This window comes from Salmo salar, chromosome 02 (genome assembly GCF_965601325.2).
Source record: "Salmo salar chromosome 02, fSalSal1, whole genome shotgun sequence".
Lineage (NCBI taxonomy): Eukaryota > Metazoa > Chordata > Actinopteri > Salmoniformes > Salmonidae > Salmo > Salmo salar.
In genome coordinates this window covers 38046733-38178960 of record NC_138292.1, presented here as the reverse complement: position 1 = coordinate 38178960, position 132228 = coordinate 38046733, and the positions used below count along the sequence as shown (strand labels likewise).

Below are 132228 nucleotides of genomic sequence, written 5' to 3'. Positions count from 1 at the left end.
TGGATATTCTGGCAATGAAACAATCAGGGTCGGCATGTTTTTGAGCTGGGGGTTAGTTTTCAATTGATTTATATCTCTAGAACCACTCCTCCTACCTCTACCGCAAAAGGTTGGATAGAAAGGCAGTGTTTGTGACAGAGATGGACTAGTTGCTACGCAGAGAGAGAGATGATGCACTTAAAAAATGCATCACCATTAAATCAAGGCTCAACCTTGAATGAGTCAAACTCTGTGCCAACACAGTGACGTGAATTCTGCCGTCAGTGCCACATAGCATGCCAAACAGTGTGGGGATGGAACTAACCAGGCAATGACATTAACAGATAGTGCTTTACTTTCCTGACAAAGGCTTATGCTATTTGTTGTACAGTGAAATTCAGAGAAACTATGACAAGACTTGATTTCAATGTCATTCGACCTATTAAAAGCAACTATTCTTGAGTAGTTTAGAGTGCTTGTCACATCTGTTCCGAGAGTAACTGACAACCCTTAACTGTTGATAAGTTGGGGATCCAAAGTACAATAAATATCTCAATCTAACGCTCAAAATCAACACTTGGTGAAACACACAACCTACACATCACTGGTTGTCAGTGGCTGGGACTTGAAAGCCTGCTGAAAATGGGACCGTATTGCAGTGTAGTAAAGTGCATGGACAATTCCCATGAAGGGGAAGGGATTATGGATTTTGGCCTCTAAGCTGCCTGGATGCCCAGTGAGGATGTATCTGTACTACAGACTAATCTTCAAACACAAGCAGAAGAAGTGATGAATCATTACTGGGCACTGAGGTGTTCGGCTTGGAATCTGGATCATGTTCTAGTGACAAACGGAGGAAAGGTAGAGAGAAACAGACACTACTTTGTAACAAAGATGGGCAGAGAAGTTTCGGTTGAAAAAAGGGTTTAACTGGTCATTGCTCTAGAGAGAAAGAAATATTGGGAAAGCACTGGGTTTTGGCATAAAGCTTTTATCAGGTCTTCTCTCTCCATCTGTAAGAGTCGAGATACAAGGCTGGTAAAATGCACATAATGCTTATAAGAATGGTCAGGAGAGTGTTGTGGTCAAGTATGCTGTGTAAAATATGGACCTAGGTTTTTATACATCTCATTTGTATCGTTTTAATCTGGCATAAAGCCTAGGTCCATAATGAGAAGGATTGAGAGTGAAATTTGTGACTCCCAACCTATGGATTAATAAAAATAATCAATCTACATGAACAATCTAGAATTGTTTCCCATCAAATCCAGACATAGCTTTAATGTACAGCAGATCCAGAGATAAGAGCAGTGCATTATGGTTCTCAGTAAATGCCATGGTTCCTTATCATCAAGCTTAACTGCAGAGAGAAAAGTCAATTGGGCAATTGTTCGTGACCTATCAAGGCAGGAATAGTCCATTTGGGGGTCAGGGGATCTGGAGGAGTGGAAACCTCTATAGTGACAAACATCATTTTTCATTTTCATGTTGACCCAGTGTACTGGGAAATAATACGACGTTTGTTGGTTGCAGACACAAACCAATTTGCTCAATTAGTCGTTAATTGTGACATTTGCTAATGTAGCAGAGACTGTGAGAGGGTAGAGGGAAGTATTTTAACAAAGAACAAGACTGTGACAAGGAAGACAAGATATTAATGGAGATTATCCTCAAGTGAGGGGACACAAGCTGCAGTAGGAGAATGGCACTTGTCAGACATAAAGAAACAATCAGTTAGGTAGCCTCCGGTCTGATTGAGATCTTCATAAATTGATAACCTTTCTCTGTGAGTCTATCCTGATTGAATTGTATCGGCCAAAAAAAAACTATTTTAAGATGTTCCATTTTCATGTGTAGTTTAAGTAGAACCAAATTGGTTTGATAAGATCCAGGACGTTGAGATAAGACCAGTTGGAGGAACAGATAGGGTGGAGGACATCAGTAAGTAGGGAAATTATGGAGATCGAGATTAAAATGAGACACTACTACATTAGCCCATGCCTGGTGTAGAGCCCTCCAGTTAAGTCAGAGGTCAAGCTATGAACTTCTCAGAGAAAAGGGAAGTTTAAATGAAGTGGAAAGGAGACATATTATGATTTGTGTGAAGAGTATGACAGAGTAGTGCTTTAGGTAGATTTGGTTCTGTGTTCGTAAATTATACTTTGCACAGATTCACATGACAAAATGTTTTTGCATATTTAATGAGAATGACCTCTACATAAATACAAATAAGTGATTAAACACATATAATTGTTATAAATCCATGGATAATTGATTGATTGATTTTATTTGCCAGTTTAAAAAAAGAATACACACAAAGATAGATTACATAGATATAGATACACACAAAGACACATTACATAGATATACACTACCGTTCAAAAGTTTTAGAACACCTACTCATGCAAGGGTTTTTCTTTATTTTTACTATTTTCTACGTTGTAGAATAATAGCGAAGACATAAAAACTATGAAATAACACATATGGAATCATGTAGTAACCAAGAGTGTTAAACAAATCAAAACATTATTTTATATTTGAGATTCTTCAAATAGCTACCCTTTGCCTTGATGACAGCTTTGCACATTCTCTCACCCAGCTTCATGAGGTAGACACCTGGAATGCATTGCAATTAACAGGTGTGCCTTCTTAAAAGTTAATTTGTGGAATTTCTTTCTTTCTTAATGCGTTTGAGCCAATCAGTTGTGTTGTGACAAGGTAGGGGTGGTATACAGAAGATAGCCCTATTTGGTAAAATACCAAGTCCATATTATGGAAAGAACAGCTCAAATAAGCAAAGAGAAACGACAGTCCATCATTACTTTAAGACATGAAGGTCAGTCAATACGGAACATTTCAATAACTTTGAAAGTTTCTTCAAGTGCATCGCAAAAAACATCAAGCATTATGATAAAACTGGCTCTCATGTGGGCTGCCTCAGGAATGGAAGACCCAGACTTACCTCTGCTGCAGAGGATAAGTTCATTAGAGTTACCAGCCTCAAAATTGCAGCCCAAATAAATGCTTCACAGAGTTCAAGTAACAGACACATCTCAATGTCAACTGTTCAGAGGAGACTGTGTGAATCAGGCCTTCATGGTCGAATTTCTGCAAAGAAACCACTACTAAAGGACACCAACAATAAGAAGAGACTTGCTTGGGCCAAGAAACACGAGCAATGGACATTAGACCGGTGGAAATGTGTCCTTTCCCACCGTAAAGCATGGAGGAGGAGGTGTGGGGTGCTTTGCTGGTGACACTGTCTGTGATTTATTTAGAATTCAAGGCAAACTTAACCAGCATGGCTACCACAGCATTGTCCAGTGATACACCATCCCATCTGGTTCGGGCTTAGTGGGACTATCATTTGTTTTTCAACAGGACAATAACCCAACACACCTCCAGGCTGTGTAAGGGCTATTTTACCCAGAAGGAGAGTGATGGAGTGCTGCATCAGATGACCTGGCCTCCACAATCCCCTGACGTCAACCAAATTGAGATGGTTTGGGATGAGTCGGACCACAGAGTGAAGGAAAAGCAGCCAACAAGTGCTCAGCATATGTGGGAACTCCTTCAAGACTGTTGGAAAAGCATTCCAGGTGAAGCTGGTTGAGAGAATACCAAAATCAAATCAAATCAAATTTATTTATAAAGTCCTTCTTACATCAGCTGATACCTCAAAGTGCTGTAGAGAAACCCAGCCTAAAACCCCAAACAGCAAGCAATGCAGGTGAGTGTGCAAGAGTGTGCAAAGCTGTCATCAAGGCAAGTGTGGCTATTTGAAGAATCTCAAATATAAAAATATATTTATAATATGTACCAATATATAACACTTTTTTCATTACTATAAGATTCCATATGTGTTATTTCATAGTTTGGATGTCTTCACTATTACTCTACAACGTAGAAAATAGTACAAATAAAGAAAAACCCTTGAATGAGTAGGTGTTCTAAAACTTTTCACCGGTAGTGTAGATTATGGTGGAAATGACAAAAGTATGTTATAATGCTGTTATTGCATCAAATGGTTGTTTTATGCAACAGAATAAGGGGTTGTTAGAACGCTCATCTGTGTGTGTTTTACTGAGGATGGGCCTCTAGAATATCACGATGTCTTTGGGTGATACCGCATTCCAGAGCATGAGTTAATGTTTCTGTACTGGGGTACCAGGGGGAGATGGCTCCAGTATGGAGTTGGGGGGGCAGACACTGGTCTCTACACAATAAGAATTGTTTTTACAGCAGATACTGTCTACTGTGAATTATAAGTATCTTTCATACAAATCTTAACCTTGTGACCCATTCCATACATCTGTTGTTTGTCATGTATACTGAAGGAGGATGGACTTTGCTATAAAATGCTGTAGCTCAAACCAGCTGGTTGAGTTCTCAGTGATCACCTCCAGGGGTGATTACCGACCAGCTTCATTACTGCACTAATTCAATAATAAAGTTTGATTGTTTTGAAGAAATCTAAAAGTCTCTCCTGTTGATTACAATAATTCCACCACAAGATACACACAAAGATAGATTGCATAGATATAGATACACACAAAGATCCATTACATAGATATAGATACACACAAAGATACATTACATAGATAGACATGAAAAAAGGTTATTTGGTTCAGTCAGCAGCCTTTTGGTAGGCCTATGATGTTGAAACTCACAATGAGGATTCAACAACTTTTTATTCATTGTATCTTTATCATTGAATTGATGAGGCATCATCTCCATAATAGTGCAATGTAAGGATCTATACTTGATTGGACTTCTGTCATGATGAGACATCTATAGGTCAGTGCTTCAATGGAAAGAGAGGGACAATTCTTTCTCCTTTCCTTGATGTTTTGCTGCCATCCTGTGGTCGTAACTGTTACCGCAGCATATCTGCTATTCATTTCCTTGATAGTCCATAGTAGGTTAATGTATGCTGATGGAAACCATGTTATTGCAGTACAGATGTTGCCTCTTACAAACGTGTCTTTATTATGAAAACATTATGCGCTAGTAATTCAAAGACACATTCTGTTATAACTGTATGCTCTCTCTCTCTCCCTTCTCTCTCCTCCCTCTCTCAATTCAATGGGGCTTTTTATTGGTTATGAATACATTGCCAGAGCAAGTGAAATAAACAATAAACACAAGTGAGAAGAAACTAATTTAACAACATCAACAAAAAACTATTAGAAATGAACAGTAAAAATTGCACTCAAAATAATTTCTAAAAGATAAATACATTTCAAGTGTTATATTATCAGCTATGTACAGAGTTTTTAACAATGTGCAAATAGTTGTAGTACAAATAGTAGGGGGAGATAAATAAGCATTTACAATGTTGTTTGTGCTTCACTGGTTGCTCTTTTCTTATGACAACTGGACACAAATCTTGCTGCTGTGACTGCACATTGTGATATTTCACCTAATATACAGTGCCTTGCGAAAGTATTCGGCCCCCTTGAACTTTTCGACCTTTTGCCAGATTTCAGGCTTCAAACATAAAGATATAAAACTGTAATTTTTTGGGAAGATTGGGAACAAGTGGGACACAATCATAAAGTGGAACGAAATTTATTGGATATTTCAAACTTTTTTAACAAATAAAAAACTGAAAAATTCAGCGTGCAAAATTATTCAGCCCCTTTACTTTCAGTGCAGCAAACTCTCTCCAGAAGTTCAGTGAGGATCTCTGAATGATCCAATGTTGACCTAAATGACTAATGATGATAAATAGAATCCACCTGTGTGTAATCAAGTCTCCGTATAAATGCACCTGCTCTGTGACAGTCTCAGAGGTCCGTTTAAAGCGCAGAGAGCATCATGAAGAACAAGGAACACACCAGGCAGGTCCGAGATACTGTTGTGGAGAAGTTTAAAGCCGGATTTGGATATAAAAGGATTTCCCAAGCTTTAAACATCCCAAGGAGCACTGTGCAAGCGATAATATTGAAATGGAAGGAGTATCAGACCACTGCAAATCTACGAAGACCCGGCCGTCCCTCTAAACTTTCAGCTCATACAAGGAGAAGACTGATCAGAGATGCAGCCAAGAGGCCCATGATCACTCTGGATGAACTGCAGAGATCTACAGCTGAGGTGGGAGACTCTGTCCATAGGACAACAATCAGTCGTATACTGCACAAATCTGGCCTTTATGGAAGAGTGGCAAGAAGAAAGCCATTTCTTAAAGATATCCATAAAAAGTGTTGTTTAAAGTTTGCCACTAGCCACCTGGGAGACACACCAAACATGTGGAAGAAGGTGCTCTGGTCAGATGAAACCAAAATCAAACTTTTTGGCAACAATGCAAAACGTTATGTTTGGCGTAAAAGCAACACAGCTCATCACCCTGAACACACCATCCCCACTGTCAAACATGGTGGTGGCAGCATCATGGTTTGGGCCTGCTTTTCTTCAGCAGGGGCAGGGAAGATGGTTTAAATTGATGGGAAGATGGATGGAGCCAAATACAGGACCATTCTGGAAGAAAACCTGATGGAGTCTGCAAAAGACCTGAGACTGGGACGGAGATTTGTCTTCCAACAAGACAATGATCCAAAACATAAAGCAAAATCTACAATGGAATGGTTCATAAATAAACATATCCAGGTGTTAGAATGGCCAAGTCAAAGTCCAGACCTGAATCCAATCGAGAATCTGTGGAAAGAACTGAAAACTGCTGTTCACAAACGCTCTCCATCCAACCTCACTGAGCTCGAGCTGTTTTGCAAGGAGGAATGGGCAAAAATGTCAGTCTCTCGATGTGCAAAACTGATAGAGACATACCCCAAGCGACTTACACCTGTAATCGCAGCAAAAGGTGGCGCTACAAAGTATTAACTTAAGGGGGCTGAATAATTTTGCACAGACAATTTTTCAGTTTTTTATTTGTTAAAAAAGTTTGAAATGTCCAATAAATTTCGTTCCACTTCATAATTGTGTCCCACTTGTTGTTGATTCTTCACAAAAAAATACAGTTTTATATCTTTATGTTTGAAGCCTGAAATGTGGCAAAAGGTCGAAAAGTTCAAGGGGGCCGAATACTTTCGCAAGGCACTGTATATGGGAGTTGATCAAAGTTTGATTTGATTTCAAATTCTTTGTGGGAAATATGTGTCTTTAATATGGTCATACCTTTGGCAGGAGGTTAGGAAGTGCAGCTCAGTTTCCACCTAATTTTGTGGACAGTGGGCACATATCATGTCTTCTCTTGAGAGTGAGGTCTGCCTATGGTGTCCTCTCTCAATAGCAAGGCTATGCTCACTGAGTCTGTACATAGTCAAGGATTTTCTTCATTTTGGGTCAGTCACAGTGGTCAGGTATTCTGCCACTGTATACTCTCTGTTTAAGGCCAGATAGCGTTCCATTTTGCTCTGTTTTTTGGTTGATTCTTTCCAGTGTGTCAAATAGTTCTCTTTTTCCTTTATCACAATTTGTTTGGGTCTAATTGTGTTGCTTTCCTGGGGCTCTGTGGTCTGTTTGTGTTTGTGAACAGAGCCCTTGTTGGCTGAGGTTACTCTTCTCTAGGTTCATCTATCTGTAGGTGAGTGCTTTGTGGTGGAATGTGTGGGCATCGCTTCCTTTCAGGTGGTTGTAGAATTTAACAGTTCTTTTCTGGATTTTGATAAGTTGCGGGTATAGTCCTAAGTCTGCATGCATTGGTTGGGGTTTTGAGTTGTACAGTTGTGGCCAAAAGTTTTGAGAATGACACAAATATTAATTTTCACAAAGTCTGCTGCCTCAGTTTGTATGATGGCAATTTGCATATACTCCAGAATGTTATGAAGAGTGATCAGATGAATTGCAATTAATTGCAAAGTCCCCCTTGGCCATACAAATGAACTGAATCCCCAAAAAACATTTCCACTGCATTTCAGCCCTACCACAAAAGGACCGGCTGACATCATGTCAGTGATTCTCTCGTTAACACAGGTGTGAGTGTTGACGAGGACAAGGCTGGAGATCACTCTGTCATGCTGATTGAGTTCGAATAACAGACTAGATGCTTCAAAAGGAGGGTGGTGCTTGGAATCAGTGTTCTTCCTCTGTAAATCATGGTTACCTGCAAGGAAACATGTGCCGTCATCATTGCTTTGCACAAAAAGGGCTTCACAGGCAAGGATATTGCTGCCAGTAAGATTGCACCTAAATCAACCATTTATCGGATCATCAAGAACTTCAAGGAGAGTGGTTCAATTGTTGTGAAGAAGGCTTCAGGGCGCCCAAGAAAGTCCAGCAAGCGCCAGGACCGTCTCCTAAAGTTGATTCAGCTGCGGGATCGGGGCACCACCAGTACAGAGCTTGCTCAGGAATAGCAGCGGGCAGGTGTGAGTGCATCTGCACGCACAGTGAGGCGAAGACTTTTGCAGGATGGCCTGGTGTCAAGAAGGGCAGGAAAGAAGCCACTTCTCTCCAGGAAAAACATCAGGGACAGACTGATATTCTGCAAAAGGTACAGGGATTGGACTGCTGAGGACTGGGGTAAAGTCATTTTCTCTGATGAATCCACTTTCCGATTGTTTGGGGCATCTGGAAAAAAGCTTGTCCGGAGAAGACAAGGTGAGCGCTACCATAAGTCCTGTGTCATGCCAACAGTAAAGCATCCTGAGACCATTCATGTGTGGGGTTGCTTCTCAGCCAAGGGAGTGGGCTCACTCACAATTTTGCCTAAGAACACAGCCATGAATAAAGAATGGTACCAACACATCCTCCGAGAGCAACTTCTCCCAACCATCCAGGAACAGTTTGGTGATGAACAATGCCTTTTCCAGCATGATGGAGCACCTTGCCATAAGGCAAAAGTGATAACTAAGTGGCTCGGGGAACAAAACATCGATAGTTTGGGTCCATGGCCAGGAAACTCCCCAGACCTTAATCCCATTGAGAACTTGTGGTCAATCCTCATGAGGCGGGTGGACAAATAAAAACCCACAAATTCTGACAAACTCCAAGCATTGATTATGCAAGAATGGGCTGCCATCAGTCACGATGTGGTCCAGAAGTTAATTGACAGCATGCCAGGGCGGATTGCAGAGGTCTTGAAAAAGAAGGGTCAACACTGCATGTAATTGCATCAACTTCATGTAATTGTCAATAAAAGCCTTTGACATTTATTAAATGCTTGTAATTATACTTCAGTATTCCATAGTAACATCTGACAAAATATCTAAAGACACTGAAGCAGCAAACTTTGTGAAAATGTATATTTGTGTCATTCTCAAAACTTTTGGCCACGACTGTACACAAAGTATATTTTTGCAGAATTCTGCCGGCAGTCTCAATTAGGTGTTTGTCCCGTTTTGTGAATTATTGGTTGGTGAGTGGACCCCAGACCTTACAACCATAGAGGCATTCTATTTAAGTGATAATACCCGAGAAGCCGGTGTTTGGAGGATATAATGGCACAAGTTTTGTTAGGCCCGAAACAAAGTCGGGATTGAAGTATTTTTAGCCTGATCCTAATTGGGAAGTTGAGTTTTATGTTCCTTTTGATGGCATAAAAGGCCCTTCTTGCCTTGTCTCTCAGATCGTTCATAGCCTTGTGTAAGTTACCTGTGGTGGTGATACATAGGCCAAGGTACAGTAGGTAAAATGATTTGTGTGCTCAAGAGCAACGGTGTCTAGATAGAATATGTATTTGTTGTCTTGGCAACTGGATCTTTTTTGGAACACCATTCTTTTCGTCTTACTGACATTCACTGTCAGGGCCCTGGTCTGACAGAATCTGTGCAGCAGATCTAGGTGCTGCTGTAAGTCCTCCTTGGTTGGGGACAGAAGCACCAGATCATCTGCAAACATTTGATTTCCGAGTCCAGTAGGGTGAAGCCGGGTGCTGCAGACTGTTCTAGTGCCCTCGCCAATTTGTTGATATACTGTATATAATATGTTGAAGAGGGTGGCGCTCAAGCTGCAATCCTGTCTCACCCACAGCCCAGAGGAAAGAAATCTGTGTGTTTATTGCCAATTTCAACTGCACGCTTGTTGTTTGTGCACATTGATTTTATAATGTCATATGTTTTTCCCCCAACACCGCTTTCCATCAATGTGTATAGCAGACCATCATGCCAAATTTTGTCAAAAGCTTTGTTGAAATCAACAAAGCATGAGAAGACTTTGCTTTTGTTTTGTTTGTTTGTCAATAAGTGTGTGCGTGATTGGTTGTACGATATTTTGGTAAGAAGCCAATTTGACATTTGCTCAGAACATTGTTTTCAATGAGGAAATGTTGGAGTCGGCTGTTGATGATACTGCAGAAGATTTTTCCTGACGCAGATTCCACAGTAATTATTGGGGTCAAATTTGTCTCCACTTCTGTGGATTGAGGTGACCAGATGTTGGTTCCAAATATTGGGGAAGATACCAGAGCTGAGGATCATTTTGAAGAGTTTAAGAATAGCCCATTTGAATTTATGGTCTGCATATTTTATTATTTCCTTTAGTATGCCATCAACACCACAGGCCTTTTTGGGATGGAGGGTTTGTATTTTGTCCTGCAGCTCATCCAATGTAATTGGAGAATCCCATGGGTTCTGGTGGTCTTTAATAGCTGATTCTAAGTTTTGTAAAGTATCATGTTTTTGTTCTTGGTTCTTTGTTATATGATGAAAAGGTTGGAGAAGTGGTTTTGGATAGATAGCTCTTCGTGTTGTTTGTTTAGTGTGTTCCAATTTCCCAGAAGTGATTTGATTCTATGCATTCTTCAATCACATTGAGCTGTTTTCTGACATGCTGTTCCTTATTTTTTCTTAGGGTACTTATGTACTGTTTCAGTGTTTCCCCATAGTAAAGGCATAGGTTAAAGTTTTCTGGGTCTCTGTGTTTTTGGTTGGATAGGTTTCTCAATTTCTTTTCAAGGTTTTTGCATTCTTCATATCTCTCTCTTGCTCGCTCTCTCTCTCCCTCTCTTTCAAAGCGCTGTCCCTTGACTATATTTTGTATTTATTTGTTAATCAATTCATCATAAGGCCATGATGTCATATCCTCCTGAGACCCAACAATTCATTTTTGTCCTCTCTAATGGACATTAATATTTGTTCCTTAGCTCTAAGGCCATACATGCCACTGTGTTAGGTCCTGGTTTACCATTGAGAGGACATTCTGGGCTTTTCAATGATATCACATGTCACCTTGATCATTTCTTATTTCGGGTTCATCAAAATGGCTACCATCACAATTAGCACATCTTATGGTAAGTGTTTGTAATTGTGTAATTACCTGGTGATGTAATGCATCATTTGTCCTGGGGCCGGATTCACAAAACCTTCTTAAGAAGAAATGTATTCTTAACTGCCATTTTTTCCTTAACTATTGACTTAAGAAGAAAGTTAAGCAAAGTTGCTATTCCTCAATAAAGTTCTTGGAAATGTTCTTAAGGTTTTTCCTAAGTTTCTTCCTAAAAAAAAGTTAAGAAGAAATGGGATTCTTGAAAATAATGCTTTAGGATTTATTCTTGGAAATGTACTTAACTTTAGGACAGCTAAACCCTTGTCTTGAGACGAATGGATACTTTTGTAACCATGAATGTTTTCTTGCACCACAGACACAGTTGTCTACCGGATATTTAAATACAGCAAGAAAACAAAATTAAACGTGCATTATCTAGCTACCTAGTAATTAACAATATATTACAATATTCTAGAAGTGTTAGATAGCTAGCGTTAACTCGTCAATTTGCAAAGAAGAACTAGGCTAACTTAGCTAATGTTAACGTTGTTAGCTATGTTGTTGGCTATAATGTTGAGACGCGTTGGCTAGCTAACGCGGAAACCAAACCGGCTGCGCGCGTGCGCCATCGTGCATAAATGTATTTTGTCCCCCCACACCAAACGCGAAGACGACATGCAGGTTAAAATATCAAAACAAACTCTGAAACAATTATATTAATTTGGGGACAGGTAGAAAAGCATTAAACATTTATGGCAATTTAGCTAATTAGCTTGCACTTGCTAGCTAATTTGTCCTATTTAGCTAGCTTGCTGTTGGTTGCTAATTTGTCCTGGGATATAAACATTGAGTTTATAGTGTGTGTGTGTGTGTGTGTAAAGGGTTCGCGAGCCAACTAAAACATTTTTATTCTCGAGACATAAAGCAAAAAAATAAATGTAATAAAATGTAAATATCAACACTTTATTATAGTGGGCCAAATCCTATCATCCTTGTCGCATTGGCTTATTTATTAGTTTCAAGCACGTCACTAATGTCAATGCCACATAAGAAGATCTTTACGAAGTTCTTAATAAAGATATTTACGAAGTTCTTAAGAAAGATATTTACGAAGTTCCTAAGAAAACTACGAATTCCTAAGAACATTTTGAGGAATTGCATTTACAAACTATCTTATGAACTTATTTTTTGTCTTAAGCAGCTTCTTAAGTTTTTTTTCGTAAGTAATGTTTTGTGAATCCAGCCCCTGATCTTGTTCACATTCTGATTGTGCCCACATTTTCAGAAATATGTTTACTCCAGTGGAGGTTGCTGAGGGGAGGACGGCTCATAATAATGGGTGGAACAGAGCAAATGGAATGATATCAAACACATGGAAACCATGTGTTTGATGTATTTGCTACCATTCCACCTACTCAGCTCAAGCCATTACCATGAGCTGTCCTCTCAAATTAAGGTGCCACCAACCTCCTGTGGTATACACGTGGTATTAAAATGTGTCTCATATCAGTCCACTGTGTCCGCATTATGACCAGATTTCCTGGTCCCTCCCTGTATAAAAATTATTTGGCAGCTATTCTTTCAAAATAATATGTATTTATTTATTTTAAAACAGATATTGATCTAATAAAAAAGCATAGCTGGAGCACACCCAGATAAAATAGTTTTGTGTGGAGGTGCTGACTAACGGCGAATAAACTGTAAGCTAAAAAAATAAATAGAGTCGCACATTCTATATATATATAAACTCCCAGTAATTTATTGAGTAAAATACCAACGTTTCGGTATCACTGTGCCTTCTTCAATAATATGTATTCATTTTAAGACGGATATTGATGTCATAAGTCAATCGGCGGGATCATGATGATTTAAATGGTTTCACTGTCCATATCCTCAGGCGTTGCTGACTGCTGCCAGATCTTACAACGACAGAATATGAATTTTAGGTATCAGCTAACCACATCATATGTTATAGTGATCTGTCAGTCGATGACGTATCACACAACCATTGGTTGATGCCCATGCAACGTCTGAGCAGGCGACCAATGCGTGCCTGACTACAACCGAGGTCCGCAAGGTCCGATCACAATCAGATCACAATGCATCTTGTAATCGTCTACACCTGTCTGAAAATGAGGGCACAGTCAGAATGTCGACAAGACAAAGGATGCAAGTTAGAACCAGGTATAAACAGAGCTTAACAGGTACATATCTCAGGAATAGTTAGGTGAGTTTTCAGAGCAGTGTAATATTATTCTTTTTCCACATTAAATAGAAGCTTGTTAGTAAATGTCCTCTGTAGTGGGCATCAAGATGCGCTATTTTTACCTACTGTCCCCATTTAATGTAATTTTTCATATTTACTATCAACCGAGTCCTTAAGGCCACTACAGCTCGCACAGGCCTACAATAAAACATTTATTAAAACAATTTCCCAAAGAATTATTTGTAACATGTTTTTTTTTTCCCGACAAACACGTATGTAACGCAGGGAGGATATTCTGCAGCTTTATTTGCTAATCGCAAATATTTGATCAACAAACGCGACTGCACCCTTTTTTATGAGAGCGAGTTTGGTGCGTTGTTACATGACGTCATCGACCATTCTGCGCAAGGATTGTATTCAACAGAATGAGCAGCTGGTTACGCTGTATAGCCTACAGTCAATAATAGTAGAATAAATGTATGGACGTTGGCTATAGCTGAATGGTAGGCTATCAACACAGCAAGGTATGTGATCTTGATTTTCAATGTAAATGAATTGCTTTGGTCAATAGGCGTTTATTGGCGGCTACAAGAACATGGAGAGGGCAGTCTGGTTCACATACGCTGATGATGTGAAGCGTTCTGTGTTTATTCCGGTACGGCGGCCGAATAAAGCCGGATATTACATTCATTCACTCACATGCAGGAATCATCTTATTATAAAAGTCTTATGTTATGGCATTATCCTTGGCTATCCGATGATAATGTCTTGAACAAGGTGCGTGCTTGCCTTCTCAGCGAGAGGCCTAAAACCAGGCATCTTATTATCAGAGGCTGCTGAATCGTGACAGAGTATTGCCAGGCAGGCCCTTTCGGGTGTGGACTGTTAGCCAACAGACTAGACTAGCATGATAGGTTGAGCCTTGTTTCATTTTGTAAAAGGTTATTGAATATCTACAAAATATAATATATATATATCCTACCTACTTCTGAATTAATAATTATTTTTTTGTTTTCAACTGTATCGAGCAAGATAATGAGTCCCCAAACATGATACATTTTATATACTTTTTTTTAAACTTTTTTTTTAAAGGGACACTACCGTTCAAATGTTTGGGGGTCCTTGTTTTTAAAGAAAAGCAATTTTTTTTGCTCCATTAAAATAACATCAAATTGATCAGAAATACAGTGTAGACATTGTTAATGTTGTAAATGACTATTGTAGCTGGAAACGGATTTTAATTTAAACATTTTTTTATAATGGAATATCTACATAGGCGTACAGAGGCCCATTATCAGCAACCATCACTCCTGTGTTCCAATGGCACGTTGTGTTAGCTAATCCAAGTTTATCATTTTAAAAGGCTAATCGATCATTAGAAAACCCTTTTGCAATTATGTTAGCACAGCTGAAAACTGTTGTTCTGATTTTAAATAAGCAATAAAACTGCCCTTCTTTAGACTAGTTGAGTATCTTTAGCATCAACATTTGTGGGTTCAATTACAGGCTCAAAATGGCCAGAAAAAAATAACTTTGTTTATTAGTCTATTCTCGTTCTGAGAAATGAAGGCTATTCCATGTGAGAAATTGCCAAGAAACTGAAGATCTCATACAACGTTGTGTTCTACTCCCTACACAGAACAGAGCAAACTGGCTCTAACCAGAATAGAAAGAGGAGTGGGAGGCCCCAGTGCACAACTGAGCAAGAGGACAAGTACATTAGAGTGTCTAACTGGAGAAACAGACGCCTCACAAGTCCTCAACTTGCAGCTTCATTCAATTGTACCCGCAAAACACTAGTCTCAATGTCAACAGTGAAGAGGCGACTCCAGGTGGCTGGCCTTCTAGGCAGTTTCTGGACATTTTGAGCCTGTAATCGAACCCAAAAATGCTGATGTCCCAGATACTCAACTAGTCTAAAAAATGTATTCATGCATGAAAATAACATAAGGATTGGGCTAATAAATTGACCATTCTCCCAATAATTTGCCCATGACTGTCTAGGATAACAGGCGGGGCAGCAGTTGCACTTTTCATAATGGTGTGGATGTCAACTTTGTTTTCACAGTAGCTACTTCTGGTTAATATTTGACCTCAACCAATGGGCAGGTAGAAATTCATACAGTTTTAGTCCATTGCCAACACAATTGGTCTAGACCTAGCTGGTGAAGGGAGTTGAAGTTGGCCTGCAAAGCCATGACATAACATGTAACCTATGTTACAGGTAACCTGACAAAATGGAGAGGGGAAATTAGTGAGTACAAAAACACTCCCCATATTCTTTGAATTAACATCACAAATGTACTTGTTTTTTGCCATATGGTTGATAAAGTAACAAGACTTTGACTGTTTCGAATGTCATTGCAGTGGTGGCTACTCTCGGGAGTATTTTGACCGCTTTATTGAAAGCCAAGACTCATCTGTTGTGAACAAGTTCCAGCAAAAGTACTGGAAAACCAAACAGAAGATCATCAAGGTCACTGGAAAGAAAGAGGACGAACATGTCGTGGCGTCAGACGCAGACCTGGATGGCAAACTGGAGGTTAGCTTCACAGATGAAATGCTTCAAATCTGTTTTGTTACTGTGTCATGAATACATTGTCATAGATACACAGACAACTGTTGCTCCAATTACCAAAGGCCTGAGTTGACAATATCAAGTATCAACCTTTATTTATCTCACATAACACAGGCTGTTAAAGATTTGCGTAAAATGCATATATTTGTTGACTGGCATACGTCATTTTTCCATGGCATTGTAGGTGTTTCACTCTGTCCAGAGGACGTGCATGGAGCTATTGAAGGTGATCGAGCAGTACCAGAGAAGAATCTGCTGTGAGTCTTTTCACCCTTGCATCTGGCACCCACTTCCATTTCGGACCCAGTTACATCAGGATACCCAAGGTTCTTCTGGACCCGGATTCTGAAGCCTTGTTCAACCCTCTGAGTTCTACCATGTGGCTCTATCCCTCCTCTTCAGTTCTATCCCAGGAGGAGAATGAGTTGGGGCGGTTCCTACGATCGCAGGGTTCCCAGGACCGGACCAGAGCTGGGAAGATCATGCAGGCTACCGGGAAGGCCCTCTGCTTCTCCTCCCAGCAGAGGTTTGTACCTGGACCACACTACCAGAGGACAGACAGACTGGATATTGCAGTGTAGATAGAGAGACAGACAGGATAGGGGACTCACATTACAAGGTAGAGAGACAGACATGCAGGATAGTAGTCTCTCTCCCTCTACCAGAGGAGACGAGATAGACTACTAGTGTAGCGAGACGGACATGTAGGATGGTAGTTATAGGCGGTGTGTCCATAAGGCTAGGGGAATTAAATTGCCAAAATTATATAGCCTAATTAGCCTACTCCTGTCTATACAAATCATTCAACATAGGCTACTACACCAGAAAGCATGATTTGGCCACAGAGGACCATTAGCTTCTTTAAAATGGGTGGCAGGTAGCCTAGCTGTTAAGAGTGTTGAGCCAGTAACTGAAAGGTTGCTGGTTTGAATCCTTGAGCCGACTAGGTGAAAAATGTGTTCAGTACCCTTGAGCAAGGCACTTTACCCTAATTGCACCTGTAAATTGCTTTGGATAAGAGCATCTACTAAATGTAAAAAATAAAATGTAAAAAAAGATTAGCTGTAGATTGTTTTAAATCGCATTGCCTTCAGTCGGAATTTCTGCAGCGTGCGCTGCAAATACGAAATAGATGATTGTTGAGTTGCGACTAAGTGAAAAGTAGAGCCAGGCATATTGCAATATTTCAAAATACAATCGCGGGAAAACATAGTTTTGAAAGCAAATGGCTATTGCTGTAAAGGGAAGACGATGAAAAGACTGTCTTTTAAATTCTCAACTTAATTCAGCAAACAAACTTATCAGCACCAGCCGAGATCATCGGCTATATATCCCCGGTGAGTTCACATGTTCACTGATCGGTGCCACTTGAAAGTTTTTTGTTTTTGGACAATAATTTCCTCTTCTGGGTTAGATGGACGTCATATTGTAAGTATTTGTGTCTCTCCTTCTCGTATATTAGGCCTAGGAGAAGGGGAGACCATTTTTATTGGTCTGTTTGTCATTCTCAGCAGAGTAGGTTACCTTGTCATTTTTTTCGTATTTATAAAAAAGATTCTGCTTGTCTCCAGTCATATAAAGTGTAGTAGAATTTCATGAAATGTGTTTATAAAAGGCCACATGTTTCCTGTGTAAAGAAGGGAGAAGAAACATATCTGATATAGCTCTACGTCACTACGCACTCAGCCATGCATTGAACAGTCTTTTTTGCAAACAGTGAGTTATATTATTAGCCTAAATCATGACTGTCCAATCTACTCATCGCATTATGAATAGTAGGCTATCTTGCATAAGTCTGCAAATGTGATGATGCATGGAATGCTATATTTATAAAAGGTACAGTTTTATGGTGAAAATTAGCTTCCTCAAACTTGAAACTCACACGCTGCCTATGATGGTAGTCTCCCTCTTACAGAGAAGATAGACTACCAGTGTAGAGAGATATGAGATAGAAAATTGCATCAATTGGCTCCTAAGGGACAGGCTAGGAGTCTGCTGTGAAGAGAGGCAAGAAAGAAAACGGCATACAGTGACAGCTTTGTATTATGACAGACATAGGCCTCTACTGTATCAACACCGTACTCGGAGTGTTTGAATAGAAACTGATGACTCATAATTGAGAGAGTGCTATGGTAATCCATGTTGTTTCGGTAATGGTTCATAGGTTAATTTTTACTTACTGTTTGCTGCTCCATCTTTAAGCTTTAGTGACCAATTACCCAGTCAAAAAGATTCAGGAGCAGAAACAAGGTGAACAGACAATCATCTTCTTTCTAAATGTATCTTTTTGTCCAGCTGCTGCTCTTCACTCATCCACATTGTGTCAGCTGCACTTCATTTGGATGAGTGGATTTGTTCTCTGTTGATGACAGTCTTTTGTCCCCCTCAGGCTGTCTCTTCGTAGTCCTTTGTCTCGCCTCTACCAGGAGGTGGAGACTTTCCGATACCGGGCCATCTCTGACACCTGGCTGACGGTGAACCGCATGGAACAGTCCAGGACGGAATACCGTGGAGCACTGCTCTGGATGAAGGACGTATCCCAGGAGCTCGATCCAGACACACACAAACAGATGGAGAAATTCCGCAAGGTTTGGATACTCTCTTTTAGATATTGGTCTCGATCATATCAGGAAGAAGGACTGTTTAAACAGTATGAATGAAGTCTGTGGGCCAGATTGATTAGGCATTTGTACCTGTTTCTGTACAAAAAGAATTACATCTGAGTTTCATAGAATCAAACAGAAAATGGAATTGTTATATTTACCACTAGATGGTGCAATTTACTGTAAAATTGTTGTGTGTGATTGTGTACTTTAGTGTGGAGCTGATTCATGGGAACTAGGGGAAAGGCATGTTTTCTTCAGTTTTGTGTTGGTTGCACTCAGGGGTTATCTTGAGTGAGAAAGACTTCAGTTGCACTTGCAACATCTGTGTATTCTCATGCGTGATGATCGTTATTCCGTGCAATGTTACGTGCCTATGTTATGATCCCGTCTTCAGTTGGGCAATATTTAATATCTCTTCTCTCCATCTCAGGTTCAAGTGCAGGTGCGAACCACTAAAACAAGCTTTGACAAACTGAAGAATGATGTCTGCCAAAAAGTCGATTTATTAGGAGCCAGCCGCTGCAATCTGCTTTCTCATGTTTTAACCACATACCAGGTACACCAGAATATCAAGGAGTGGTGTATGCACAGAAAGTAAAATAATAATTATTGCATAATAGTAATTGCTGGCTACAGCCTGGCGCTAATATGTATTTGTGTGTTTCAGACCACCCTGTTGCACTTCTGGGAGAAGACGTCTCACACTATGGCTGCCATTCATGAGAGCTTTAAGGGCTGCCAGCATTATGAGTTCTCTACAATCAAGGTGAGGGAGGCCTCTATCATATATATTTTTTTATTTTATTTAATTAGGCAATTCAGTTAAGAACAAATTCTTATTTACAATGACTGCCTACCCTGGCCAAACCCTAACCCGGACGACGCTGGGCCAATTGTGCGCCGCCATATGGGACTCCCAATCACGGCCGGTTGGGATACAGACTGGAATCGAACCAGGGTCTGTAGTGACGCCTCTAGCACTGAGGTGCAGTGCCTTAGACCGCTGTGCCACTCGGGGAGCCCTATCCCTCTGTAAGCTGTATCATCTTTGTCAGGATTTTGGAATCGGTGAATAGTCTGTTTTTTTATATCTATGATATACTCAAAAGGTGTCTGTACAGTGTTGTACTTTACATTAAGAAAGAACTGTATGTTTCACCACAAGGCCTCACTTAGATGACAGCACAAGGTGTCGTTGTCAGCGTCATGTCTTGTGACGTTGCCAGTATGTAATTCTTCTACTTCCAGAGCCTCCAAGACCCCATGGATAAACTGTCATCTCAGGAATCGAAGAAAAAGAGGGAGAAGAAAGTCAAAACAAAGACCGATCTTGAGGAGACTGCAGATGGCCAGTAAGTGGAAATCTGTACAACATGACAGAATGAATTTAAAGTCTTACATTAGGCTACACAGGATCTTATACTGTACACTACATGTAACATGTTTTTTGTTGTCCTTAGACTTATCTCAATAGATCCCAATGAAGAGTCCAATGAAGAAGGTAAAGGACAATAGTGTATTATGAATATTTCAGCTAATTTAACAAGCCATTGTAACGCACACTTGTTCTATATTGATGGATTTAAGGCTAGATTAAATCAGATTCCCAACACTCGCATAGCTGTTGTGTTGACAGTGTCTGAGGTGGAACTGTGTTAGAGCTGTCAAATCCACAAGTGGCTACCGGCATCATACCTATCACGGACATTGCCATTGGCTGCATGGAGTCCGGGTTAACGCTTAATTTGATTGAATCTAGGCCTTAAATTAGGTTACCATGCACTTTTCATTATCATCCTATGCAGCTCAAACCAAGACACCTTCTGGACAATTCTTTGAAGACATCGACCTTAATAGACAAATGACAGGTAATGTACAGAAGCACCACCTCAACGTATGTGTCTGTGTCCTAAATGAATATCAGAGAAAAATATATGAACAGATCATGTGAAATTATTTCTTATTTTACCTCAAAACATATCAACTACCCATTATTAGGCCCCACTGCCCACCTCTAAATAACACAGTATTTGATTGGTTATCCCAGGGCCTGAGGATCTTCTCTCAGCCTTCTCTCATCAGGAGCAGGAGGAGGGTGGAGAGAGGGACAGCATGGCCTTGTTGAATGAGATTCTGGGCAGCACGTCTCTGGATGAGGGCGAGTTCTCACAGGAGTGGCAGGAGGTGTTTGGTAAGGGGGACCAGGGGAGCGGAGCCACTAGTAGAGGGGGCCTAGTGGAACCCCAGCAGGAGGAAGACTCCATCTTCCTCCCATCTCACCTCCTGGACCAGAACAGGAACAACCTCCAATCTTCTCTCTCAGGTCAGAGGTCAAACACTGTAGATCATACTACGCTGTTGTGCATATTTCTTCATTGGTCAGATTGCATTTCTCTTCATTGAAAAACAAACCATGTGAAGCATCACCGTGTGGTTTGTTCCAAAACACAGGGTTTTGTGGAGAGAAAGCATGTAAGTGATCATTCTTGATTAAATTGAGGAGAAATCCCTGACCAGAGTATGAAGCATGAAACAATTGAATCAATTTGTATTATTAGCGTAATTAAATTCAACCCTGTGGTTGGTTAGATTTTATGAATGAGCCCAGAAATGACATAATTAGGGCTGTGCAGTTGGCCTTGACAGTTTTTTTTCTTCTTCTCTCTGAATAAGTACTTCAACAAATAAACCTTTTTTTTTTCACCATGCGTAACTATTTCCACACAGAGAAAGTGGCCCTAAAATGATTTTGTTTTTAAATTCATTTTTTACTACAGCTGTGTTAGTAATAGGCACTGGCTACTGACACTGGCTATTTGACTCGCTTAACTATAGCTAATTGCTCATCTCTTTCCATTTCATTACTCTCTGGGTCTGGGCAGCGACTACTACAGTAGTCCCTCATCTGATTTTGTGTTTGTCTATATTCACATGGGGGCGTGTGAAATGAACAGTCATACTGAAATATAATCTTTTAACCTCATGTGGATCTAAATGTATTATTAAATACATTTCCATTTCACACCACACTTGTACAGGGTACATACATATTTGTACATGCGTGAAACAGGACAAATATAAATAAGTACCCCCTTATTTGACCTTTTGAAATGGTTATGGACTGACAATTGTATTTTGGAGAACATGCATAGATTTGGTGAAGACATGCAGTGTTCAATAATTGCAATATTCTTGTCTATTGCACAAAGTCAAAAGTTCTGTGTGAAAGTAATTGTCTCCTGGATCAAGCAACGATGTGTATCCCCTGAAGATGGATGTAAATCTGCATCTCCCTTCCAGATTGGGCCATGAGCATTCCACAGCCCATCTCCCAGGCAACAGAGCAATCATCTGGGGCCAATCAGAACCCCTCTAGGCCAGCAGCAGTGAGAGGTAGGATTGGGCCAAACAAGTAAAACCTATGTATAGAATTGAAAGGGTTTAGCGCATAAAAATTAAAAAAAAGGTGTGTTTCTAACACGAACCTGTTTGAATGCTTTCGGAGTACTTGTTGGGTATAAATAGCACAATGTCTGAGTCAGATGAAGCCCTGTATTAAACAAGACATTACTATTCAACATCCAAGTTTACTGTGTGAGATGGTTTACCTCTGGTTCTGATTGTACAGAGACGCCAGAGACCGCCAAAGACCTCTCAGCCTGGTTCAACCTGTTCGCAGACTTGGACCCTCTGTCGAACCCAGACGCAGTAGGTAGGAGTGGGCAGGAGCATGAGCTTCACAACGCATAGACCTGCGACCTGATTCACATCCAGGGCAAGCTCCTACACTATAAGTTAGCATAATGCACAACAAGGTTGTGGTTATTTTGCTGTTAACATCTGTTCTAGGGTCATCTCTTTCTCAACCCCTGTCCTACTCCTTACCATTGAGTTAAAACAACAATTTTACCCTGGACCAGCTGTTAAAGATGCATTTACTGTACAAGTCAATGGTATCAATCAATTGAGCTTGAAATCATGAATTCCAAAAGAAAACAAAATGTTATTTGTGTCTTTATGTTTTAACATGATTTATCAATGTTTATAAGTTAAGAGAGGGTAGCTGCTTTCAACAACCAAAGGATGTACGAAGGATTCATGATTAGCTTTTTCAGAATTATTGCCTTGTCATTTGGGTATACCTGTAAGCTTTCTGGTGGTGACAATGATGAGGCCTTTACACCCATCTCAACAATAGGAAAATCAGTATACAGTATGAAAGGGTAAAATATGTATCAGTTTTGTCTGATAGATCATACATTTATTGCATGTTTTGTGTATTCCTTTATTTAGTTGTGTGATTGTACTCATATGTTACTGTTGACAATAACATATCTAACGTTTGATTTGTTTGAGATACCCTGTCTTTAGGGCCTGAAATAAATTCACGGTGTGTTATAGAGCAGCGCACTAGACAGCCGACAATGCACCTTTTTTAAAAGGCATTTTCTCATACTTTTGTGGAAATCCTATTCACGGTAACCACTGTACATGTCAGCTCCAGCGTAAATGACCTTAAAGTCTGTTCTAGTGGGCTGTTCTATAGCACGCCTCCGATTGCATCCCAGCCTAGGTGTACATTTATTAACTGTGTACTTGAAAGTGCAGCTAATCTGTATTCTATTGCTTGGAGAGCAACCTATGGAAGAGGGAGAAATGTGCATAACACACATTCTAACCTGCATAAAATACATATGTTGTAATTGGTGACTGGTTTTAAGCGTGTAAACAAAATTATTAGAATTATATTTTAATTGTGGAGTGCCGAAAAGTGTGCATTTTGATTTTGTCAGTAAAAATTTGCTAAATGAGACTAACTTATTAGAATTAAACTATTGCCATTGTTTCAATTAAAGCCTTGTTTATTCCTGTTATCTTATGTATTGTATATTTATTTGAATGCTGCAAAGCTATGCTATTGTTCCTCTATTGTCAGGTTACAACTACCACAAGACTATTCTTCCTCTTTGGTTTATTAGCTTTGAATAGATAGTGGGATGTGTGCATTCTCTCAACTGACAGCATCTCGACTATCTCACTATGAATCCCTGAGGCATATGATGTCACTGTAGGCTTCCTCTGAACCATGAAACTGAACTAATAAGCCAGGTTTTAAGGGGTTCTAGGGCTCGGTTAAATCCGTATCGCTGAAGTTCAGCGCTATAGCACCCTTTGAAATAAAATGTCAGACTGAGACGACATATGCAGCGTTTACCGTGAATGCAGTCTCCGCGAACGAAGGAACGTTGCCGTTATATTACATTTATACTATAGCGCTGAACTTCGGCAATAAGTACTGAATCGAGCGCCTAGTCTCGTGTGGCCAGCCTTCCAAAATCCTGTCTTGTTGGAAGCCTGGGCTTAATAAGCTAAATGGGTTCTAATACATCTAAAATAATGGGAAGCTAGTGCTTTAAAAAATAGACAAACATCAAGTGTGATTTTTTTGTATTGCTTACTTTATTGTAAAAACACAAGGTCTACATATAAAACATGAAATACACAGGCATGAAATATTAGTGCCGAACATGGCAAGCCTTGCTGAACTTTGAAAATAATGTTAGTATGACTTCAAACTAGTCGTCGAGCAGCGGTCATCTTTACCGACAAAATATACATCTAGGTTTAAATGGATTGTGTTGCATTTGTTTGTTCGTTTTGCAAATGGTTTTGTCTGTTTTTACTTTTAAAATACTTTCATATAATTTTTGTTATATTATTGCCAAGGGGTTTTAACGTAATGTATACTGAAGATACATAATACACTTAGGGAATGGATTCAATCCGTATCGTAGAAGTATCGGGGGAGGTCCACGTTATAGCTCGATTTAAATGTAAAGGCAATAATTCCCGCGGTACTTCCGCGACAAGGATTGAATGCAGCCCTTGTACACAGTTTGATGAAATTTTTTACTCCATACTGAACGTCAAATCAAACACTAGGATACTCATAGTTTTGTATTTTTTTAACAGTATCTGATATGCTTTACGTTTTATATAGTACTGTGTGTGATTATTATCACGCCTGGAATTAAGTGCTTTGAAAATATCTCGTTAGCCTCCATGTTAATTCCGAATTTGACAGAATTATAAGTGCTGGTTGATTGCTTATCTATTTTGTATAATTTGCTCATTTCTTTTTTTTTTATGCTTAAAAAAAATGTTTTGGCCTAGATTCTATCAGATGCGCAGCAGCCAACACCCACAGCGGCATTATATCTGAAGTGGACATTGCCATTGGCTGCATGGAGAAGCATTACAAGAAATCCCATGTAGCCTTGTTTACAAGTTCGAACACTGGAATGTGAGACGTAATCTATACCTCGATTAGGCTGATAAGAAGTTCTCATTGTTTTGTTGAATGATTTTCAATTAGAGCGTCATTATTTCTATACAGCCTACACTTTTTCTCTTTTTGAACTTCTAACGCCAGAGGGATGGGTGTGGCAATGATCAGAGGAGCAGCTGCTCACTGATTTGACAACTTCAACGCAGTAACAACTGACACCGCCAAAACTCAAAGCACCGCTGGTTAACGCTTAATCCGATTGAATCTAGGCCTTATTTTGATCAATTTTATTGGTTAAATGTCATAGCTCATATTTAATCAATTTCATCACTAGGGAGGTTGAACAGGCTGTGAAAGATAATACTGCTGATATCTTGGAGCTACAATATAATAACCTCTGGAATGTCTCTTAAGCACTTGAAACTATCTTTACAGATTTCCTGTGCACCAAGTTATCATTTCTATCGATGGCAATCCTTTAATATGTCGTGTTGAAAGATTAGAATCAGCACTTGTAAAAAGACTATGGAATGTCTTAGGAGTAATATCATGAATGACCCATAAAAGGCAACGTCAAAGTTCATGCTTGAGTAGTAGTACATTCCAAATGACCTGAGTTCATTGGTTATTCAGGGGACCTGAAACAAGGCTATGTGGGGACACTGTGCTTTGTAGCTGGCTGTTTGGTCACTTTCAGATCGTCTTTCTTCAGCTTTTTGTCATGCGTTTACATAAACTGGATTGAAACCTGAAATAAGTGTAAACATTCAGGGAAAGGTGGAGCATTGTATTATAACTGTAGGACATCCCAATGGAGTTTTCAATATAAACAGGCGTGATATTTTATTTTATATTAAAAAGCTTATCCATGCTGTAATATTGGCTAGCAACACAGAACAGCTAAATAAGCTGGTTAGATAAACATTTTCAAAATTCAATAAAATACATGTTTTTCTCTTGCCCATTGCTTCTTTAAATTCCCTTATTTTTTTCTCAATTTCTTGAATTGATTTTGATAAAGCTGATTGCTACAGAACACAATACATGAAACAATTGAATCTACCCTTGGAATAGAAAACAAGTCTTTCTGAAGGATGTTGCCTGCCACACCTTTCATAAGAGAAGGCTAGGTTAGTAAGGATAGGCCCCCCTTGCTGGCTAATGTTGTGTTAAAGAGCTATACTCAGCTAGAGGCATTCTCAGCTAGCCTGGTCCCAGATCTGTTGTGCTGTTTTGCCACCTATGGTCATTGCGACCCTAGGAGTTAGCGAGACAACTCAAACTGACATGGGACCAGGCTAATGCTCAGCAGCTGGACTGTACCTGAGAACTAGCTGGTAAGAAGGATGTGTGTAGTGGAGCAGGGATCTGTAGACAGGCCGTCTGGGGCCATTGCTGTGCTTGTCGGTTCATCTGTGTTAGGGCCTGTGTCTGGGCTCAGACTGTCTGTGCTGTTCTCTGTGCTTGTGTCAATGCCTACGCCTGTGTCTGAGCTACTGACCATGTCTGTGCCTATAGATGAGCTCCAGTTAGTGGAGGCCAGAGTAGTGGAACTACTGGGTGTCATGGCGTCCTCGGGCCATGTGCTGCCTTTTCCATGGAGACCAGGGCTGGGCGAGGTTGTGGTGAAGTGGGAGGAGCAGAGGAGTTTGACGGGACAGAAGGCGGAGCCCCTGGGGATGAAGTTCACCTTGTTTTTGTCTGGGCATGAAAAAAGAGGGAAGCCTCTGGAGACACCAGACCTGGGGAGGAAAAGTGAGGGAGAATGTCTTCATCTTTTTATCATCACATACCAAAGTGTGTGTATGAAACGCCTACAGTGAGAGAGTCCTACAGATGTCGAATCTTAATCTGATCGTGCGGTTGCAGGAGAACTAAATGAAGATCCTACATCTGTACAGTAGCATAAGGACATACACTATCAGACCAATTTAAAGAAGAAACTAAAACATGTAACACTATGAAGTTGAGAAGCATTCGAATTAGAAATACCCCTCAACGTAGTGAAGAAGACTTACACCATCTCTTCAAACACTTTGACCCTCTCACACCCCTCCGGAGGCTCCCGTTTGAACATGTAGCTGTTGTTGGGTTTGGGAGAGGTGGCAAACTTGGGAAGGGGAGAGCTGCAGCCGCTGTCTGAAAACAGAATGAAACATATAAGCAGGTCAGTGTGGTGATCTTATGTTCCTATAAAAGAACGAATGTTAGAGATCTGTTGTCTGTAGAAGACAATGAGGTGATTCATATAATACGGCACAGTATTAATACAGCGTGAGCCATTTATCATTAAGGAAATCCTGATCACTAGACTCCTGAACAGAGGATGTGAGCGGAGCATGCCCAATTTGATTGGAGCGTGGGGCAAGATTCCCAAAGGCTGGAGCGTCGGCCATCTCGCCCGCTCCAATTTCGCCCCAGTAGAGATCACTTCAGGAGCTCAGGGCATGCCCGCCCCAGCATGCATTTGTAGTCTACTTGTGTGCTGCTAATAGCCACTTGCTTTAGCTACTGTCATGGAGTTCACTAAATATTTTCATAAAGAAACTGATAAAACACACAGGTGCTAAATCAAGGTGACTTACAAAGATGAGGACCAATAGCAAGACAGGGAGTGTGGTGACATAGTGTCCACAATGATTGTGGAATCTGAAAAGACACTTATCCCAAAAGTATGATGGTGTACTTACTACGTGCACATGCTAAAAGAAAGGAATGAGGTGGGTAGATAACTAAGTGCGTCATTATAGAAAGTATTTCTAAACTAAAAATCAGATCTCTTAAACGTTTCGTTCATTTTTGTTCTATTATCTATACAATAGGCCATCAGTGATTTTGGCCCAATAGGCCTGGCATATTCCAACGTTCAAGGAGCTTTCCGTTTTGATTGGGTTATTTTGCCTAAACTTTTAGGCCTACCTATAAAAATAAATAAAAAAACAACTCTGCATCTCTGCCCAGCCTGGTTAGAGTGGCCTAAAGGGTGTTTATCATCCCCAGTGGCTCTGCAAGCTCAGAGAGGATATTCTCTGCTGCTGACCGGCTCTCCAGGCACCATCGCATGAGCCTGAACCCACAGACTGGCCAGCTCTCCAGGCACCATCGCATGAGCCTGAACCCACAGACTGGCCAGCTCTCCAGGCACCATCGCATGAGCCTGAACCTACAGACTGGCCAGCTCTCCAGGCACCATCGCATGAGCCTGAACCTACAGACTGGCCAGCTCTCCAGGCACCATCGCATGAGCCTGAACCTACAGACTGGCCAGCTCTCCAGGCACCATCGCATGAGCCTGAACCCACAGACTGGCCAGCTCTCCAGGCACCATCGCATGAGCCTGAACCCACAGACTGGCCAGCTCTCCAGGCACCATCGCATGAGCCTGAACCCACAGACTGGCCAGCTCTCCAGGCACCATCGCATGAGCCTGAACCCACAGACTGGCCAGCTCTCCAGGCACCATCGCATGAGCCTGAACCCACAGACTGGCCAGCTCTCCAGGCACCATCGCATGAGCCTGAACCCACAGACTGGCCAGCTCTCCAGGCACCATCGCATGAGCCTGAACCCACAGACTGGCCAGCTCTCCAGGCACCATCGCATGAGCCTGAACCTACAGACTGGCCAGCTCTCCAGGCACCATCGCATGAGCCTGAACCCACAGACTGGCCAGCTCTCCAGGCACCATCGCATGAGCCTGAACCTACAGACTGGCCAGCTCTCCAGGCACCATCGCATGAGCCTGAACCCACAGACTGGCCAGCTCTCCAGGCACCATCGCATGAGCCTGAACCCACAGACTGGCCAGCTCTCCAGGCACCATCGCATGAGCCTGAACCTACAGACTGGCCAGCTCTCCAGGCACCATCGCATGAGCCTGAACCTACAGACTGGCCAGCTCTCCAGGCACCATTGCATGAGCCTGAACCCACAGACTGGCCAGCTCTCCAGGCACCATCGCATGAGCCTGAACCCACAGACTGGCCAAACTCCTGTTTCTAAAAATGTATTCAAAGGCACTAACAAGTCATTTTTCGTTTAATTTGGATTTAATTCAAAGCCTAAATGCGCAATTTATAGACTATAATGATTTAATACAACGAAATGTTGTTTAAATGCTGCTCGCTTTATGTCCCTACCAGCCTATTGTGTCGAATTTGCAAATGGTTCACAATGTACTTCTTTGTAGGCTATAGCCTTGAAATCATTGAAATAATATAGCCTAAATAATTTGTTCCTTCTTAGGCTCCCTGTCTGGCTCCTGGCCTATTTAGAGTGTTTATATGCTGTTTAACATTCAAATCCTTATGGTTTGGTTTCAATACTTAAAAACCAATTGGTAGGTCCAGTTATTCACAAAAATAGAGGGGTGTTGATTAAATTGTGATTTTTGATGAATGAGGTGAACTTGGAGCGGGATTTTGTTTTTCTGTGAGCATAGAGCGGTTTTTTTTGCGGAGCGGTAGGAAAGGACATGGAGCGGTGAGCGGGATTTCCAATCGCTCAACTATGTTCACATACTCTGCTCCTGAGACATGCAATGGCTGGAGACTGTTGAATGTGTGCATTGAACTACAGTAATAGATCATGCAAGCCAGAAAATAAATCTGAATGGAGTACCTTTGTCAAGCTCTTCTGTAGAGCAGGGGCTGCCTTCTGGGGAGTGGAGGGGGTCAGGGGTGAAGGGCCAGGGGCTGGAACCGCCACTAGAGGGGGCCTGGGTGTCCGTGTCGCGTGTGTCACCACCATTGCCGTAGCGATGAGGCTGAAACGGGGCACGGCGGCCGTCCAACACGTCCAAAGCCTGAGAGGTCAGAGGTGGAGATGGAGGGAAAGGATGAAGGGATGAGAGGGGTGCAAGAACCACAGCAGGGCACTATATAATTCACAGTTGTTATTGATCATCATACATAAGTCAATTCAATGCATTCAGTTCATTTCAGTATTATCACACTGCATGTAAACTCCAGTACGTGTGGACGTATTTGAATGACAAGCAGAAAAGTGAATACCAGCGCAGATGATAATGTATGATACTGAATTAAAATGTTCAGAGCCCTTCTCCTTGTGCTGTAGAGTACAGCTGATTCTGAGCAGAAGAAGACTTGCTGCGCTGCAGGTCATCAATATATGTGTGTGTGTGTGTGTGTGTGTGTGTGTGTGTGTGTGTGTGTGTGTGTGTGTGTGTGTGTGTGTGTGTGTGTGTGTGTGTGTGAGAGAGTGTGGGCACTCATGCACGCACTTCAGGTAGAGCCATTTCACTAACCTGTCAAGGTTTACTGCCCTACTTCACACACAATTTACAGCTCTACTCAACTTTCAGCAATTTAAATCAGTGTGAGTGAGAATATAGTGTGTGTGCCCACCTGTATTCCCTGCTTCCAGTCCTCTCGGATGAACACATTCTCCAGCTCGTGGTTGATGCCCTCCACGCTGCTAGGCACTCTCGATATGAGGGACTTTGGCACTGGGATGTTCGACAGGGCTTTGGAAACCACCTTATTCTGGAAAACATGGCAAACCAAGGGTTATATTTTCTTAGGTGGTGGAAATGTTTTGTAGCTTTTCTATGATCATTTTAAACAGACATCTTGTCAATTGTATGCTCTCCCCAGTATTTCAGTGTATGGTATCGCTATAGAATGTGATTTATGTGAGGTTAAATTTGAAGTGAAATGACATTAAAGTGAGGGCAACAATAATATAGGCTGTGACTGTGATCTACCACAGGTGAAAGTCATACCATGTCAAAGTTAGTTTATGTTCTTTTCCCCAGTGCTTTGTTTACAGTTGCTCAGTATCCGTTAATGAATGAACCACAAACACAGAGAGTACTGGGAACTGGGCATGCCCAGACACGTCTCCTCCTCTTCCTCATCTGTCTCTGGTCAGAATAGGGACTCGTGAACTAGAGCTCTTTAAATCAAATATGGCTCTTATATATAATAAGTGGTCTGACCACATTCATATGACAGGAAACATGCCTGAACAATTGCCTGAATTGTGCTTGAACAATTCTGCATTACAGCAAAGCCACGTTGTTGTTTTGGAAGGACATGTTGCCTGAAGCAGAAACAGCCTGGCACCCAGGCTACCAAAACCCTAGTCTATACATTTACAATCAAGTATTATCCATAATAAGTACTGCATTTATTTCAGGTTGTACATGGTACAGTGACACTCCCACTGTGAATATAGCATTGGGGCAGACACCATACTAGTTCCATGCTACCATGCCCTGTGATCTGGGTGGCAGACACAGGGAGGCAGCAGTAGGGTAGAACTCACCTGGGGATGGCATGTGGTGCTGGTGTGTAGTCCCAGCTGCTGATCTCTGTCTTTGCTCTGGCGGCTGACCTGTTTACTGCGCTGGAGCTGCAGCCTGAGTTTAGCAATCTGCTGGAGAAAGACAGGGGGTTTACCTCAGAGAAAATGAATGGTTCTCAATGGACATTAAAGGTAGCCTGGTGGTCCCATACTGCATGTGCTGTGTAGCCAACACTTCTATTGTTTCATGCCATATATGGCAGAGAGGAGTTGGCTAAAGCACACATAGACTGGACCACCAAGCTATATTTGAGGTGTAATTCAATAGAATATGCATTTAGAAAAGGCACAAAGCAATACATAAGGGATAATCAACGAGGAGCAATGCATTCAACGGAAAATAATGCACGATGTGGAAGGTGTGCCACGACGCTAAGCATCCTCGGATTTCCATTGTTTTGTGTTGTTTTCCTCAGAACAGCATTTCTCCAGCATTCAGAGTGATATGTCCACAGATTCAGAATGAATTTGAAAAGAATCTGTAAAGAGAGGGCTTTTATGGATATAGCTACGGTCAAACATAAGTGAAGTCAAAAGGTTATTATGTTTCTGTACTGGTTATATAATCATAACATAATCAGTTGTATAATGCAGACTAAGGCGAGGTCTTTTAATGCTGATCTTATAATCCTGGCTATACAGTACACAGAAAGGGTATGTCTACTCTATAGGATGCCCTTCCCTGCAAGTCATCGATAGAGGTTATTATAGAACAGTACCATGTCATCCACAGAGGTTATTATAGAACAGTACCATGTCATCCACAGAGGTTATTATAGAACAGTACCATGTCATCCACAGAGGTTATTATAGAACAGTACCATGTCATCCATATAGGTTATTATAGAACAGTACCATGTCATCCATAGAGGTTATTATAGAACAGTACCATGTCATCCATATAGGTTATTATAGAACAGTACCATGTCATCCATATAGGTTATTATAGAACAGTACCATGTCATCCATAGAGGTTATTATAGAACAGTACCATGTCATCCATAGAGGTTATTATAGAACAGTACCATGTCATCCACAGAGGTTATTATAGAACAGTACCATGTCATCCATATAGGTTATTATAGAACAGTACCATGTCATCCATATAGGTTATTATAGAACAGTACCATGTCATCCATAGAGGTTATTATAGAACAGTACCATGTCATCCATATAGGTTATTATAGAACAGTACCATGTCATCCATAGAGGTTATTATAGAACAGTACCATGTCATCCATATAGGTTATTATAGAACAGTACCATGTCATCCATATAGGTTATTATAGTACAGTACCATGTCATCCATAGAGGTTATTATAGAACAGTACCATGTCATCCATATAGGTTATTATAGAACAGTACCATGTCATCCATATAGGTTATTATAGAACAGTACCATGTCATCCATATAGGTTATTATAGAACAGTACCATGTCATCCATATAGGTTATTATAGAACAGTACCATGTCATCCATATAGGTTATTATAGTACAGTACCATGTCATCCATATAGGTTATTATAGAACAGTACCATGTCATCCATAGAGGTTATTATAGAACAGTACCATGTCATCCATAGAGGTTATTATAGAACAGTACCATGTCATCCATAGAGGTTATTATAGAACAGTACCATGTCATCCATAGAGGTTATTATAGAACAGTACCATGTCATCCATATAGGTTATTATAGAACAGTACCATGTCATCCATATAGGTTATTATAGAACAGTACCATGTCATCCATAGAGGTTATTATAGAACAGTACCATGTCATCCATAGAGGTTATTATAGTACAGTACCATGTCATCCATATAGGTTATTATAGAACAGGTCCATGTCATCCATAGAGGTTATTATAGTACAGTACCATGTCATCCATATAGGTTATTATAGAACAGTACCAAGTCATCCATATAGGTTATTATAGAACAGTACCATGTCATCCATATAGGTTATTATAGAACAGTACCATGTCATCCATAGAGGTTATTATAGTACAGTACCATGTCATCCATATAGGTTATTATAGAACAGTACCATGTCATCCATAGAGGTTATTATAGAACAGTACCATGTCATCCATAGAGGTTATTATAGAACAGTACCATGTCATCCATAGAGGTTATTATAGTACAGTACCATGTCATCCATATAGGTTATTATAGAACAGTACCATGTCATCCACAGAGGTTATTATAGTACAGTACCATGTCATCCATAGAGGTTATTATAGAACAGTACCATGTCATCCATAGAGGTTATTATAGTACAGTACCATGTCATCCATAGAGGTTATTATAGAACAGTACCAAGTCATCCATATAGGTTATTATAGAACAGTACCAAGTCATCCATAGAGGTTATTATAGAACAGTACCATGTCATCCACAGAGGTTATTATAGAACAGTACCATGTCATCCATATAGGTTATTATAGAACAGTACCATGTCATCCATATAGGTTCTTTTTGAACAGTACCATGTCATCCACAGAGGTTATTATAGAACAGTACCATGTCATCCATATAGGTTATTTTTGAACAGTACCATGTCATCCACAGAGGTTACAGTGTGGTTAGTCTGGATTGACTTGCTTTGAGAGTACCTAATAGGAGGCAATAGAGCCAAGGCAATCCATATGAGGTTTCTGAAGATGAGAACAAACAGGGCAGTGTAAAACTCTGTGTATTAAAGGGCTGGACCTCACAATATGATATTATCACAATACTTAGGTGAGCGATACGATATGTATTGTGATTCTATATGTATTGCGATTGGATACTGCAATTTTATTGCGATGATAAAAAATGAAAAATTGGTTCCAAACATATTGCTCACTATATGTCTGCTGCAGACGGATAAGAGAAAACCATGACAAAATGAGTTTTGGAGGTAAAAGTGCTCAAAACATGTTGGCTCACCATTAAAAACAATTAAAAAGATGAAGAACTAGCTATAGGATGGTAAATACCAGAGTTTTTAATCAATACTTCGAGTCAACGGTATCGATATAAAATCGACAAAAACAATGCTGCGATACTCTACTGCCTTGAAACTCAACTCTGGACCTGGAAACCTGTTCCACTGTGTTTTTCTGTTCCCCTCTAATCAGGGACTGATTTAGACCTGGGACATCAGATGGGTGCAATTCATTATCAGGTAGAACAGAAAAATCCAGACCTTGTAGAGTAAGATTTTAATATCCCTTCTTACTGTATTGCTTCCCCCTCCCCCCATCTCTACTGTATAGTACCACTCACCGTTGGGTGGGAAGATTTGTCCTTTGGCTATATATGACTGGGTCAGCTAAAATATGTATGAAAGACTACATGTCAAATCCAAATGTACCTATTGCTACTTTTATATGCTACAACGGGCGACTTAGATAATCTTAGATTATTAGTATCTTTAGAAACATATATATATATGTTGCTATATGTTACTACATGTACATACAGTACAGTAGCATATCATCATAATCATGTCAAGAACAAAAAGAAACATCTCAACACAGTGAGAGAACATTCCATCCCTTTAGTGTTTATTGCTCATCTAACAACAGGCCTATCTTATGTAAGTCAGCCCACTTCAAAAGCCTCAATAACATTGTTTTGCTGTATTGCTCTTGAGCAAAAGCCAGCAGACTGGAAAAAGCTTATATATGTGTTGTTTGTAGGATGACTAGGCCTTTATGGAGATAGATAAGGCTCATCCTTGTCACTGGAGTATCAACAGGGCCAAGCTGAGAGGGAAATGATATGGCTGTTACACCCTGCAGAGATGCCACGGACTAGACTACAGAGGGAAAGGAAGGTTAAATAAAGACTGTGGTCTGGAAGAGCTAGAGAACTAATAGTTCAATGTGGTCTCCAACTAGCCACTAATTCAGCCAGGCTACGCGCACAGAAACCGACCTTCAGGAGAATAATATTTAACTGAACCTCATATCCTGACAAATAAAACACATTTCAAGTAATGGCTGAACCTCAAAGCCCTGACAAAAAAAATGATGCACATACAGTGCAGCTCCAATAATGTCAACAATACAACTCTTGCTGGATGTTTTGTGACACACCAGCTATTCTGGTCTAACATTAAACTCCTCAGAGAGTTATGGTGTTGACATCGGTTACAGTATTGGATTACAAATAATAGGATAGCGCTCCTTACAGTTGTTTTGGCTAGGGACATAGGTCATGCAGAGAGTGTGTAGGCTAGGCTACATACGCTAGGAAGGTTGAGTCTGGCACCTACCTCTTTCAGATGGTCTGCACTGCCCCAGGAGGCTGACCGCTGGTGTGGGCTTCCCTGCTCCCCTCCAGCCTCCTCTATCCACAGACCAGGAGTCTGAAACACACACACACACACACACACACACACACACACACACACACACACACACACACACACACACACACACACACACACACACACACACCACACACACACACACACACACACACACACACACACACACACACACACACACACACACACACACACACACACACACACACACACACAGATATATAAATATGCATACTCTAAGCAGTGGATAAACAAATACACCCACATCAATCCCCATCATTTGTATGGAATTCAGGACTGAGACAAGACTCCGGAATTCATTGAGATGAACAGACGAGGGAGAGGTGGGTGAAATCAATCATCACCCCTGTGCCTTCGCCAGAGATGCACACATCTGGAAACAATCAAACGAGTCAAAAATTGTCTTTGCGGGATAAAGAAGGATGCAGGCACAAAACAGTAATAATATGTGTGATAGCTACTACTTAAAGTTGTATCCTTACAGTTTTAATGACAATCCACATTAGGACAGACTGCCAAAGGCTACTTTGTGGCTGGTGACTGACATACTAGATACTAACTACTAGCTGGTAAGTCTGTGGGAAATGGCTGCTCTTTCTCCACTACAGCAGGTAGAGAAAAGTACTCTAGTGTCTACAAGAATGCAACCTTTACATAAATAGCAGAACGGTTAACTTATGTAAAATACATGCAAAAAAAGAGACAGGATGTTTCAAAAGCATGTTTGCAACCATGATGCACTTCCCCTTGATTATGCATATCAACAGTGACATTGGTCCTCCAAGGAGTCGTGGTCAGTACAGTAGAGCGAAGCATCTTAAATGTCAATGTCCTCGTACTGCCGTACGTTTGACCCTTGTCGAAAAACAAAACATCCTCTATAACGCACAACGTTACACAAAAGACCCACTCTATGATATGCAACATGAAGAACACTAGTGATGCATTATGGCTACTGGCACATTGCTCTTCAGAAAGGACAAACGGTTTAAACGGGTGTTTGTGCGCCAATAAAGAGGCCACTATGCTGGATGGCAGATGTGCTAGCGTTTAAAGTAACATTTTGAACATGGCTATGGTATTACTGTGGTGTTCGATGCCAGAGCCAAACATTGAGGGCTGAATGAATAGTGAAAGGAAAGTTTCCAATACTAAGTGCAAACTTTGCAAAAAGTTATATTGAGATGTTAAGTAATATGGGTATTATTAACTTGTAGCCTAGTTCTCCAGTACTACTAAAGCCTACCCTTCAGCAAATAGTTAGAAGGGTACAAGAACATAGCAATGCTTACACCATAGGCTACTTATCGCCATCATCATTGTAAGAACAATTTAAAATGTTTATTTTTTATAACAAATGAAGTGTCTGTTCACAGAGCTCCCAGCTTTGTGTACCTCAAGCCTCTTTTATCGACTTAGTTTTTGCCCTTCCCGGCCTGTCTTGTGTGTTTTGTGGGGTTGTTTGCCAGGTGCCGTGCCAGATAATGCTCTGGTGAGATAAAGGTAGGGTACTTTACTTTCACATAGTCTACAGCTCATGTTAAATGACTCTCACCCCACTTAAAATCCTATTTGATTTCCCAGCAGGGATACTAAACGTCAATGGATTTACAATGGAATTGAAGTTGGTTTGTTTAGTTTACATGCTGAGGTAAGAGTATAGAATGCCACAGCTATCATTTGGTCTGATTTGAGTTGATGAGGGCATTACGTTCTGGTTCTGTGACCTTGTTGGTCTTCTCATCTACAGATTATCTTGCACGTCTAAAACATGAGGAACAATTTTTCGAGAATAGATAAATATCTTTGACTAAACGCTCATTATGGATTCAAGCTTCTTGAAGAACAAGGAAATCGCAGTAATGCATAACTGCTGATTTTAAACGACTCATAAGTAAAACATGCCGAGTTGATAGTCATCGATAATAGACTGTCCACATCCTGCCTGTGTAAAACAATTCTAAAGATTAAGACAGTCTTTAGTCTGGTGTGTGTGTGTGTGTGTGTGTGTGTGTGTGTGTGTGTGTGTGTGTGTGTGTGTGTGTGTGTGTGTGTGTGCGCACACCAGACTAAATCAATGCATTCTGTCTGTCTGTCTGTCTGTCTGTCTGTCTGTCTGTCTGTCTGTCTGTCTGTCTGTCTGTCTGTCTGTCTGTCTGTCGCGTCGCTGTCGTCGGGTGCGAGGTGCCTGTGTGTGTGTGTGTGTCTGTGTGTGTGTCTGTTTAATCTTCATACAGACATTCTCTGTGTTCTGTAACCACAGGGCCTGGGGCAGACAGATCTATCCCAGAACAGTGATTAGCATATGTATGGCCCTCTGCTCCTCACTCCCACACAAAGGCAGACGGGCCAGCCACGAGGGCCAGGTGGTAAGCAGTGGGATTCCTCTCCTCGCCCCAACCATCGCCTGAGGGACAGGTGCAAACAACTTCACCTCCACAGACAACTACATTCCAGCTCTGAAAAGAGCCCGTCTCTAGATTGTGTGCTACAACAAAGACTTTCTGTCCCAGGTTTTTTGCTGTTGCAGTGTTACAGGCGATTTGGGGTAATAGGAGAGATCTTGTTAACAGGAAGTAGCTAGTCTGTGACTGTACTTGGGGAGTTTGTGCTTTTCCTAATGGAAGTGGTTTAAGTGAAGCAGTCCACACCATCATTAGGGGAACGTTGATTCTATATGTAGCTACTTAAACCTGGAGGCCCACTCACCACTTCAGAAGACTAAACAAAGAGCCCCAAGGTGAATGAACGGTTAAAGGGAAGAAGCCATGTAAATGAGGCTGGGCGGCGCTCATTCAGCCACATGAAAGGATTCTATTAGGATGGACAGCGCGACCATGGTCAATGGCCCTGCCATCATCATACATATTCAATATGGGTTCATAACCACAAACATCTGCCCATTCTCAAACTGCATGGAACGGCCAATCACTTTGACCATAATAGTGAGTGCTGATGTGTGGGCTGCTACCCAGGAAAATTGTAGTCAAAATAAACCCAGTACGAGTTTTTCTGAAGAGAAACTTGATTTAGAAAACATATGCTTTTAAATAAATTATTATGTGCTTTTGTGGGTCCTTTGGCCTACAGTTACCTGTGTGGCTTTGTCTTTCATGCAGGAAGGGTAGGGTCCGTGGGAGTCACGAGGCCACTGGCCTGTGAGGTACGGCCCCATAATGGCGTCCAGGGAAGATGTCCGACGGATAGCACTGGAGCTACGCACCTGCAGTTTGGACCTCTCTCCTACAGGAGCGAGGGGAGAGCAAGGGTCAGTATAGGACACACCCACACTGTCATACTGAACAATTGGCCCGGAACATCTTGTTGTTTTCCATAAACGGCTCTATTGCTAACCTTATTGACTATCAGTGCTCTACAGTGATATATACTAGGTCTAACTAATCTGGATGTGTTGAAGCTAGGTCTGATGTCATGGGAGCTGCCTTCTCTCAGCCAAAGTAGTTAAACACACACCACCCACATAAGAACTCATTAACAACCACACCACAATTAACAGCAATATGGCCTGCATTCACTCAACATTCCTCCTGCAGTAACTCACAGTAAAGACCCAAACACAGAAATGCCCTGTTTTTCCAAAGCAGGGAGACATGAAGGAGGAAATGGTTGAAAGCATAGGCTAGTAAGCAGTATTATGCTTTGTGATTGTTGAAAGTCAATGAGAGCGCCTTGCTTTCCATATCAAAGAGCTTCTGAGGGGGTGAAGGAGGTGACCAGGGTACACATTCTTCATTCAATCTGTTCCTTGTCTAAGTGCATATGCAGTGTTCCTTTTCGATACCACTACACACCACCTGGGTCTAGGGCCTAGATGATCAGCCAAGTCTGAGCATATCAACCAAAATATGTTGGCTAAGTAAGTAAACCCAATGACTTAGGGTAAACTATCTGAGGAAAAGGGAGTGGATTTCCATCAATATTGTTGTAGCCAAAGTTCTCCAAACACAGCATGAAAATTTAGCCCGAGTGATTTTCCACGGTCTCTCCACTTTGCTAAATTTAGGCTCTCAAGAGCAAAATAAAGTCAGATCATTTCCTGGCTTTTAGTGTGCACAAGGTCCCTTTCACAATTTTCTAATCAACCTTTTGAAAAATAGTGAACTTTCTACCAAAGTTGACAGATTTTGGGCTGGGTTCTAGGTTTAACAACAAGCTTGTTTTCCAATTTACTCTTACTCTGCAGTTTGGGGACGTGCAACAATGAGGCAGGCCATTTCAGCACAGCTGGCACTTTGACAGGGAGGGGGAGTTTCTTTGTTGAGACCATTGGGAAGGCCTGGTGTGGGGATGATGTCATAGTGTGAACCTAAAGATCATGTGGTGGAATGTCACCCTTTTCCATGGCCTTCACCCTGGCCTGTTGTCCTTGCAACCCTTTCCCCACCACCTAGCTCAGATGAGATGAGTGATGCGAATGAACACGCTGACTGACTGAAAGGAAGATGTCCACTAGTTAACTTCTCCAATGTTCCAATCACAAAGCTGCATGGCTGACAAGGACACAATGTCTTGTCCACTTGAATGTTTAACCTTAATTTGTCAGATGCCTCGAAAGATAAAACCACAAATTCCCTTCAGTGTGTTTGCTGCAAATAGCCTACAATTCTGAGGAAACGGTCAAATAAAAATAGCTCCATATTTCCGTTTGCCAATGAAAGATGAACAATACATCTACATATTTCCATTTCCATCCCTGTGCACTTCCCAGTGGTATCCCAATTCTACATGTCGCAATGCAATGCGCCTCCTACCCCTAGCTAGCAGATGACATCACATGAAACAAACTAGCCTTCGACTGGGAGGTCACTGCCATCCAACAGCGGGTCTCCATCACGACGTATGTGACTGGACACTGCTCAGGGTCGAAGGTCATCTCATTCTGAGGACCAGGGAATGCAAGGCATGTCATGTCATTTTCCCGAACATTGAGTTACCAACCCCACAATAACCGCAATGCAGCTCAAAGACAAGGAGGCTGCCATCTTGGGGAAAGGTAAGGCGGACGCCATTATACTCCACTGATGTAGGAGGGCGTCAAGACAGCTGGAGTGTCATGGCTGTCACTGGTTAAACCATGGTGATTCATGACCTGCCCTCGTAAAGTGCAGAAGGTCATTATAGTAAAAATACCTTGTTGCATAGTGAGTACAACATAGTCCTGGATGCAGATTTGGAGTCACACAGCAGGTTCGACGCAGTCTCCAAGCTGTGACAGAAAAAGCTAACTGTATTCAGAGATTTCACCTTCACAAAGGCATGGAGACATTAACTGGATGCTTTGTGTGTCTTGCGTTTTACTGCTGTGAAATTTTTGTTGTTGGGGAAGATAAATATAATCAGTCTGAATACCAGCGGCAACATCAATATTTGACAGGAGAGCCTGTCTCAGAAACAGGATTTAGAGTGGTCTAGTCTCCCATCTCCCCCTTCAGTCCACCCTCCATCTCCTTATCACCTGAAAGGAACAACTGCTCAGGCTGAACCAATAGAGATGTGAAATGTCACACCACTCACTTCCATTCTCCATAACATAGGGTCTCCATAACACAGTTGAAAGTGAGTAGGTGAGTAGGTCACTGTAACCTGACTGTTTGTCCAACATCAATTCTCACTGTCTACGGCCCCCTTACAACCCTTAAACATGTCTTGCGGCCAGTGATCTCCTCCCTTTTCCTGTCAATAGTCCATAAGCAGCAGGAGTGTAAGAGAGGACACTATAAGCTTCCTTATTAGCGATGTGATGTACTGTGGTAGTAGGCCTTGGTATGGGCCTACTTCCCCTTTTGTCAAACTCTGGGGCCATATATTCAATCAAAACCTAATATGCTCCCTAAATCAGCACAAGACAAATCATGTGTTTGACTTACCTTAGAAACCTAGTGCCCTATTCCGTGTCAAGGTGACTGAATAGGGCCCAGTCAGTATCACTAATCCATCAATATTGTAAAAATTAATTAGGCTATAAAATGCATAGCAAACACTTTATTACAAGAATACAAAAGGCATACAATCTCTTGACCATCACCAAGAGCAAGCAAAATGGTGCATTTGTCCTGAATACATCGATATTGTAGCATGTGGTAGGTGGATAATATAACAATATTTTACCTCTACAAACGGGTGAGTTTGGACCCCGGTCAGGTGAGTGCGAGACCCTATTTTCAGGAGACAGCCCCTGTCTCGTGGCGCCAGTGTAATTTACTCCAAGATTCAGATTCGCACTTGGGGGAGATGACCCGCGGCTACTTGTCTGTCCATTGTTGCCTCCAACAGAGAGAGACAGAGAGCGTGTCGGGCTGCTCTGGCCCCCGCGTAGGAGCTGGTAGGGCACGGTAGCACGGATGGGGTGCAAACGGCAGCTGTTGGAAAAACTGGGGGACCCTGCATTGCTACGTCTGACTGTGGACTGTTGTTGAAGCGAGTTGGTGGGAACTGACATTCTGCTGCTTCGTATCACTTTCAGGAACAAATTTCCCCAAGATATCCGCTTCTGGAAAACACAGGATTAACTTCCTTTAATTTTAGCTCGTATGCTGCTCGAGCTCATTTTGCAGCAATCTCGCCGTTATCTTGCATCTTGAAAAGGCGAATTCTACTGCAATAACTTACCTCGAAGAACACTAAAACAAGTATTCTTTGGGCATGTTTGTCGAGAACTTTAAATATATGTTGTTTTAAAAACTTAATTTGTACAGTTAGCTAAACATATTCCCTAATATTTGGCGATACCGTACCGTCCCCATGTCCACTGTAAATGACAGTTGTATCCGCAAGACTACTGGCTGATAAACCTGGGCGGGCTGCACTCTTTCATTCTGATCCTGTGGTTGGACAGCTAAATTATACAGTAACATTACTCATTGGTCCAATGTTGTCTAGTGACTGTACTTTCAGCCAATAACTTCATCGATGTATTATAAGGATTGGACCAATTTCTTTCTAAAAAACCTTCGTTTAAAAAAATTTACTTTACAATTTTTGTGTAATTACCTGTACGTTTAAATATATAACGTGTTATGTAATGACGTTAATTCATATGGACGAAATGTTGTTGGACAAACCTGATTCTAGGACAGACATGATTTGATGAAATATGATCCTCACAGTTTTTAAACCAAATGTGCATAGTCCCAGGACTAAACTATATGTATATACGTATTTTTTATTTTTATTTAACCAGGCAAGGTAAAGTATACCCCCTATATAATTACTGGATAGTCATTGTGTATTTTATTTCCTTTAGACAAATTTAAATATGAGACAAAACGGTAACATCATACATGATCGAGAATACCAAAGATTTAGGCCTCAAGTTATAATTAAAAGAGCATACATTTTCACCAAAGTTTGAAGCAATTCGTTACTATGATTCCGTTTTCAAAAGGAAAATGCAAAAACTATTTTTGGAGACTTGAGTTCAAGTAACTTTTTATTCAGAACGGTACACGCCTACCAAATGTGTGAACCCCACTCCATTATGGTTCACAAAAGGGTATGCCATAAAATATCCGACGCTGGGAGACAGTGGTGAAAAACAGAATACAGTAGCTCGCATGCCCCCCTCCCTACTCCGTGACTAAGTTAATTAGCCAGCTCGGGTGCAGGCCCCTCATGTTTACAATGGTTCTCCGAGTCGAAGCAGTAGAGTCCATTGGGGGGCGGCAGAGAAAGAAAAACACATTTACAATGCATCTTACACATCGCCGTGGAGTACGTCTGGACACCCATCCCGGATTGATGTGTGGTATGCATATTTTGTGCGCGATTTTGTCCCGGGGAGAGAGAACCGAGGGCCTTCTCGCGCTCCAGCTCTCGCCCTCTTTGAGTCAATGGTGTTCAGTGGTGTTCCAGCAGCTGAAGTTCTTTATGAAGAGAACAATCTGGAGGGTCTTGTCGGAGTGCCGAGCAGCTGCTGTTTTTTTCTCTGCCTCTTTTCACAAGACACAGGCCTGGAGCGGGGAGGTGAATACACAGACAACTTCCCCCCTCCCTGCCCCTGCACTGTAAACCCTGACATACAATGTGAGATGAAGAGTGGCACAGGCCAGGGTAACCAGAAGAGAAAGCATTGTCAATTTGTTCTCTTTCTGTTGCCTGGGGTAACTAACTTCCTTATTTCATCACTTTGTCAATGTTTTTCTGAGATATCTAAGTCTGATTGTGACCCAGAAAGAAAGCTTGGAAAAATGTAAGTCTTAAAACATAGCTACAATATATTGGTACACAATCACATCCTTTACCTGCTGGCTTATTTGAGGCATAGGGGAAAATAAGGCTATATACTAATGATAGGAATTAAAGGATCATCCTGATTCAGGTTTGGTTAAAGGAGGCCGTTTATAACACAACCTTTATAATATATCCCTTTAAGGATCTCCTTAATATCATTAGTAAGCATCAAGCCACAATCCTTCAAGACATTCATTGATTCATCAGTAACACATCTAGCCTCTTTTACCATATGATTATGAAAAGATGTTAAGTTTTTATTCAACTCAAGCTATCACCCAGTGTTAACACTATTCAAGCAGCCTGTCCAGAACAGTACCCAGCAGCCTGGCTTAGTCTGGGGTGTGTCGACTGGTGGGTGGCGTAGTGAAGTCAGAGTGCACAGGCAGGTTTTAGGCTGGTGGTTAGGCTGTGGACCCTACCAGAGGCCCCTCTAGTGGCTGTCTGAAGGCACCAGGTTTCCTGTGGTGTCCAGCTGCATGCACTTACAGGTGCAGGCCGACACTGGACACTCTGTATGGTCCCTATGGGGAACAGAGAGGACAACCAAAGGTTAATCAATAAACAACCATTAAAATGCACAAACCACCGAAAATGTGACACTTCTCACAAAGCTACCACATCTAATCAAATGTTATTTGTCACATGCCCCAGTGTAGACCTTAACGTCAAATGCTTAGTTACAAGCCCTTAACCAATAATGCAGTTCAGGAAATATTTACTAAATAAACTAAAGTAAAAAAATAAATGTAAAAAAACGTAACAATAAAATAACAAGGCTATATACAGCGGGTAGCAGTACCGAGTCAATGTGCGGGGGTACAGGTTAGTCGCGGTAATTTGTACATGTAGACAGGGGTAAAGTGCCTATGCATAGATAATAAACAGCGAGTAGCAGCAGTGTAAAAACAAAGGGGGGGTTAATGTTAATAGTCCAGGTGGCCATTCGATTAATTGTTCAGCAGTCTGATGGCTTGGGGGTAGAAGCTGTTCAGGAGCCTTTTGGACCTAGACTTAGCGCTCCGGTACCGCTTGCCGTGCGGTAGCAGAGAGAACAGTCTATGACTTGGGTGACTGGAGTTTTTTTGGGGCCATCCTCTGACACCACCTAGTATATAGGTCCTGGATGGCAGGAAGCATCGCCCCAGTGATGTACTGGGCCGTACGCACTACCCTCTGTAGTGCCTTACAGTCAGATGCCGAGCAGTTGCCATACCAAGCAGTGATGCAACTGGTCAGGATGCTCTCGATGGTGCAGCTGTAGAACTTTTTGAGGATCTGGGGACCCATGCCAAATCTTTTCAGTCTCCTGAGGGGGAAAAGGTATTGTCGTGCCCTCGTCATGACTGTCTTGGTATGTTTGGACCATGATAGTTCGTTGGTGATTTGGACACCAAGGAACTTGAACCTTACGACCCGCTCCACTACAGCCCCGTCGATGTTAATGGGGGCCTGTTCAGCGTGCCTTTTCCTGTAGTCCACGATCAGCTCCTTTGTCTTGCTCACATTGAGGAGAGGTCGTTGTCCTGGCACCACACTGCCAGGACAACATACAAGACCTATGATGCATTCTGTTGACAAAACTAATCTGATACAGAAAAATGTTATCCGAACGTTCCGGTAATGTTCTTACCTAAACCAGCTGAGTATGTGACCTGCGTGGCCGCCATGGCGGCAGTTGTGGCACCAGGTGAACCAGTTGTTGAACTGGGCCAGTTTGTTCTCCCTGGTCAGATCCACCTTCTCGTCTGACTTCCCCGTACCTGGGAAAAACAACAGCCGTGTGACTACACACATCTATTCTAAACCATCAAATGTGAATGTTTGTTTTGCTTTTTATGCGCTTTGAGATTATGTTCTGTAATGAAAAGAGCTATACAGGTTAACTAAATTACTATTAATAATCTGGTTGATGTTTTGTAAGTCAACTAAAGTACAGATCAGTATCTACAATCATTATCACATTCATGATCTGCTTTATTTATTAGTGTGATTTGTATTAGTTAGTGATACAAAAACATTGTATCACTAGCTAATATACTGTATGTATGCATTTCTCTCGCTCAATTACCCTGAAGTGTGTGTATGCACTTGCATTCCTATTTTCATAATAGGGTGTGTAATGAGGAAGTTAGACTGGCTACAGAACTGTGACAGTAGGGTAAAGTTGAACTTTGACACTGATCCATGACCAGTTTTTCATTCTCTCCCCATAATGTTTATGGTTAGGATTAGGTGAAGATAAACAGATCCTAGATCTGTGGCTACAGGCAACTTCCACCCAGAGCCCATCTGTGGAGTATACCGTGTCCAGTACCTGGGCAGTTGGACACAGGCGTGCCCATGTTCATGAGGCAGAGGGCACACCGGGGGAGGGGCTTCCTGCAGCCGGGGCAGCTGGTGACCTTTGACTTGGTGGGCGAGCCGCTGACCCCGTACTGGCTGAAGCCGCGGCCCTGGTGGGGCATGGCCGAGCAGCTGTACGATATGGACTTCCCACAGAAGTTACAGCTCACAAACACCTGCAGCAGGCAACAACACAAAGGTCAAGTGTGATAAGGAGTGGCAGGTTAAATTAGAGCTAGCAGAAGCCAACATGAATGGGTTATAACATCGAGATCAATGTTAAGCTCATGAAGCTAGAGATGAATGTACTCGTCCAATACAGTGTATCATTATCTAGCTGACCAATAACAAATAAACAACTAGCATCACTTATTAATCAGGATAATCATATTCATTATTGTGTTTTAAGTTTATGTAAAACCTACAAGCAAGTTGGTCACTCAGCCACATCCTCCATGTGAAGATTTATGAACAGATAAACCAAAAGACAGAGACATTAATAACTATGAACAACTGTCCATCTCTTAGTGCAGTGTTCCCTTTCCCTTTCCTTGCCTGTGCCAGTGGTTTGGAGCTGGGGTCCAGCTTGCTCCTGTGGATGTCAAACTCAGCCCGTTTGTGCCAGAACCTCCATGCATCCAGCAGGTTGCGGTAGTTCTCGATCCAGCACTGGACACGCGGGTCCTTCACCACCTCCCCTGGGGAACCCTGGGAGGGAAGGACACTACGTCATGAAGCTCCCCTTACAGTGACAAAGGTATTCGATTTTGAAACAGAATGGAAGTGGGCTCCCGTTACTGTGTCAGTCTCACATCATCAGCCTAGCTTCTATGATATTTGTATTGTCATGTCACTTTTACAGTTGTTTTTCATTCTATCATTAAGCATTTGAACTCTAGCTAATCTTAAAGATTCAACAAATCTATACGCCTGAATGTAGGAAAAACCTTGGGTAAAAGATCCAACAATCGATCTTGAGCAAAACTTATCTAATTCTAGCCAACATGGGACAGGTGATCATAGTATGAACCACAAGGTCAGTCAGCCCGTTGCCTCGACTACAACCCTTTTACGGTGTGATGTCGAGCTGTGCAAGACTATTCAGCCACTGCTCTGACCATACCCTGAGCATGCAGAAGCTGGCGGTCTGGACGTCTCCGGTCCGGTCCACGTAGCTCTCCATCAGGTCCACTCCGTCTTTGGTCAGCCCCGTCAGCAGGATCCCCTCCAGGTTCCCCACCTCCTTCATCTCACTGGTCAGCTTCTCCATGTAGCGAGGCAGCTACATAACAAAACACAGAGAAAATGAAACATTCCTTTCAATAGATAGAAATGGGGTAATCAGTGAAAAAAAATAAGATTATTATCTATTGTATGTTGTCGTGCGGTTGCTGGAGGAGGTCTTACCTGTGCGTCGTTTAGGAACATGCATGCGAAGGCCACTCGGTCCGTTACAGCCACACTGCTCTCATACTAAGGAGGGAAACCCAAAAAGGTTTGTATGACTAAGTTGTACTTTTTTTTTAACGTTGGAATCTTCAAACTACTATGTCAAACACTGCCCTCTTCATGCAGCTGCTGATGTTTAGGATTCATTTGTAGTTTCCCTGAAAATTCACTGAGGCCCCCTCGTGGTCCCTAGCCCCATTTGACAATTCAGGTACTATAGCCCTTTGTACTTCAGCCTAACATGATAATGAATGTTATAAAGGGTTGGATAATGCATATAAAAATCTGGCAACCCAGTTTATATCAATGGTTCACCCCCTTCCCTGCGTACCAGTACTCCGTCGTAGGTGCCAGGCTCACTGGTGAGGAAGGCAAACATGACACACAGGTAGGGGTTCTTGAGTTGCAGCCTCAGAGAGCTGCACATCTCCCTCCACAGGGAACTCTTCTCGTCCGTGTAACCTGACAACGCCATGGCAACCACGTTTAGGTTCAGGTCCCCTGCGAGGAAGGAAGGGTGGGGAAGATTGGTTCATTTCGCTTGGATAGCTTGGTTTATGAGCTTCCACTGTACACTATAGCCAAATCTAATATTGGTGGGTATACTTTCTGACTGTATACTGCTTTTGTTTAGTGGTGAAATCCTAGCAGTATGTTATTGTACTTTTGCTGTGATGGAAGTGACACCACAGGAGGGCAATGCATTACTGTTAACACTCAATATCTAATTAGTCTCCCTGTCAGTCTGTGACCAGGCAGTAATTAGTAGCATACTTTATGCTGTGTACAGTACATACAGTGTATATTGCAAACAAGTTCTTGAGTCCTTACAAAGAATCTTCAAATATGCATTACATAGCCCTGTCCCAGATGACTCCACGCCAGTACCTCTCTCAGCGGAGGCTCCCTTGTTGAGGATCTGGATGGCCCTACGGATGTCCAGGTTGAAGAGGGCCACGGCGGCCGCACGCTCCCACTCGCCCTCCCCCTCCAGGGAGCGCAGGAAGGGCTCCACGTTGATGTCGGGGCCTCGGTTGATCCAGCCGCACAGACGCAGGGCAAGGCTACGCTCCTCGCTGTGGAACCTGGGGACGTCCGTCTGGCGGTCTGAGCCGCTCCAGCACCGCCGGTTCTCTGTAGTGCCTGGTGGAGTAGAGAGAAACAGACATACAAATGTTACTTCAGGGGCTTTTTTGCGCCAATGTGAAGAAAAACCTAGGGGAAACACTGAAAAAGAGTTGTATAACTTACAGTACCTATGTAGAGTGTTACATAATACTTTCAAGGGTTCAGCCTGTATATTTAGCCTAGATATAGACCTAAAGATGATCTAGATCTTTAGGTTGCTTACCTGAGCTGGACTTGACTATGTTCTTGATGCCTGAATAGACCAGGGGCTGTTTGTTCCCCTGCTGTTTCTGCTCCATGTCTTCAGTGTACTGCTTCATGAGTGATACTTACATAGGAAATGGAACGCTGAGGCATCATAAGAACCACAGTGCAAACAGTGACATACAATATAGCAACTTAGTCTATGTACATTGTATCCAGTATGTCAGGTGTAAGAACACAAAGACAATTGATAATTCAATGAATCACTACAGCGCAAGCAGAACGCCAGGCATGTCTCTCACACAAGGACAGTGTCTACTTTAAAAAAAACAGAACAACAAATGTAATAAAACAGCACATGAATCATCACGCAAAGCTAAATATGTTTAGAAATTAGTAAGCACCAGTAATGTAATAAACCAGGGGTATTCAACTCTTACCCTACAAGGTCCGGAGCCTGATGGTTTTCTGGTCTACCTGATAATTAATTGTACCCACCTGGTGTCCCAGGTCTAAATCAGTCCTTGATTAGAGGGGAACAATGAAAAAAAGACAGTGGAGCTGGCTTCGAGGTCCAGTTGAGATTGAGTGTAATTAAGCAATAAGGCCCGAGGAGGTGCGGTATATGGCCAATATACCACGGCTAACGGTTGTTCTTACACACGACGCAATGCGGAGTGCTTGGACACAGCCCTTAGCCGTGGTATATTGGCCATATCACAAACCCCAGAGGAGCCTTATTGCTATTATAAACTGGTTACCAATGTAATTAGAGCAGTAAAACGAAATGTTGTCATACCCGTGGTATACGGTCTGATATACAATGGCCTTCAGCCTATCAGAATTCAGGGCTGAAACCACCCAGTTTATAATAAAGGATATAGAACAGAGTGTACCACAGGGACTTGAGCTGGGGGTCGTCCCCTCCGGCCAGCAAATGGTTCTTCCACACCTGGACCGTATCATGACCGTACCTGGACTGGGCCCTCTGCCTCATTTTAGTGGCTATGTCCTTCTCTACAGTACCCTCCCCTCCCACGCCCCCCTCCTCAGCACACTCATAGAGGTGTCTGCCGCAGGCCCACATGAGCGAAGTGGTGGAGCTCCAGGCTAAAGATATACGTTCGAACACAGTGAAGTCGGTCATGGTGCGGTTGGCGGCCGAAACCACCACCATGCGGTTCTGGGAAGTGGGGTGCCAGGCGAAGCTGCCAATGAGGCTGTTGCTGGGCTGCACGCTGCGCTCGATGATCGTGGGCTCTGTCTCGTCGCCGATGGGCGTGGGCGTGTGCTGCATGTCGTAAAGGCGGATGATGTTGCTGTCACGTGTCAGCGTGGCCAACAGGCCCATACGCGTGGGGCACCAGGCCACCTGGGAATGAAAGGAAAGTGAGTTGTACATCCTTACATCCAAAACATGTAGGCTATAGCACAATTATGTATTCCTGTATCACACAAAAAGTATACTCCTGATATGTGCAAATCGATTGTACACTGGATGGCGGTGGACAACAGAATTTCACAACAGACCAAAAAACCATACCAGTAAGTTACCTTGGTGAGTGGCTTGGGCTGCTCGGTGAGCGTGAGCACTGGCTTCTCAAACTTGCGCAGGTCCCAGATGGCCACCTGGCCCTCGAAGAAGGAGGCCACACGGTCTGGGAAGTGGGGGTCCACTGTCACACCCTGGATGGCCTTGGTGTTGACGAAGGTCTTCTGGCTGGTGTTGCGCAGGTCGAAGATGGCCAGGTTACGGTGCATGCCAGCCAAGAGCAGCTTCTGGTCGCGGGGCAGCCAGCAGAGGGACAGGCAAGCATCGTTCTGGCCTAGCTCATACAGGGGCTTGGTCACCACTAGGCCAGAGTCTGTGTCTCCTGATGAGAGACGGATCTTTTCAGTGGCTACACTAGCCTCTGGGGTGAACTTACTGCTAATGTCCCATATGAGCACTGAGAAGTCTGCTCTGTGCTTGTCCAGCCCAGCGGCTAGCCAGTTGCTGTCTACAGGGTTCCAGGCTAGGGTGTTGCATTGACGTGCATGCTTGGGCACAAACTCCTTCCCCATTAGCTCCTTGCACTTGGAGTTGTGGCTCTGGCCTAGGCTAGTGAGGACTACCCTGCCGTTAGCCTGTCCAACTGCTAGCAGACATTCAGGCTCGTGCTTTGGGTACCAGGCCACACATTTCATGTAGGGGGTGTCAGAGTTGATCGCTAATAGGGTAGCAGCGGTCTCCTCAGAGAGGGGGAGAGCTCCGGCTTTGGTCTCGCCGCTCCCCACAGGTCCGATGCGGTACAGTCCAAGCTCTGAATCACAGATGACATAGCGGTCGGCGTGGTGGGGAGACCACAGAATGTCTGGCTTTGAGCCACTCATTGTTCAAATGGAAGAGCTTCTTCTTGCTTTTTACAACTAGGTATACTGGGGGAAAACAGCATTTACAGTACAGCTGAAAGTTACCAACTGACATCTAGCAAGTAGTCTAGTAGTGAGCAAACTAATATGTTTAGCCTACTTTCTATAAACGAATATATTGAGCCTACGTTCAGTAAAGTTAGCTGAAGATATTGTACAAATCTTGTGACAATGTAGTTAGCTACCATTATGTGCAGCACGGGAGCAACATATTAGGTCGCTAACTGCTAGCTAGTGACATGTGGCACAGCTAACAGACGATTTAGTTAGCAATCCCAAGGCGTAAAATAACGATAGGCCTAAATTGCATAACATTTGCAAGATGTTAATGCAATATTGTATCTCGCTAGATAGTTAATTAAACAAACTGTGGATATAGGAAACTTTGTAGCAGATTTGTTAGCAAAAAATGTGAACGTCTGCTAATTTAGCGAGCTACAGTAGTTAGCTAACGTTCTGTCTAGCTGCAGTGCTAGCTAGCTACAACTTTGTTGACATCACAAGATTAGCTTCCCGAAGTACCAGTATCAAGAAAACAGATCAACCGCAAATAAACATTCGTAAATTGTGTTTCTAATAATAAAGATAACAAGTTATTGAAAGAAACTTACAAATTGCTAGACATGTCAACATGGACAAAACTGGGTGTCCACTAGTTACCTCAGCCACAAAGTCCAAATTTCCTATACGTAGAATTTCATGAAAACAAACATTAGCTTTTTGGTCTTAATTTAAGGTTAGGCATAAAGGTAGCAGTGTGGTTAGGTTTAAAATCACAGTTTAACAAGATACATTTTAGAAATAGGCGGGCTTTATGATTTTGTGGCTGTGGTAACTAGTGACGACCACAAACCTAAGCCGTGCTTGTTTTCATGTTACACATAAATATTTCCCCGGAAAAAGCATATTGCTATTCGAGAGGTCCTGTTACGCACAAACCTGTTACAATTTTGGGGAACACGGCACTGTCAATTCCTAAAGGTGGCGCTACAAACAAAGATGTATGATATTGGGATAGTAATGCATGTTTAATAAATAGGCTTTTACATCTGTTAGATAATCAAGGGGTTTCAAACTGGGGTCCCCAGACCCCCGGGGGTCCGCAGAAAAGTTGGAGAAATTCAAATTCACCCTTCTTATTTTTCACTAAATTATACATTTGTTTTATCAAACCTGCAGAACATAAATTGGGACATAAATTAGCCCAAGTTTACCATAATACTGGCAGGTTGGCCTTATACTACTGTAAGTCAAAGTACGCCTCATTCCACGTGGGCGTTAAATTATTCTTGAACATGCGAGGGAGCCTGTGTTCTGGTTCTATATTGAAGAAAAAAAACATCATGCCTGTTTTTCAAGTTAGCAAGCGTGCAAGTGGAGAAGAAGAAAATCGTCATAACATGTATCAGTTGGGACTTTTATGTACAACAATCCAAACAATCACCATGCAGAAAGGTTACAAACAGTTCTAAATAGCAAATAACGGGATTCAAACGTAGACTGTGGGGAAAGTGAAATGTTTAAAGAAACCACAACGTGTTTTAACTTTGTATCCTCAGTTTTTTACACCTCTATAATTCTTAATTAAGCATAATACGTTATAAGGAATTCATGACAGTCGTGTGTACTGCCCAGAGCTACACTATTACGCGCGCTACTAAATGAAATTGTATTGGTCACATACACGTCCTATGACTGACTACAATTTATTCAGTATCTGTGAGTCTGTAATGCTGAAATTTCATAAAGATACATAAAGAGAATGCATAGTGACATGTAGCGCACAACAATCAACACATTCTTGCAGAGGACCCGAGCGCTGTCCATCCCTATGCGACATCGCACTTCACGTCGTGGACTAGTCCTAACTGGTGATCAGGACGAGATGCTGCTTCCTAAACCACTCCAGATGACTATACCTAAACCGGCGGCTGTATTTAAATGATAACTAAGGTAAGAGGATAAAAATCTACATTTTCAAATTAAATGACTTTTTGAGTAGTTGGCCAATTATTTTGAATTGTGGAAATTAAAAGATGAAAAATAAAACAAATTAGCATAAATTATGTGGCATGTTGTTTTAGTTGAACATGTCGTTTTTTAGTGCTCTGTATAAATATTTGACAACATTACAGAAATTCATAAAGTACATTTATGTTGCCAGCTTCAGCCCATAGTTGATACAGTGACTCTGCAGATGGCCCATGTACTGTACATTGATTCTGTGCACCAACAATTGGGGTGAGAATCAACAATGGTCGTGAGGAGGAGATCGCATCCACACCTGCCATATAGAATGATGCCACACTTAAATAAGACATGTTTTTTTTCTTTATGTATAGGGTGTGAATGTTGAGAAAGGACATCATGGGGAAAGGAGTGGCTCTGTTCCTTCTACTGTTGGCACTTCACGAGGCCATAGGCCAGAGAAGAAGAAAGGGAAAGTACAGTGTCCTCAGAGATGGAGGAAATGGTAAATGAAGTCCACATGTTAGTGAGGATGGTCAGTCACTGTGGCTTGTCCATTATTATTTTTTATCTATATGGCTACATTACATCTAAAATACCCCGTGCATGTTAAAGGGGGGCTGAACTTCCTGATTTAGCCTCGGTTTCAATTCTCCTCATTAGGATATGCGACTGAAAATAACAGTTAACCTTCGTTCCGTGACATACCGTCTTTTTCCTAATTATCTCGCAAATCTTCGTTTTGGACTGACTATGTCTAAAATGATTCTTATTACACTTGAATACATGTTTCTCATATCGATGCCACACAGGCTGTTTTCAAAAGGAAAAGTTGCTTATTACGTTCAGTTGCTCTTTAAGGTCTTTTGTAAAATCTCCTGGAGAAATCAAATAACTTTCTCAGCCAACAGGAACATTTTAATTGATCAATGTCTAAATCATTGTAACCGTGATTTATTCTAAGTAGATGTACAGTGCATTCGGAAAGTATTCGAACCCCTTGGCTTTTTCCAAATGTTGTTTGTTACAGCATTATTCAAAAAAAAAAAATGTCCCTAATCAATCTACACACAATACCCCATAATCACAAAGCAAAAACAGGTTTTTAGATTTTTTTGCAAATGTATAAAAAAATCTACTGAAATATTACATTTACATAATTATTCAGACCCTTTACTCAGTACTTTGTTGAAGCACCGTTGGCAACGATTACAGCCTTGAGTCTTCTTGGGTCTGACGCTACAAGCTTGGCACACCTGTATTTGGGGAGTTTCTCCCATTCTTCTCTGCAGATCCTCTTAAGCTCTGTCAGGTTGGATGTGGAGTGTTGCTGCACAGCTGTTTTCAGGTCTCTCCAGAGATGTTCGATCGGGTTCAAGTCCGGGCTCTGGCAGGGCCACTCAAGGATTTTCAGAGACTTGTCCCGAAGCCACTCCTGCATTGTCTTGGCTGTATGCTTAGGGTTGTTGTCCTGTTGGAAGGTGAACCTTCGCCCCAGTCAGGTCCTGAGTGCTCGGAGCAGGTTTTCATCAAGGATCTCTCTGTACATTGCTCTGTTCATCTTTCCCTCGATCTTGAGTAGTTTTTCAGTCCCTACCGCTGAAAAACATCCCCACAGCATGATGCTACCTCCACCATGCTTCACTGTAGGGATGGTGCCAGGTTTCCTCCAGACGTGACACTTGGCATTCAGGCCATAGAGTTCAATCTTGGTTTCATTAGACCAGATCATCTTGTTTCTCATGGTCTGAGAGTCTTTAGGTGCCTTTTGGCAAACTCCCAAGTGGCATGTCATGTGCCTTTTACTGAGGAGTGGCTTCCATCTGACCACTAAGCCATAAAGGCCTGATTGGTGGAATGCTGCAGAGATGGTTGTCCTTCTGGAAGGTTCTCCCATCTCCACAGAGGAACTCTGGAGCTTTGTCAGAGTGACCATCGGGTTCTTGGTCACCTCCCTGACCAAGGCCCTTCTCCCCCGATTGCTCAGTTTGACCGGGCGCCAACTCTAGGAAGAGTCTGGTGGTTCCAAACTTCTTTCATTTAAGAGTCATGGTGGCCACTGTGTTCTTGGGGACCTTCAATGCTGCAGAACTGTTTAGGTACCCTTCCCCAGATTTGTGCCTCGACACAATCCTGTCTCGGAGCGCTATGGACAATTCCTTGTACCTCATGGCTTGGTTTTTGCTCTGACATGCACTGTCAACTGTGGGACCTTAAATAGACAGGTGTGTGCATATCCAAATCATGTCCAATCAATTGAATTTACAACAGGTGGACTCCAATCAAATTGAAGAAACATCTCAAGGATGATCAATGGTAACAGGATGCACCTGAGCTCAATTTTGATTCTCATAGCAAAGGGCCTGAATACTTATGTAAATAAGGTTTTTCTGTTTTTGCTTTGTCATTATGGGGTATTGTGTGTAGATTGATGAAAATATATATTTTTAAAATCCATTTTATATTAAGGCTTTGACGTAACAAAATGCGGAAAAAGTCAAGGGGTCTGAATTCTTTCCAAATGCACTGAACAAAAATATAAACACAACATGCAACAATTTCAAAGATAAGGAAATCAGTCAATTGAAAAAACATTATTAGGCCCTAACCTATGGATTGCACATGACTGGTAATACAGATATGCATCTGTTGGTCACATATACCTAAAAAATGTTTTTAAAAAAAGTAGGGGCGTGGATCGGAAAACCAGTCAGTATCGAGTGTGACCACCATTTGCCTCATGCAGCACATTTCCCCCACATAGAGCTGATCAGGCTGTTGACTGTGGCCTGTGGAATGTTGTCCCACTCCTCTTCAATGTCTGTGCGAAGTTTCTGGATATTGGCGGGAACTGGAACACGCTATTGTACACGTCAATCCAGAGCATCCCAAACATGCTCAATGGGTGACATGTCTGGTGAGTATGCAGGCCATGGAAGAACTGGGACATTTTCACCTTCCAGGAATTGTGTACAGATCCTTTCTATATAGGGCCGTGCATTATCATGCTGAAATATGAGGTGATGGAGGCGGATGAATGGCACGACAATGGGCCTCAGGATCTTGTCACAGTATCTCTGTGCATTCAAATTTCCATCAATAAAATAATTTGTGTTCGTTGTCCGTAGCTTATGCCTGCCCATGCCATAACCCCATCACCACCCATGTGGCACTCTGGTTACAATACTGCCAAAAAAATGGACGTACTGACAAATTTCTAAAACTATGTTGGAGGCGGCTGGTCGTTTCATGAAGTGAAATAAAATATCCCAGACATTTTCAATATGCACAAAAGGCGTATTTCTTTCAAATTCTGTGCACAAATTTGTTTTCATCCCTATTAGTGAGAATTTCTCCTTTGCCAAGAAAATCCCTCCACCTGACAGGTGTGGCATATCAAGAAGCTGATTAAACAGCATGATCATTACACAGGTGCACCTTGTGCTGTAATAAAAGCCTTTTGTACAGAAAAAATCATTCTGATTGGCTGGGCCTGGCTCCCAAGTGGCTGCGCCCCTGCCCAGTCGTGTGAAATCAGTGGTGAAAAAAGTACCCAATTGTCATACTTGTAAAAGTATCGATACCTTAATAGAAAGTTACTAAAGTAAAAGTCACCCAGTAAAATACTACTTGAGTAAAAGTCTAAAAGTATTTGGTTCTAAATATTCTTAAGTATCAAAAGTAAATGTAATTGCTAATATATACTTAAGAATCAAAATTAAAAGTATAAATTATGTCAAATTCATTCTATTAAGCAAAGCAGGCAGCACCATTTTCTTGTTTTAAAAATGTATGTATAGCCAGGGGCACACTCCAACACTCAGACATTATTTACAAAAGATGCATTTGTGTTTAGTGAGTCTGCCAGATCAGAGGCAGAAGGGATGCCCATGTGTGTGAATTGGACAATTTTCCCATCCTGCTAAGCATTCAAAATGTAATAATACTTTTGGATGTCAGAGAAAATGTATGGAGTAAAAAGTACATTATTTTCTTAAGGAATGTAGTGAAGTAAAACTAAAAGTAGTCTTTAGTACTTTACATCACTGTGTGAAATCCATAGATTAGGGCCTAATTTATTTATTTTAATTGACTGATTTCCTTATGAACTGTAACTCAACAAAAATATTTGAAATTGTTGCATGTTGCGTTTATATTTTTGTTCAGTATAGATGTTCATTTGCTTTTGACATTGGCCTGAAGTTTATCCAATCGATCTCCATGTGAAACACATGTATGTGTCCCTCTCCCAGACATGACAACATGTTCCATGGAGGTGGCCTTCATTCTGGACAGTTCGGAGAGCGCCAAGACCTTCCTGTTCGAGAAGCAGAAGTCCTTTGTTCTGCATTTCAGCACTCGTCTCACCATGCTCCAGGTGTCTGGATGGACCCTGAAGCTGCGGATGGCTGCTCTGCAGTACAGTAGCTCCGTGTCTGTAGAGCACAGCTTCACTGCCTGGCAGGACCTGGATGTGTTCCACAGCAGAGTCAGCTCCATGGCCTACATTGGCCACGGTACCTACTCCACCTACGCCATCACCAACGCCACGCAGCTCTTCACCCAGGAGACCAAGGAGGACAGCGTCAGGGTGGAGGTGCTCATGACTGACGGTGCCGATCATCCGAGGAACCCTGATGTGATCGGAGCAGCGGTGGATGCTAAGGCTAGTGGCGTGAAGCTCTTTGCCGTAGGGTTGTCGGACTTGGCCCGCCAGAGCCAGAACAGTGCCAAACTCCGGGCTATCGCCAGCACACCGGCCCAGCAGTTCGTCCACAGTCTCACTGACCCCCAGCTAGAGGAGAAGTTACTGAAAGAGTTGGTGAGTGTTCTGTCATCAAAGTCACCCTACACTCAAGTTGAAGATGATTGGTATGCTGAACCAGGCCAGCACGGTATGGTTTGGGATCATTAGTTTGTAGTGTGAAATGGGTATGATAGTACCTCCACACTGTCTTTTCTATATGAGTATGAGAACTTCACAGCTTTTTCCAGAGGTTTGTGAGGGTACAAAGTGAGGGAAACGTAAGTTAGTTGGCACACAACATCCCTGTCCAACAGTTCTGAGCTCCTCAGATAAACTTGTCTTGTTATCATGTCTGTGTCCTAAGCGGGGGCTCAAACCTCAATGTCAGAATTGTTCCTGTGTGGGGAATTCTTCCCCTAATATGCATTTTCCATAAACACAGAGATTTGTCTATAGTCTAAATGAGGTCAAGACCTGTCTATGGGCAGACAGTAGCATGAATTATACATTTTCCAAAAATCCATCATTGTTTTTTAAATTCATATTCATCATTAGCGGAGGTTTAAAAGAGAACAGCTTTATAAAGCAAAACTGACAGGAAGTGATCTAGCTCTCTACCGCCTGTCCCCTCTGTTGTTTTATTCTTCCTTAGAACAATGTCTTGACCATCTGTACCATTGTTCATGTACAGTAAGGCCTGCTCAGGTACAATACAATGTTCAGTCAATAGTGGTACTGTTGGAATTGTTTCTAGGTAAAAATCTCACACAATCTTCTTGTATTTTTTCCATCCAGGCTGCAATAGCGCTTGAGGCGGTAAGTACTTCAAAACAATAAACACTATATTGGCACTGGAAGTAGCAGGTGGAGTGATAAGATTGATTTTGTATTCTTTTCATTGTATCAGTGTCCACAGGCTAAAGTGTGTTTGTGTGAAAGAGGGGAGAGAGGCCCTCCTGGAAACCCAGTGAGTACACTAGACGTTTTTTCAACAGAACGTGTAGGTCTACTGTAAGGATTATGCAGTAACCCAGTATGACTGACACGCCACACAAAAACGAAATAAAAACATTCGAAGAAATACCGAATACTCTCATTCAACAGTGACTCCATATACTAAGTTATTGTGTTTCGTCAAGGGTAAAAAAGGAGATCCAGGATATGAAGGACCATCTGGTCCAAAAGGATCAAGGGTAAGTCGTAAAAAGATAGTGATTTTCACTATTTTAATGACCTTAAGTGTTCCACATACAATCCTGATCTCACATTTATAACACTGTCTCAATTCTACAAGGGAGAACCTGGAGTCAGTGGCCGACCAGGAAGTGACGGTCTTGAGGTATACAATGTATTTCTTTATTCTGTAATTATTTTCTGAGGCATTCTATTCTAATTAACTTCCATCTAACTGCCATATTCCCATAGTTGACTGAGATACCTTCAGCACTGGGTGTTGAACACTGTTGTTCTTACTTTACAGGGCAGTCCTGGTTATAAAGGTGACAAGGTGGGACATCTGCTTTCAAGACATTTTAGAATACAACTGTCTTGCTTAAAAGTGTTTAACTAAATGATTGAACTTGTGCTGTATTTCAGGGGGAGATAGGAGATTGTGGCACCCCTGGGGAAAAAGGAGATAAAGTAAGTACAATGATTACTGTGCCATTTTGGTTCAATCAATATTGTGATCTATTCTACAGTATGTGTGCCAACTGAAGCATGATGTCATCTTACAGGGCCCTGGAGGACCTCCTGGCCCACGGGGACCCAGAGGAGACCAGGTACAATGTAACATTGTTGTTTTTACTCCTTCAATACATGAACAGGTATATTTCGCTACCTTTTTAGGACCTTGTTTTAATCATGATTGCATATGATACAGTATGTTCATCTGGAATAGGTTAATTGATTCTCAATGAATGATGCACTTTAGAGCAAGGGCTGAGTACTTTTTTCGCTAAGATGTTGTTTGATGACGGGGTGAAAATGAGTACAGACATTGAGAACAGACTACATATAAGTCAGAGACATCCCTTATTCCCTTTCATTCTCAAACATGGAAAATGGAAGTTGAGTTTGTCGTTTTCCCACCCATGCACTTATGGAATGTGAATTTTGGATTACGCCTAATCCCGATGCTAATGTGAGTATCTAAAGCAGTGAATCCAGGCTTGCAGGATATTATTCTTTTCCAGGAGCAGACTTTGTGTCGTAGGATTAGCTGCTAGGACAGGGTTGCCAGTACAGTGGCACTGTTCCTTCTCACTATCAGCCCCTCGTCTGGCATGGTATCAGTCATTGTGTTGTTTTGACACCAGGCCCTGAGAATGGAACAAAACTACTGCTCTGTTCTGTATAGTTCTGTGCATTTGTATTGCATTAGTTCAATTGTAAGAATGAACTACTAACTGGTACATTGTAAAATACACCTCACAATATAGATTTGGCAGATATCAGGGATGAGTTAGATTCTCTGGGCTATCAATTCTATACAAACAGTAGCTACATACTGTACAGTGAGAAAAAAGGCTGTTGTAGACGCCATTTCAAAACCATTTCACACAGACTTGTTAGGATACTGCAATGGAACCAGTGCATTATATGAATCAACTTCATTGTGCTTTTATTCACTAAGGTAATTTCTAGATTTTTTTGGTTTCTTCCACAGGGTGTTAACGGACCACCTGGGGACCAGGGTCCGGAGGGCCAAACAGGACCTAAAGTAGGCACGCTGATTCTCAGCCAATGACTTTCATGGGGTGCTAGAAAATCAGCCAATTGCATTCATGGGTGCTACTGTATGACACTTTCCTACATGGAAACACATTTTCACACAGCATCTCTATTGTCAAAGTGTGTTGCTTAGCCAGGGAAGCCAAGGAAGGCCTTGGAATCAAGTGATTTAGAGCCATTTAGCTATTTAGGGTTTAAAGTTCTGACGTAATCAAGAACAGAACAGTATAGCAGGAACAAGTGACTGAGATGTGTTATTGAATCCCATGAAGATCCTTTGTCTGCATTTTATTGCCGTTTTCCATCCTCGTAGATTCTGTTGGAATGGATCGAGTTCCTGTGTGGAGAAGCACTGGGGAAGGGTTTTCTCTTACAGTATGAACTTGGAATAGAAGTGTTTTATGACTAACTTGTTGGCGGTGTGGGTTTCAAGTAGTAGGCGTTTTGACAAATTCACACTGTGATCGTACACCTCTAACACAGGGGGACCAAGGACCCACCGGTGCATCTGGACCAGCAGGTGACATTGGCATTGGGTTCCCAGGTCCAAAGGTAACCTAATAATAACCATTACAGAGATTATGCTATACATTTACAGTTTATGTAAATAACATAAATGTTGAAATGTGTCATTGTTCTCAGGGGGCCAAAGGAATTCAGGGAAGACCAGGAACCCCTGGTCCCATTGGAATTGGAGAGCCAGGACAGCCAGTAAGTATTACTGTTGATGCCAGCTTTGGATACCTAAACAGTGATCGCTATGGGAACGTTATACATGACCCTATCCTTCTACCTCTGATTCATATGATCAGATTTGACAATGGAAATCTAAAAATAAAACTAAATGTTGCCATTTACTGGCCAGTAAATTTTGAAACTGTTTGAGGGTCAAAAATGATGAGACTGTTTGTTTATTTCAGGGACCCCCAGGACTCGCTGGAGCACAGGGTAACCAGGGAGCTGTTGGGGAGGGGCTCCCTGGCCCAAAGGTGGGCAAATATTTGAGTGTCCGAGCATTAACCTGTTTCATGTATACTGTTAGGTGTAACTGTACACATCCTTAAGTCAGAATGAAGTCTGGTGTAAGTACAATGGGCCATTAATATGTACATTTTTTAAATATCATTGTCGACTCAAGTATCTATTTTTTCAGGGGGATCGAGGCTACGAGGGCCCCAGAGGTGAGCGTGGTCTCACTGGTGTTGGGGTCAAAGGTGATAAGGTAAAGCAAGTTTAAGACTATTGGACATTACTATGTTGAGGTCTTATGTTGGTCCGTATGAGGATAAATGATCAATGGTCCATTGAGAATGATCCCATATTCCTTCAGTGAAATGACATTTGACGAGAGGTCTTATGTTTCTCTCAGGGAAATCCTGGACAGCTTGGATCACAAGGACTGGTGGGAATGCCAGGGGCAGGAATTCAAGGAGAAAAGGTACATTCTGATTAAACTGCAGTCAGATCCTTTTGTATAATGTCAATTTGTCTATTCTCAAACATACTGTATACTCACACATACTTATACTCATATTCCTTTTCTTCTAATGTCCCCTTCTTTTCAGGGGAACCAAGGGCCAGTTGGCCCTCCAGGCCCCCGAGGGAATCCAGGTGTGGGACTTATGGGCCAAAAGGTAAGGTTGAATGTCACATGATCAAAGGGAGTCTAATGTCAGGCAAAAATGAAAGTCTTCAATCTGAACGCAAGACGCAAACGTACAGTATATTCATTTAGTAAATATGATGTCACATATACTGTTTGTTCTACAGGGAAGCCAAGGCTTCTCAGGTGAGCCTGGAATCCCAGGGGAGAGAGGTGTCGGGGAGCCAGGACCTAAAGTAAGTCTGATGGTTCAGTAAGACAGTATTTAAACCAGATCAAGTAAAACTGTGTTAATAGAGATTTGTAAATGCTCCTCTAGGGAGACCCAGGATCGGATGGGTTACCTGGTATTCCGGGCCTCTCTGGAGAGGATGGAGATATAGGACAGAAGGTGGGCACAGTGTGCTGTGATGCAATGTCATTATCACTAGGACAGTACATTAATGCCAGTCTGTCAACTGACAGTGTTTATTGTTTACAGTATTGTGTATTTATTTCACATGGTATCAGGGTGACATTGGGTTACAGGGGCCCAGAGGACCTGATGGGGCACCCGGAAAAGGTGTCCCTGGAGAAAAGGTACAAATCAGTTATCTTAAAGCATTTTCACTATTTCAAAGAATGTATGGAAGAGTGTTTGAAATCAAGCTGTGACTATTCTCTCAGGGGGACCGAGGGGAGCGGGGCTCCAGGGGCCAGCTAGGGGCAGTAGGGCCTGTGGGGCCAATGGGGGCCAAGGTAAGCACATTCACAGCAGTCATGCTCAACACTACTGACCCAAAGCATGGTTGGTTCTGCTATTATAAAATGTTTCCTGTTTCAGGGTGAACCCGGAAGTGCTGGACGAGCAGGTACAAATGGACCACCTGGGCGGGGATTACCCGGTATCAAGGTAAGTTCTGGTGAGAAGGAACATTGACAACACTGTTGGTTACCACTTTATTAGGATATTAAAGTGTTACCATATCTTAAGGCTGATGTCAGTGTTCTGTTTTATGTTGGGTTGCTTTGTGTCCAGGGGGATCCTGGTGCAGTAGGCCCACCCGGACATGTTGGTGAACCAGGAATAGGAATCACTGGACCGAAGGTCATTTGATTCAGCTTCTTTCTGTTTGATTTGGGAGGTGCAAGTATTTCTCAAATGTCCAATGAACCACATAAGACCATTGGTGTGAAACAACTCTCACTTTTTAGGGTGAGAGAGGGCTACCAGGACCCATTGGTCCAACTGGGCTTGAAGGGGAAGGCCTTCCTGGAACCCCAGTAAGTATCCCCATTTTCTCTAGTATTACGATCATATTCATTGATCTATGCTGACTATTCAGTTTGAATACTGTATGAATGGATGTTCCGTCATGTTTATTAGGGCCCCCCTGGAATACCAGGACTGACAGGTGAGACTGGACCAGAAGGAAAAGGTTTACCTGGTCCTAAGGTGAGTTTTCCGGGATAATGATTGCATAAACAAAATAACTTTAACCCAATTATAGGGGCAACTTAATGTGTTTGTTTTGTGATCTATATGTGAGTTTTTAACCTGAGGATCTTTCTGTTCAGGGAGACCGGGGAACTCCAGGCCCCACAGGACCAGCTGGAGCACCAGGAGTCGGGCTAATGGGTCCCAAGGTCATGAATCCTATTCAGACCAATAATAATTATTTGATCAATGTGTAGGAGGAGAAATGAGCCATCATGATTGGAGTACACAGGATTGAGAAAGATTGATAGGAACCATATGACTGGCGTAGCATCAAGATGACATGATTCTCTCTGCAGGGGTCAGCCGGTCAGATTGGAGCACAGGGTCCCCAGGGACTGCCTGGAGAGGGCATTCAAGGACCAAAGGTACAGTTAAAGGACCATTTAGTATGCCATGTTAGGTCATAGTACAGCCAGGCATACAGTATACTAGTGCTGTGTTTCAAAAAGGTCAAATTGCTGAATTGATTTTGTCTGATAGGGGGAGTCAGGATTCCAGGGGATCACGGGCCCCAGGGGGCCCCCAGGACAGGGTATTCAAGGGGAAAAGGTAAGAACCTCCACACAAACAACATAAAATGTAGCTTAATAAATACATAGATGTTATCCAATCTATAATCTCGGGACGCAGAACCAAATCATGTCTCATAAATGGTCTTGAACTTGACAAAGTTTTAATGCTTTCCAAGTTCTAGAAAAGTTCTGCAGTTTTGCCGTTCCTACAGGGAAACAGGGGGTTCGTGGGTGAACGAGGCAGAAAGGGGGACAGGGGAGAGACTGGAGAGAGAGGAGCTGCTGGACCTTTGGTACTAATCTTACTATAAATCTGGAAAAGGCATGGACATTATCAGATGTATATATTTGTTATTGAGGGACCTCCTGAATTACAGGGCAGACTGGGAGAAAAAGGGGAAGCTGGCCTAACAGTAAGTATAGTCTGTTTTGTACACTGTACCTCCGTACTGTAGTATTACAATGACTAGGCACTAAAGTGTTTTACCATCTTTTACAGAGAGAGGAGGTCATCAAACTGGTCAGATCTATATGTGGTTAGTGTGGTAATTCACACATCAGGTACAATACCATACCTGTAATGGCTGTTTGCAGAGACTTTCAATGAATCTTTCTCTTTCCCCAGGTTGTGGGGTGAAGTGCCGTGAGAGCCCACTGGAGATGGTCTTTGTGATTGACAGCTCAGAGAGCGTTGGCCCCGACAACTTCAACGTGGTCAAGGACTTTGTGAACGCTCTGGTTGACCGCGCCTCCGTGAGCCGGGAGACCACTCACGTCGGGGTAGTCCTCTACAGCCACATCAACATGGTGGTGGTCAGTCTGCACCAGCAGGCCAGCCGGGACCAGGTCAAGACTATCTGTTTATTATTGAGGCCTCTGTAATGATAACATTCAATTCATATGACATAAATGTTCAATGCAAGGTGATTTTCTCTCAAGCGTTCAAAATGAAAAATCTTACTCTCTAGTACAGTGCCCTGGTCCCAGATCTGTTTGTGCTGTCTTGCCAACTCCTATGGTCATCACAAACAGATCTGGGACCAGGCTACATCAGAGATTTTATAAATATTTATCACCACCAGGTGAAGAAGGCGGTCCGCACTATGACCTACCTGGGCGAAGGCACCTTTACGGGCAGCGCCATCCATCAGGCCAACCAGGTGTTCCGGGCGGCCAGGCCCGGTGTGAGGAAAGTGGCCATAGTGATCACAGATGGACAGGCGGACGAGAGGGACTCTGTGAGGCTGGAGGAGGCGGTGAAAGAGGCCAATGGCAGTAACATTGAGATGTTTGTCATCGGGGTGGTGAACCAGAGTGATCCGCTGTACGAGGAGTTTAAGAAAGAGCTCCACCTCATGGCCTCTGACCCAGACAGGGAACACGTCTACCTGATTGATGACTTCAGGACACTTCCTGGTAAGCAGGAAGTACCTTTCACTCATGTCCATCTTTACTGAAGTTTATGTTCCTTGTAAGGAACATCTTGTAAAGCCACAGTTATATCTGAAGAGTTAATGTAGGCCTAAATACTCCTAAAGTCAGAGAAACACCTGTGCTGTTAAAACTAGCCAAAGAAAATACAGTCCTAAATATCTGTACGTTTTACATAGCTGTGTCTTATTGCCTAGTCCCAATAATATAATGTCTTGTCTTGGATCGTCCAGCCCTTGAGAGCAAGCTGTTGAGTCGGATCTGTGAGAGTGATGGCGGGGCCCAGTTCAGCTCCATCCCCAGCTCCAGATACTCCCCCGGAACCCCTGGACAAGCTGGGATTGTCAGGGAAACCCCAGAGAGGACTGATACCGACACGCCCAATTTCAATGGAGACTTCAAGAAAACACAGATGGTGGTGAGAATGACAACACTTCCACTTTACATAATGGTTCTGTCATGATCAGAATAGGGCTGCACATGTACTGAGTTTTACTGAGCTCACTAAGCTTTGCAGTAATATATATCATGTCATTGTAAAATATAATATTGTGAAAAACATTAGGAGAGAACTCACCATAACCAAAAGATTGCTAAAAAGGCCCCACATAAGGATAGTGTCTGAACTTGGGCCCAAAATTGTATTTCTGCTAAATCAGCCATGAATTGAGTGTGTGTACGTGCACATGTTCATTTGCATGCGTTCATACATGGACCTGTGTGTCAAGATTTTGATTGCAATCACATATTATAGACAATAACTCAGGTTCAAGCCTATGCAGGTGCAATCACATACTATAGCAGATGTACAGAATACATATATCCATTTAACCATTCCTTTACGCTCGTTTACACAGCCAGGTTCACCAGGAGAGTCAGACAGAGTCTTTATCCCACAGGGCCCCCAGACCGGGGACCGAGATAACTCAGAGACCTACAGGGTCCCATCCTTTGACAGGGAACCCTTCAAGCGCCTACCAGAGTTCCTTCTTCCGTCAGAGGTGAAGAACCCCACCCACGGTGTGGTCATGACGGGCCCCCAGGCCCCCACCCAGATGCCCCTTCCCGTAGTAAAGCTACCCAGGCTCCCCTCTACCTCTCCACCTCTGCCCCAGGATGCTTTAATACCAGGTCATTTGATTGGTTGGATATAGCGCTTTTCCAGAGCTCAAACTACTGTGTAGCACCTTGCTCATATTTCCCCATTTCCTACAGTACAAGTAAAATCAATGTCCTCCATTTCTCTTCCCTTTTCCCAGATGAGAGCTGTGGACAGATTCTGGACCCCGGGCCTTGCAGGGATTATGTTGTGAAGTGGTACTATGACAGTACGGCTAACGCCTGTGCCCAGTTCTGGTTCGGAGGCTGTCAGGGAAACCAAAACCAGTTTGAGTCGGAGAAGAGCTGCAAAAAAACCTGTGTGAAGTTCTAACAAACACACGTTTGTTGACTTGTTTTGAACGCTTACAAATCTACTTGATTGTATTGATGAGACAGATGATATGTTTGGGTCAAAGGTGGGTCAATTTCAGTATCAGTGCCTTATCTCTTCACCAATACTTTGACATGGGGATAGAAAACTTGTCGAAGAGTGGACTAGGTAATTTTAGGACCAAATGTTCAATCACAATTATTTTGGATTCGTATTCCCTCGTCTTGGAACTGTTGGTGGTAATATGGCACCATTTCAATTTAACTTGAATTAAATTGAATGAATCCCCTCAGGGGCAATAAGCTATTTACATAACTCTGTATATGTGTGTCTTTGGTTTAACATAAGCTCCCTAATTTCTTGGAGCTAACTGTAAGTGAATGAGACTTCGGGCTTTTGAAAGAAGTATAGAGTGAGGGAACCATTCCATTTATTCATGTTCAAGATGGGGTAATAAGGGCAGTGCGAAGCGTATTGAGTTCCAAAAACACTGTTGAACACTAAATAGTAATGTTACAAACATGGCAGAAGGTCTTAACACTAACCAATATCCCTGATTAACTTTTCTATAAGTAACTCATTTGTATGAAAACTGACTGCTGGATATTAGTATATAATACTGCACACCTTCATTAAAGTTAATTAAATGAACAAAGAGAATGTTGTTAATTTGAACATCCAGATATATTTTCACATTTTAAGAAATATTACACTGTTTAATGCATTCGTGTCTGTGGTAGCAAATGTAACCAACCCCCACTCCTCCAACCTTTGCAAGTAAACCGTTCAAAAAGAGATACTTGAATAATTGAAGGATCAGAAAGTGGTTGATCTTGCGTCAGGAAAAGTGTCTTGTCATCACCTGAAAGTTTAAGTTTGACACTAAAAGCTAAGTTTGTGTAATTACACATAATTGACCAGGTTAAGTAGCAAGATAACAATAGCTCCTTCTTCAACTTTTCTGAAGAGCAAAATTAGCTATTCAAGATGACGTCTTCTTTGTATCGAACTTGAGTGAAAAGTCTTGAGTGGGAAAACAGTGCAAGTTGGTGACACACCCAAACATAGAATAGGCTACAATATTACTGGATAAAAGTGGCAGTCTGATAAAGAAGTGCCAGTCTGATAAGAAAATAAAGATTTTATCATGATTGGTTTTCATTTGCATCAATCACAGTCATTACAATTCACATTCAAGACAACCTGGTTGTCAGGGAGACTACTTGTAGAACACCAGATAAGAAAACATGACAATGTAGCCAGGGTCGTGAGACGGATTGGGGTCCTGTCCACTGTAAAGGCCAAAGTAGAGCAGAGTATTGGCTTCAATCCCACTCATGACCAGCTGAGAAAGACAACAAGAAATAACAATTCAAGGCCTCAGGAGAAACACTATAGTAAATCAAACAGCCCCAATACTGTAATATCTATGGATTACAAATGAAGCCTGTGGTAATTAAATGAAGTGGTCATGAACATGATGTGTGTGTATCAAATGAATAAAATGTAACTGAAGCTTTGGAAAGAGAGGGTCATGTGTGCCTTTCCAAGGACTCATGAGTGATCAAGTGCTGTACTCATCTAATAGGCTAGTTTCATGAAGGGCGCTCCACTGCAAACTAATGGACACAAATGCCTACTGTAGCAAAAAAATATATAATTTGAATGCTTAACCTTTCCGCCAAAAACCCTGCAGTTTATGTGATAGAAGATGAGCAAAACTGTTGTCTTGAATCATCTCTTTCAATGTCAGAAATAGTAGCTAAAACACCAAAAAAAGGCTGGCAAATTTACAAAGACTATGTATTATGGTCTTGTTTACATGGTGAAGGAATGCCTCTTTAGTATGAATTTGAAGGTGGCAACATTGTACATTGTTACATCACCATTTCATAGTTCAATATCATTCCAGTATGAGGTGAGGATGAAAGAACCATAGAAATAGAATGATTAAATTAGATAGATTAATGATAAATTCTATTTCTATGGAAAGTACGTATAAAGCCATTTTTCGTTTACAAGCAATCGTCACGTTCGAGCGATGCGCACGCATCCCCACACCAAAAAGATCTGTAACAGGATAGCCAACGCTAAAATCAGGACTAGAGGTCAACTGATTAATCAGAATGTCCGATTAATTAGGGCCAATTTAAAGTTTTCATAAATCGGTAATCGGCATTTTTGGGCACCGATTATGGCCGATTACATTGCACTCCACGAGGAGACTGCGTGGCAGGATGACTACCTGTTTCGCCAGTGCAGCAAGGAGCCAAGGTAATTTGCTAGCTAGCATTACATTTATCTTATAAAAAAACAATCAAACTACACATGGTTGATGATATTACTAGTTTATCTAGCTTGTCCTGCGTTGCATATAATCGATGCGGTGCCTGTTAATTTATCATCGAATCACAGCCTACTTCGCCAAACGGGTGATGATTTAACAAGCGCATTCGCGAAAAAAGCACCGTCTTTGCACCAATGTGTACCTAACAAAAAACATCAATTCCTTTCTTAAAATCAATACACAAGTACATATTTTTAAACCTGCATATTTAGTTAATATTGCCTGCTAACATGAATTTATTTTAACTAGGGAAATGGTGTCACTTCTCTTGCATTCTGTGCAAACAGAGTCAGGGTATATGCAGCAGTTTGGGCTGCCTGGCTCATTGCGAACTGTGTGAAGACCATTTCTTCCTAACAAAGACCATAATTAAGTTGCCAGAATTGTACATAATTATGACATAACATTGAAGGTTGTGCAATGTAACAGCAATATTTAGACTTAGGGATGCCACCCGTTAGATAAAATACGGAATGGTTTCATATTTCACTGAAAGAATAAACATTTTGTTTTCGAAATGATAGTTTCCGGATTTGACCATATTCATGACCTAAGGCTCGTATTTGTGTGTGTTATTATATTATAATTAAGTCTATGATTTGATATTCGATAGAGCAGTCTGACTGAGCGGTGGTAGGCAGCAGCAGGCTTGTAAGAATTCAATCAAACAGCACTTTCCTGCATTTGCCAGCAGCTCTTCGCTGTGCTTCAAGCATTGCGCTGTTTATGACTTGAAGCCTATTAACATCCTGAGATTAGACTGGCAATACTATAGTACCTATAAGAACATCCAATAGTCAAATGTATATGAAATACAAAATGGCATAGAGAGAAACAGTCCTATAATTCCTATAATAACTACAACCTAAAACTTCTTACCTGGGAATATTGAAGACTCACGTTAAAAGGAACCACCAGCTTTCATATGTTCTCATGTTCTGAGCAAGGAACTTAAACGTTAGCTTTTTTTACATGGCAAATATTGCACTTTTACTTTAGTCTCCAACACTTTGTTTTTGCATTATTTAAACCAAATTGAACATGTTTCATTATTTATTTGAGACTAAATTGATTTTATTGATGTATTATATTAAGTTAAAATAAAAGTGTTCATTCAGTATTGTTGTAATTGTCATTATTACAAATATATAAAAAACGGCCGATTAATCAGTATCGGCTTTTTTTGGTCCGCCAATAAACGGTATCGCCGTTAAAATCATAATCCGTCGACCTCTAGTCAGGACCCAGACAAACTTAACAGTGACTGAGTGATGACCGTGAAAACATGCAAGACTGATGGCTATAGCTATGTTCAACAATTACATTATTCTTCCGGCTTTAACGAGCTCTATTTGTGATTTAATCAATCCTCTGATGACATCTGTGATGTTGCAGACGATAACCATCCGATTACGTGTTTGTTAACTTCCATGAGCTGCATTTGAAGTTGCATGCGATCGTATCCACCGCTAGCTAAACAAAGAGCTTTCTGATGACGAACCGCAAGGGCAACTATTCATGACGCGGTCTGGTGATAGTTCTATACCTGTGTGGTGATGTCAATCCTCCAGGGGTTGACCTGTAGCCCATCACACCAGCCTCCACGGCCGTACAGCCAGGTGCCATGCTCGTTGGGCACCGCCCCCTCTCCCACCCGCATGGCACACCCCAGGGCTGAACCTGGAGATTAAAACAACACCAGGAAACAGTCAGGACAATGGGATCGTTAAAGAACGCTGCATTAAAAACATGGTAAATGCAGTATAATACATTGATGTGGTAGTATCTACATTCGTTTGGAACGGAATGCATGACAAAAGACCCACACCTGACTCACTCAAACAAGAATAGGGAAACAAGCAGGCAAATGCCCTAGGACAGGGGTCAGCAACAAGCAGCTTGCAGGCCAAATTCAGCTGAAAGGGATTTCATTTGGCCCCCAAAATACATTTTTGGGGGCCAAATTCTAAGTTTTGTTCTTGGGCAAAAAATACACATTTCCAAGAATTTAGCTAATTCCTTTGATTTAGGAAATCTGTTCAAGTATTCCCACGAATACATAAAGAGACCTATGTGACCGTGTCTCAATGTAATCAAGGTATTAAATGATTATGGTATTGTGAAATACAATATCTATTTGGGCTTACTTACGGTGTAAAAACAATAATGTTACACCCCCCCAGTCCATCCAATTCGAAAATAAATCGTCCCGCGGTTCAATTTAATTGCCCTCAGAGGAATACAACCTCATGCTAATGTAACTTTGTCCCAGACTATGGGAAGATATATGAATCTGCATGACCAAACTCTAACGTTAGTCATTTCTCACCTGCCGAGTCAAAAATACGGGTGTTATTGAATGCTCCGTTGACGAGGAAGTGGTGTGACGTCACGCAGAACTCGCCACAACCGTTCTCGTCGCTCCCGTGGCCTGTGATTACGGCATACAACTCCACCTAAGACAAAATATGGTACATAAATTGACTGATTACAATAATAACTTTATTTGTAAAGCAGCTTTTTACCCACATTATGGCCAAAGCACTAACTAAAACAAAGGCATATTAAAAAAATGTAAGAACATGCCGTATATGACAATTACCATTTATTATGAGTAAATGTAAACAGAAGTAATATAAATTCTGCATTATACCTTTTTTGTTGAGGCTGGGACAGTGAATTTGATTGGTTGGTATCTCTTGTTGTATTCCTTGTCAAAGGTGCCTCCACTGTACAATGACATCAGCTTAAAGGGGTAAAGCTCGTCTGAGTGATTGGCTGTAACAAGAGCAAAATCTAGTTCTAACATCTGTTTGAAGTGCTCATCCTGTTACTTATTACCATATAAGAATACAGCATGATACTGTCTTTAGACGGTATTGCGTTTGTGCAGTGAGGAAAAAGCTGATACTGGAGTACTTTTTTCCCCATGACTACTCTGTCGTGACCGAGACTCATAGGGGGGGGGTTGTCCTTTGCCAGGACAACTTTCCAGCAACAATTTGCAAAGATCCTGTTATTTTCTATGACACTCCACTTTGCTTAGGATGGAAGTGCACATCTTTTTCTACACATGATGAAAGAGGGATGAAATGGTCTAAATTGCTCAAGAAGAGTGATTTCTGTCCATTGCTTTGTCACTAGTAGAACTGTACACAACAGGATGGCATACCCACCTATTGGAAACCTATTTAATGTTGGGGTTTTTTAAGCGAAAGAGTCAGTCCTATTGCCTAACCATCACTTAGCATTTTTTTATACTGTAAAAAATATACATATATTTTAGAGAAGAATTCTGATACACAACGAACAGTAAAATGCTAATTGTAGAGTATGAATGAATGTCTTATGACAGTGTTATGTAGGTGTTACTATTTGTATTTTTTTTATTTAACTAGGCAAGTCAGTTAAGAACAAATTCTTATTTACAATGACAGCCTACCCTGGCCAAACCCTAACAAAGACGACGCTGGGCCAATTGTGCGCCGCCCTATGGGACTCCCAATCACAGCCGGTTGTGATACAGCCTGGAATCAAACCAGGGTCTGTAGTGATGCCTCTATCACTGAGATGCAGTGCCTTAGGACTCCCGAGTGGCGCAGCGGTCTAACACCTGTGACCGTGTTATGTAGGCATTATAACTTACTTGAGTGATTTGTGTGGCTGAATCGCAGACTCAGAGACACCACCCAGGGCATGGCCCAAGGCACAGTCTTCATGGTGAAGGTACATCTCCCATTGTTCAACAGAGGCACCAGAGGAGAAACATCAGTGAGCCAGCGCCCAATGCCTCTGGGGGAGGAATATTAACATTGTTAAAATAATTTGCAGGAGCGTTTCTTTAGCCAAAGGGAATCGCTGTGAAGTGGTAAAGGGATTTTCCTATGTTTTATATATACTAAACAAAAATATAAACGTAACAGTGTTGGTCCCATGTTTCATGAACTCAAATAAAAAGATCCCATCATTTTTCTATATGCACAAAAATGTATTTCTCTCAAATTTTGTTCACAAATTTGTTTACATTTCTCCTTTGCCTAGATAATCCATCCATCTGACAGGTGTGACATATCAAGAAACCTGGTGCTGGGGACAATAAAAGGCCACTAAAATGTGTAGTTTAGTCACACAACGCCACAGACGTCTCAAGTTTTGAGAAAGCAGGCAATTGCATGCTGACTGCAGGAATGTCCACCAGAGCTGTTGCCAGAGAATTGAAGGTTCATTTCTTTACCATAAGCCGCAATCCAACTTCGTTTTAGAGAATTTGGCTGTACGTCCAACCAGCCTTACAACCGCAGACCACGTGTAACCACGCCAGCCCAGGACCTCAACATCCGGCTTCTTCACCTGTGGGATCATCTGAGACCAGCCACCCGGACAGCTGATGAAACTGAGGAGTATTTCTGTCTGTATTTAAGCCCTTTTGTGGGGGAAAACTCATTCTGATTGGCTGGGTCTGGCTCCCCAGTAGGTGGGCCTGGCTCCCAAGTGGGTGGGTCCCAGGCCCACTCATGGCTGCACCCCTGCCCAGTCATGTGAAATCCATAGATTGGGCATAATGAATTTATTTCAATTTACTGATTTTCTTATATGAACTGTAACTCAGTAAAATCGTTAAAATTATTGCATGTTGCGTTTATATTTTTGTTCAGTATACACCGGCAAGAAAAAGTATGTGAACCCTTTGGAATTACCTGGATTTCGGCATAAATTGGTCATCAAATTTGTTCTGATCTTCATCTTAGTCACAGTGTGCTTAAACTAATAACACACAAATTATTGTATGTTTCTTGTCTATATTGAATACATCATTTAAACATTCACAGTGTAGGTTGGAAAAAGTATGTGAACCCCTAGGCAAATGAGACGAGATTGGAGATGTTAGTTAGAGCTGCCTTGCCCTATAAAATAAAACACTCACAAAATTTGAGGTTGCTATTCACAAGAAGCATTGCCTGATGTGAACCATGCCTCAAACAAAAGATCTCAGAAGACCTAAGATTAAGAATTGTTGACTTGCATAAAGCTGGAAAGTGTCACAAAAGTATCTCTAAAAGCCTAAAAGTCTATAAAATGGGGAAAGTTCAGCACTGTTGCTACTCTCCCTAGGAGTGGCCGTCCTGCAAAGATGACTGCAAGAGCACAGCACAGAATGCTCAATGAGCTTAAGAAGAATCCTAGAGTGTCAGCTAAAGATTTACAGAAATCTCTGGAGCATGCTAACATCTCTGCTGACGAGTCTACGATACGTAAAACACTAAACAAGAATGGTGTTAATGGAAGGACATCACGGAAGAAGTCACTGCTGTCCAAAGAAAACATTGCTGCAAGTTTGCAAAAGAGCACCTGGATGTTCCACAGCACTACTGGAAAAATATTCTGTGGACAGATGAAACTATAGTTGAGTTGTTTGGAAGGAACACACAACACTATGTGTGGAGAAAAAAAGGCACAGCACACCAACATCAAAACCTCATCCCCACTGTAAAGTATGGTGGAGGGAGCATCATGGTTTGGGGCTGCTTCGCTGCCTCAAGGCCTGGACAGCTTGCTATCGTCGACGGAAAAATGAATTCCCAAGTTTATCAAGACATTTTGTAGGAGAATGTTAGGCTATCTGTCCGCCAATTGAAGCTCAAAAGAAATTGGGTGATGCAACAGGACAACGACCCAAAACACAGAAGTAAATCAACAACAGAATGGCTTCAACAAGAAAATGCGCCTTCTTGAGTGGCCCAGTCAGAGTCCTGACCTCAACCCGATCGAGATGCTGTGGCATGACCTCAAGAGAGCAGTTCACACCAGACATGCCATGAATATTGCTGAACTGAAACAGTTTTGTAAAGAGGAATGGTCCAAAATTCCTCCTGACTGTTGTGCAGGTCTGATCCGCAACCACAGAAAATGTTTGGTTGAGGTTATTGCTGCCAAAGGAGGGTCAACCAGTTATTAAATCAAAGGGTTCACATACTTTTCCCACCCTGCACTGTGAAGGTTTACACTATGTTTTCAATAAAGACATGAACATGTACAATTGTTTGTGTTTTATTAGTTTAAGCAGACTGTGTTTGTCTATTGTTGTGACCTAGATGAAGATCAGATCAAATTGTATGACCAATGCAGAAATCCAGGTATTGCCAAAGGGTTCACATACTTTTTCTTGCCACTGTATATTTCCACACTATGAAGTTGTAATAATACTGTAAAATTGTGAAAATTATGATAACACCCTTTTAGTGTGAGAACTGTTTGAAAAGACTGTCTGGAATTTCTGCTTGTTTTGCACGGGTGGAGTTTTGGCCTGCCTGGTGACATCACCAGGCGGTGTAAGTTAATTGACCAATAAAGAGTTTCAAACCTCTCTGACAATAACCGCTAGTTTCCAGGTTACATATCCCTCCCATTAGGCTCCTCCCATTAGGCCCCTCACTTAGACCACTCCTAGCAAAATCATTTTTTGAGAAATGCTCTTGATAAGAAGCTATTTGGGTTTCCTTTTGACCATTTTAATTGAAAACAATCACAGTAAGATACTTCATTGTTACCCATAAATGATTTGATATGGAGATTTTTTTTAAAAACGTCTGCATCAATGGAAGTGGAACAGCTTTGTCCTTCTTGAGTGATCTTAACAAATGTCAAAATGCATTTTGGGGACTCATGTCACATGGTATCTATGTCAAGTGACAACAAATGCAGAGACTATACCTGCGGAAGGCTGTTATCCAGCGCCCCATCTCCATGTTGCAGTAGGGACTGAAATGGTCACAGCACACAAACAGCTGCACAGTGTGGTCCCAGTGGGCGCAGGAGTCATCCCGCTGGCTGGGACAGGATAGAGACGCGTCCAACTCCAGCATGTCAAAATCCAACATGTCTACCGACACAGTGAAATGGAAAAGTCAATATTCCGATCCCCTTTAAATACCTATCAAATTATATTCAAAGCTGATGCATTTATTGTCAACTTAGTGTATGGCTCGACCATAAATGCTTAGTGTACAAAACTTTAAGAACACCTTCCTAATATTGAGTTGCACCCCTTTTGCCATCAGAACAGCATCAATTCGTTGGGGCATGGACTACAAAGTATCAAAAGCGTTCCACAGGGGTTCTGTCTCATGTTGACTACAATGCTTCCCATAGTTGTGTCAAGTTGGCTGGATGTCCTTTGGGTGGTGGACCATTTTGATAAACACAGGAAAATGTTGAGCGTGAAAAACCCAGCAGCGTTGCAGTTGTTGACACACTCAAACCGGTGTGCTTGGCACCTACCATACCCCGTTCAAAGGCACTTACATATTTTGTCTTGCCCATTCACCGTCTCAATGACTGATTGAAGTGGATTTAACAAGTGACATCAATAAGGAATCATAGTTTTCACCTGGATTCACCTGGTATGTCATGGAAAGAGCAGGTGTTCCTAATGTTTTGTACACTCAGTGTAGGTGTAAATGACCTGGTGGAGATACAATGAGGTCTCTTTACCAGAAGGCAGGTTCACAGTAGCTACTGCTCCACTCTGTCCTTGCATCTGGACCTTCTCAAACACAGGGACCACCCAGGCTGGGTCACGGAGTCTAGTCTGAAGCCCCTCATAGAAATCAAACCTAAGAGGGAATGGTTACAGTTACCAAATAGATTCAAATATTTATCTTTCTTCACATACTCCTGACATATGAATTCCTGATGTCTTCAGTATACTGACATATGAATTCCTGATGTCTTCAGTATACTGTAATAAACTGGGGGAATCCATAGTGTGCTTACTGCTTACCACTGGGCCTGCCAGTTGATAAACTTGAAGGAGGGGTAGAGGAACCAGCCCATCTCAGACAGTGCCCCCTGCTGGTCAATGCCAATGAAGAAGTTTGGAGAGGGGGTACTCTGAAAGGACACGTTCACCATGTGCCCATATCTACAAAACATAGAACAGAATATAAACATCCATTTATTCACTTTATTTGGTCCAATATTCATTAATGGTTGAGAATTTCACAATCAACAAGTGTAAAATAACATACACAGTACGTTCTGTTGACCACTGCACGCATATCTCATCAGGTCAGGGGTCGATAGATCATTTCCATGACTAATCCTTCTAAGACTACTGAGAGAACACAATTATCCTTAGCGGAAGCATGGCTTCTAAGTGAGTTAAGTGAGGAAAGCAACTTGACCTAACACTGTATGAGTCAGTCAGTGTTAGTTACCTAAGGGCCTGGGCTACAGAGGGCTCGCAATGCACCATGGCAGCAGGTATGCCTAGTGGCGTAGAACATTCGTCTCCCACACAGTTCATATCCTGGATCGGGTTTCCAGGACGTGCATGGACAAGGACACCTGTGGCGTTGGACTTGGCCATGTTCTTCACCTGGGGACGGAAACAAACAATGTCAATGTGTTCCTTCATGTCGAGTTCAAGCACATGGAAAGTCTGTGAGTGTTTACACAACCTCTCAAACTCTATGGGCAACTGTATAACAACTTCTGTTAAACCTGGAAAATGGCAGTTAAATGTTTCCACGCATCTCTCCACCTATCCCTCTCTCTGTCTCATAACTGACCTTCGTGAAAAAGGAGCAGTTGCCCTCGGAAACCCAGGCAACAGCACCTGCAGCGGAGGGGGCGGGCTCACATCCATCGCCTGCATCAATCAACTGGTGTTTCATTTGGCTCCAGGAGCCCATCAGCCAATCGTATCGCGCATCAAGTCTCTTGACAATCACCGGCATATTCCACCCTGTATGTAATTAAAATGTCAATAAATACATCACTTCCAGAAAATGGACATAGAAAAGAATAAATACATGGCCCATCTGTCATTAAATAACTGAGAACTCTGAACTATAATATGTTCATCCAGGATGGAATAATAATAGTCAAAAACAAAAGTTAAATGGACCACAAACAGTTGGGATCTAAATGCAAGGGACAATGAAACTTCCACTGGTGCTGTGATGAGTGCACCAGTCCTACAATGCATAGAGAGTATTCCCTACCTGTAGAGGTAAAAACTGCCTGAGAAAGGCCACAGTTGTGTCCGGAACAACCCCAAGAGTACAGCACACTGGGAATCCAGTTCCCCAAGCAAAATACAGGAACAGGGGAGAAGTGCAATCTGGACAAAACCTCTGTCTTTCTGTTGAACAGAAACACGAAGGGAAAGTTGTAATATGTCAGTTCAGTTCAATGACCCGTCTCCTCTATATTAACAAGCAACAGTAAACATTTGTGTTGCTCTTTTGTAATGCTACCTATGCGATGCTACACGAAGGACTTGATCTCTCATCCATAAGGCATCGTTGACAGAGCTGTCATCAAGAGACACGAAGAGGACTTGGGTGCTCTCAGGTAGGTTCTGGACCAAGTCGGTTAATGACGACTCGGAGTTCCACAGGCACTCCAAAAAGGCAGACTTGTTGGTAAAAGCATGAATTATCAATGGCCCTTTCAACCCTGCAAGTGGCGGGTAAATGAATTCTCCATCAAGGGTTACCACTTTGAAAGCTGGAGCGGTGTTACCTGGCTCCAATACCGTGACTTGTTGAAGAGTTATTTTGGATTTGAAGTTGGTGGTACTATGCGCAAATGTAGATGGTGAGAATGCACGCTCGTCGTAGTCTAAATTATGAGTTGACTTCCTCCCTCTCATTTTCGCTGTTGCATCAATTTGAATTACATCTAGGCCTAACGTTACTGTTAAGCAGCACAGCACCAAAGTTGATGATAACCAAGCCATATGTGCCTTCCACAACGGTGGCGGTATGTCGATAATTTTCTAAATCAATTTGCACACAGCAGTATCTTGGGTCATTGCTGTGTAAATGCAAAATATGTATTTAAAAAATTTAAAAAATTAAAATTAAACTGACAGCATTGAACCAGGAGTTGACTGATGGTAAAGGAACGACTACTTCCTTGTTTATTCCAAGGGATGTATGAAGTGGGCGCGTGCACTTGTACGGTGGCCCATAAATGCTAAAAAGTCTTACAGACGCAAGGATTATTACTGTATGAGTGCTTATGCTTGTTTCAATGATTTCACTGTACACGCTCTCTCTCTCTCTCTCTCTCTCTCTCTCTCTCTCTCTCTCTCTCTCTCTCTCTCTCTCTCTCACACACACACACACACACACACACCTGCTTTCTCGCTCACTCTGACACATCACACTCTTTCTTTTTATTGAGCCCTACTCCCTACTTGTTGTTTAACTTTTCTTGTGTTTCCTGTTATACTATATAAAGCGGCCTTGGGTCCTTAAAAAGCGCTATAAATAGGCTGCCATGTATTAAATATGACGTTTTGACGTCACTTGTATATGTTGTACTTCTGGATGGAATTGATTGATTGTGAGCCCAGCACATTGGCAAAAGTAGGCTAGCCTTGTTCCAGACATTTGGATTATAGGCCTCTGTTGAACAGAAGCAACAGTGGTTTACCCCTTCAGAAATAAAACACAGACAAACCTACTGACTCATAATATGACCTAATTATGTTACAACAAAACTGCTTGACATTGACATCCACTTCAGCTCTGTCTCTGCATAAAAACGCCGGCGCGCACAGGTGCGACGATTGTAATGTCACGCCAATGGATAGACGCACTTCTCTCTGTTAAAATTTGCTCCATGGGGTATTCCAGCAGGCTGCATCTTTAAAACTATTGATATTATAGGAATTCGGTATTTATTCAGGCCATTAGTCTGTTTTTATCAGTGAAGTTACTCTCATCAAATAAAAATAAACGCATGAAGAGGAACAACTTTACGCACAGCACACCTGCTAAAAAAATGAAGATAATTCTACTCATTATGGTATTTTCCCTCGTTTTGGCAACTGTCCTCAGCCAAAAAATCTATTTTGATGACAGTTGGAGAGAAGACAATGAAACGGTAGGACACTTCTCTCAAATTGGCAAAAATATGTTTGAAATATAGCCTATAGCTATATATATAATATAGCCTACATTGTCGATATAAAGATAAAAAAATGTTTCAGCACTGTCCCGGACATTTGGAAATGTGGACTATTTAGGAAGTAGCCACGGGCAGTGATAGGCTTCATAATAAGCATCTCATGATTAGCCTAGGCTACATTCAAATGAATAAGCTAAATTGTGTATTTTATTTATTCAGAGCAAATGGCCACAATCTGAGCAATATAAAGAAATCCTGAAAAGAATGACTCGAAAACCTGAGTCACGCAAATTCTTTGGTCTTATGGGGAAAAGAGGCTCTGGTATGCTAACTACTTACTAGTTATAATTCAATATATTAAAGGACATATATTCTATAAAAGCTCATCTGTATTTTTGCTTTGTCCCTTCCACTCTTTGCAGCAAAATCCCAGGTAACAAGAAGAAGTAAGTGTTGCATGCATTAGACATTGTTGGCAATGACTATTTTCAATCGCATTAAAGAGGCTACTTGTATCAAGATATCAATGGGATACAAGGCACATAGATCATATTAAATGATAGAATTACATATAATAGGTATGAAAACCACTAAGGTGGAACTGTTCTCATGCCATATACAATTCCTACAAGAGACTCTGCTGTGTAATGTCAAAATGGGATCACTGTGGGAGATATACTTTCTTCTGTCTGAAATAGCCCTACTCTCACCTCTTTTCCAGGGCAGAAATTTGAGTCTTTTGTTGGACTGATGGGTAAAAGGAGCTCAGAGGAACAAGGTAAAATACCAGCATTTAGTGTATGTATGACTCATTCTGAGTTTTTTTCTCTCTCAGGACATACTGTTGATTACTGTTATTCCTGCAGGTTCCTTCTAATGGATCTAAAGCAGCTACATACAACTTCGAATTGAAAGAATCAAGTGTGTACCAGAATGCACTGAAAATGTGTTTGCATGATTGTTTCAGTCAAGTGTAAAATTGAGAGAACATCTTGCGTCGGCAAATTAACAGTACTTGCAAAAATTGCTTTAGAAAATTAAGGATTATGCATATTACTGTGGTGTGAAATGTCAAAACTATTCAGGCGAATAACCTGTTAGTGCTCTGAAAACATTCATATTGTGCATGTAATGTGTCAGAATACTTATATCAAAAGTAAAACCACTAAACTGAAAAACACTGAATAAAGGTGGAGATACAGTGCAAAGCATATTAATACTAAACTACAGAGCAAAATAAGTATCACAATTTAACTTTACATTTCAGTAGGCCTACATAATAGGTATTCCGAACGTAGTAATGCAGTATCAACATGCATCTCTTATCAGAATTCATTGCATTGCAAGTCTATCACATGTTTATTAAGTGACTTTGTACAATACAAATAAAAAAAATACAGATGAGTACATAGCCAAAGCAAAATATGGTGTTGACTTTCCTTTCCCCACATAATCTGATGACATGTGGAGTAACAAATATTCCTTTCATTTATTTATTTTTTGCTCTTTGTACGACTACTGAATGTATTTTAAACAGTCAATCCTCTCCAGAAACTGGTCAAAGCTTCAGAAGAATTCTCCATACAAAAAAAAAAAACATTACTTTAGCTGGCTCGGTATATATAAAAATAAACTAACTGAAATATAACATTTATGAAGTTAATGGTGGTCCAAGGCTAGTGAAATTTGCTAAAAACAGAAGAAAGCGTTACATTTTGGAAAAAGCTTTAGCCATAAAAAAAAGCCCAAGGTGCATTTTAGCCTCTAGATTTCCCGTTACTCCTGTTGAGAGAACGAGACAGTTGTTTCATGTTAGGCTACATTGCATGGGGAGCTGTTCAGTATGAGGTTTATCTGTTACACTTTACTAAACAAAAAGGATTTTGTAAATGCCTTTTCCACATCATGGAAGATCTTTTGTGCATGTAAACAAATAAAACCACTGAAACATGATTGTACAACAGTTCATTATTTTTGTTGCTCTGCATTAAACGGTAGACATCAGTTGTTAAATAGACAATGCAACCTTGGGGGGAAGGGGGGGGGCAGTATTCAGTTATATATGGGTTTGGCCTGTCTAAGACAGTAAGTTTCGTTAAGGTAAACACATTCCTTGGAGAAGTCCACAGGCAGCTCTCTTCCGGTCATTGTGACAGTACATGCAGACCCAGCTGGGCTGTACAAGAGCTTTGGTGTTGGTTTGGTGCCACACACGGATGTCCGAGCTGGCAACGTTGGCAACAAGTACAACTTGGTGTTTCTGCAGACTGTCTCTAAAATATCTTCCCCTTCTTTTTGTTCTTTTCCAGAGTCCTGTAGAGGAGAATAGTTTAGAAGGTAATAAAATGACACATTTACAAACAGTGGTTGAGATTATTATAGTGACATCTAGTGGGACACGCTGGTATTACGTTCTACACAGACCGTTGTTACATTTACATTTTAGTCATTTTGCAGACGCTCTAATCCAGAGCGACTTACAGTAGAGTGCATACAATTTATTACATTTTTAAAATACTGGCCCCCCGTGGGAATCGAACCCACAACCCTTGCGTTGCAAGCGCCATGCTCTACAGTGGGACCAGTTTAGTTCTCGATCTAACAAACAATAAATAGAGCTACTTTAGTAAACAACCAAAGTCACCGCTACAGTTCAGGTGTGTGACAGACAGTGTTACCTGGAGGCATCCAGTCTCTGTTGCTCCAGGCGCTGATTGGTCTCCCAGTTGGCCCGGTCATCCTCAAACTGGCGTCTCTTCTCCTCCAGCTCCTTGTGCTGGGCCTCCAGATTCTTCTTCATCTGCTCATGACGCCTCGAGAGCTGCAGAAGAGACATTGGTTTTTTTTATTTGAAAAGGCATGGGGGAAAAAAAATCACAACTGTATGACTCACTGAAAAAAGTGACAATTGTTGCTAAGAGGACTATCCTGGTTAAATATGTGTGCATTTGGAAATGTAACACATCAGAGAGGAGCAGTGAAGTTACACACACATCATTAAAAACACCCCACTCACTAAGACTTTCAGCACATCTACACCCACCAAAAAGTGACAGTGTTTATGCATCAGGAAGTAAGAAGTCAAACCATACGGTAGAGGTCAGTAGTGTAGTAAGGCAATGTGACTGATGTTACCTCAGCCTCAGAATCTTTCAGCTTCTGGATCTTCTCCTTGACCTTCATCTCAAACACCTGTTCCATTTCCATCTCCATCTTCTTCATCTTGGCCACGTGCTCCCTCCGCTCCTCCTCCATCTGAGCCAGGGGGCTCCTGCAGGGTCACACACACACACACGCACGCAAACAGTCAGACCAGTCCTACAGTGCACCAACCTCCTCCATCACACTGGAACAATCCGCACAGTAATGCCACCCCCATTTTCCTGCAGGGAATTGGTACATACAAGGATCTATGCATGAAAGGAACGGTAGGACCCAACAATGTGGTGACTGAAGTGTGGAAAAGCAGAGGGAGGAAGAAACCCAATTTGCTCTGGAGCAGGGGACTCAAAGACCAGCACCAAGCAATCACGGAGCTGAGTTAGCTAAGCTGTTAGCATAGGCTAGTGAGTAACTGTAGTGATATAGTGGTGCTTTGGGATGTTAGCTTAGCTAAATGTTAGTAAACGCAATTGAAAGTGAGAAGAAGCCACCAGTCCAACTACGCTAATTACATTTGAAGTATTTGCAAATTTATCAATTCCCAGTTGATTTCTCAATGTTGGCATCTACAGGGTTCCTTGAGACATTGTCCGACATAAGGGGGAAGAAAGGAGAGAAAACTGAACTGGGAAAAGAGAACCCAGACAAAGGAACACGAACAGGGGAGGGAAAGGGTATATTAAAAAACAAAATGATCTAAGGAAACATAAATTGACCACTTACATGCCTTCACCTGTGTCATGTCTAAAAAAACAGAAACACACACACACTTAGCATGCTGTGATGAAATCATGCACTACGACAACGGAAAATAATAAAACGGACTGACCGCACTAACAAAAAACATGGACTAAGAACGAAACATCTACTTTCTCACGGTAAACAAGGAAAAGTTCACAAAAACTACTTTAAGAGGCCTGAAACGGTGTGTAGTAGTAGTAGTATTGTGCAGTAGTAGCCTTACATTAGTAGCATGTGTTTGGTGCGTAGCTGTGCGTTAGGAACCGCAGTGTGTGAGGGTGTCTCTCAGTAAAGAGCTAAGATGCTGAGCGTGGTTGGTGTACATAACAGGGTCTTAGGTGTGAGAGAGCAACAGTGTGGAATTTAAAGGGATAGTTATGGATTTTGGCAATTATGCCCTTTTCTACTTCCCCAGAGTCAGATGAACTTGTGGATGCCATTTTTATGTCTCTCTCTGTGTCCAGTATGAAGGAAGTTGCTATCTAGCGCAATACTAACTACCGTAAGCGCAATTGCTAACTAGCCTTAGCGCAATGACTGGAAGTCTGTAGACTTGGTATCCCAGAGTTCATCTGACTCCGAGGAAGTAGATAAAGGCCCTCATTGCCAAAATCCCAAAGTATCCCCTTAAGCTGTAATACCTGCCTTTGGAATGATGGACCTATATTGGGAAAAAAATACCTCCAAGAACACTACGACAATAAAATCCATTTATATACAGCCTAAATATCACATCAATATCATAAAACATTTCAAAAGTCTCAGATGTCCAGTAGATTGTGTGTCAGGTTAAAATATGCCTTTGATCATTGACAAAGAGAGTTAGGCTATGTCTAATAGAGAACTGTTGGTAGCTGTTGGACTCACTTGGTCGACTGTTGACCCTTGACCCTGTTGTTGTCCTGTCCGTTGTAGGTGACGGCCGCCAGCTTCCTGCTGCGGTAGTTCTCATAGTGGACGTTATTGGTCACGTCCTTCAGGTCCTGCATATGGGTTCTGTACGCACACAGAAAGACAGACAAAACAAGTCTTAGAAACCTAGCAAGTTGAGGCTATGGTCAATGTGGTTAACAACGTTACAAAAAAAAATGCATTGTCATTTCCCCATTTTCTATCAATTGTTGTAACTTCATGTTTTGAGTCTGTACCTGATGAGCATGTCTCGTAGGATGGTGAAATCACAGTGGTCTCCGTTCTCAACTGCAAGGAAAGACAATCAATACATATTCAAACCGCTCTCCAGAAGGAGCCTCTTACCACTCTTACAGATTTTCCTTCTCTGATCAAACTACATCTCCCATCATTCCTGGTACCTTCTGCCACTCCCCATGGATACTGTCGTCCTCTGGTCCTCTTCCCATTCACCTCGATGATGGTGTTACTACCCACCACGGCCAGGGGCAGACGGTCCTGCAAGCAAAATAACACAAAGACGTGTGAGACGAGTGTCTGTGTATATGCAACAGCACTTCCAGAATTTTGTGATGGCTAGTTGTGGGCCAAAATATTTGGTTTTGCTGCAGCAATTCAGATATTTTGCGTGGCAATTTGTGATGACTTTGACAAATTTGGAAAAAAGTTAGACGTGCTGCTTGATTGAACCATTTTATGCTGTAAAAGTGAATTATTGGTTAAAATGTCCAGCACTCTTTTTGTTGTTGTGTTGTACGTGGTAATAGTGCGGTGACTGGTAATTTGCACGTCCTCGCACAATAAGCGGGGAATTCGATTTTCGATCACAATATCCAGGCGGGAGTGATGTAGCTAAGTGCCTCACAGTTTAAATGGCTAAGTTCGTTGGTGCATGCATGGTGTTTAAAACTACTCGCAGTACATTTGTGTCATACCTTGATCTTCTTCACCAGTTTGTTCTCCTCCTCATCGTCCGTCTCTGGGAACTCGTAGATCTGGATTTTGTGCTCCAAGATTTCCCGCATGATCTGAGGGAAGGTTCAGTGTGTTTCATTAACAAGGACCCCAATGACAATCCAAAAGACATGTGGGACAGTTCTTTATCATGTGGTATCAACTCCATTCAGACTGTATGAATGTACTACCCTGAGGAAATTCCCAAGGCATCGTCGGAGCAGTATGTGGAATAGGAAACGGCCCATTCTGCCCAAACAGTCTTTCTATCTGCAACAATCAAGTCTTGGTCTGTGTAGACCCTTGATGCCCAGCCCCCAGACAGAGCCCACTGACCTGCTTCTTGAACCGTTGGCACTCCTCTGGGGTGAGAGTGTCTGCTTTTGCGATCAGTGGGATGACGTTCACCTTCTCATGCAACCGTTTCATAAACTCAATATCCAGAGGCTTCAGTCTGGAGGGAGACATGGCATAATAACATTAATACCATAATGGTGGGGTAGGGGTACTGATGGACAGATTCAGTCCAGTATTTTCATAGCAAACCACGAAGATCACATTTCTTTCCTTAAACCTATTAACTAATAAAACGGTTTTTTTTTTAACACAATGGAGCTCTAGTAGTGTAAACAAACAAGCAATTTAATCAACGATGACAACACAAATAACTATTGTCTGTGTCCCCAGAACACTTTCCCCAGCTGTTTCTCATTAGCAGTGTCACTGTGCAAGGCACTCGAGTGTAAGTGAGCTATATCAGCCGGTGCTGTGAGGAGTGTGTGCGTGTGAGGGGTCAGTGTGTGTGAGGCCAGCATAAGCTGCTCATTCTAAGAGCCTGTCTCAACACTGACTGGGAGATTGTAAGGACAATGTCCCATAGAACAGAGTATGAACAGTGAACGCATGCACACACCCCGTTTACCCCACAGCCACAGCCTTCTCTGAGAGAGCCGATGCCCTTTAGCACTATCAGCCATATGAAACACAACTATGTATGTATACTGCAAAACAACCCTAAAGAGAGAGAAAAAAGCCTAGAAGAGGCAGTAGCAAAAAAATGATTGGAATTTCTAATGTGGGGTAGTTTACTTTACACTTGTGAAATCTTAGTAAATATTAAGAAGCCCCCCCCCCCCCCACCCCTCATTCACACTGTCCGACCTCTCTCCCTCCCACCCAGACTCACCCGTGTCCCGAGGGGGCGATGAAGTAGAGGCAGCACTGCACTCTGCTGTCGGGCATCAATCGTCTGTTCACCCGCGACTCACAGTTGAGGAAATCCTCAAACTTGCTGTCTATGTGGTCGATGACCGGCTGCCAGCTGCGTGGAACACACAGCCACAGGGAGGAAACAAATCCACACACATTGAGCCAAAATGGTCACCATTTCCTGGAAACCTGTTCGCAAGCTATGAGCTGAAATGGCTGTCAAATAGGTCAAGATCAATGCATTTATTGGAGCCAAAATGGAGTTGTCAAACTTTGGGTACCAGTTGCTATTGTCCACAGCGTCGCCGAATCCTGGGGTGTCGACTATTGTGAGCAGGAGCTGGACACCACCTTCCTTTACTAACACTTTGGATTGTTCCACCTGGGAAATACAGAATTATATTAGCATTCAATAGTTGTCTAAACGCATACGGTTACTGTTCATATTTGGTGTATGACAGTGAGATAGTGAACAATACAACTTTCCTAAGAACTGTCGTAAGAATATTAAGCACTCACTACAGCTCTGGTTGTTTAACAATGCAGGACCCATTGCGTTCAGCAAAACGCCCGTCTCCACAAGAGAGTGTTTGCAACAACACAGAAGAAATTAGCATATTGCCAATCCCAATGAAGGGAAAGAAGAGGACCAAAACAACCTCTCAGGAAGACAACTTGTCCCCAATTGTGTAGCACACATTGAGGACAGTGGGTGACTCTCGCTGCATGTATCAACATGCAGTCTAACACTGTGTCATTACCTAACTATGCAGAGGAACCAGAAAAACAGATGAGCATCTGTGTGGAGATAACGTTGGGTTTTGGAGACCTAAATGACATACAGTGCCTTCAGAAAGTATTCACGCCCCTTGCCATTTTCCGCATTTTGTTGTGTTACAGCCTGAATTTAAAATGAATTATTTTGAGATTTTTTTGGTCACAAGCCTACACACAATACCCCATAATGTCGAAGTGGAATAATGTTGTTGGAATTGTTTTTACAAACTAATTTAAATAAACGAAAAGCTGAAACGTCTTGAATCGTGCAGTGAATTTCAAACACAGATTCAACCACAAAGACCAGGGATGTTTTCCAATGCCTCGCAAAGGGCCCCTATTGGTAGATGGGTAGAAGACGAAAAAAGCAGCCATTCAATAGCCCTTTGAGCATGGTGAAGTTGTTAATTACACTTTGGATGTTGTATCATGACACCCAGTCACTAAAATGATACAGGCGTCCTTCCTAACTCAGTTGCCGGAGAGGTGACTTTAAAACAGTTATAGCATTTAAAATGGCTGTGATCGGAGAAAACGGAGGATGGATCAACAACATTGTAGTTACTCCACAACACTAACCTAAATGACAGAGGAAGCACATACAGAATACAAATATTCAAAAACATGCATCCTGTTTGCAACAAGGCACTAAAGTAAAACTGCAAAAAAATGTGGCAAAGCAATTAACTTTTTGTCCTGAATACAAAGTGTTATGTTTGGGGCAAATCCAATACATTACTGAATTCCACTCTCCATATTTTTAAGCATACTTGTAGCTGCATCATGTTATGGGTAACTTTCAGCAGAACAGTAACCTAAAACAAGGCCAAATCTACACTGGAGTTGCTTACCAAGAAGACAGTGAATGTTCCCGAGTGGCCGAGTTAAATCTACTTGAAAATCTATGGCCAGACCTGAAAATGGTTGTCTAGTAATGATCAGCAACCAATTTGACAGAGCTTGAAAAAAAACTTTTAAAATTATAAAAAAAAGGCAAATGTTGCACCATCCAGGTATGGAAAGCTCTTGGAGACTTACCCAGAAAGACTCACAGCTGTAATCGCTGCCAAATGTGCTTCTACAAAGTATCGACTGAGACTCAGGGGTGTGATAACTTATGAACATGCATTTCATTTTCAATACATTTGCAAAAATGTTAAATAAATGTCATCATGGGGGATTGTGTGTAGATGTGTGAGAATTGTTTTTGCTTTCATCCATTTTGAATTCAGGCTGCAACACAAAATGTGGAATAAGTCAAGGGGTATGAATACTTTAGTCTGCTCTATATCGCAGAATATGTTTCAAATGCCAAGGTATCAACACTGAGGCAAACTAACATGGTCATCAGTGGAAGGATATTCAACAAGAGTACAGAATACAGGACTGTTAAGCAGAAGTCTTAAACTACCTGTACAGTCTTTTTGACTCTGTGCGAAGGCCCAGGGTATTCTGACGAGTACAAATCTGTTAGGAACAGCGAGTTGATCAACGTGGACTTGCCCAATCCCGATTCACCTAGGAAAAAAAAGAATCTATTCATTTTTGATCATAAAGCCTAATGACAGTGTTGCTACATTAGGGTCAGTGTCATTTTAAATGAGGGAATCAATGCAACTCAAATCAACATACAAGCCTAGTGTGCACAGTATAACACGTAGCTATACCAGCAAGAACACAACATTTAAAGATAAGGGAACACTGACATAAACAGCTAACCATACATGTTGAAAGCAGGTACATCCCACTGTGTGATAGCCATTCATGCAACTTTAGAGGCATCCAATGGTACTGTAGAAGCATCGAATAAAGCCCAGCCAATAAATCCCATCAAAGGTCACGTCTTTGAGGGCCATTGACATTTGTCCAAGACGACCATCCATCTGAATGATTGTGTAAAGGGCTAGGACAACAGCGCCTAGTCTGAACGTGGCTAGAGAATGCCGTATCATGCCGGCTGTGTGGTCCCGTTTCTCCAGCGTGGCTAGCCATTGTGTGCCTGGTCTCCATGCTCCTGGTGAATGGAATCATTAATGCAGTGGAAATGACCACTGGCACTGACCTCGATCGAGCTGCTGTTTACAGGCTACAGTATTGGGAGTTGAGAGCTACCATTTCTGTGTTGAGTGATTGCACGTGACAACGTGCATTTCAATGCCCATCTTCAAACTCCTATGAGTATGAACGGCTAGTTTATATCAACACCAGTGTTTTCCAGGTAACAGAACAGGTTGGCGTGTGGCGCTCAGCGAGGCATAGTGTGCTGTGCCAGTCACTGCTGATAATGCCAGCCCTTTCTCACACTACCAGTGACATGGGCTCATAGCTCCTCAAGACTGGGTAGAGAAGCTGGCTCTGCCTACTGCTGAGGCAGTGTGTTTATAACAGTGTACAAGACTGATATTGCTGAATTAGCAAACAGTGAAACTATCAACCATTTCATTTTTTGCTGTGGGTTTTGTATACATTTTTGTACATTTAATACAGAATCTTGAGCAAAAAATTAAGTGGTTGATAGTTTGACTGTTTGCTAATTCAGCAATATCAGTCTTGTACACTGTTATAAACACACTGCCTCAGCAGTAGGCAGAGCCAGCTCCTCTACCCAGTCTTGAGGAGCTATGAGCCCATGTCACTGGTAGTGTGAGAAAGGGCTGGCATTATCAGCAGTGACTGGCACAGCACACTATGCCTCGCGGAGCGCAGCACGCAAACCTGTTCTGTTACCTGGAAAACACTGAGGTGTTGATATAAACTAGCCTGCTTCACATATGCAAAGTGTGCATTGTTTGTGATGCGTTTGCATTCACAGAAATAGGACTTTAAAAATCATATTATTTTTATTGCAGCAATCAGGCTGGCGAAATCTTCAAGGCATTTTTGGGCCCCAACAGCCAACTTGGGCACCATCCAACACACTGCCTTTAAAGGAAATTTTATACAGCAGGGTAAATCATGGTGACTTGTTTAAGATGAACCCTGTTGCATGCGAGTGCCTGGCAAGGCAGGCATGTTTAGATAGGCAACACTTGTCTTCTAACTTTTTTAAATTGATCAATGACAAACCCATGACTGGCTCAGAAAGAGGCTGCTGTTGAGATGAAATGCGAGATGAACTATTCTTAGCAGTGAGGGAGAAATTCTGCTATGCCGACCACAGGAAATGGTTTGACCCAAAGAAACATTTTCCCTCCAAACAGTGACTGATTAGCAAATGAAGGTCCTGGCCGAGTTCAACGACCGCATCCAAGTACTTCAACGGCACTCTTGTATTTTTGATAATACTGCGCAATTTTTAATAAATCAATGCTATTTTAATAGCTAGGCGGATGTGAAAAAAAGTCAAATGAGAGAGGTTGACTGAGAGGAGGCTAACCGCACACACGCACTTTGCTTGCACATAACTGTGGTCACACACACATTCCTGTCTACAAATTTAACTTACCATATACAGCCTTACCTGGTCAACTGTATTGTGCAAACTGAAATGACTGAAAACATGACTCGGTTGAACTATGACCTCAATATATGAATAGCATTTTCTTACCCACAACCATCAGGGTGAATTCAAAGCCTCTCTTCACTGATTTTCTGTACACTTGATTGGGAAGGCTAGCAAAGCCCACATACCCCTCCAGATTCTTTTGTTGCTGGAAAGTAACATACGAGCACAACATCACCACCACAGCTTTTGCAATGTTATGTAACAGGCCTCGGTTACTTTAAAATGAGGAGAAAGTAATTCTGATAGGCCAATGTTTATTTGCCTGCTTAACTGACTAATCCATCCATACTTACAGCTGTTTTATGGAAATAATCATGCGATGTGGTCCAACGTGAGGTAAGAGCCAGAGGAGAGAACACACACAACAGTCAATATCAGCAATAACCCTAACAAAGAATTCTGTTAACAGAATCAATTTCACAAACTGGAAAACCTGGGGATAAATAACATGTGCTTAGGCTAGCAAGCATAACATCACAGAGTTGGATAGCATGATAATGTTATTCACTGTTGTTGGCTTCACCATGGGGTATAACGGCGTCCAATCTCGGTTGATGCCCTTAGCCTTGGACTGTTGTTCAAATGTTTTCAACTGAAAGCCTATGTCTGTGCGAAATTATCGTTCAAATTGTATGTCTTCTTTATGTCCATGCAAGAAACGTTCAATGCATCATATGAGTGAGATCACTATCTGTACACCAGTGGAGGCTGGTGGGAGGAGCTATAGGAGGACGGGCTCATTGTAATGGATAGAATAAAAGAAACGGTGTCAAACTTGTTTCCATGTGTTTGATACTGTTCCATATATTCCATTCCAGCAATCACAATGAGCCCGTCCTCCCACAGCATCCACTGCTTTACATGGAAAATGTAACAAATCCTTCTTCACGATTATGTTAGCTAGTGTGGTTTCCGTTTCAGTTTGCGGGTCAACTGAAGGAAGTGGTGAGAGGTGTACACTCATGACTGCATGAGAAAAATGTGTATCTTCATCACAATTTAATAGGCCTTCTTTAATAAAAACCTGACTCACTTTCACTTGGTCCTACCCCAAACCAATTTCAAAAGGCAGACACCCAAAGATACCCCATCTTCACACTTGACTTGTTCTTAGATCTATCCAAGGTCTGAGAATCTAACTGTGTTGCTTGAGCGAGTGTTGATCCTCATCTGTCCCCTTCCCTCAGATTATCAGAACATAAACTGGTTTGCTGTTTTCGACACTATAGGGTGTCACACTTCAATCTATTTTTCAGTGCCGAACTCATGGGGAAATCAAGTGTTTGAAATAGCTGGAAGTAAATACATTGCTTGACATTATTGTTTTGCTAGCTAACCATTAACAATAAACAATGGCTTGCTTCATGAATACTGGGACAATAATTTAAGGGTAAGGACTTGGCGTTAGCATTTTCTGAATCGTAGGCTAGCAAGCCAGCTGGCTAACGTTAGGTGGTGAACATGACGTTATCGCCACACACAAAAAAAAAGCTAGCTTGCGTTGCCTCGATGGAGTTTACTTAAACACCAGATACATAAAATAAGACATTCGCTTTTGGAATGAACCACTAGGTAGGTAAACATTTAGGAAAGTAATTAGTGATGAGGTAGAAAATAACTACACAGGAAATGCCTTAGCTAACGCTAACCTGCTAGCTAAGATAGCAACTCATCCAACAACTGGTGGGGGGACGACTGGGCGTTGGTTACTCAGACAACTAGAAAGCCACGAACAACCATTACTTTAAAATAGCCATTCTGATACAACAAGCTATAAATATAATTTCCAAAGCAGTTTTAGGACATTTTTGATACAGTACGTAGGCTCACCCATAATGTTGACGTTCGCTGCCGCTCTGGAAACCGATCATTCACAACCCGACATTCCGCTTCTTACCACTAGCGCATACCTACGTACTATGGCCGACGTAATTTCACACCTGAACGACGGAGAGTACGCCAGATACAATGCGTACTGAGATTATGAATAGCAAAAATTAAGGACCAAATATCTCGCGGTAGTTTGTTCATTGCCTGAGTTATCCACATGCTATCGCGACAACAATATTACATTTTTGCTAAAGAGAATCTCTGTTTTAATTTGATTTATTTTCCATCAACAGAAACCTGACAGAAACGCTGCATCTACTTAACTTTCCAAAATCGAAAGTTTATTTTGCATATAGATAGATGCACACAGGTTAGTAGTTTATGAAAAATAAATATTAATCAAAATAAGAGCTATAAACCTACTTGTTAAATACAGTTGTTTAGTATTAATATGTTTATTTATGCACTTGGTGAAACTGGAACAACCAGTGAGCTATAATAACAGGGGAACAACAAACAACTACATTCCAAAGACAAAAGTATCTGGTGACGGAATGCGAAAGCGTCAGTTGTATCCATAGAAACTACCACATAATAATGTTGCTTACTCCTATTGGTTAAAACTATCATCAAATTCAGTATGACCTTTTCCAATTCGGGCACATGCTTTCCCATAATATGTCCATGAATAAACTGCATCCTTGAAGGAGAAAACAAGCTTGAAAAGAATAATAAAATAACAGGTGTATCCTACATATTTGCCATGGTGAAGGAGGGTAAGGGAATGCTCAGTGGCTCAAAGGAAACACGTTTCTCCTTTGTCTTGTGTTCCCTTGTAGTGGATGGCTGCATTATTCCCGAACTATGTAGCACTTGTTGTTGTTCAGTGTTACAGTAGCTAGGCTAATGTTTTCAAAACAGACTATGTTTATTTGTATATTGAGAGCAGTTGCAATGTACCAAATGCCATGATATTGAATGCATTATTATATTGTGTCAATTATCGGAAGTTGAACCTCAGGTATGACCCATGGAAGCAGAAGGGAGTTTGTGTAATGCCCAACCCAGTTAAAAAGGTGAGAAGAGCAGACAAACTACTCCAGAAGTTAAAGGGACCAGACAACAAGTAAGTCGTATTGAAGTAATTTCAGTTTCAGTCAATTCAGATACTGCAAATGCATAATGTCAAAATAGGCCTACTTTTTTGAGGACATTTTCAACTAAAATATTCACACACAACTAATATCCTGTTTTGACTGGAATAAAAGGATTCACCAAAAGGTAACATTTTTAGGGAATCACATGATCTCAGGAAACTTCTGTCCCTGCTTGAAACTAATGCTCACAGACACCAGGTAAGGACATGTCAATTCATATGAATGTCAAACCCTCTATTTTGTGTTGTACAGTATTATGTGATCAGGATTGTCTGCCTGACATTCTAGGTGGCAGCATTGAGACAGTCATGTAAGGTCCGCAACAGTGGAGGAAGATCCCAGACCACTCTCCAGCTAAATAATGCCAGCAACAATAGGAGTCAGATTCACATAATCTCTGAAGATCCTGAGCTGGAGAAATTCAGGTATATCCCTAAATAATGCATTTATGATTCCTTAAATATGATTGATCACATAATTCACTTTTCTTACACATCTTTCCTCCTGCAACATACAGAAATCAACATTGTTTCAACAGTCATCCTCAACATAAGCTCTTTTTGGAGATCCTTACCTCTTTGGTCAAGAACAGGCTGTGCAGGTAGTCTCATACGGTTTCAGCAATTTTTGTGCAGCTGATGTTGTTGATGAAGGTCTTGAAAGTTGCTCAGTTGTGTGTGTACTGTCTTTGTAGTGACTGGGTCGACCATGCACCACCTGAGTCTGTCCTTAGAGTGCTCATCTGTCTACGATTGCTTATAAGAGAACCCCTTTATCATGTAAAACGAATGATGGGCCTTTTCTTCCTTCAACTTCATATGATGTAAAATAGATATGACTTGTGCTGCCTTTCTTTTATGACTTGTTGACAAAAACCTGACAAGCAAGCAGGACAATTCAAAACTCTGAATTCAGGTATATTTTTTATTCTCTTCATACCCTCTCTTTTTTTTAGAGAGTTTTTCATCAACTCCAAGCTGTTGATCTTCTCGCAAGGGTAAATGTACTTTAAATCTATTTTAAAAAACCTTCTAGTCTGACAGTCCTGTGTTGCTTTTTATAGTTGCCGCCTTCTATCCCGCTCACTCCCTCTCCAGTACATGGAGTTGATGTGCAGCAGTTATGTGGAGTGTGGAAAGCAGACATTTGCCATGGAGAAGTTGGTCACTATGACATGTGAGTTATCAAATCCCCCCCAAAAAAGTAGCCTGAATTTCCCTCAATGTCCTTCCTTATCATTCCTTGTCTCTTCATTCCTGAATAGATATGTTTCAGAAACTGTCTGCAGTGGAGGACCAAAGGCAGTGGGTTATTGAGAGTGGAGCTCATAAGGTAAACAATTGTAAAAATTGCACTGCTGTAACGGCTGTCTTCGTCGTCAGATGAAACAGATAAGTCATCGTCCGAAAAGGTGGACCAATACGCAGCGGAGTGAGTGTTCATATTCAATATTTAATTAATAGAAACACTTTAAACAAAACACGAAAATGAACGACAGCCTACAGTTCTGCTTGGTACAAAACTAAACAGAAACAATTACCCACAAAACCCAAAGGAAAAACATGCTCCTTATGTGTGACTCCCAATCAGCAGCAACGAGCTTCAGCTGTGCCTGATTGGGAGCCACACACACGGCCCAAAACAAAGAAATACCAAAACATAGAAAAAGGAACATAGAACACCGACCCAATGTAACACCCTGGCCTAACCAAAATAAAGAACAAAAAACACCTCTCTATGGCCAGGGCGTTACAGTACCCCCCCCCCCAAAGGTGCGGACTCCGGCCGCAAAACCTGACTCTGAAGGGGAGGGTCCGGGTGGGCCTTCTTACGGCGGCGGCTCAGGTGCGGGACGTGGCCTCTGCTCCACCCTTGACGTCGCCCTCTTAGGTGGCGCACCTGGCCGCGCTGAAGGTCTGGTGGGCGACGCTGACTGCGCCCGGCTGGCGGGCGGCGATGGCTGCGCCCGGCTGGCGGGCGACCCTGGTTGCGCCCGGCTGGCGACCGGCGATGGTTGCGCCCGGCTGGCGGGCGACCCTGGTTGCGCCCGGCTGGCGGGCGACCCTGGCTGCGCCCGGCTGGCGGGCGTCCCTGGCTGCGCCCGGCTGGCGGGCGTCCCTGGCTGCGCCCGGCTGGCGGGCGGCCCTGGCTGCGCCCGGCTGGCGGGCGGCGATGGTTGCGCCCGGCTGGCGGGCGACCCTGGCTGCGCCCGGCTGGCGGGCGTCCCTGGCGGCTCCGACGGCACTGACCCAGGATTCACCAGGCTGGGGAGACATGATGGATGCCTGGCCCTGGGCACAGGCACAGGACTCACCGGGCTGGCGGGCGTCCCTGGCCACTCTGGCAGTTCAGGGCAGTCTGGCCACTCTGGCAGTTCAGCGCAGTCTGGCCACTCCGGCAGTTCAGCGCAGTCTGGCCACTCCGGCAGTTCAGCGCAGTCTGGCCACTCCGGCAGTTCAGCGCAGTCTGGCCCTCCGGCGTCGCGCGTCGGCCCCGACGACTGTTGACTGGCGGGCAGCTCTGACGACTGTTGACTGGCGGGCAGCTCTGACGACTGTTGACTGGCGGGCAGCTCTGACGACTGTTGACTGGCGGGCAGCTCTGACGACTGTTGACTGGCGGGCAGCTCTGACGACTGTTGACTGGCGGGCAGCTCTGACGACTGTTGACTGGCGGGCAGCTCTGACGACTGTTGACTGGCGGGCAGCTCTGGCGACTGTTGACTGGTGAGACCCACTGGAGGCCTAGTCCTGGGAGGTGGCACAGGATGGACCAGGATGGGGAGACCCACTGGAGGCCTGGTCCTGGGAGGTGGCACAGGATGGACCAGGATGGGGAGACCCACTGGAGGCCTGGTCCGAGGAGGAGGCACAGGATAAACCGGGCTGTGGGGGAGCACTGGAGTTCTGGTACGGACACTCTTTACCCACACTCCAGGCTGAATGCCCACTTTGGCCTGGCACGGGCGGAGAGCAGGCATTGGGCGAACTGGACCCTCCCAGCGCTCTGGAGACACAGTGCGCAACGCCGGCGCAGGATAACCTGGACCGAGGAGGCGCACTGGAGACCAGACGCGCTGAGCTGGCACCATCCGCCCTGGCTCGATGCCTGCACTCTCATGGCACTTGCGGGGGGCTGGTATGTAGCGCACCGGGCTTTGAACGCGCACTGGGGACACCGTGCGCTCCACAGCATAACACGGTGTCTTACCAGTACCACGCTGCTTCCGGTAAGCACGGGGAGTTGGCTTAGGTCTACCACCTGACTCTGCCAATCTCCCCGTGTGCCCCCCCCCAAAAAAATTGTGGGGCTGCCTCCCGTGTCCGTTGCGCTCCCTCTCCTCATACCAGCGCCTCTCAGCTCTCGCCGCCTCGATCTCCCACTGCGGGCGGCGATAATCCCCAGCTTGAGTCCATGGTCCTTTCCCGTCCAGGATTTCCTCCCAAGTCCATGACTCCAGATAGCTTTTCTCCTGGTGCCTCTCCTTGTGCTGCTCCTTCCTCTGCTGCTTGGTCCGTTGTTGGTGGGTAATTCTGTAACGGCTGTCTTCGTCGTCAGATGAAACAGATAAGTCATCGTCCGAAAAGGTGGACCAATACGCAGCGGAGTGAGTGTTCATATTCAATATTTAATTAATAGAAACACTTTAAACAAAACACGAAAATGAACGACAGCCTACAGTTCTGCTAGGTACAAAACTAAACAGAAACAATTACCCACAAAACCCAAAGGAAAAACATGCTCCTTATGTGTGACTCCCAATCAGCAGCAACGAGCTTCAGCTGTGCCTGATTGGGAGCCACACACACGGCCCAAAACAAAGAAATACCAAAACATAGAAAAAGGAACATAGAACGCCCACCCAATGTAACACCCTGGCCTAACCAAAATAAAGAACAAAAAACCCCTCTCTATGGCCAGGGCGTTACAACTGCCTCATACAATATACTGTAGGATTGTGTTAAATAAAGAACTGTACTCCTAACTGACTGTTAGTCCAATGTCTGATCCTCATTACTTGTGGATAGGTTTTTTTCTGTCTGGGAAAGTAGTAACTAATGAGCATATAATGATATAAGATTTCATGCTCATGCTCAGACCCTGGTAAAGCTCCTATCAACACGCGATAGCAGTGTGTTACTAGGTTCCCTCCTAGCACTCACCTCATTGGCTGAGAGGTAACTGCTCTTATAAAGGGACCTTGGGACATCATGCATACCTTTTAGTAAGAGTATACACTGTAGCTAACACTTAAATACATCACTTGATCTATCCCTTAGTTCAGAATGCAAGGAGAAGATAGGAGAGTTGTCAATCGTGGAGAATCTTCTTGTTATACTACAAGATTATGACTTACTGTCCAAAAGGTACAGTGCCTACCTCCCTAATCAGTCACACTCTATGCGTTCATCTTTGCGCAACAAAGTTGCTTCAAAATAACAGTTCGCCTTACACCCCCATCAACAGCATGACTATATCAGTAGCAATAAGATGCACTTTCCAATGTCTTGCTTTGATATGTGTTTTGCGTATCCATTTTTCTTTGTGTCCCTTTCAGGATGAGTGCAGAGTTGCTGCGGCTGCTTTCCCCGGTGCTGTAGGTGCGGGAGCAGGTGAGGGAGTGCGAGGGCCTGCCAGTGCGGCTCAGCCTGCTGCACAGGGAGCACCTGAAGCTGATGTGGAGCGTAATGTGGATCCTGGTCCAGCTGTGTGAAGAGCCAGACACCAGCGCCGAGATACGCACCTGGGGAGGGGTGCAACAGCTGCTCCACATCCTCAACAGGTGAGAGGCTACCTCTGGATAGACTAAAGAAGTATCATAAAAGTTCATGGAGAGCAGACTACTCAGGAGTTCACTGGGTCAAATGCAGTTTATTGGGTGAGGCCTAGGTTAGTGCATATTATGAGCTTGAGAAAATTGTGATTATGAGAAAATGGTATGCAACCTCTGGTCAGGCTAAAAATGTCACGCCATGTCTCTGTTTCACCTGTTCCTGTGATTGTCTCCACCCCCTCCAGGTGTCGCTTATTTTCCCCAGTGTATTTATCCCTGTTTTTCCTGTTTCTCTGTGCCAGTTTGTCTTTTATGTTTAGTCAAGTCAACCAGCGTGTTTTTCCCGTACTCCTTTTGGCTATTCTCCTTTTTCTAGTCCTCCCGGGTTTGACCCTTGCCTGTTTCTGGACTTTGTATCCACCTACCTGATCATTCTGCCTGCCTTAACCACGAGCCTGTCTGCCACTTTGTACCTCCTGGACTCTGATCTGGTTTTGACCTTTTTGCCTGTCCACGACCATTCTCTTGCCTACCCCTTTGGATTATTAAACATTGTAAGACTCCAACCATCTGCCTCCTGTGTCTGCATTTGGGTCTCGCCTTATGCCTTGATAAAACATTTATTTTTAACTTTAGAACATATATTAATCAAGAGTTACTCAAGAGTTTAGTGGGTCAAAGACAGTGGTTGAAACATTGGTTAGTGCATATTATAACCATGAGAAAATTCAGTTGATGAGAAAGCGGTATGCAACCCAGACCAGTAGGGTTCTGTAATGTACTGTATGTTGTCTGTTCCAGTGAGCGGGCGTACGTTTCGGACCGCTCCTCTATCGAGGCCCTCTGCAGCGCCAATGCAGCGGGACGCATCCAGAGACAGCACGTCAGTGAGGAGCTCAGTCCACAGGAGGTTGTGGACGACACCATGTCTCTACAGTCAGGTATGAACATACACTGGACATGTTGACTATAGATCATACAGATTGATCTACGTTCAACATAATCTTATGTAAATGTCTGTCTTTATTGCAGCATGCTGTGCGGCTCTGACTGAGCTCGTTTTGGATGACACCACTGCACATCAGGTGGTTCAGGTAAGGGCACCTACCCACAAACAGAAACAGAGTGTTGGCTGCCATTAGAATGGTCAATGAACTGGGCAATATGTAGGACTATGATATTGATTCGGAATTGTGTTAGTGGAAAGGACATTTTTGAAATGCATTCTCTTTGCTTCATCAGGAGAATGGGGACTATGTAATAACGAAATTGATTCTGCCACGAAGCTTTCTCAATGGACCAAAAACAATATCCCTACAGGTATTAAACATGCATACCATAATGGTGTAATTACAATTATCATGTCATGTTTGTCCTTATACTGCAATGATAGTAATTATGTTATTGTTGATGTTGACAGTGCTATGCATTTCGGACCCTACGTTTCCTCTTCAGCATGGAATGTAACCGACATCTGTTTAAAAGGTGAAGACATAAGACATTGTTTCTTAAAGTCAATGTACATATTCTTTCCTTTCAGAAAATGTATGAAAATAATTTTCAGTTTCAGGCTCTTTCCTACAGATTTATTTGAGATGTTCATTGATGTTGGACATTATGTGAGAGACATCACTGTCTATGAAGCACTTCAAGCAAAGGTTTCTCTCTACACGGTGAGACAACTACTATACTGTAAAAACGACTATACGTAACATATAGGTAAACACCAACATATAGCGTCTTAAAAGGTTGTTGGGCCACCACAAGCCAAAACAGCTTCAATGCATCTTGGCATAGATTCTACAAGTGTCTGGAACAATATTGAGGAAGCACCTGCTTTCAATATACTTTTTATTCCTCATTTACTCAAGTGTTTTCATTATTTTGGCAGTTAGCTGTCTCCTTTTACCTGTTAAATACATTTAGATTGTAATGTAAAGCCCTGTATAATCATAATAATGATGAATTGACTATTTTCATTACTTGTTCTCTGCTGCCATTACTACCCTACTCCACTCTGTGAGGATTGTTTACTGGCGTGTGTTGGCTTGCCTTTAGCAGGAGGAATTAGACAGTCTGAGGGAGAGTATTGAGACTGTCGACCAGAACCACCCTCCTCTGAGAGTGATCAATGGCTACTCCATACTGGACCATTGTAACGGCTGTCGGGAGAGAGAGTAGACCAAGGTGCAGCGGAGTTAGTGTTCATCATTGAAGTTTAATTTACTAAAGAACACTACACAAAACAAAACAAGAAAACCGACAGCCAAACAGTCCTGTCAGGTGCAAAACACTAAACAGAAACAATTACCCACAAAACCCCAACGGAAAAACAGGCACTTATGTGTGACTCCCAATCAGCAACAACACTCTACAGCTGTGCCTGATTGGAAGCCACACGGCCAAAATCAATGAAACAAACCAACATAGAAAAATGCACATAGAACGCCCACCCAATGTAACACCCTGGCCTAACCAAAATAAAGAACAAAAACCCCTCTATGGCCAGGGCGTTACAGTACCCCCCCCCCCCCCCAAGGTGCGGACTCCGACCGCAAAACCTGACTCTGAAGGGGAGGGTCCGGGTGGGCCTTCTTACGGCGGTGGCTCAGGTGCGGGACGTGGCCTCTGCTCCACCCTCGGCGTCGCCCTCTTAGGTGGCGCACCTGGCCGCGCCGAAGGTCTGGTGGGCGACCCTGACTGCGCCCGGCTGGCGGGCGTCCCTGGTTGCGCCCGGCTGGCGGGCGGTGATGGTTGTGCCCGGCTGGCGGGCGACCCTGGTTGCGCCCGGCTGGCGGGCGGTGATGGCTGCGCCCGGCTGGCGGGCGGAGATGGCTGCGCCCGGCTGGCGGGCGGCAATGACTGCGCCCGGCTGGCAGGCGGCGATGGCTGCGCCCGGCTGGCGGGCGACCCTGGTTGCGCCCGGCTGGCGGGCGTCCCTGGCGGCTCCAGCGGCACTGACCCAGGATTCACCAGGCTGAGGAGACAGGTAAGAGGCCTGGCCCTAGGCGCAGGCACAGGACTCACAGGGCTGGCGGGCGGCTCTGACTGCTCCGGACAGGCAGGCGGCTCCGGACAGGCGGGCGGCTCTGGCGGCTCCGGACAGGCAGGCGGCTCTGGCGGCTCCGGACAGGCGGGCGGCTCTGGCGGCTCCGGACAGGCGGGCGGCTCTGGCGGCTCCTGACTGGGGGGCGGCTCTGACGGCTCCGGACTGACGGGCGGCTCTGGCGGCTCCTGACTGGGGGGCGGCTCTGACGGCTCCGGACTGGCGGGCGGCTCTGGCGGCTCTGGACTGGCGGGCGGCTCCGGACTGGCGGGCGGCTCTGGCGGCTCTGGACTGGCGAGACCCACTGGAGGCCTAGTCCTAGGAGGCGGCACAGGACGGACCAGGCTGGAGAGATCCACTGGAGGCCTGGTCCGAGGAGGAGGCACAGGCTTAACCAGGATGGGGAGACCCACTGGAGGCCTAGTCCGAGGAGCACAGGATAAACCGGGCTGTGGGGGAGCACTGGAGTTCTAGACTTTACGCTCTTTACCCATACTCCAGACTGAATGCCCACTTTGGCCCGGCACGGGCAGAGAGCAGGCATTGGGCGAACTGGACCCTCCCAGCGCCCTGGAGACACAGTGCGCAGAGCCAGTGCAGGATACCCTGGCCCAAAAAGGCGCACTGGAGACCAGACGCGCTGAGCTGGCACAACCCATCCTGGCTCAATGCCTGCCCTCGCATGGCACTTGCGGGGGGCTGGTATGTAGCGCACCGGGCTATGCACGGTGCGCAAGTGCCCAAGTCAGTTAAGAACAAATTCTTATATACAATGACGGACTACCAACAGGCAAAAGGCCTCCTGCGGGGACGGGGGCTTGAGATTATAAATATAGGACAAAACACACATCACAACAAGAGAGACAGCACACAAAACTACATGAAGAGAGACCTAAGACAACAACATAGCAAGGCAGCAACACATGACAACACAGCATGGTAGCAACACAACATGGTAGCAGAACAAAACATGGTACAAACATTATTGGGCACAGACAACAGCACAAAGGGCAAGAAGGTAGAGACAACAATACATCACGCAAAGCAGCCACAACTGTCAGTAAGAGTTTCCATGATTGAGTATTTGAATGAAGAGATTGAGATAAAACTATCCAGTTTGAGTGTTTGTTGCAGCTCGTTCCAGTCGCTAGATGCAGCGAACTGAAAAGAGGAGCGACCCAGGGATGTGTGTGCTTTGGGGACCTTTAACAGAATGTGACTGGCAGAACGGGTGTTATATGTGAAGGATGAGGGCTGCAGTAGATATCTCAGATAGGGGGGAATGAGGCCTAAGAGGGTTTTATAAATAAGCATCAACCAGTGGGTCTTGCAACGAGTATACAGAGATGACCAGTTTACAGAGGAGTATCGAGTGCAGTGATGTGTCATATAAGGAGCATTGGTGGCAAATCTGATGGCCGAATGGTAAAGAACATCTAGCCGCTCGTGAGCACCCTTACCTGTCTATCTATAAATTACGTCTCCGTAATCTAGCATGAGTAGGATGGTCATCTGAATCAGAGTTAGTTTGACAGCTGGGGTGAAAAAGGAGCGATTACGATAGAGGAAACCAAGTCTAGATTTAACTTTAGCCTGCAGCTTTGATATGTGCTGAGAGAAGGACAGTGCACTGTCTAGCCATATTCCCAAGTACTTGTATGAGGTGATTACCTAAAGCTCTAAACCCTCAGAGGTAGTAATAACACCTGTGGGGAGAGGGGCATTCCTCCTACCAAACCACATGACCTTTGTTTTGGAGGTGTTCAGAACAAGGTTAAGGGTAGTGAAAGCTTGTTGGACACTAAGAAAGCTTTGTTGTAGAGCATTTAACACAAAATCCAGGGAGGGGCCAGCTTAGTATATGACTGTATCATCTGCATATAAATGGATGAGAGAGCTTCCTACAGCCTGAGCTATGTTGTTGATGTAAATTGAGAAGAGCGTGGGGCCTAGGATCAAGCCTTGGGGTACTCCTTGGTGACAGGCGGTGGCTGAGACAGCAGACTTTCTGAATGTATACACTGCACTCTTTGAAAGAGGTAGTTAGCAAACCAGCCCAAAGACCTCTGAGACACCAATACTCCTTAGCCGGCCTACAAGAATGGAATGGTCTTCTGTATCAAAAACTTTGGCCAAGTCAATAAAAATCGCAGCACAATATTGCTTAGAATCAAGAGCAATGGTGACATCATTGAGGACCTTTAAGGTTGCAGTGACACATTCATAACCTGAGCGGAAACCAGATTGTATACCAGAGAGAATACTATAGACATCAAGAAAGCCAGTCAGTTGATTATTGACAAGTTTTTCTAACACTTTTTGATAGAAATAGAAATAGGCCTATAACAGTTAGGATCAGCTTGATTTCCCCCTTTAAATAAAGGACGAACCGTAATATCACTCTACACATGTCATTAACATTCTTTCTGGTATATTTTCTACCCGTTTGGTTTTGATTGTTGTGTGTGGTTGTGCTGAGAGGTGAGGAAACAGAGTGGACAGAACCTTCTGGCTCTGAAGGAAGTGTATCTCCACAACCCTGCCTTTGGCAAAGATAAGAAGTCCAGAGACAGCAACGTGGAGAAGATCGTGTCTGAGCTCACCATCATTAAGGAACAGGTTAGCATTGGTTTACTATTGGCCAGATACAGTAGTTCATGTCTCACACATAGCTTTTGTTTGTTGATATTCTACCATGTGGTTATATACAGTATTACCTACAACACCCCAGTCAGTACCTATTTTTGAATTATGAGGACTTTTTCTCTGTTCCCTGAAAATGACCCATCCAAATGTGAAATATTACAAGACATTCTTGGAAGATAAGTACCAGACACACCACTATATTGAGTTAACATTATTAAGATATCAGCTTTATAAATGGCTATGAACACTGTTGTAGGTGACAGGCTGTACATTGTCATGGAGTTGATAGAAGGTGTTCCCCTCTGGGATCATTTCAACTCTCTGAAAGAGAAGGAGCAGCAATTCACAGAGGAGAGACTTTGGAACAGATTCATCCAGGTAAGTATCGGCCTCCATTGCTTTGCACTGACGACAAAGCTACTGTGACTGTGAATTCTCTCTTGGATAATTACTATGAAGGAATGAATGAATCAATGCTATGATGTTGTCTACTAAAGAGTGCATATCCTTTTTTTTTTTTCTCCCGATGAAATTCCTCAGATGTGTCTGGCTTTAAGGTACCTGCACAAGGAGAAGAGGATCGTCCACCTCACTCCTAATAACGTCATGCTGGGAGAGAGGGACAAAGTCACTATAAAGTCACTATCAGTCAGTCAATCACAGTTGTCCTTTTCATGCTCTATGTCTCACTCCTCATGGCATCTCCTACTAAAACTAGAGGCACACGTCAACGTGAATGAGTCAAATTCTTCAGCAAGCCACTTCTCATTCATTTTACGTACATCATGTCCTTATGCCTGAAGGTATACGTGTCGGTAAAACATTTGACCTGAATCCATTTCAGCTGGCTAAACAGAAACAGAAGAACAGCAAGTTAACATCAGTGGTTGGGGCCATACTGTACTCCTGGTGAGTTATGTGTATAATAGTTACTCGTACTCAGGGGAGATTTCAGGTAGATCTGTTCTGATGAGGAAGTAGGTCGTCTCTAAGGTACGACTGCCTTTAGCAAGCTTCATGACTGACACTCCAATATCATTTGAATGGTCTCTACAACTGCCCCTTTGTGTGTGTGTGTGTGTGTGTGTGTGTGTGTGTGTGTGTGTGTGTGTGTGTGTGTGTGTGTGTGTGTGTGTGTGTGTGTGTGTGTGTGTGTGTGATATATATATGTGTGAGTGTAGTCCAGAGATAGTGAAGAATGAGCCGTATGGGGAGAAGGCTAATGAAGCCTAACACACAAACGCACATACACACACTACTCACATAGGTTCTCTATGTACCTAAGGCTATTGTTGCTAAACTGTGGTTTGTGTGGGTTGATTGTGGAGGCAGTCTATGAACCAGTGAAGCAAGGCCTTTCCTCAGAGAGAGTCACAGACATGATTAAGTGGTAAGATGTTAAAGTGAATTCATTTATGTTTCACTTAAATATTTTTGATGTGGATAGCAAAGAGCTCTCATTGCATCACACAAATAAATGATGGACAGTGCTTGATAAGATGCTACATTATCTGATTACTACCTAAATAACTCCCATAATACCCCTCAGGTGCCTGACAACCGACGCAGACTTGCGTCCAGACCTCGTGGAAGTCAGCTCCAAGATGTCTGACGTCATGATGAGGTTCATGGACAGCTTGTACACCTCCCAGAATGCTTTGGAGAGGAGGGCGGAGCGAGACAGGAAGCGAGCACAGAAGTACTTCCTGGAGAGCCATCGGGGCAGGGTCAGCTGCTGCCACTCCTCTAAAGACCAGGAGAAAACCACTAGTAGGACTGACGAGTCCATGGTACCATACTTCTCTTTAGGCCACAGCACAAACCAAAGCAAAAAAATACACAGCCAAGGTAAATCTTCCCTGGATTATATGGGCATAATTAATGTTTCTCATAAAACATTTGCTACCATGTTGATTATGATCCATGTGTTTATATAGATAATGGCTTCGATGGAGATCTCGATCCCTCTCATACCAACATCTCCACTGCCTCGGGGTATAAAGACGCTGGTGAGCACTTGAATTCAAAATGCACACTTGAATTTAGATCTTTCAACTACTAGGAGTATAATGTTTGGATTGGAATCAATTGATCTTTGGTATTGTTAAAGGGCCGGTAAAGAGGAGCATCAGTGCTTCTGTGGCAGATGAACCAAACTTAGCTGGGTGAGTCTATATATGATCATACTCTGATATATTATATGTTGTTGAATATTACCCATATCATCATTTCATCTGAAGAGTGCCTATACTGTTTGTGTCATGACAACAGTTTGTCAGTCAAGTGATAAAATAACCATCCTCTTTTCCTCAGTGGTGAGTTTGCTATTCCGAAGCCAAAACCTCGACCAGCTAAATTGGGTCATTTTGAAGGATGTTCTGCTTTCCTCCTTTAACTCTTTGGTTAAATGGGTTCAACTCAACTGATAAACATGTGGGTTTCATAGCGTCAGCAGGAATCTGTGTATCTCAGAGGAAGGTTTGGCAGATCGATGCTCCCATCCAAAAACTCCTGGTATCACTCAGGTAAGTCTATATGTACTTTAGATTTTCATTTGATTTAGAGTTCCGGTAATATAATGAGAACTATGTATCAGTTGGTTGGTGTATACAGTATGTCTAGACATTTGAACCATTATATTTAAAATCGTACTGTTTTTAACCATTTTATGTTCAGCTTCCCCCAGCTCTTCAGCACAGTGTCAAACGGCGGGCGATTGAGAGATTAAAAAAATCCCTGTTCCACTACGGAAGCAGTCCCTACAGTCTCAAGGTGGAGCTTAACAAGGTAAGTACAAGACACCAGAAACTTACAACAATGTTAGAGTGGTCTGCCTCAACTATGGAGTTGCACTGCGGTAGTTAGAGTGGCATTGTAAGCCTATATACCAGTCTAGTTCATCTAATGGGTTAAATCCGTATGTGTTGATCTCCATTTTGTTTCCAGCTGCTCCAGGGGTCTCCAGAGCTAATGGTGTCAGACTCTGCCAGCTCAGACTGGTGGTCTCTGGTCCAGTGTTTTGGAGGAGACCATCTAGGTGCTGCCAAGCAAGGTACGCTAACCTCAGTGCTAGTGCATACTGGTTAACATAGCAATCTAACAGTACTGAGGCAAGAGCCACAGCTGCATGATGATTGTTGTGTACTCACGTTGTCTCCCATGGGGGTTGCTATAACTCTGTCTACGTGTTTAGAAGCCTAACATTGATCTGCTAACAAGTCTAACTTTGTGCTACAGGTGATATGGAAAATGGGAATCAGCTATGAGCAGATGCAGGTTAGTATCTGGGATTGTTTTAATGTATAGAAATAAATACAGTAAGTTAGCCTGTTGAAGTTGACATATTTCAGGACATGTGGATGTCTATGTCTGGCTGAAACGGACAAACTGGAAATATGAATGCTATAAGTGATGTTTCCTTTCAGGCCATTATAGAGGAGGTTCTGGAGGAGAATGGATACTACAACACAATGACGAATGACCAGGGTGCAACAGGGACAAACAAGTGACCTCCATCCTTATATAGCATGTCTTTATTAGCATGCTAGTGTTTTCCAGTCACACTGTCGAAATGGGCTAGCACTACATTTCTTTGAGAGGCTGATTACCTTGTGAAGGAAAGTAGATCAATGATACACAGTCTGCATAAAGGGGAAGTGTTTCACGACAGGCTCAAACAGAGACAAATAGGGTCAGAGTACTGATTTCGGGTCAAAGAAAGCAGTCATACTTCTCTATCACATATGCATATTAGACTATTTATGGCCTAAGACATTGAAGCTGTATGGTTACTTGGAGTTTTTCCCTCTTTGTGTTTGCACTGAAATAATGTACTCATGCATTGATCATATGTACACATCTATACAGTTTCTAGGGCCTTTCTCAGTGGAGTGCTGTTGTGTGATTATTTTGTGATCTCTCTCTCTCTCAGGTTACACTTTCTTTAACTCTAAGTAGACTCGGGATAAGGATTTTACTGCTTTGTCTCTAGTATTAAATTGCAGAATTGCACATCAGACGGCATGTTCCTAATGTCTCTATACAATGACTCGTTTGTTGTTGTTGAGGACTTTTGCAGTTAAGTAGTCCACTTCCAGATGATACTCTATGTTAAATGTTATTAATTGTACATTTTAATTTGTTTCTCAACAGCTATGCTTTGAGGAAATCTCAGGTGAAGCTTGATGCACTTTCTACCTATGTTTAACTTTTAACAGACAGGTATTCGTGTACTCAGGTCTGTGTGTTAATAGAAACTCTTGCATGTATTTCCATTACATGGGAAATAAATCTATTGCTGTGGAGAATCCTGTTTGTATGTCTGGCTTTAGATTATTGAGCCACTCTTGAATCTTTCATATCATTATTGTGTTTATACAGTAATGTGTGTAATTCTCTACAAAGACCACAGGGGGCAGTATCAACCTTAGTATGGAGCACTGGTTCGTGTAAAGAAAAATAAATGAGTCACACACCCGGGGTAAATATAGTTTCAAGACTTTAATAGACCAATAACTATCTGAAATATGATCATAATCAATATCACAAAAATGCACCATGCCGTTCATCATAGAGATAAACATAACCATACAATGGTATGTAGAATATGTGTTGACATGGTGAGAGTAATAGCACTTAAAGCCAATCATGCAAGACTTTAAATAATGGAAACGTGAACCCCCTTACTTTAGAGTAGGTACCTGTTTTAAAATCTCTCGTACATTTGTGACCTACACACACCCAGTAATGACCTCCGAAAAATGCATCCTTTTTGAGAGTTAAACTGAATCCATATCATGCACATTGTCATGCCTTGCCCCTGTGTCGCACCACAATGGAATGTCTATTCACAATTCACATGATTTCCACTCCCATCTGTATAGAAAGGCTCTGTGTGAGGTTAATACGTTAAGCTACTCTCTAGTACTGCAATGCACTGTATGTATATAAACCATCTTCTAAGCACCTTATGATACTGACCAACACACAGGCTGGTCCTGTTATATCTCCAGTCACGTCCAGTTATGAGTATTCTCTTTGCTCTCTGTATGTACGTCACAACTAAGTACTGTAGCATGATTCTATTTACAATTCCCTTTATATATTCAACTCTGAATACACTGTTTTCACTGGTATTGTTCACATTTCACCATCCTCATCATTGCCTCTCCGGGACATCCGGGGCATCATTGGAGGTATATTTTTCATTCTCGTAAGGTTTTCAAGCAAACAGGCCAGTGTCTATGTACTGTGTGGACATGGAGAGTGTGTGTGTGTGGGTGTGATGTTCTTGTCTGCTCTCTGTTCCTCCTCAGACTGCTTCTGCTTCTCCAGGTTCTCCATCTCCTCCAGCATCTCCTGGATAAGAGGAGGCATGGAACCTGGGATCTCCATCTTCAGCGTCACCACGCGCTCAGCTCCTGTGTAATTACAAGGGAGAATGTCAATGACACTTTATAGAGTAGTAGAAGTGTTGCTTAACTATATCACTCTCATCAGAGGCAGATTTCCTTTATTTTTTCCTATTTAACCCACTTCCACCCAGCATGTCTTAAAGGGTTTTTACACTGACTAGACTTGTTGCCCACACCGACATCCACAGGTCACCCCTGATTTTCTACTTCTCTCTTTACACTACATCCTGAAATTAGCCTTGGATGTGATTGGATGTGCACTGGTTTTGTAAAATCACAATATGCCATAACACCTGGTTATAACAGTCATGAAGCCAAGCCAACAGACTAAGGTCAAAGTAAGTGTCATGGCCGATAGGGAGTTGACCTCTAACCTTTGGCGCTGATGCTGCGCAGGTCGGTTATCTTCATGAGGACCTTGGGGAACATGAGGGGCATGCTGGGCCGGCGTTTACGGGAGTAGATCTTCAAGGCCTCCAGTAAGGGCTCTTGCAGGACCTCCACCTTAGACGGCTCCTCCAGGTCCTGGCGGTCTGACACAGGAGGGACATTGTCAGTGTGACACCGACACATCATTCATCTGCTAATTCAGCTCATATCTAGTTTGTTTGTGTGACTCCTCTACAAAGCCAACACAAAGCCAACACAAAGCCAACACAAGAAAGCTAAGGTAACTGAACTAAATGACTATCGCCCCGTTGCACTCACTTCTGTCATCATGAAGCGCTTTGAGAGACTAGTCAAGGATCATATCACCTCCACCCTACCTGATACCCTAGACACACTCCAATTTGCTTACCGTCCCAATAGGTCCACTGACGATGCAATCGCCATCACACTGCCCTATCCTATCTAGAGGAATACCTATGTAAGAATGCTGTTCATTGACTACAGCTCAGCATTTAACACCATAGTACCATCCAAACTCGTCATTAAGCTCGAGCTCCTGGGTCTCGAACCCACCCTATGCAACTGGGTCCTGGACTTTCTGACAGGCGCCCCCAGGTGGTGAAGGTAGGAAACATCTCCACCCCGCTGATCCTCAACACTGGGGCCCCACAAGGGTGTGTTCTCAGCCCTCTCCTGTACTCTCTGTTCACCCATGACTGCGTGGCCATGCACGCATCCAACTCAATCATCAAGTTTGCAGACGACATTACAGTGATAGGCCTGATTACCAACAACTACGAGACGACCTACAGGGAGGAGGTAGGGCCCTCGGAGTGTGGTGTCAGGAAAACAACCTCTCACTCAACGTCCAAAAAACGAAGGAGATCGTGGACTTCAGGAAACAGCAGAGGGCCCCCCCCCCACCCCCCATCCACATCGACGGCACAGTAGTGAAGCAATAACATTTGATTTGATCTGATATATGTATCATTTAACTACACCCACAGAGACTTCTATACACAAAAACGACAGTGAGGTTAATTTATTGGAATAAATAGTTTAAAATAAATGTACTAAAAGTACATCCATTCATAAAACAAAAAAAAGATAGTTCACGGTCCATATAAAACATTGTGCCTTAACTGAAGCTATGGCTAGTTGCAGTACCTCCAGACACCAGGCAGATGGCGCTGAGGAGGCCACTTTCTGTGTCATCCATCTCCAAGGGCAGCAGCTGGCCGGCAAAGGTGAACACCTGGTCTGTGAGCGGGCCAAAGCCAGCATTGTGGATCTGTGTACGGGTCAAGGTCAGCCCGTCTGAGAAGGTCATAGTGTCCTGGTCAGGAGTGTACCTCGTACAGATCCGCAGAATCTACAGGGGACATAAGGGGACATAAGGAGACATAAGGGGACATAAGGGGACATGAGGGGTAGTACAGAAAGTACAGAAAGGGACAGTATAGTCAGTATAGAAAAAGGCAATGGTGAGATGCATGTTCAAGAAGAGGGGGATGGAAATTAAAATACGAAGACATGAAAGACAGTTCAGGCAAATAGAAAAAGAGAGAGAAAGAGAGAGAGAAGTATAGAGGTAAAACACAAACCTACATGGAGTCTGCATAAGAAAAAAGAGATAGAGGGATCACGTCGAGAGAGATAGAGAAAGACAGATCGGGTAGCGAGAGATAAAGAGATAAACAGATCAGGTAGAGAGAGATAGAGAAAGAGATAGAGGGATCAGGTAGCGAGAGACAGAGAAAGAGATAGACAGATCAGGTAGAGAGAGATAGAGATAGACAGATCAGAGAGAGATAGAGAAAGAGAGACAGATCAGGTACAGAGAGAGAGAAAGACAGATCAGGTAGAGAGAGATAAAGTGATAGACAGATCAGGTAGAGCGAGATAGAAGGATCAGGTAGAGAGAGAGAGAGAGAGAGAGAGAGACAGACAGACAGATCAGGTAGAGAGATAGAGAAAGCAATAGACAGATCAGGTAGAGAGAGATAGAGAAAGATAGATAGATCAGGTTGAGAGAGATAGAGAAAGAGATAGACAGATCAGGTAGAGAGAGAGAGAAAGAGATAGACAGATCAGGTAGAGAGATAGAGAAAGCAATAGACAGATCAGGTAGAGAGAGATAGAGAAAGATAGATAGATCAGGTTGAGAGAGATAGAGAAAGAGATAGACAGATCAGGTAGAGAGAGAGAGAAAGCGATAGATGAGATAGAGAAAGAGATAGACATATCAGGTAGAGAGAGATAGATCAGGTCAAGAGAGATAGAGAAAGAGATAGACAGATCAGGTCGAGAGAGATAGAGAAAGAGATTGACAGATCAGGTAGAGAGAGATAGAGAAAGAGATAGACAGATCAGGTAGAAAGAGATAGACAGATCAGGTAGAGAGAGATAGAGAAAGAGATAGACAGATCAGGTAGAAAGAGATAGACAGATCAGGTAGAGAGAGATAGAGAAAGAGATAGACAGATCAGGTAGAGAGAGATAGAGAAAGAGATAGACAGATCAGGTAGAAAGAGATAGACAGATCAGGTAGAGAGAGATAGAGAAAGAGATAGACAGATCAGGTAGAAAGAGATAGAGAAAGACTCCTTAAAAAAACATCCGTAGCTTAAATAATGCTACATCATAGCAAAGCACTGAGTCAAGTTTCACAAACGGCTTAAATCACCATCAATCTGCACAGTAATTATCCCTGCATGCCTCATTAGAAACCACCTCAGTAATATAAAATAAACATAATAACGCTTTGATTTCAGATTAAAGAGTTCACATCGAGAAAATAGAGCCGTGAGTGAATCACCATGGTGCAGGTAGTGAGAATCTACCAACCTTTGATGGTGCTGGAAAAGCACAGAGTTGACAATGAAAACCAGAAGATACGGGGAGATGAAAGAGAAACAAATATGCCTTCAGCGGTAACACTCTGTCAGAACCCACCACCACTGTCTGAACCCACCACCACTGTCTGAACCCACCACCACTGTCTGAACCCACCACCACTCTGTCAGAACCCACCACCACTCTGTCAGAACCCACCACCACTGTGTCAGAACCCACCACCACTGTGTCTGAACCCACCACCACTCTGTCAGAACCCACCACCACTGTGTCAGAACCCACCACCACTGTGTCTGAACCCACCACCACTGTCTGAACCCACCACCACTGTGTCTGAACCCACCACCACTGTCTGAACCCACCACCACTGTCTGAACCCACCACCACTGTGTCAGAACCCACCACCACTCTGTCAGAACCCACCACCACTGTGTCTGAATCCACCACCACTGTGTCAGAACCCACCACCACTGTGTCAGAACCCACCACCACTGTGTCTGAACCCACCACCACTCTGTCAGAACCCACCACCACTGTGTCAGAACCCACCACCACTGTGTCTGAACTCACCACCACTGTGTCAGAACCCACCACCACTGTGTCTGAACCCACCACCACTCTGTCTGAACCCACCACCACTCTGTCAGAACCCACCACCACTGTGTCTGAACACACCACCACTGTGTCTGAACCCACCACCACTCTGTCAGAACCCATCACCACTGTGTCTGAACCCACCACCACTGTCTGAACCCACCACCAGTGTGTCTGAACCCACCACCACTGTGTCTGAACCCACCACCACAGTGTCAGAACCCACCACCACAGTGTCAGAACCCACCACCACAGTGTCAGAACCCACCACCACTGTGTCTGAACCCACCACCACTGTGTCAGAACCCACCACCACTGTGTCAGAACCCACCCCCACTCTGTCAGAACCCACCACCACTGTGTCTGAACCCACCACCACAGTGTCAGAACCCACCACCACAGTGTCAGAACCCACCACCACAGTGTCAGAACCCACCACCACTGTGTCTGAACCCACCACCACAGTGTCAGAACCCACCACCACTGTGTCTGTCTTCAGCACAAACGTATGCTGAGACAATGTAACAGCAGATCCATGGTGTCTGCACCAAACAGCACACTGTGGCTGATAGACAACGTAACAGCAGTTCCATGGTGTCTGCACCAAACAGCACACTGTGGCTGATAGACAAAGTAACAGCAGATCCATGGTGTCTGCACCAAACAGCACACTGTGGCTGATAGACAACGTAACAGCAGATCCATGGTGTCTGCACCAAACAGCACACTGTGGCTGATAGACAACATAACAGCAGATCCATAGTGTCTGCACCAAACAGCACACTGTGGCTGATAGACAACGTAACAGCAGATCCATAGTGTCTGCACCAAACAGCACACTGTGGCTGAACCCTTCTAACTCCACACAGGCCAGTTGATGAGGTGCCAGATGTACTTTGGAGATGATGATGTGGACGTACACACACATATACATCCCCTCACGCATACAGCATACACACACAAACGTACAGTACACACACACACACCGCTCACCAGAATGTCCAGACAGGCCGCTTTGAGGAGGGTGATCTGGTCAGTTATAGTCAGGCCGGTGAAGCCAGGAACCCGTTTGGCAAACTCCACAACCCTGATGATACATTTGGTGGCCAGCTCACTGAACTTATCCCACAGCCCCAGGTCCAACTGGATCCTAGTGTCTGAGCTTGAATTCTGCAGATACATGGACGGGGGGGTGTTAGAGAATAGGGGGGATAGATAGAGGGAGGGAGAGAGAATGGGGGGCATATAGAGAGGGATGGGGATGAAGAGAGAGAAAATCATGAGAAAACAAAAAAGATAACTACTTGAAACATTGGAAATAATAACAAAAAAACTGAGCAAACTAGAATGCTATTTAGCCCTAAACAGAGAGTACAAAAAAAACGACTGACCAAAAATGAAGGAAATCTTTGACTATGTACAGACTCAGTGAGCATAGCCTTGCTATTGAGAAAGGCTCCAAAGGCAGACCTGGCTCTCAAGAGAAGACAGGCTGTTTCCACCACAGAACTTCCTAACCTCCTGCCAAATGTATGAACATATTAGAGACACGTATTTACCTCAGATTACACAGACCCACAAAGAAATCAAAAATAAATCCAATTTTGATAAACTCCCATTGTATTAGATGTGGAAGGACCACCAGAGGGCAGGCTGGGCTCACGGATAATAGCCCAACAAGGCATGTGAGACAAGGTAACCAGAGTCAATTAAGCACAGCTGATGGTACTAATGAGATATTCTCTTTCCCCTACAAGAGAGAGGATGGAACCAGCAAGAAGGGGGGGGGGGGGAAGATAAACTATCTCTGGATAATGGCTACGGCGAGAGAGGTGCTATCCAAGAAGATCCATTAAGACGGTGACGAATATGTGATTGTTGTTATAGTTTGAAGATAATCGTAACGTGATCCTGTGTCATCTAAAGAAGATGTATGTTGTTCCTTTGGAGATTCTCATTGACTGTGTTGGAGTGTTTGTATTGTCAGAAATCCCTCAATAGAGAACTGTGTTGAATCAAGAAAACCTACTCTGGACTCGTTTATTCCACCTTTCCACTTTAGAGTGACACCAAATGACTTGGTCCGCTCACATAGATGAAATACCACAGTGTGCAATCCCAGCAGCAAGATTTGTGGCCTGTTGCCACAAGAAAAGGGCAACCACTGAAGAGCAAGCACCATTGTAAATACAACCTATATTTATGTTTATTTATTTCCCCTTTTGTGATTTTAACTATTTGCAAATCATTACAACACTATATATAGACATATGACATTTGAAATGTCTTTATTCTTTTGGAACTCTTTTGGAAATATTTACTGTCACTGTTTTATTGTTTATTTCACTTTTGGTTATCTATTTCAAGTTTCTTATCTATTTCACTTGCTTTGGCAATGTAAACATATGTTTCCCATAAACAATAAATTGAATTGAAAAGAGAGGAAAAGGAAAAATAGAGAGAGAGAGAGAGACTTCAACTGTATCTGTGCTGCTAACATGGCAGTGGTTGTTACTCACTGTAGTGTATTTGCCCAACTGGCAGAGGGAAGGGAATGTCTCTCTATGAGCCCTACAGATGTTCTCCACTATACAGCCCAGTTCTGCTGTCAGCTCATATGTCTCGATGATGGTCATCTTGGGAGTCTCCTTCTTCTCCTTCCTCTTGCTCCGGTCATTCCTGACAGCTGGGAAGAGAGGATGAAATATGAACGGAGATAACTCAAGAAAAGAAATGAAATTGAATTTGTTGCAATAGCTAAGTTGGTTGGATCACGGTGCTTGTAACACAATACCTCTGGTGTGATTTCCCTTGTGGGCAACACCTGCAGAATATATAGTAGGTGTTAACAGTAAAGAGTCTGTTAAAGGACCATATTTTTCTAAACAAGCCGTGCACATTTACCAATGAGTGTCTAAGTAATGTCAAATAGTCATGTTACCTTCCAACTGATCTATAAATCACGTCAACGTACTTCAACCATTGGTTTTCAACACAGGCCACTCATTTCACTGAGACGGATCTCAGGGAGAGATCCATCTTATTCACCCGGTCTCCTCAGACAGACACATGCCTTAGATCTGTGCAGTCAATGGATAGTCTACTCTAGTCTGCCCTACTTCCTGCAATCATTGTGTAAAACCTTCACTCTGGGCTGCATTACACACCAGTCAGTGACAACGGCAGACAATGGTACAGTAATATTAGTAGCCGTTGCATTCCAGCCACAAGGCCACAAGGCTGATACGTGTGCTGATGGATTTATGTAATGCTGACATGCTGGGTAAAAGAGATGAATGACATTCAGAATAGCAGGCATCCATCACCATGACACCATCCCCCTACCCACAACAGAGATTGTATCTGGGTCAGTGCGCCTTCTGGGCAATGGTGTCTGAAGTGCTTTCATGTGTTGGACAGAGGAGGTGGGACTAGTTTTCTTGGAAAACGTTCGGACAGCAGAAGCATTGACATGATTAGACAGGTTTTTAGGTACAGTGCCTTCAGAATCTTTTCACATCCTTTGAGGTTTTCCACATTTTGCTGGGTTAAAACTAACTCTGCGTGCAATAATCATTACACTTTGGATGAATCAATACACCCAGTCACTGCAAAGATACAGGCGTCCATGACAGCGTTGACGGAGAGGATGGAAACCGCTCAGGGATTTCACCATGAGGCTAATGGGGATTTGAGGCCAGTTACAGAGTTAAATGGCTGTGATTGGAGAAAACTGAGGATGGATCAACAACATTGTAGTTACACCAAAATACTAACCTAAATGACAGAGTGAAAAGAAGGAAACCTGTACAGAATAAAAATATTCCAAAACGGTCTAAGAGCTTTGCATACCTGGATTGTACAATATTTGCACATTATTCTTTTTAAAATTCTTCAAGCTCTATCAAGTTGGATGTTGATCATTGCTAGACAGACATTTTCAAGTCTTGCTGTAGATTTTCAAGCCGATTTAAGTTAAATTACCCAGAAAGACTAATCGCTGCCAAAGGTGATTCTAACATGTATTGACTCAGGGGGTTGAATACTTATCTAATCAAAATATATGAGCATTTTATTTTCCATTAAGTAAAAAAAAAGTATAATTTCTCTTACACTTTGGCATTTCACATCCTTGACAAAAAAAATGACAATTAAAGTTGCACTATGCAGAAAGTTACATATTGTCACAATCCATTTTAATTCCACTTTGTAACACACCAAAATGTGGGAAGAAATTAAGGGGTGCGAATACGTTCAGAAGGCACTGAGTATTGTGGGTAAGAGTTTTATGAAAAAGTTTGGGAATATTGCATAGCAGTGTTCAGAAGTTTTGGGGTATATTACAGAGGAGTTGGGCGTTGTTTTGAAATGTTGCTCTTCAGTGGTTGAATGGAGACATTCTGAAATATTATTGGCACTTACACTCCCTGGACATGCCCGCGGCGAAGCACCTCTGTAGCCGGCAGTACTGACAGCGGTTCCTGGTGATCTTATTGATGATGCAGTTATTGTCCCGGTGGCACGTGTAAACCATGTTCTTCTGGACACTTCTACGGAAGAAACCCTGGGAGGCACCAACGAAAAGGATAATAATATGCTTTCAATAGAGTACTTTCAGCTACCAGCAGTTAACATTCTATAGACGTCTGAAAGGAGCTCTAATGACTTTGGAGGTGGCGTAATAGTGTTATTACATTACCCTCTGAATACATATATCCTTCTAAAATGAGGAACTTAAAGGGACACTTCGGAATTTTGGTATCCACGATTTCATCTGACTCCGGGGAGGTAGATAAAGGGCCTCATTGCCAAAATCCCCAAGTATCCCTTTAACATCAACATGTGTTTTCCATATGCAAAGGAGAAGAAAAAAAACTACTTTTAAATACTTCATATATAATGAATGACTGTTATCAAACAATCACAATGGAATTAGAGAAATAAAAAACAACAGGCCAAATGCAACCAGAATCATGTTGTGAAACACGTCAATAGTATAGGGTGTTGCAGGGTAACAACACGTGTCACGTCTGACGCGGTGTCCTGGTCATAGTCAGTCAATACTATCCCGACACATGAGCTGTTTATCAGGGCCAAGATTCAGGCCCTTTAGTGATACTAGTGTTTGCTCTGGGTCAACACGGCAGTCAAACAGTCCCTAGTGGCCTTGAGTCTGCTCTTTAGGGTTAAATCCGGTAGGTTGAGTAACATTACAAAGTTGTATTGTAAGTTGGGTTACTTCTGGGCAACAGAAGTTTGATTTGTTATTTGTAATCCCAGCCCCCGTCCCCGCAGGAGGCCTTTTGCCTTTTGGTAGGCCGTCATTGGAAATAAGAATCTGTTCTTAACTGACTTGCCTAGTTAAATAAAGGTTAAATAAAAAATTTAAATACATGCTATATTTCTTTTGGAGTAAAAAATGAATTTGAACATCTAAATAGATCTGCCAGGTCAGATCAATACGTGTATCAACAGACTACTGATATTTCTAAAGCCATTTCCACTTTCCACCTGCTACAGCTGAGAAAACGAACAATCGACAAATCTATTTCATGCAGGTCATTATACGAGGTCCCCCTCCAGGGCAGGCTTGTGAAGGTGATAAGAGAGATAAGCTCCATGCTCACTTTCTGCATTAAACAGTCAGCGAGACAACTCTGTAACTGACGCCACTTCTCATCTCTAACACAGATGTGATCTCACACTTCATCTATAATTAGGATCATTGCCTTTCATCTTGTTCTGAAAGATGAGGAGGAGAGAATGTCATCTGTAGTCATGGTCTCCTCCACGCTCTTGGTCTTTTTCACAGTGCTGCCCATCAATTATTTACCTTCTCTTTGTGGAGCCTTCTGTTGCCCGAGCATTCAGCTCGAGCGGAGGGCCAATCGGCCTAGCTTTCATGAACAATTGTGTTAACACCTACTCACTATAGCTCACTGCCATAGACCATCAAAGGGTGATAGAGGGTGGACCTTTGAGAACCCCAGAGAATAGTGGGAATCGTGTGTGTGCGTGTGTGTGGTGTTTGCTGCAGTTTCTCACTTTACATATCCATATCACAGGTAAATTAGGTCTGGGATTGAACTCCAAAGTAGAAATGAACATGCTGAATACGTTAAAACCGCTGAAGAAATAAAAGTGGAATTATTCATCATTTGAGCAGTCAGATGGTTTTCGCGATATGTACACGATCAGTCTGGTCCCTTACCTTACAGCCCTCACAGGCACTGACGCCATAGTGGTAGCCTGAAGACTTGTCTTGGCACACGAAGCAGGGTTTGTAGGTGCGAGGAGGGGGCGGAGGTGAGAGAGGACTGGCGAACAGGTCCTCTGAGCTGGAGCTCTGGGTTTCCACAGCTGCTGACACACAGGAGGGATAGAGGGATAGAGGTGTAGAGGGAGAGAGGAAGAGAGTGAGAGAGGGATGATGAGGCGCTGGGAAGAAAGGCAGGCACTGAGTGTTGGGGGTGAGATGAGGGCTGCCACTGCATAAACTCTGAAATGGCCTCCTTTCCTTATCGTCTTTCAATCATAAGCTGTGACTGAGTTTTCATCATTTTTCTGTCACTTTAACTCACAAAAATCTCTACCGTGAAGACAAGGAGGAGAGGAAAGTAATATTAGGACAAAGCTGGGAGAAGGAGAAAATTCCAATGCAGCTGCTGAAAATGCAGTCCTACATCGAATTTATGTAGCTTCATGTTCTTCAAACAGTAACGTGTTGAAGTAAAACAGTATTTAATCCCTAAAAACGGTTGAAATATCAAACAAATTGGAATATGTCTTTGGGCCTCCTGTTTTATATTCAAGGACCAACAGTTATTTCTATGGTCAGTAAACATTCTGCAAAGTGACTACGCGACATACCATTCAATCCATTTTTTTTTGTTTTTTTTCAACCAAAGAAATAACAGAAAAGTGCTCGAGCATCTTTTATCGGAGAACAAATACTAATTTCTACGGCTGGTAAACATTGTACTGAGTGACTCAGCAATAGAACTATCTCTACGGAAGACGATTCACAAATTGACTGTAGCTGAGTTGATAACACAGATCATGTCAGCCCACAGTGCCAAGTCCACTTGTGTTCCCAAGGACATGTTGAGGCCTTGTGTTGATAGGCATATCTGACTGAGATAATATTCAGGTTTTCTTTTCAGATTTATGTGTCGTCCTTTTCACAGAGAGTGCAAGGGTGAAAAAGAGCCAAGATACAGTCGTACTCTTCCAATGCCATACTTTGTGGGAAAATGACGACAGCAGACACTCTTAAGACATCTCTTCAGTTTTATAGAGAGCCCCCACTGTGACAGGGCAAGCATCCCTGCTGGCTTCTTATCACCTCCACCATAAAAGCACATAGTGCCAGATCAGTGACAGATCACAAAAAAAAATGGCAAATTGAGGGGACAAAAATAGAAAATGTCCTTATATCCATCCCCTTGAACCCATGGCCTCCAGTTGAACCTACCCTCTCCGGGTCAAACAAGAGAACACACCCATTAGCAAGTATTCTCTCCACTGCGAAACAATGGTGGAGCATGCCACAAGATCAACTGACTGATGAAGAAGTGGAATATTAAACTAGACTAAGTGGTTTGGAGGGGGAGGGAGGTGCTCACACATATTTATTAAGAGAGAAACTGGTAAAGAGTAAAGTTCTAAGATTTGTGCCACGATCTGCTTCCACTATGTCAAAGGAAAGTCACTTTCTCGACGCGCTATCACAATGCTATCACAATGCTATCACACTCTCACTGAGGTCTTTTGGGGGACTTTTAGGGCTGGATGCTGAAAGTAAAGTCAATTTGTGGTGAGGGAATTTCTGTGTGTTGTGAGTAGGCCAATTGCTCAGTGAAATCCAAACACCCTTAACATTACACTAGTAAACAGGAACAATAATTATGGTCATTAGGATATCAGCGCTGGCCATACAACATTAATGTACTCATAGAATAGCCAAAGTGATGAATGAGGCAAATGTATTATTGTTTCCCAACAACTACTTTGCTGTGTGTGAGACAAGCCAAGCAGTCTGGGTCTCGTCTGACCTCCTGTTGGTGACCGTCCAATGAACCCTCGGTGACCCCCAGTGACCGCCCTAAACACTGACCACATTGGCTGTGCTTCGGTTGAGATGCTCCTCCATCTACAAACACTGAGCACTGCCAGGGAAGGTCTAATGTTGTAACAGGCTTTGGTGCTACCTTCGAAACGCCTTTGATATCGCAGAAAATATAAGGAAAATAATGTCCTGTGAAGCCCTTGAGACTGACTGTCAGAAGCACACCAGTGTTGGATAAATTAAAGAGACAGCTAGATCAACCATCAGATAGAGGAAACCAAAGGTATCTGAATGGAATTTCACTTCCTAATCTGATCTGTAAATATCAACAACTAGTTGAGGAAATGGGCTCCCGAGTGGCGCAGCAGTCTAAGGCACTGCTTCTCAGTGCTAGAGGAGTCACTACAGACCCTGGTTTGATTCCAGGCTGTATCACAACCGGCCGTGATTGGGAGTCCCATAGGGCGGCGCACAATTGGCTCAGCGTTGTCCGGGTTAGGGTTTGGCGGGGGTAGGCCGTCATTGTAAATAAGAATTTGTTCTTAATGCCTAGGTTAAATAAAGGTTAAATAAAACATTTCATAAAGAGGGACAGTGAATGTAGTAGGCAACAACAGAGGCGTGACAAGTCAAATAAGAGTGCAGATTTTATGGCCAATTCATTATCAATGGGTTCACTGTAATAATCCATGTATTATTGTTTTAGGATAACAAGTACGTATACTGATTGATTGCACAACGGTGAATTCATTCCATAAACTAGGAGGTAGGCTTACCAATATTAAACTAATGCAATCATCAGTTGCAACAAAGCAAACAATGTGCATATGTAAAATAACAACAGTATTGACCCTATTCCTTTCCTATAAAGCCACAATCTGTCATTCTTTTTTTTAGCCAAATGGCAGCCATGTCACTTGGTTTGCTATAAAGCTGAGGGATTGGGCTGGAGAAATGTAACCACTCTCCGATTATCAATGAAGCTATGGATGCAAGGACTGACAGTTATATCAACATTATAGTTTGAAACATATTTTGAACTATACATTGTTTACAAAGGCCTTATATACAAATGGATTAAAAAAAGCAACCTTATATTTTGGGTTATAGCGGTGTAATACACTTGTACTGAACGCATTAGGCATTTCTAAGTTATTCTTCAAGATTCAATGGGTATCATTAATTGAAACGACCATAAAAATCAGTAAATATTGCAGACCGCACCTTTAACTTTAATGTGTAGGCCTACATAAATGCTGTTGTGTGTTATTTTTTGTTTAAGCTTGATTTGACCGTGCAGGCTTCTGTATTGAATTTGATGTAAGCCCTATATCTGAAATAATTGTATATTTTTGGTTCATTTGAACTAGATATGCCATCAATTACATATTCAGAAAGATATATGAAGAAATGCCTTCGAACTACAGCCTCTGGAAAAAAGATGGTAACCTAGATACAACATGACCTAAATAAATATGTTTACATTGTCTTTGGATTAAAGATGCAATGATACAGGACTGCACAGGGAACTGTTTAGGCTACAATGTACGAACAATTGACGCAGGAATAGGCTATATTATAAACAGTGCATCAAAGGTGTAAGAAGAACATACAACTGGATGTACCATGTCAAGTCCCACGTTCAGTCTTTCAAACAAATATTTAGATTTAGTAAAGAGTAAAACAGTTGGCAACTGGGGGATAATTACTTAAATCCTCAAATAGACCAAATCAAAATAAAGCTTCACCTACATTGCGCGATCCGATGAACTTGCCAATCCGTTTCTGTTAGTCCAGTGAAGCATGCTGTTTGAGATGGTTCCTGGAGCATACAAGGACTTGCAGTATAGAAATCCAGCGTTTCCCCTGGACCAACTGCGAGAAAATCCATATAGTCAAACATGGTTTTCTATAACATTAGTGTAAGGCCGAGTCTTTATCAAGATGCGTCAGGATCTAAAGAAATTGAAAAATGGAACAAATGGAATGCAACTGTCCTTAATTCACACGCCCAAGTAGGATTCTGTTTTCCCTCTCAGTCAAGCGTATGATGGACATTTTTGTTAAAAGTTTGTAATTGACCAAAATTATATTTTATTAATTTGAGTCGATGCTAAAATGTCTACAGCAGTATGCGCGCTCCAAGATAAGATTTCAATCGATCGATTCATTCACAAATATTTGCGTCCATCGCGCGCAGGGGGCACAGCAAAATAGTCAGTCCTTGTGAAAACCCGACAAAACAGAACAGTAGGCTATTTTACATAACAAAGTTTGTTTTGGAGTTCTTAGATCCCATTTATTGACGAATGGGTTATGCTGTCTCTACACAACCACTTCATACTAGTTATGTCACAGGGACCGATTGAATTACCTAATATATGCGGGTGAACTTTCCATGAACCTTTTTGGCGGCCGCTAACCTTCAAATGACCCAAACACTGTATGACATCACCAAGTACAAGGATTCCCTCACCAGACGAGATGGACGTCAATATTTTGTGCATAGGTAGAATGTTGGGTAGAATGTTAGGTCAAATGGTGGTAGAAATACAGTGTGCGAGCAAGTTTTAGGATTCTGACTATTGAATTCTATTGATTCTTTACTGACTATTGAAATGACATGTATTTGGGAAGTCTGACACGATAGAATATAATGAAATAGAACAGAATGGAATAATATAAAACAGATACTTTTCAAAATGTAGGCTATCTAGCAGCCATGTGCAATCATCTAAGTCTCACCCTGTGAATAAGTGGAAGTTAGGCTGTCTTTCAGATCTGGAAAGTAGGCCTAATATTAATGACCTAGGCCCTACTCTTTTTTTCCACAGTAAAGCCAATTGTGTAATCTATACTTAAAAATGGTGTACATCTTGGGTGGGTGAGATAGATAAGCAGTTCAAAGATTGAACAGTGTTATAACAAAGATTTCAAAGGCTGTTCTCTATGCTCTCACATCAGCAGAAAACATATGATAAGAAAATGATAGAGCTTTAAGATAAAGATAGCGATGGAATGAAATAGAAATAAAGGTCAGTAGAGGTATGTAGATTCTAATTTGAAATATGTAAAATTCCTCTGCTTTAAGTAAAACCTAAAATAACAAGGCAATCTCAGATAAGGAACCTTAAAGCCACAGTCTGTAAGATTTATGGGTAATTTGATTTTAAAGAACAGATATGACACGTTAAATACTTCAATGAGTAGTACAACTGTTACGGCTTTCGTAGAGAGGGGACCAAAGCGCAGTGTGGTAAGTGTTCAATATATTTATTAAACAAATGAAACACTAGAACAAACAAACAAAACGAAAAGCCAAACAGTTCCGTCAGGTAACGAAATACAAAACAGAAAACTACCCACAAAACACAGGTGGAAAAAGTCTGCCTAAGTATGGTTCCCAATCAGAGACAACAATAGACAGCTGCCTCTGATTGGTAACCATACCTGGCCAAAACATATAAATATAAATACATAGAATGCCCACCATATCACACCCCGACCTAACTAAACAGAGAAAAACGGCTCTCTCAGGTCAGGGCGTGACAATACCCCCCCCCCCCCCCCCCAAAGGTGCGGACTCCCGGCCGCAAACTTGAACCTATAGGGGAGGGTCCAGGTGGGCATCTATACTTTGCGGCGGCTCTGGTTCGGGTCGTAGCCCCCACCCCCACTGATCCCCCCGCTTCTGTGTCGCCGGAGGAACCAGACCATGGATCATCGCCGGAGGCTCTGAACTGCCGACCGCTGCTGAAGACTCCGGGCTGCAAGCCGCCGCTGAAGACTCCGGACTGGGGAGCGTCGCTGGAGGCTCCGGACTGGGGAGTGTGGCTGGAGGCTCCGGACTGTGGAGCGTCGCTGTAGGTTCCGGACTGGGGACCGTCGCTGCAGGCTCCGTTCCAATGGATCATCACTACAGGTTCCGCGCCATGGATCATCACTGGAGGCTTTGTGCCATGGATCATCACTGGAGGCTCCGGGCCATGGATCATCACTGGAGGTTCCGGGCCATGGATTATCACTGGAGGCTCCGGGCCATGGATCATCTCTACAGGCTTCATGCCATGGATCATCACTACAGGCTTCGTGCCATGGATCATCACTACAGGCTCCGGACCATGGATCATCACTAGAGGCTTCGTGCCATGGATCATCACTGGAGGCTTCGGACCATAGATCATCACTGGAGGCTTCCTACGTGGAGCTGGAACCGGTCTCACCGGACTGGGGAGACGCACAGGAGACTGGGTGCACAGAGCAGGCACAGGGTATACTGGGCCGTGGAGGTGCACTGGAGGTCTGGAGCTTAGAGCTGGCACACCCCGTCCTGGCTGGATGTTTATTTTAGCCCAGCAAGGGCGGAGCGCTGGCACAGGACGAACTTGTTAGTGCTGGTGAACGGGGGGTACCGTGCATAGAGCTGGCGCAGGATAACCTGGGCCAAAGAGACGCACTGGAGACCAGGAACGCTGAGCCGGCACACTTCTTCCTGGCTGACTGCCAACTCTAGCACCGCAACTGTGGGAAGCTTGCACAGAGTAGCTGCGCACTGGCGACACAGTGCGCATCCCCGCATAACACGGTGCTTGCTCGGTCACTCGCTCCCTACAGTAAGCACGGGGAGTTGGCTCAGGTCTCAACCCTGACTTCGCCAATCTCCCCGTGTGCCCCCCCCCAAAAAGTTTTTGGGGGATGCCTCTCGGGCTTCCGTTGTTGCCGTGCTTGTTCCTCATAGTATCAACGTTCCGCTTTCGCTGCCTCTATCTCCTCTTGCGGACGGCGATACTCCCCAGGCCTTGTCCAGGGTCCTGCCCCATCCAGGATTTCCTCCCAGGTCCAGTCCTCCTGACCACGCTGCTTGGTCCTTTGGTGGAGGGTAGTTCTGTTACGACTGTCGTAGAGAGGGGACCAATGCGCAGCGTGGTAAGTGTTCATTAGATTTATTAAACAAATGAAACACTAGAACAAACAAACAAAACGAAAAGCCAAACAGTTCCGTCAGGTAACGAAATACAAAACAGAAAACTACCCACAAAACACAGGTGGAAAAAGGCTGCCTAAGTATGGTTCCCAATCAGAGACAATGATAGACAGCTGCCTCTGATTGGAAACCATACCTGGCCAAAACATATAAATATAAATACATAGAATGCCCACCCCATATCACACCCCGACCTAACTAAACAGAGAAAAACAGCTCTCTCAGGTCAGGGCGTGACAACAACTGCCTTTCCTAACCAAAAAGACTACACACATTTGGCACACCATTACATTATTATGCATCTCACAGTGTGTGACTTTAAAGCTGATTTGCGTTGTTGTTTTTAAGAATATATTTTCCCTGAGAATGTGTGATTTTGTAAGCAAAAAGGTGGTTAAGGAAAATTCTGAACCTGTAACTGTCAGAAAAGGCCACTTCAATCGAAAATAAAACTAATATGGAGGATGTCACAGTATTGGCATTTTGTTATCTAAACTACCATGTCTCTGGAAAATCGATACTCTTTAGCTTCCATTTTTCTTAATCCATGTCTTCTTCCATTTCTCATTCCTGACATAAGGAAGAAAAATTCACTGAGAGAGAGCACCATAATTAAATCTAGTGCAGGAGAGATAAACTAGGCCATCAAGATGGGGGAAAAAGGGAGAAAAAAATCTGCGCAATTTCAACATAACAGTACCAACTGCAGCGTACATCAACTGGAAACGAAACCAAAGAAAATAGGAGTGGGGGATTAACTCAGAAATATCAACTGGGAATGAATATAAACCGGATGGGGGTTGACTGAGAGAACAAATATAAAATATTACAATGTGAGTTTTTTTACACGGTAAATACACTTAATAGTTTCCCTCAATGCCACTGCTGACCCCATTCACGGTACCATAGCTCCAATATTAAAGGAGGCTAATTACCCAGTATCTCCCACACTCCAGGGAGGAGGGGTCATTCAGAGGACAGGCATGCAGAGCATTCCTGCAGCCTGCTGGCCCCCACCACCCAGCCCAGGCAGCCTCACTCCCTCTCCCTTTACAGTATCTCCCTTTCTCTCTCTCGAAGTTTCAAGTTTCCCCTTATTTTATCAGGTAAATTGACTGAAAACATATGGTCTTTTTCAGCAACAACAGGGCTCCCAAGTGGCGCAGAGGTCTAAGGCACTGCATCTCAGTGCAAAAGTTGTCACTACAGTCCCTGGTTTGAATCCAGGCTGTAAAACATCCGGCCGTGATTGGGAGTCACATAGGGCGGCGCACAATTGGCCTAGCGTCATCTGGGTTTGGCCGGGGTAGGGCATCATTGTAAATAAGAATTTGTTCTTAACTGACTTACCTAGTTAAATAAAGGTTAAATAAAAAATAATTTAAAAAAAACCTGGGGAAGAGTTACAGGGGATGAATGAGCCAATTGGAAGCTGGGGATGGTTAGGTTGGTATGAGGACCAGATTGGGAATTTAGCCAGGACACCGGGGTTAACACCCCAATTCTTACAATAAGTGCCATGGGATCTTTAGTGACAACAGAGAGTCAGGACACCCGTTTTAACATCACATCCGAAAGACGGCACCCTATGCAGGGCAATGTCCCCTTCACTGCTCTATGACATTGTATGTGGTAATAAAGCATATTTTATTGATATTATCTACTTAGACCAGAAGGAAGAGTGCCCCCTACTGGACCTCCAACACCACTTCCAGCAGCGTCTGGTCTCCCATCCAGAGACATACTCAGGACCGAACGTGCTTAGCTTCAGAGACCAGCAGTTGGATGCAGGGTGGTATGCTGCTGGTATGTAGTCCCTTGCTTTCAATCGGTCCATTTCCATGATACATCCCCGTTCACTCTCTCTCTGTGTAAAAATGTTTCAGCGCCACCGTACCACGGACATGGTGCAGGACCTGCTGTCTTTCTGTCTGTTGGTCTGTTGGTCATTCAGTCTACCTGTCGGTCTGTGTCTACCTGTCTGCTCATCTATTCATCACTTTATATATTAAAATGCCATATGTTTCTGTGGCATGTTATCTACCAATGGATGAGCGTAAAAAAAGAATAGCATTCCTTTCTACCAAGATAAGCACTCTCTTCCCACGCATGTGAAATAGCTGTGAAATTTCATCTCAAAGGAGTGCAGTAGTGCCGATTACTAGCAAATCTGCACTGATTAGATAAGGATGCCCTAATATGGGAAGCAGCTTTCCCAACCTTAACACCATAGTTAGATAGTAACAATGCACCCTCCCCCAGTGCTACTCAGATCCCAGTGAAACATTGATACCGTAGTACATTTATTTGTGATGAATCAATTATTATTGGTGAATAAATATGGTCCTGTATATGAACTGTGACAGTCCTCTTTCTCTTCCCACATTATCCAATACATCTGTTCCAATTACCCACATAAACTACATCATCAATGAATTCAAATGTCCTCTCACTGTCAACTGCGTTTATTTTCAGCAAACTTATCATGTATAAATATTTGTATGAACATAACAAGATTCAACAACTGAGACATGAACTGAACAAGTTCCACAGACATGTGACTAACAGAAATGGAATAATGTGTTCCTGAACAAAGGGGGGTCAAAATCAAAAGTAACAGTCGGTATCTGGTGTGGCCACCAGCTGCATTAAGTACTGCAGTGCATCTCCTCCTCATGGACTGCACCAGATTTGACAGTTCTTGCTGTGAGATGTTACCCCACTCTTCCACCAAGGCAGGTTCCTAGACATTTCTGGGGGGAATGGCCCTAGCCCTCACTCTCCGATCCAACAGGTCCCAGACGTGCTCAATGGGATTGAGGTCCGGGCTCTTCGCTGGCCATGGCAGAACACTGACATTCCTGTCTTGCAGGAAATCACGCACAGAACAAACAGTATGTTTGGTTGCATTGTCATGCTGGAGGGTCATGTCAGGATGAGCCAGCAGGAAGGGTACCAGATGAGGGAGGAGGATGTCTTCCGTGTAACGCACAGCGTTGAGATTGCCTGCAATGACAACAAGCTCAGTCCGATGATGCTGTGACACACCGCGCCAGACCATGACGGACCCTCCACCTCCAAATTGATTCCACTCCAGAGTACAGGCCTCGGTGTAACGCTCATTCCTTCGATGATAAACGCGAATCCGACATCACCTCTGGTGAGACAAAACCGTGACCGAGAGCACTTTTTGCCAGTCCTGTCTGGTCCAGCGACGGTGGGTTTGTGCCCATAGGCGACTTTGTTGCCAGTGATGTCTGGTGAGGACCTGGCCTACAACAGGCCTACAAGCCCTCAGTCCAGCCTCTCTCAGCCTATTGCGGACAGTCTGAGCACTGATGGAGGGATTGTGCATTCCTGGTGCAACTCGGGCAGTTGTTGTTGCCATCCTGTAACTGTCTAGGCGTGATGTTCGGATGTACCGATCCTGTGCAGGTGTTGTTACACGTGGTGTGCCACTGCGAGGACGATCAGCTGCCCGTCCTGTCTCCCTGTAGTGCTGTCTTAGGCGTCTCACAGGTCGGACATTGCAATTTATTGCCCTGGCATCTTTCTTTTGGGCATCTTTCTTTTGGTGTTTTTCAGAGTCAGTAGAAAGGCTTCTTTAGTGTCCTAAGTTTTCATAACTGTGACCTCAATTGCTCACCGTCTGTAAGCTGTTAGTGTCTTAACGACCGTTCCACAGGTGCATGTTCATTAATTGTTTATGGTTCATTGAACAAGCATGGGAAACAGTGTTTAAACCCTTTACAATGAAGATCTGTGAAGATATTTGGATTTTTACGAATTATCTTTGAAAGACAGGGTCCTGAAAAAGGGAAATGTATTTTTTTGCTGAGTTTAGTATGATTGACTAAATATTGGCATGTTATTGCTGTTCAACATCAGACTACATTACACCCATCCCATTCCAAACCCTGGGGAATATCTTTATAGTTTTGTTCTGGAAGGAATGACACTCTTCTCCCCACCCTTAAAAAGGCAAGAATTGGAAAAGAGATACTATGAGTAAAGGCAACGTTTTCTTTAATATTAGCTTTGCTTTTTAGCTGTTTACAGCCTGTTGGTAGCCCTCACTTAGCTCATCACATCTTTAAAGAGTTATTTATTGGAGTTATATATCTTTTATTCGGGCTGTTACACAAGCAGCAACAAGATGAGAGGGTCAAAGTGGCTTTAAAGCTGCCGACGTTCAATCAAACTCTTTTTAAAGGGGTGTTTGATTTTCTAAAGGGATAGTGTCAGGCCTGTTAAGAAGCGAACAAAGGAAAACCATCTTCTTGATTTATGTATGGTTGCCATGGTTATTCAAAATGGGGTATCTGTGGCCAATGGGAATTGAGGACATCCATACTGTCTCTGTTTTGGGACCGTAACCCTAATCTATGTGGAATTAAGACTGGAAGATGACATTCATCTGCACTTGTCCCATATTTGTAAAAGACACAGTAAAATTGATTCAGATGTAGGATCTAAATTTGACCAGTATTGCCACAGAAAAACGATCCTGCAGCAACAGGATTCGAACGTTTAGTCCATAATGTTGGTTGATAGGGTGGTTAGGCTATTAGCTACATGAAAAGTTAATATAACCATGTAGTAGTGCAGGTTTTCAGTGAATTTATGTAAATCATGAAGCCCATCTGCATTTCCTGTGGTACAGGAAAGAAAAAGAGTGATCAAATGAAGATCCTACACCAGTACATAGATACATATTTTTCCAACTTAATTGAGGAAAATAAGAACAAATCTGAAATTT

General features: G+C 42.8%; 9 protein-coding genes, 1 long non-coding RNA gene and 1 other non-coding gene across 16 annotated transcripts; 6 read left to right on the top strand and 5 right to left on the bottom strand.

Moving 5' to 3' along the window:
• Positions 1-13687: 13687 nt before the first annotated feature.
• Positions 13688-23406, top strand: ica1 (islet cell autoantigen 1). 2 transcript variants are annotated; one of them, XM_082962670.1, is made up of 15 exons: positions 13727-13872; positions 14988-15180; positions 15573-15602; positions 15716-15890; positions 16111-16183; positions 16329-16452; positions 18316-18514; positions 18963-19088; positions 19200-19298; positions 19781-19884; positions 19993-20033; positions 20338-20400; positions 20580-20855; positions 21833-21925; positions 22161-23406. In XM_082962670.1, the coding sequence occupies exons 3-15, from the start codon at positions 15586-15588 to the stop codon at positions 22280-22282; spliced, it is 1512 nt and encodes a 503-aa protein (XP_082818796.1). In that variant the 5' UTR covers positions 13727-13872; positions 14988-15180; positions 15573-15585; the 3' UTR covers positions 22283-23406. The 2 variants fall into 2 exon arrangements, with proteins under 2 accessions (XP_014020468.1, XP_082818796.1); XM_014164993.3 differs by lacking the exon at positions 14988-15180 and having other exon boundaries at positions 13688-13872.
• Positions 23407-23970: 564 nt separating this feature from the next.
• On the bottom strand, positions 23971-42278 carry LOC106582161 (glucocorticoid-induced transcript 1 protein). Of its 3 annotated transcripts, XM_014164974.3 has the most exons (9): positions 42116-42277; positions 41615-41996; positions 38580-38728; positions 35411-35503; positions 31110-31220; positions 30188-30325; positions 29442-29625; positions 26840-26960; positions 23971-26563 (listed from the first exon to the last, which is right to left on the bottom strand). In XM_014164974.3, the coding sequence occupies exons 2-9, from the start codon at positions 41943-41945 to the stop codon at positions 26152-26154; spliced, it is 1539 nt and encodes a 512-aa protein (XP_014020449.2). In that variant the 5' UTR covers positions 41946-41996; positions 42116-42277; the 3' UTR covers positions 23971-26151. The 3 variants fall into 3 exon arrangements, with proteins under 3 accessions (XP_014020449.2, XP_014020442.2, XP_014020456.2); XM_014164967.3 differs by having other exon boundaries at positions 41615-42278; XM_014164981.3 differs by having other exon boundaries at positions 31110-31217; positions 41615-42278.
• Positions 42279-42922: 644 nt separating this feature from the next.
• LOC106582151 (GATOR complex protein MIOS-like) lies at positions 42923-51235 on the bottom strand. Its single transcript, XM_014164943.3, has 11 exons — positions 50417-51235; positions 49745-50234; positions 48882-48980; positions 48419-48673; positions 47862-48031; positions 47489-47554; positions 47205-47363; positions 46637-46789; positions 46053-46257; positions 45369-45498; positions 42923-44259 (listed from the first exon to the last, which is right to left on the bottom strand). The coding sequence occupies exons 1-11, from the start codon at positions 51233-51235 to the stop codon at positions 44169-44171; spliced, it is 2637 nt and encodes an 878-aa protein (XP_014020418.1). The 3' UTR covers positions 42923-44168.
• Positions 51135-67925, top strand: LOC106582155 (collagen alpha-1(XXVIII) chain-like). The gene is made up of 37 exons (XM_014164954.3): positions 51135-51275; positions 53082-53227; positions 53617-53747; positions 57496-58064; positions 58785-58805; positions 58897-58956; positions 59129-59182; positions 59284-59328; positions 59470-59496; positions 59586-59630; positions 59726-59770; positions 60658-60711; positions 61206-61274; positions 61365-61433; positions 61643-61711; positions 61876-61944; positions 62092-62160; positions 62288-62356; positions 62493-62561; positions 62645-62716; positions 62836-62904; positions 62992-63063; positions 63149-63217; positions 63344-63412; positions 63520-63588; positions 63692-63760; positions 63883-63951; positions 64102-64170; positions 64286-64354; positions 64530-64610; positions 64695-64730; positions 64817-64853; positions 64943-65163; positions 65400-65733; positions 65982-66166; positions 66606-66879; positions 67008-67925. The coding sequence occupies exons 3-37, from the start codon at positions 53624-53626 to the stop codon at positions 67178-67180; spliced, it is 3564 nt and encodes a 1187-aa protein (XP_014020429.3). The 5' UTR covers positions 51135-51275; positions 53082-53227; positions 53617-53623; the 3' UTR covers positions 67181-67925.
• Positions 67589-79423, bottom strand: ngly2 (N-glycanase 2). The gene is given in 12 exon segments (NM_001173612.1): positions 67589-68525; positions 71074-71207; positions 71857-71983; positions 72181-72305; positions 73174-73319; positions 76239-76407; positions 77019-77140; positions 77308-77448; positions 77744-77904; positions 78098-78273; positions 78533-78672; positions 78788-79423. Coding segments are annotated over 12 exon segments (2052 nt in total). The 5' UTR covers positions 79273-79423; the 3' UTR covers positions 67589-68399.
• A 2975-nt stretch (positions 79424-82398) lies between these two features.
• Positions 82399-91897, bottom strand: LOC106582140 (septin-7). 2 transcript variants are annotated; one of them, XM_014164915.3, is made up of 13 exons: positions 91753-91897; positions 89617-89723; positions 87710-87810; positions 87406-87540; positions 86556-86673; positions 86201-86293; positions 85667-85763; positions 85502-85553; positions 85221-85349; positions 84336-84356; positions 83586-83721; positions 83129-83271; positions 82399-82763 (listed from the first exon to the last, which is right to left on the bottom strand). In XM_014164915.3, exons 1-13 carry the CDS (start codon positions 91880-91882, stop codon positions 82724-82726), a joined length of 1302 nt encoding a protein of 433 aa, XP_014020390.2. In that variant the 5' UTR covers positions 91883-91897; the 3' UTR covers positions 82399-82723. The 2 variants fall into 2 exon arrangements, with proteins under 2 accessions (XP_014020390.2, XP_082818787.1); XM_082962661.1 differs by lacking the exon at positions 84336-84356.
• Positions 91898-94492: 2595 nt separating this feature from the next.
• On the top strand, positions 94493-95116 carry LOC106582133 (uncharacterized). The gene is made up of 3 exons (XR_014380868.1): positions 94493-94666; positions 94835-94895; positions 94986-95116. It is a non-coding gene; the product is annotated as an uncharacterized LOC106582133 (transcript).
• Positions 95117-98498: 3382 nt separating this feature from the next.
• Positions 98499-102197, top strand: LOC145861091 (serine/threonine-protein kinase Nek10-like). Its single transcript, XM_082962633.1, has 5 exons — positions 98499-99480; positions 100273-100412; positions 100504-100565; positions 100714-100791; positions 100892-102197. The coding sequence occupies exons 1-5, from the start codon at positions 99374-99376 to the stop codon at positions 100958-100960; spliced, it is 456 nt and encodes a 151-aa protein (XP_082818759.1). The 5' UTR covers positions 98499-99373; the 3' UTR covers positions 100961-102197.
• A 4136-nt stretch (positions 102198-106333) lies between these two features.
• LOC145861092 (uncharacterized) lies at positions 106334-107371 on the top strand. The gene is made up of 3 exons (XM_082962637.1): positions 106334-107011; positions 107101-107172; positions 107274-107371. Exons 1-3 carry the CDS (start codon positions 106768-106770, stop codon positions 107330-107332), a joined length of 375 nt encoding a protein of 124 aa, XP_082818763.1. The 5' UTR covers positions 106334-106767; the 3' UTR covers positions 107333-107371.
• A 112-nt stretch (positions 107372-107483) lies between these two features.
• On the top strand, positions 107484-109474 carry LOC145861093 (uncharacterized). Its single transcript, XR_014380867.1, has 5 exons — positions 107484-107688; positions 107840-107950; positions 108110-108215; positions 108401-108439; positions 108589-109474. It is a non-coding gene; the product is annotated as an uncharacterized LOC145861093 (long non-coding RNA).
• A 170-nt stretch (positions 109475-109644) lies between these two features.
• Positions 109645-124816, bottom strand: LOC106582123 (retinoic acid receptor beta). Of its 2 annotated transcripts, XM_014164882.3 has the most exons (9): positions 124238-124816; positions 120629-120777; positions 118840-118981; positions 117212-117241; positions 116937-117103; positions 115411-115587; positions 112135-112339; positions 110952-111110; positions 109645-110583 (listed from the first exon to the last, which is right to left on the bottom strand). In XM_014164882.3, the coding sequence occupies exons 1-9, from the start codon at positions 124386-124388 to the stop codon at positions 110405-110407; spliced, it is 1359 nt and encodes a 452-aa protein (XP_014020357.3). In that variant the 5' UTR covers positions 124389-124816; the 3' UTR covers positions 109645-110404. The 2 variants fall into 2 exon arrangements, with proteins under 2 accessions (XP_014020357.3, XP_014020366.3); XM_014164891.3 differs by lacking the exon at positions 117212-117241.
• Positions 124817-132228: the final 7412 nt, after the last annotated feature.

Coding starts and splice junctions, on each gene's coding strand:
- LOC106582155 (XM_014164954.3), top strand. CDS start 53,624: ATGTTGAGAAAGGACATCATGGGGAAAGGAGTGGCTCTGTTCCTTCTA. Junction 59,631..59,725: donor CTGGGGAAAAAGGAGATAAA/GTAAGTACAATG, acceptor GTCATCTTACAG/GGCCCTGGAGGACCTCCTGG. Junction 63,413..63,519: donor TAGGAATCACTGGACCGAAG/GTCATTTGATTC, acceptor CTCACTTTTTAG/GGTGAGAGAGGGCTACCAGG.
- LOC145861092 (XM_082962637.1), top strand. CDS start 106,768: ATGTCTGACGTCATGATGAGGTTCATGGACAGCTTGTACACCTCCCAG. Junction 107,012..107,100: donor CAAAAAAATACACAGCCAAG/GTAAATCTTCCC, acceptor GTGTTTATATAG/ATAATGGCTTCGATGGAGAT. Junction 107,173..107,273: donor CTCGGGGTATAAAGACGCTG/GTGAGCACTTGA, acceptor GTATTGTTAAAG/GGCCGGTAAAGAGGAGCATC.
- LOC106582140 (XM_014164915.3), bottom strand. CDS start 91,882: ATGTTGTGCTCGTATGTTACTTTCCAGCAACAAAAGAATCTGGAGGGG. Junction 86,294..86,555: donor GCCAACGGTTCAAGAAGCAG/GTCAGTGGGCTC, acceptor ACCTTCCCTCAG/ATCATGCGGGAAATCTTGGA. Junction 84,357..85,220: donor AAGGGTCAACAGTCGACCAA/GTGAGTCCAACA, acceptor CTGTTTTTTTAG/ACATGACACAGGTGAAGGCA.
- ica1 (XM_014164993.3), top strand. Junction 16,184..16,328: donor GTACCAGAGAAGAATCTGCT/GTGAGTCTTTTC, acceptor CCTCCTCTTCAG/TTCTATCCCAGGAGGAGAAT. Junction 19,299..19,780: donor ATGAGTTCTCTACAATCAAG/GTGAGGGAGGCC, acceptor TTCTACTTCCAG/AGCCTCCAAGACCCCATGGA.
- LOC145861091 (XM_082962633.1), top strand. CDS start 99,374: ATGTGGAGCGTAATGTGGATCCTGGTCCAGCTGTGTGAAGAGCCAGAC. Junction 100,413..100,503: donor CACCATGTCTCTACAGTCAG/GTATGAACATAC, acceptor TCTTTATTGCAG/CATGCTGTGCGGCTCTGACT. Junction 100,566..100,713: donor CTGCACATCAGGTGGTTCAG/GTAAGGGCACCT, acceptor TTGCTTCATCAG/GAGAATGGGGACTATGTAAT.
- LOC106582161 (XM_014164967.3), bottom strand. CDS start 41,945: ATGTCAGTTCCCACCAACTCGCTTCAACAACAGTCCACAGTCAGACGT. Junction 26,961..29,441: donor TACAGAAGAGCTTGACAAAG/GTACTCCATTCA, acceptor TTCTGTTTTCAG/ACAGCGGCTGCAGCTCTCCC. Junction 26,564..26,839: donor AAAGTGTTTGAAGAGATGGT/GTAAGTCTTCTT, acceptor TTTCCTCCCCAG/GTCTGGTGTCTCCAGAGGCT.
- LOC106582151 (XM_014164943.3), bottom strand. CDS start 51,235: ATGAGTGGCTCAAAGCCAGACATTCTGTGGTCTCCCCACCACGCCGAC. Junction 47,364..47,488: donor TGTTCCTAAACGACGCACAG/GTAAGACCTCCT, acceptor TTTGTTATGTAG/CTGCCTCGCTACATGGAGAA. Junction 46,790..47,204: donor CCAGCTTCTGCATGCTCAGG/GTATGGTCAGAG, acceptor CTTCCCTCCCAG/GGTTCCCCAGGGGAGGTGGT.
- LOC106582123 (XM_014164882.3), bottom strand. CDS start 124,388: ATGTTTGACTATATGGATTTTCTCGCAGTTGGTCCAGGGGAAACGCTG. Junction 120,778..124,237: donor AGTTCATCGGATCGCGCAAT/GTAGGTGAAGCT, acceptor GTGTGTCAGCAG/CTGTGGAAACCCAGAGCTCC. Junction 117,104..117,211: donor CAAGGGAAATCACACCAGAG/GTATTGTGTTAC, acceptor CTCTCTTCCCAG/CTGTCAGGAATGACCGGAGC.